Here is a 144,179-nt window from a genome sequence, read left to right as displayed (position 1 = left end):
TGCCAAAGAGCTAGTCTCCTGGTCCATGTTTACATGCAGGGGGGGCAAAAGCCAGCAAGGGTAGAGACTCATCATTTGAGGGGGGGTGTTGAGAAATCAAATGATGTATGCCTAGAAGAGGCTTTGTATAAGAGAGATGACAAAAGTTGTATGCTCCAGAAGAGATGTCCAAAATCCCATAAGCACAGAGAGGAAGAGTCGTACTATCCAAAAAGGCTATATAAGCATGTACTTGACACTCATTTTAATGTAATGGGACTATCAGTTTGAGTTACTCAAGATTGTCTTTATGAGTCCAAGCTAATCTATCTTGGAACCTAATTCACTTGAGTTACAATCTCCTGTCTCTATCATGTATCGATTCTATGATTTGCATCCACCATAGCTAACTAACTCTAGATCCGTGTTTCTCAACAGGAAAGAGAGGGATTAGCCATGGTGTTCGCTATGAAGAAGTTCCGGTATTACATATTGGCCACACCCTTCATCTTTTTTGTGGACCATCAAGCCCTACTCTATCTAGTAAACAAACCTTGTGCTACAGGACACATAGCTCGATGGCTCCTTCTGCTCTTGGAATTCGATTTCTCCATGGTTGTGTGGAAAGGAAAACAGCACTACATGGCTGACCATATGTCATGCATTCCCACGGGAGAAGCCGCTGGACAAGGCATCATTGATGAATTACCCGACGCCCATCTATTCCACCTGTCCAGTGAGAGAGATTTGTTTAAGGTTGATCTAACACCATATCGGGCGGATGACATAGTCCAAGTGCTTGAGCACGGATTACTTGAGCGACCAATAGAAAAAGCCCGACTTAGGCGCCCGATCCTTAAGATCCAACCCTATCAGCTGATTGCAGGCCAACTCTATAGGCTGGGGCAAGACGGATTGTTGTGTAGATGCGTATGTGAGCATGAGATGCACGATGTGCTCTCGGAGGCACACAACAACATTGTGGGAGGACACTTTAGCGGAGACACGACAGCACGGAAGGTGCTACAGTCTTAACTATGGTGGCCCATGCTTTTCTATGATGCCACATGATTCGTCAAGCATTGTGACGAGTGCTAGCAGACAAAATTCCTGATTTGCAAGGATCAGATGGAGTTGACCCCAATTATTGCTCGACAACCCTTCGAAAAATGGGGAATCAACTTCATAGGACCCATCAGTCCTGCGGCGTAGTACTCACAAGTCAAGTACATCATTGTGACCACGGATTACCTCATGAAATGGGCAGAGGCAAGAGCCACACGTAAAAATGACACTAGGACGACTGCCAAGTTCTTATGGGAGCAAGCGATCTTGCGATTCGGCTACCCCATCGAACTGGTTAGTGACCAAGTCATGCACTTCATCAATGAAGTGATAGAGTATCTCCTCTCCACCTTTCTCATTATCCATCGCAAATCATCGCCATACTACCCTCAGGCGAACGGTCAGGTAGAATCCACGAATAAGATTCTCATCAATGTCCTCACCAAAGTAGTCTCAGCCTCATGTAGCGACTGGGACAACAAGCTTATGGCAGCTTTGTGGGCTTACTGTATGGCTTATAAAACGGCTGTCGGTCAAACCCTGTTCAGGCTAACCTATAGAACAGAAGCAATCCTACCCTTAGAATTCTTTGTTCCTAGCTTGAGAATAGCCCTTCAAGAATGATGGGAAGGGAAGGAGGCATGGAGACAACGCTTGGTCGAGCTCAAATGCCTATCAGAGACCTGTCTTCTAGCCACCCATGCACTTATATGTAAGAAGGCCTGTCGCAAGAGTTGGTTTGACAAGCATGTCAAGCAGCGCGACTTTGAATAGGGCGACTTAGTGCTCCTCTACTCTGTTAAGGGACATAAACAAAAAATGAAATTTCGAGGTCTTGGACCCTTCAAAATTCGTGTGATCAGCCGCACAGGCAATGTCGAACTCGAAACCTTAGAGATGGTGAGGGAATAGGCTTCTTCAATGGTAGTTGTGTCAAGAAGTACTACCCTCCCACCCATCCTTTGCATGAGCCCCCGATGTTAGAACTGCCTGTCAAGGTACGAGTAGCCACAATCACTGAGATTGATGACGAGGATGAGGAAGCTGTAGAGCCCGCATACCTCCATATAATGATCACTGCAAAACAAACCTGCACTTTCAACGCTTTGATCAATGAGGGAGTAGACTTCAATGTCCTATCTCATGATCATTGGACCAAACTTGGCAGACCACCACTTCAGCCCACGAATGCTAAATTCAGCCCCTATGGGGCCCATTCCTACGCACTCCTCGGCAAGTGCAAAGTAGCCGTTTCTATCGAGTCTGAGACTGTCGCAATGATTGTTTACGTGTTGCCAAATGCTAAAGACGTAGGCACGGAGTCACTGCTAGGGCGCACTTTCAAAAAGCAGACTCACTGCAATGTTGATTATGAGTCGCAGTGCATCCACCTCGCAATAGGCAACGTTCGCATTGTCACAGCTTTCAGCAAGGGATGCGCGACTTCATCACCATCCTCAAAGCCCCCGATAGAATTCTCTATAACCAAATCTAAGGAGGGGGGTAGTGCGCGGCCACCACCTCTCCTAGAATTCAAGACTCACAACCCACAGTAGCAAAACATAAGGCTCAATAGCCTAGATTTCAATGGAAGCCTAAGTAGTCGCAACCGCCACCTAGGAGTCGACACTCCTATCCTCATAAGACCAAAAACTCTAACCCTAGGAAGCCAAGACGCAGTCATAGAAAGTGCCGCATGATCAAGCAAAGATGGGTCCCTAAAGCTCTCTTACGTGCGCAAGGCTACTACGAGGGAAATACATGGTTATGGATCACTAAGGCCCACATGGCCAAAGGCACCATTCATACACTGCCCTCAAGCTTGATCAAAGCATGTTCCCTAAACCCTCAAAACCACAAGCCGCAGTGCTCTCCTGAATCACAGCCATCTGCCTCATCCACGACTAAGTCCAAGAGAGTCCCATAAGCCTACCGGCCTGAACAGCAGGCTCCGTCACAAGAGTCATCACCCGCTAAAGTCAATCCGCCTCCCCAACTCCAACCTGAATGCAGCAGCCCGTCCGTCATGGCTGCTCCTAATCCACTCAACATCCAAGCGGCCCCCAACCACAAACTCACGAACCCTCCCAACCGCCCATCTTCATTGTCAAAAGCTCTTGTTTTGTCAAACCTCAACCACATGTCGGCCTTACGCCCTCCTATGAACGAAAATCCTTTTTAGCGCTAGCTGCTGACCTTGCTGAGGATACTAGGGATGACGTGGTGGATTGTATTAAAAGACTAGATGACACTTTCGTGCTACTCGTGCTAAGCTACGATCGCTTGGACTTAGGTCTATTAGAAGAACCCTTTGCAATTGAAGTGCAAAATATGCCTTGCTCTTGGAAAACCTTTGAATTCGCGTTCGCAAAAGCTTCTCGCTCTGCTGCTGAGTTGATTAACAGTGAAATCTCCAAGGAGCAAGCCATCAAACAGCGCCTTATTACGTCATACAATCCATGAACCACTTCTGCTATCACTGACCAAGAAATCGTGGAGTTATCACAACTGAATGATACTGGATCACCCTTCTTGAGGCAGTGGTACGCTCTTAGGTTGCAATGGGAAGTTGACGGATGTCACATAATGACCAATGCTGAGCAACACCGCGCCATCAAAACAACAGAGTATGATCCCACTTACGTTGCGCCCACCTCGTATAGAGTGTTAGCCACTCTTCGGGGCCGACCCATGGAAGAACACCTCAAAGGACACCCCTACCTTGATTTCTTGTTGACCGAGGAAGAGCTACACATTGCTAGCCGTGTCGACTTTGGTGACTTCCTCACAGATGTTCTCACATACATCACGCACGTGGGAATTTGACCCTTTGATTTGGACCACGCATCCCAATTGGAATACAATCCAAATTTCTATACTTGGCTCCTTCACAAGTAACTCCTACCCTAACATGCCGAAAGCCCTTGACCTTTTGACCCTCAATCCTAGGAAGGTTTCTTCTCAAGATGGAAGGGGAGGGGGTAAGGTGAAATGAATCAGATGAGAAATGAATCAAAGGGGGTAAATCAAAGCAAAATCAGTGAAAAACATAAATATATATTATGAAAAAACGGATGGGGTAAGAAAATGGGCATGAAAACTTTGAAGTAAAGGGCAAAAAGTCCAAGTCTAAAAAGGAAAATCTACATTGCTTCTTAATGAATTCATTCAAAAAGCATTGAGTTTTTCTTTTCTAGCAATCAGCGAATTAATATATGGAAAGCACTAATGAAAGTTACGATTTATGGCAAGAACATAAAATGTCATAGCAGATACAGGTCCACTTAGACCTGTTGAAAGAGGGGAGAGAGAGAGACAGGGATGGAGCTAACAGAGAACCATCAGGTTCTTCATCTTCTCTTTCATTATTCAATACTAGAGTAATACCCACACTACAAAGAGTAACCTAATGTAAGTGTAACTAGACTGACTAACTCACTGACTAACTCTAGTCACGTCACCGACTAGCTAAACCGACTTATTCAATGTAGTCACATGCAGACAGCTGCACACTAGCTGTCACACAGATGTCGGTCATACATAAAGACAGATATACGGGAGAGCTTGACTTCTAGCCCTCCCCCTCAAGCTCAAGACAGCATCTGCATACCAAGTAGTTGTCTAAAACCACAAAACTTATATTTACCCAGAGACTTGGTAAAGATATCTACAACTTGCTCATCAGTCCTCACATGCATGAGATCAACCTTTCCTGCAAGAACCATCTCTCGAATGAAGTGGTAGTGTACCTCTATGTGTTTTGTCATGGCATGGTAAACTGGATTCATGGCCAGGAGTACACTACTGAGATTCTCGCATAACAGTGTCACTAGAGCATCAATCTATATATCCAAGTCAGCCATAAGCTTGAGCAGCCATGCAATCTCACATGCTGCCAATGCAGCTCCCTTGTACTCAGCCTCAGTACTGGATAAAGTAACCATAGGCTGCTTCTTGCTGCTCCAGCTGATCATGCCGCTACTAAAGCCAAAAACATAGCCACTCGTAGACCGTTTGTCAAATGAGCATCTTGCCCAATCTGCATCTGTGTATCCAATCAGTGTCAAGGGCTTATCTTTGACATAGAACAGCCCATAGTCTACAGTGGACTTAACATACCTCATGATGCGTCTAACTGCATCCAAGTGCGGCTTCCTTGGCTTTTGCATAAACTAGCTTATCAGCCCTACAGCATCTTCAACCTCAGCCCCAGTGTTCATGTCTAGCTTTACATTTTGATCCAGAGGTGTATCCAGTGGTTTGCATTCAACCATGCCATACTTCTTAAGCATTTCCATGGCATAGTGCTTCTGCATCAGCCATAAACCATTTTCATCTGTACAACCTCAATACCCAAGAAATACTTTAGATCTCCTAGATCTTTCATGTCAAATTCAGATTTCAGCATCTTCATTGCATGCTGAATTCCCATGTCATCATCCCGAGTAATTATCAGGTCATCAACATATATGACCAGCACTACCAAGCCACTGTCAGTCTTCTTTGTGAACAGGCTGTGATCAGCCCTGCCAACAACAAATCCAAGGCTCTGTAAGTAGCTGCTAATCCTAGCATGCTAGACTTTCGGAGCCTGCTTCAGCCCATACAGTGCCTTTTTCAGCCTGAACACATAATGCTGAAAATCAGGGTGCTCATACCCTTCCGGTTGAACCATATATACATCCTTTGTTAAATCACCGTTGAGGAATGCATTCTTGACAATCATCTATTGCAATTTCTAGCCTTTTGCAGCAGCCAAGGCAATTACTATATGTATGGTTGCCATCTTTGCAACTGGGCTGAATGTTTCATCATAATCCAATCCATACTGTTGAGCGTATCCTTTAGCAACCAGCCTGGCTTTGTATCTTTCCACATTGGCATCAGACTTACATTTGATTTTATAGACCCATTTGCAGCTAATGGCCTTTTTCCCATCAGGGAGTGGCATTAGATCCCAAGTCTGATTTTCAACCAAGGCATTCATCTCTTCGTCCATAGCATTGCACCAATTTTCATCCTTTACTGCTTCAGCATAAGTACCTAGTTCTTTGATCTCCATCACTTTTGTCATGTAAGCATAGTGCTTTGTAGCATAACCAGCGTACATAAACCTATCAACAAGTCTCCTGATCCTCTCTGATCTCCTGAGCTGTGGCTCACTCTGAGCTTGCCTCTCATGAGGCGGCACATCATGGCTCTGCCTAGCACCTGGAGTCATAACAGACGGAATCCCCAGTTCGCTGTCTAAGCTGTCACTGCTCGATGACTCATAGCATGTTGTGAGTGGTCCTGTCACATCCTCAAAAACCTTTTCTTTTCCTTTTCCCTTGTCATTTCTCCCCCTCACTGACATGTCCATGTCAGTGGTTATAGAATTACGGTTCCGTAAGCGTCCTGACCAAGGACTCACTACAGAAGATACATTTGCTGTCTGATCGCTCATAGAAGTACTCTTTGCAGGAGTATTTTCAGCATGATTCATACTAGGTGCTCCATCAGTAGGCACCACAATCGGATTCCCATACCACGATGCTAACTCATCAAAGACTACATCTCTACTGATGAGTGTCTCATGCGTAGAAGGTACATAACTCTTGTATGCTTTCCATTCCTGTGCATATCCCAAAAATACACTCTTCACTGCCTTAGGATCCAATTTCTTCCTCTTCTCATCCGGTATATGCACATATGCAATACATCCAAAGACTTTCAAGTGCCTGATGTCAGGTCTATGACCATACAGTTTCTCATAAGGGGTGACTACATGTATTTAGCACATAAACTATAGTCATTACTGCTTCAGCCCAATAGGAATTAGGCAGACACTTCTCATTTAGTATAGCTCTTGATGACTCCATTAAGACTTTGTTCTTCCGTTCTGCAACACCGTTCTGCTGCGGTGTATAGCTACATGTGAGCTGCCTTCTGATCCCATACTTGGCAAGATATCTGTCAAATTCTTTGGATACATATTCACCTCCTCCATCTGATCTCAAGCATGATATGTAGCAGCCAAGTTCATTTTCAGCATGTTTTTTAAAGTCTCTAAAGACTTCAAACACCTCATCTTTATGCTTCAAAATCCAAGTGTACCTGTTGAAATCATCAATAAATGAGACAAAGTATCGTGCACCTCCAAAAGATGCATTATGCGACAGTCCCTAGACATCAGAGTGCACCAATTGCAAAGGCCTAGTGCTGTTTTGTACATGTCTCATGAAAGGAAATCGTGCATGCTTCCCAAACTGACATGCAGGACACATGCCCAAAGTCATTATACTTGAATTTCAGTAATCCAAGTACGACTGCCTTCTGCTGCATGGATTTCAGCTTCTGTACATTTACATGTCCAATTCTCTTGCCAAATCTCTACATCTCTGATGGCACTCTCATCATGAGCAAACATAGCTACTTTAAGTTCAGGAATGGTCGCTTCCAAAATAAACATCCTGCCATCCCTTCTGCCCTTGGCAATTAGCTTGCAACCATTTCCATACTCCTCAATGAAACATCCATCCTTGTTAAACCTCACTTGCAGATTCTGTTCTGCCATTTGACCCACAGACAACAAATTCTTCGTTATGGTCGGTACATGTAAGACATCATGCCTTTCTTCTTGCCATCAGGCATCACCAATGGAACAATCCCTTTATGCTTTATGTCATGTTGGGTGTCATCCCCAATACATACATGACCATGTGTACCTGCAACCATCTCATCAAACCACTCTCCATGCGCAGTCATGTGGTTTGACGCACCAGAGTCCAAATATCACCAAGAATCTTGTTTTTGTTGGTCAAATGGTTGAGCAGGCTTGCAGGTCAGATTTAATCCTCATGGATGCTTTGTTGAGGATATGAAAAATAAAGGTCGCTTGATAGCAAAAGGAAAGAAGAAGAGCAGAATGTTTACATTGGATGCAGACATGTGTGAATTGAGTGCAGCAATGTTTGCACATGGGACCGATGTAGCTGCAGATATTGATATCTGGCATAAACGCATTGGTCATGTTAATGTACAGGGACTTAAATCAATGTATGCCCAAAATATTGTTGCAGGATTGCCTAAATTCAAGGTTGCAGAAATGCATAATGTATGTGAAGCCTGTCAATTTGGAAAACAGGCAAGGAAACCATTTCCTAGACATGTTCAAGAGAGTAAGAAGCCATTGGAATTAATCCACTCTGATGTGTGGACTACTAAAGCCACATCTATTGGAGGCTATCATTATTTTGTCACTTTTATTGATGACTATAGCAGAAAAGTTTGGGTGTATTTTATGAAAAAGAAAAGTGAAGTTTTTGGGCATTTCAAAACTCTTAAAGCTATGGTTGAAAAGGAAACATGCCTGTAAATAAAATGCCTAAGGTCAGATGGAGGGGGAGAGTATCTCTCAAATGAGTTTGCAAGGTTCTTGCAGGAGCATGGCATAAAGCAGCAATATTCATGTAGTCATACCCCATAGCAAAATGGAATTGCAGAAAGAAAAAACAGGCATATTGGAGAGGTATCTCGTGCCATGCTCAATGAAAAAGACCCACCAGATTTTTACTAGGCTGAGGCAGTTGCTACAACAATCTACATAATGAACAAGACTCCCACTGCAACAATACATGGTATGACTCCAGAGGAGAGGTATACTGGTAGGAAACCAGATATTTCTCATTTGAAATTTTTTGGTTGCATTGCCTATGTTCATGTGCCAGATGAGTTGAGATCCAAGTTGGATCCAAAAGCCAAGAAGTGCATCTTTATTGGTTACTCTCTGCACAACAGAAAGGGTATAGATGCTATAACCCTTCTACTCATAAGTTTACAGTGAGCAGAGATGTTGTTTTTGATGAGATGAGTAGCTGGTATAAACTAATAAATGTGATTGATAATGTAGATATACAAAATGGTAATGCTGCACAGAATTCACAGTAGCAGCACACAAGATATTAGTGGACCTGGAGTGTTCTCTAGCAGTGGTTCACATTCTTCGCCATGGATAGACAGATTGAGATCAGGAGAATCTTCTCAAAGTAATGCAGATAGTGGTATGCAAGTATCACAAAAAAGAAAAGAGAAGGTAGATCTGTTGAGATGACAAGCTCAACACATGCGGACATTGATGATAGACCGCCTGGTTAGATGGGTCCACACGTCTACACTTAGCATGTCGATGGTCATTATGCATCTCACATGGCCACTGACTCATTACTTATTATATTCAGGTCGTTACACCTATTTACAGCTGGCATAGTTATAGCGCCAGTCGACTAGTGTAGTCAGTTATTCATTGTTTGACTTAGTAGGCCACTTTCCTTTTATGTTGTATCTTATCTATACTTTGTGTACATTGTAAAGTGTGTGGAAGAAGAAGAAGAAATCAGTAAGAAAACGTTTTGGCCTCCATCTCTCTTCTTGTCTCTTGAGTGAGCTTCTCCTTGTGCATTCTGTGTGTGTTCGGCGCAGCATCTTGAGCAACCCCCTCCACCACGCGATTCTTGACATGGTATCAGAGCCACACCATTGAGAGAGGCTGATTTCGAAGGTTGAAGCAAAGGAGAAGAAGCGAGGTTCGAGCAAGCAAGCCACGGGTAAGAAGCTCTCCCATCCTTCAACTCTTTCTCTTGGATAGTGCCTGTGGAGGCACCAGAAGCAGGGCATAGCAAAAATCTCAGATTGCATTTGAGGCCGTTTCAGGGCCCATTTTAGAGCCGCAAGGTTGTAGACAACAGTTTCAGGGTATGTTGTGACTTCGACTGTGTTGACCGAAAGTGGGTACGCAGGTTACAGATTTCAGATCTGTAAGTTCAAAGGTGTTTACCAGTGAGTAAACACAAGGTTTATCTGCAAATAGGTTGCAGATTGTATGTATTGTTGAGAAGACAGTGAAAAAGGCTGTCTGGTGTATTGCTGTGTGCTACAGGTCTAGCGTTGCAGAAGATTTGCTTGCTGTTGGTATTAATTTTGTGATAATGGCAGAGAACAGTGGAAGCCCCATCATTGAGAAGCTCGACAAGAACAACTACCCATCATGGAAGTTTCGTGTCACGAACTTCCTTATTGGAAAAGGCCTCTATGAGTTCGTTTCAGGCAAAGAAAAGGAGCCGGAGATGAGTGATCCTCCAACTGCAGAAGAGACAAAGGCACGGAAAGAATGGAATGCAAAGGATAAAAAGGTCATGTATTGGTTGTCTGCAGTAATTGACAATAATATGCTAGGACACATTAGAAATGCAGAGAATTATATGCAGCTTGGACCATACTTGAAAGTATGTTTTCTGTAAATACAAAGGCACGAAAGATTCAACTCAAGCAAGAGTTGAATACATTAAAGAAAGGGAAGATGTCTATCAATGAGTATGCACTGAAGGTAACAAGCATTGCAGATGCATTGGCAGCAATTGATGCAATGCGCGATGATGATGATTTGGTGTCGTCTACCTTGGGTGGACTTAACAATGAAAAGGCTTGGAAGTCTTTTGTAACTTCCGTATATGTTAGAAAGCCATTTCCAGATTTCGATGGATTGGTCTCCCTTATGATCACTGAAGAGATCAACATGCAGAGTGAGACATCTGAAAGAAGTGGTGAACATGTCCAAGCTTTCTACTCCAGTTCTGGAAGGGGACGTGGTAGGTTCTCTTCAAGAGGCCATGGTACAGGACATGGTAGTGACAACCAGCAAAATAGATTGAATCAGCAATTTGGCGATATGCAGGTTTCAGGAGGTTGTGGTAACTTTAGAGGCAGGGGGAGCTTTAGAGGAAGAGGTGGATGGCAGAATAGAGGTTCTAACAACTCTGGTATTGTGTGCCACTACTGTGGCAAAACAGGTCATATTGTAGTCCAATGTTATGCTAAGAAAGATGATATTCGCAGTGGTAAGTTGCAGCAAGGAAACTATACATCGTCTTCACGACAGAATGAAGACAAAAATGAACGTTTGTTTGTTATGCAGCATATGCTGAATGCTGTTACAGGAAAGGGAACACATGAAGATGTTTGGTATGTTGATTCAGGTGCATCCAATCATATGACCAGCCATGCAGAATGGTTTGGAGAGATGCAGGATTTGCAGAATGCAGGTTATGTGCAGACGGGTGATGACTCATGCCACCCAATTTCACACATTGGAAAAGTTCCCTTGTCCTTGCATGATGGTAAGACAAAGAGTTTTTCAGATGTATTACATGTGCCATCTATTACAAAGAACTTGGTGTCAGTCGATCAAATGATAGAGCAAGGGCTGCAAGTCAGATTTAATGCAAAGGGTTGCTTTGTAGAAGATTTCAATGACAAGTGCAGGTTGGTAGCAAAGGGAAGTAGAGTTGGACGTATGTTTACTCTGGATGCTGGAATTCCTACTATGAATGCTGCTATGTATGCCAAAGAAAAAGGTGTTATTGCAGACATTGAAATTTGGCACAAACGCATTGGACTTGCAAATGTACAAATGCTGAAATTAATGCAGTCCAAAGGGTTGGTTACAGGTTTGCCTACATTTAAAGTTGCAGAATTTCAGAAGGTATGTGAAGCATGTCAGTTTGGTAAGCAGGCAAGACAACCCTTTTCACATGACAGAGATGTAAGTAGAAATATCCTTGATGTTGTGCATACAGACATTTGGGGGCCTACACAAAATGTATATCTTGGAGGGAGTTCATACTTCGTCACATTCATTGATGATTGTTCTAGAATGCTGTGGGTATATTTTATGAAGGAAAAGAGTGAAGCATTTGAGCACTTTAGAACTTTCAAGGCTGCAGTTGAAAGAGAAACATGCTTGAAAGTAAAGTGCTTGAGGTCAGATGGAGGGGGAGAGTACCTCTCCAATGAGTTCAGTGATTTTCTGAGGTCTCAGGGGATAAAGAGACATTTCACATGCAGGTATACCCCACCGCAAAATGGGGTTGCAGAAAGGAAAAACAGGCATATTGCAGAAGTTACACGCGCCTTGATGGCTGACAAGAATATGCCTAAGCATTTTTGGTCTGAGGTTGTTCATACTGCTGTTTATATTATGAACAGAAGTCCCACAGCTGTAGTTCATGGTATGACCCCTGAAGAATGTTTTACAGGTAAGAAGCCTGATGTTTCACACTTGAAAGTATTTGGCTGCATTGCGTATATTCATGTGCCAGATGAGTTGCGGAAGAAACTGGATCCAAAGGCTGAAAAGTGTGTCTTTATTGGATACTCTTTAGAGCAGAAAGGGTATCGCTGTTACAACCCTGTCACATGTAAGTTCAGAGTGAGCAGGGATGTAATCTTTGATGAAATGAGCAGTTGGTGTGCATCTAGTGGTGATGCATTGGATGATGATGATGATCATGACTCTCATATGCAGGCTGAAAAGCAAGAATCACGAACTCTTAGCGGACCAGAGACATCATCTGGTAGTCCTTGGTCTGGGAGACTAAGGAGTACCTCTACATCTTCGGGTGCATCTAGTAGCACTACAGGTAAAGACAAAGGAAAGAATAAAGTGTCAGAAGTCATTGATGCAGTTCCTGATGGAGACTCCAGTGGCTCAGAGAGCTTGGATGATGAGCTTGGCATTCCTTCAGTGAGGACTCTAGGTGTGCAGAGAGCACGCATTAATGCAAAGACTCCATTGAGTGATCCAGTGGTACGCAGGTCTAGCAGGGTGAGATACCCTATTAAAAGATTTGGTTTTGAAGGTTATGCAGCTCACCATTATGCTTATATGGTGAAACTAGTTGAGGATGTTGAGCCCACATGTTTTGAGGAGGCTGTTGGTCATGCTCATTGGGATGCAGCAATGGATGAGGAGATGGCTGCATTAGAGGCCAATAAGACTTGGGATCTAGTATCATTGCCGAAGGGAAAGAAAACTATTGGATGTAAGTGGGTTTATAAGATTAAGCACAATGCAGATGGTTCTATTAGCAGGTACAAAGCTAGGCTGGTTGCAAAAGGCTATGCCCAGGCATATGGCATAGATTATGATGAAACCTTCAGTCCAGTTGCTAGGATGGCAACTGTCAGATGCGTGATTGCTTTGGTAGTAGCCAAAGGTTGGAGGTTGCAGCAAATGGATGTAAAGAATGCCTTCTTGCATGGTGATTTGCAGGAAGAAGTGTATATGGATCAGCCAGCAGGTTATGAAGATTTAGAGCATCCCATGTATGTGTGCAGGTTGAAGAAGGCACTCTATGGGCTCAAGCAAGCACCTAGAGTATGGTCTGACAAGATTAGAGAGTATCTTGTCAATATTGGATTTTATGTTTCTGATGCTGATCACTCACTTTATGTGAGAAAGGGAGATGTAGGTTTGGTCATCATAGTCATCTATGTGGATGACTTGATTATTACAGATGATAGTGATAGTGGGATTGCTGAAGTCAAGGTCTGTTTGAAGATGAAGTTTGAGATGAAGGATTTAGGTGAGCTAAGGTACTTCCTTGGCATTGAGGTGATCAGATGTGATGATGGTATATGGCTGTCCCAAAGACAGTATGGCTTGGATATGTTGTCCAAGTATGGTATGACTGTATGCAAACCACTTTCAGTCCCATTGGAGCAGAATGTAAAGCTGAGTGCTGATGTTGGGGATGAGATAGAAGACCCTACTATGTTCAGGAGGATAGTGGGGAGTTTGATCTACATGACCATTACAAGGCGAGACTTGAGCTACGTTGTTGGTCTTGTGAGTCAGTTTATGCAAGTACCTAGAAAGCCACATTTGGATGCAGTTAGACGCATATTGAGATATGTGAAGTCCACATTACATTATGGACTTTTCTATGAGGCAGGTACAGATGTACAGGTATTTGGATACACAGATGCAGATTGGGCTGGTAGTATGTCTGATAGAAGATCTACCAGCGGATACATGTTCTCTCTTGGTAGTGCAGCAGTTGCATGGAGCAGCAAAAAGCAATCTACAGTTGCTTTGTCGAGTACAGAGGCTGAGTATAGAGGTGCTGCTGTTGCAGCATGTGAGGTAGTATGGCTGCAAAAGCTATTGGCTGATTTGGATGTCCAGGTGGAAGGTCCAGTTGTCATTTATTGTGACAACATGAGCAGTATATAGTTGGCTAAGAATCCTATGTTCCATGCCAGGACAAAACGTATTGAGGTACACTACCACTTTGTGAGAGAGAAGGTACTAGCAGGTGATATTGACTTGGTGTATGTCAACAGACATGATCAGATAGCTGACATCTTCACGAAGGCATTGGGTACAGAGAAGCTTTAAAAGTTTTGAAGCTTACTTGAAGTTGCAGTGATGCAGTTGAGCTTGAGGGGGAGTGTTGAGATGACAAGCTCAATACATGCGGACATTGATGATGGACCGCCTGGTTAGATGGGTCCACACGTCTACACTTAGCATGTCGGTGGTCATTATGCATCTCATATAGCTACTGACTCATTACTTATTATATTCAGGTCGTTACACCTATTTATAGTTGGCATAGTTATAGCCCCAGTCGACTAGTGTAGTCGGTTATTCATTGTTTGACTTAGTAGGCCACTTTCCTTTTATGTTGTATCTTATCTATACTTTGTGTACATTGTAAAGTGTGTGGAAGAAGAAGAAGAAACCAGTAAGAAAATGTTTTGGCCTCGATCTCTCTTGTTGTCTCTTGAGTGAGCTTCTCCTTGTGCATTCTGTGTGTGTTCGGCGCAGCATCTTGAGCAACCCCCTCCACCACGCGATTCTTGACAAGATCAGCCCATGTTTGATGTGAATGCAGGTCACTCTTATGTGGATGGTGAATCCAGTGGCTCAGAAGAGAGCATTGATGATGAGTTGGGTATTCCTTCTATTGTTACACCTGGAGTAAGGAAGACCACGGCTGTTTTGAGAGCACTTGGAAGTGAGTCTACTTTGCATAGGTCTACCAGAGCTAGGTATCCTGTGGGATAGGCTGAAATATGATGGATTTACAGCCATTCACTATGCCTATATAGTCAAAGTGATATAGGAACTAGAACCCACTTCTTTTGAGCAAGCCATGGGAAAAGAAAAATGGGAGAAAGCCATGGATGAAGAAATGGATGCTTTGGAAGCAAATGCTACATAGAAATTGGTACCTTTTCCTAAAGATAAGAATGCAATTGATTGTAAGTGGGTTTATAAGGTGAAGCACAATACAGATGGTTCTGTGAACAGATACAAGGCGAGATTAGTAGTCAAGGGGTATGCACAAACATATGGCATTGATTATGAAGAAACATTCAGTCCGGTTGCAAGGATGGCAACCGTAAGAGCAGTCATTGCTATGGCTGCATCAAAGGGATGGTCTTTACATGAGATGGATGTAAAGATTGCCTTCTTGAATGGTGATTTGCAAGAAGAGGTCTATATGGAGCAGCCACCAGGTTATGTGCATACTGTTCATCTTGAGTTTGTTTGCAGGTTGAAGAAAGCCTTGTATGGCTTAAAACAAGCACCTAGAGCATGGTGTGACAAGATAGGACAGTATCTTGTCACTATTGACTTTCAGACTTCCAAGGTAGATTTCTCACTTTATGTGAGAAAAATAGAGAAATGTATTATGCTGCTTGTCATTTATGTTGATGATTTGATTATGACAGGTGATAGTGATGAAGATATCCTTCATGTGAAAATGCTATTGAAGCAGAAGTTTGAGATGAAGGATTTGGGAGAGCTGCGTTATTTCTTGGGCATTGAGGTGATAAGATCACCAAGTGGGATATGGCTCTTGCAGAGGCTGTATGGATTGGACATGCTGTCCAAATATGGGATGACAGGCTGTAAGCCTATTTCAGTTCCTTTGGAGCAGAATGTGAAGCTGAGCGTAGATGCATGTGAGCTTCTGGAAGATCCTACTATGTAGAGGCGCATAATAGGAAGTTTGATTTATATGACTATTATCGGGGCAGATTTGAGCTATGCTGTTGGACTGGTAAGTCAGTTTATGCAGGCTCCAAGGAAACCACATTTGGATGCGGCTAGACGCATACTCAGGTATGTAAAGTCCACATTGCAATATAGACTATTTTATGAGACTGGGATTCAGATACAGTTGTATGGATACACTGATGTTGATTGGGCTAGTAGTATTTCTGATAGACGATCTACCAGTGGACATGTGTTCTCTTTTGGAAGTGATGCAGTCACTTGGAGCAGCAAGAAACAGCCTATAGTTGCCTTGTTGAGTACAAAGGCCGAGTACAGGGGTATATCAATGGTTGCATGTGAGGTAGCTTGGTTGCATAAGCTACTTTATGATATGCATCAGCCTACAGATGGGCCAATTGTCATTTATTGTGACAACATGAGTAGTATACACTTGGCAAATAACCCAGTATATCATGCTAGAACAAAGCACATTGAGGTGCATTATCACTATGTGCGGAAGAGGGTTTTACTAGGTCTTATTGATCTAGTTTATGTCAGCACAGAGGATCAGGTAGCTGACATATTCACGAAGGCATTGGGCACAGAGAAGCTGCGCAAGTTCAGAGACCTACTTGGTGTGCAGGAATTGGGATTGAGCTCGAGGGGAAGTGTTGAGATATCGAGCTCCACTAGTGATATGCCAGGGTGACCGTTGTGCATTTATGTCACTAACTTGTTAGTTGCAGATGCGGTTGGTACACCGCCCATGAATAATAGCTAGATGATAGCTATTCTTATCTACTCTAGTTCGTGGTTCAGTTAGTATGCCACCTTAGTTAGTTGAGTTTGGTGTGAGACCCATATATAGGGTTCTTCTATTTCTTTGTATGAGAGTTCTTTTTAGCTTACACAACTAATAAGAGGAAAAATGTTTTTAGCCTCCACCTTTGTGTGTATTCCCCCATTGTGCAAGTGAGAGAGCTACAAGTGAGACTTCTTCCTTCTCTCCCACAATCTTGACACGTATGTGTGAGGGAGATAGTATGTAAAAGATAGTCAATTTCTATGAAGAAATCTTATATCCACATGTGAGAGTTTGAGAGAAAGACCATGAAGCCTATGAACATGATGAAATTGAATAGAATGTGATGAATTCCAATCAAAGTTGAGCATATTTTGTGATCCTTTTGTTCTTTGGTAGTTTCAATGAAGAATATGAGGAATATCTTGAAGTTTTGTGGTGATAAATCCATGGGAGATTCATTCTATGATGCTACATAAAGAATTGTTGTTTCTGGTTTCCTTTTCTTCTTGTGGTTGATTAAACTATTACGAACATGCTTGTTGGTGTTTGAAGATAGATTTTCTTACAATATTTTTTCCATTTTTTTGTCGTTCCTCTTGGGGCTCTAACTAGGATGGGCATAAGAAGTAATAACCAATAAGATCCATACCTTCGTGGTACCCCCTAGAACTACCCCCAAAACGAGGAGGAGAGGAAGTTTGTAACTCAGCATCCATCATAGCCATCACCTCCACTAGTCAAGTGAGGCATCCCTAAACCATTATCACACAAGTGGTGATAAGGACAAACCTATCTCACAACTTAAAGACATAATAGAAAAGGACTGTGGATAGTGATGTATGGCTTTTCCTATGTTCTTAATTCAAAAAAGAAAAATTGAGAAAAAAAAAAAAAGAAGCATCTTGTAGTTTTAGAAAAGCAAGTGGTAATAGAGCATACTTCTCCATGAAGAAAAAACTAAAAGTCTTGAGTTAAATTGTTTTAAGTTACTTTACAAAGGTTTTTTCAATTTCAAATTGATCTCCTTTTTGGCAATGACAAATCTCTGTATCTTTAAGATACGATAGAGAAACTAGCTCCACATCTCTAGTGGATCTGAGGGCATTCTTCTCTAACTTTATTTTCAATATCCTCTCCAATGAATATTCACAAGCCAAAGGGAAGAGGCCCCTTCCAACTAGACACTCTCTCTTTTATAGTTGTTCATAATCATATTAGGCTTTTGCTCCATTTTTGTGCTTTTAATAACCTTATGCTTGTCTTTTTTCCCCATGCCTTTGGTGTTGATCCGGGTTTTTTACAACCCGGATTATTACCACAAAATTTTGGCCAAAGCCCCTATCAAGAGCTTACCATATCACTTTGGGTTTACTCTTCAAGCACTAGGTATGCTACATTGCTTCTCGATTACGATAACTCTAGCAAATGGGGGGAACAAGTTCTTAGAAGGCATGTCAATGTAAAGGGTAAAAGGGATGGTTATCTTAGTGAAGATGAAAATGGATTACACCTAGGAGTTGAGTGAATGCATAGATTTTTCAAAGGACTAGCCTCCAACTACACATGGGCTCTGTCTGCATCACTAAGATTTGGAATCTATCACCATCATTAGAGGACACCTCACCCTAGCACACAAGTCAATATCCACATCATGGTGTCATTTGGATGTTGCACAAAAGCTTACAAGCATGGACCCTTTTGTCACATGCTTATATGTATTTATATACATATGGGGGACTAAAGTCAAAGTAGCTTTTGGAAGCCGTTTTTTATAATCTCAATAACTCCCAAGAAAAAGCGAATTTCAAGAAAATTTTGCGAAACCCAATCGGTTTCGACTTGGTCTACAAAGTTGCAGAAGAAACTTTTTTCAAATTCCTCACGGATTTGAAGTTACGAAGGTGCAGACTGCTGGCTATATGCAATTTTCTTCTCTCTTTCACCACACCAACTTTCCACTCTATCCTTCTTGTAAATATATTATAATAATGTGCTTTGGGCACCCACCTCTTGTAATCTAGCTCCATTTCTCTATGTTGTCTACCACCACCCTTGGCTTCTTGCATGATGACCAAGGTGGGGACTTGTCCCATTCACTATGCTCCATATTTTCAAAGATGCCATACATCATCTAGGATTATGTTAATCAAGAAGATTAGCTTAATCTAATCCCTCATGGAGGCTATATAAAGAGCCCATGGAGAATGAAGAAAGGGGGGAGGAAGGACAATGACAAGTCCATGAGAGCACTCTAGAATATCCTCATCTCTTTGAGGTAAGCTATGAGTGAGTTCTTTTATTATGTAGCATAATGGCAAGCTTCCTCTACCTCTTCTCCTATTATCTCCCTCTCTTCTCATCTTCTCATTCCATGTAGCATAATGGCAAGCTTCTTCTACCTCTTCTCCTCTTGTCTCCCTCTCCTCTCATCTCTCTCTCTTATATTCCAATATGGTGTCTAGCACATATATTCTCTCTTGTAAATTTGTGTCTTGGTTCTCTTGATTCTCTTTGAGAAAATGGATGTCCTAGCCCATCCTCCCTTTGGCTAGGTGGTGCCCCTCTTTAGTTCTCTTAAGTGAGGATTGGAGGTTGGATGGGTAAGAGGCAACCCGTTCATCATTTTAGCCCTCATTTTTGGTGCCCCCGATGAGGACATTCTCAACCACAATTCTCTACCTCCTTATGTGGAATGATACAACACATTGTGGTGCATCCTCTACAACAAGCTCCCCAAGTGGCTTTTCCTCAACGCCTTCACCAACTATTTTTGAAGCTGGTCGAAGTCCACGACTCCTAGAATTGTCTCCTAAAGAAGCTCAAGAAAGAAAGTATGCCTATCGGATGACAGCACGCATGCGGGTAAAAGGTGTTCACTTTAGAAATTCCATTATCTCACAACGGAAAAAATTATGTTGCTATCAATTGCTAGGTTCTCATAATTATGGTGAGTGTTTTGCAAACAAAGTGAAGGCCCTTCCGAGAGGTCCTCATCTCCAAATCATCAAATCTCTCTCTCTCTCTGGCCTAATCCAGATCAAAGGAGTACAACTATGCATGAACGGTGTGGAGTTTTGTAGAAGTGCAAAGTATGGAGACTACCTTCAACTGTTGTTAGCTCGAAGGTTGGCTGTGGTTGAAAAGGTGGCCATCACACCTTATGAAATATATGTCGCCGAGGGTGGATACACCAAGGCAAGAACAATCACTGGTGAGCAAATTCTCCGTATAGCAAAGTTGGTGGGTTCCAAAAAGAAACACTCTGAAAAAATCCTTCATAATTCAAAAAAGTGCATTCCCTCTACTCCCTTAAGTAGTCTCCACTCATCATGAATAATAATAATGGCTCGAATTTCTACACCTTTCACTTTGTACAAAACATTCGAGTTAATGTGTGCATTAGTAGGAAGATTTTCTTCCAGCAGCGTCTTGTCATGTACTTTGGGGCTGAAAGATTAAGGGAGATTCTTGTATCTCCAGAACCTATAATCTTCCCAATGCTAGACTACAATGCATCCTTCAATGTACATGTATTTATCCTATTATAATAGTTTCTCATGAATCAGAACGAGTTGTATGGACCTATCCGTCCACTTGCTATGCAAACTGTGCATATTGTAGCTAGCACAAAACTTAGATTCCAAGGCAATATTAGAAGCATACTGGGGCCTAGACGTCTTGCTGAAATCAATGCATCTGTGAACCCATTCATCCTTCCCCTTATAAAATACAACTTAAGTCTAGACGTTTTCATCTTCATACTCTACTAAGGCAACATGGCATTTCCAAGTTTTTTTGGGCACAAAGGGGAGAAAGCTCTAGACTTTTTGGATGACTTGGAAATGGCCTTCCTAGTCACAGGCCGGGATGATAAAGCAACCAAAGTACGGGCCTTCTCTTTAGTTCTAAAGGGTGATGCTCGAGTGTGGTATCAAGCTCTCTCGGAGGCTACAAGGGGTAATTGGGAGGATCTCAAGACCGCATTCATGCACAAGTACCAAGATACAGAGCCACCTGAAGATATTTGGAGACAACTCTTAGATCTTCACCAAATCGTAGCAGGGCAATACCAAACCTATGAAGGCATGTTTATAAAATTGTGGGATAAATAGACAGCCTCTTTAGCTGAGGGAGAAAGAGTACCTGATTGCCTTAAGAAAGATTGTTTTCTAGCCAGACTCCATCCTCTACTAAGGGAGAAGGTCAAAGGAAAGTTTCCCACATCCTATGAAGAATCAATCACTTATGCGAGGGAGAAAGATAGAAAATTGAAGTATCAAGCCCAATTGAAGGGGGGAGTTGAGCCCATGCAGGTTTTACCAACCATGCCAAGGCCTAGAGAAATAGCAGAGGCCCCACCTGAACCAGAGATACCATAGCAAGAGCTCCCACAACACATTACTAATCAACTTGAAAGCCTTTCATTAAATTTGGTGCAAGGAGTGCGGCCCCCTCCCCTCATAAATGAAGGCAATCGAGGTCCAAGAAGACAAGAAAGAGAGTATGTTTGCTATAATTGTGGGGAGACTGGCCATGGTATGTACTTTTGCCCTCATCCCAGGCATTTTTCAGGAAATGGGTTCCAACCAAGGAGGGGACAACAAGTGACACCACCTAGGGAAAGGTTTGTTCCATCGAATCCAAGGCCTCCACCACCAGTTCAAGTTCTCCAGTATCCTCGACCACTTGCAGAGGTGCCGCCCTTGCCTATCCAACTGCCAGTGAATCATGATGTTAGGATAATTAGTTTAGATGAGAGTGATGTCAAAGGGAAGGCCAAAGTAGTAGAGGTTGAAGCAATGCCGGTGAAGAAAGCCCGGAGAATTGAGAGAATGGAGCCTACACCACCAAAGGAGGTTGAAAATATGGAAGAGGAGGCAGAGTCATCAATGGCTGCAAAGACACGCAACAGTAAAAAGAGGAGGGCTCGCTCACGCCGACACATTGAGCCAGATGATTTTTCCCTGGGTAAAGGTACTAAAGCTTATGATTTGCTTGCTGATGTGAAGAATCAAGGGCCAAAAATTTCATGGCCACAATTACTACATCTATCTCCAACAGTGCGACGAAAATGGTCCAAGATGGTAAGCATTAGATCCATGAAGAATAGACATGTGAATGCAATCCAGGCTAGAAAGATGAAAGATATTGTGCCTCTAGTAGAAGCCGAAATCAATGGACAGAGAGTGTCAAAGACATATGTGGATGGAGGCATAGAGATTTGTGTCATGACGGAAAAGTTGATGCATTGTTTGGGATTAGAGGTAAATGAAACTACTAAATTTGGGGCCAAAATGGCTAACAATGTAGTAGTAAATTGTTTGGGAGTTATAAACAAAGTCAAGGTAAAGGTGTGTGGAGTGCAATTGGAGCTTGACATGTATGTGATGCCAGTGAAGGGGGACGGCTATTTGCTCATCCTTGGGTGACCATGGCTAATGGGAATGAAAGCCAGACAAGATTGGGAGACAGGGGCTTTAGAGATTATGGATCGAACCCGCCTTCCAGCCTACCTAGCACGGCCAGTGGTGCAGTGACTACGACAATTGGGAGTAGTTCAACAAAATGCTCTACTCACTGAGGTGCAACGACTTTTAAAGGCAGGCTTCATCTATCCAATAGGGGACTCAGAGTGGGTTTCACCTGTGGTGGTGATACCCAAGAAGAATGAAAAATGGAGGATTTGTGTGGATTACAAGCCGCTGAATGCTGCAACAAAGAGAGATCACTTTCCTCTTCCCTTTCAGGATGAAATACTCAACGAGGTGGCCGGGCATGAGAGATACACTGTTTGTGATGGGTATTCAGGTTATTTCCAGATTCGAATAGCTGAGGAGGATCAACAGAAGACCACCTTCATTACACCTTGGGGTTGTTTTGCTTACAAAGTAATGCCATTTGGGTTAAAAAATGCCCCAGATACCTTCCAATGATTCATGAATTATGTCTTCCAACCATATTTTGAAAAATCCATTAGGGTCTTTATTGATGACTTTTGTATTTATAGTTCTAAGGCTCTACATCTAGGGAAGATGGATGAAGCTTTCAACCGACTCGCACAAATGGGGGGGCAGTTAAACCATGAGAAGTGTCGCATTGGCGAAAGCAATGTAACTTTGTTAGGGCATGTCATAAGTGAGAGGGGCATTGAAGCAGATCCAAACAAAGTTAAGGCCCTATTGGCGGTGCCATCACCATCTTCTGTGAAGCAACTAACCTCTTTCATTCAGAAGGTGCGATATATGGGGCGGTTCATTCATCTCCTCTCCCAATTAATATTTCCACTACAACAATTAACCCACTCTGAGGAGCTCCTGTGGAGTGACGACAGCGAAAGGTGCTTTCACGAGGTGAAGAAGGCTCTTAGCACCCTTCCTATAATTTTATAGCCTTGTTGGGATCAATAGTTTTTTGTCAATCCGAGTTTTGGGGAAGATGCTCTAGGGGCAGCACTAATACAAAAGGATGCTAAAACTGGCCTAATGAGACCGGTTTACTTTTCTAGAAGAGTAATGACAGCATCAAAACGAGGGTACAAGATCGTTGAGGTGATGGTTTTGTCTCTAATGTTTGCTATAAGAAAGTTTCGTCCTTATCTTCTCCCTAGGCCATTCACAGTGATCACGACAGAAGAGCATTTTCCCTATGCCTTACAGCACATGGATGTTTCAGCTAGAATTGCTAAGTGGGTGATACAACTCCAAGAGTTTGACTACACCTTTAAGGTGGAGGATTCTACTCGAGCTTGCCTAGCTGATTTGTTGACCCATAGATGCCATCAAAAGAAGGAAAAGGAGAAGGGAAAGGTGAAAGAGGAGACACCTCCTCTTGAGGAGCCGCCACGGGTGGAGAATGCCCATGCCCTCTACTTCGATGGGGCCTACAAGCGTATTAAAGACAGAGCGGCAGCAGGAATAGTGGTGTTCAGTCCCAAAGGTGACAAACTTTATGGAGAAGGTATCAGCTTGGAGGATGTCCATTCTAATAATGAGGTAGAATATCAAGCCTTGCTTTTAGGTTTGAGGTGGTGTCTTTCACATGGTGTCACTCGGCTTAATGTTTTTGGTGATTCTATGCTAATTGTTAAGCAAATGAAAGGAATCTGGGCTTGTAAAAATGATAACTTAGCAGTGAAAATGAGGGAAGCTAAAACTCTCATGAGAAAGCTACAGAAAGCCCAAATCTATTTTGTGCCAAGGCGCACAAATGGCGACGCAGATGCTCTAGTAGCTGAAAAATTGAAAGAGGTAATGGTGGGCATCATTACAGTAAAGCTTCCCTTGTTTCAAGGTAAGTTTCAACTACAAGATATGCTTTATTTTCTCAAGGAAGGTGAGGAGCGACAAACTTCTCCAAGGAATCCTTAGTAGACTGTTCCATCTGTTCCATAGCTTCCTTAGTTTGCATATTTGGACTGAACCATTTGCCCAACCACTTGATCTAATTTAGAGATTGACTCCATGTGTCTAAGAGAGTGCCTAGTCTCATGATTATTAGAAAGAGTGTCATTGAGAGTGTTATACACACCATATCCTTGACATTATTCCTTATCATAAAGTGTCCTAGAGGTATTACCTCACGTGCTTCCTTGATTTGTTGATGGACGTCATCATTAGTCTTGTGGTTTCTAGCCATTTTGACTTAAAGATATTGTGGGAGGAAGGGATTGCTATGGAAGACATGAGCTAGCATATTGGAAAGTGGTCCATTAATATACAATCCATTCTTATGTGGACCATAAATGATTGGTTGAGTTTTGGAGAATGCTCAAGTAAATGAGTTTCCATTCTCATTGTCTTCTCTAATATCACACTTTTATATTTTTGTTGACTAGATATAGATGTTGTGGCACTCCTGTTTACCTCAGGTTACCATGCGTTTCCATTATGTAGACCAAATTTGGATTCCTAAAGGTCACAAATGACGAATAAGATAGTTTTTCAAGAGCACACAACATTCTTGCCAAAGAGCCATGATTTGAGATAAAGATTCCTTGGATGACCTCCTCCACAAATGAATGCCCAAAGTTGGTATAAGTAGAAAATGGTCCATGAAGAGTTACTTCTAAGTGAAATGTGATGATTCTCAATTTCCTATGAGTTCCTATATTGTGGTGTCATGGTGAAGTTTGAGCAAGAAAGTTGATAGCCGGCCACAGATTTGAATAATGTAATGGAAAAAATGGAGTATTTTGGCAATATGTAAAGTGTTATTTTAGTAGATTATCATAGCTTGTCCATGGTCATATTTAATATACAATGGTTTAAAGTGATGTTAAAAGGAGCAGGAGCAACCATTCAACGAGGGTCATATGGGTTCTTGGAGATACATTCCGAGAAAAGATGGAATGATTTTGGAGACACGTTTGTCTTGCCAAGTCATTGTGAGCAGGTACAATGCCCTTTTTTCTAACTTTTATCTTAGAAAAATGAAGGCCACAAATACATTTTTACTTTGCGATACATTCTTAATTGATTCCAAATAAGTAATCTTCTATATTAACCCAAGCAATGTCCCTAGCATGGATGTGGAGAGTATGTAGGTAGAGAATATTGTAGGAGATGGAGGATGAGGAGGGCTTGTAGCATGTGGAGGAGATTAGCAATCCATGGGAGGAGACAAGTATACAGAATTCTTTGAGAGTGAAATGGACTCTTCTTTTGGTGAAGACCTTTGCATAGACCTTTCGATTATGTCAATCTATGCCAAGAGCTTGTTATGGATTCACATGATCACTTGTTTTTACCTCTACTTCTTGTTAGGCTCATTCACTAATTGCTTATGTTGGTACTTTATTATATATTTTTTAACTTTTGTAATTATTTGTAGATATATATTATCATGCTTCACTTTCACCCTCATATTGAATGTGCTAATATTGATTCTATATGTTGTGCAAGTCACTACTATAGACAATCTAGAGAGTAAGATGAGCCAACACTACATAGAGGAGGAGCTACATGAGATTTTCACACACGAATGTCTCTCAATCAGATGGTACACTTCAAGGAGATGACATATGTGAGTGTTCTAGGTATTCTAGGTATTCTACCTTGGCATGCTTCAACTCATTGATCTGAAATAGGTAGAGTCAATACTCTAGGTTGGCCATGGAGGGAGGCGATGTCATGCATCTTTACATGAACTGAAAGTCCCTTGTAAAGCATCTCGTAGGTAGGATTTTTGTATTTGATTGTTTACATGACTATTTGTATTGTTCCTTTCTAGAAAAAAATTTTGTGTTCTCTTGGATTAGGAATTGTTTCTGTCATCATTTTGGATTTTTTGCACTTGAGAACTTGATTTTCTTAGTTGAGATTGCTAGTTTTTTTAATATATTGGAGCTAAATCTAGATTCTAACTGCTAGACATTCTAAATCATGTATATTTTCTTAGAGATATTCTTGCACGTCACTTGGATCAAAGTTTTGAATTGGGCTTGCTAATCATCCTAAAGTGAAGTGTCCAGGTATAATTCAAAATTTGGAGGTCAAAGTCTATGGCGTAGCTATAAAAATCAATTGTCATGTTATGCCAACAAGGTTGGGGCTTTTCCTCTTATTCTTAGTAGAACTTGGCTCACAAAGGCAAGTGAAATATAATATTGGAATATAGAAACCATAATGATTTATGACCGTAGAGAAATAGCTTTTGTGCAAGATCCAAATGACACCATGATGTGGATATTGACTTGTGTGCTAGGGTGAGGTGTCCTCTAATGATGGTGATAGATTCCAAATCTTAGTGATGCAGACGGAGCCCATGTGTAGTTGGAGGCTAGTCCTTTGAAAAATCTATGCATTCACTCAAATCCTAGGTGTAATCCATTTTCATCTTCACTAAGATAACCATCCCTTTTACCCTTTACATTGACATGCCTTCTAAGAACTTGTTCCCCCCATTTGTTAGAGTTATCGTAATCGAGAAGCAATGTAGCATACCTAGTGCTTGAAGAGTAAACCCAAAGTGATATGGTAAGCTCTTGATAGGGGCTTTGGCCAAAATTTTGTGGTAATAATCCGGGTTGTAAAAAACCCGGATCATTAGCCCTCCCCTTAGGCTAGAGGTATTCATGCCTCTAGCTTGATAATGATGGTCCAATAGAGCAAGGAGGACTGCACCCCCTCATTGGTGGCTCTTCATTGAATGACTGCTCCAAAGTGTTCATATTTCTTTGAAAATAAGGCTTCAATCGCCATCCATTTACCCTTGTCTTGTGAACCTTCCCATCCATGTCACCTAGCTTATAGCTGCCATTTGAATATCTCCTTATGACCATGAATGGCCCTTCCCACTTGAACACAAGTTTAGCATCCTTTCTGTTATCAAAGCGATTATCATAACGTAGCACAAGTGATCCTTCCCTTATGTGTTTTCTAGCCAACTTCTTATTAAAGGTCTTCCTTCTCTCTTCAGCCTGCATGGAATAGTGTTGGACTGCTGCTTCTCTATCTAACTCCAGCCTCTCTAGATCCAAGATCCTTTCCTCTAACTTCTTATCTTGATTCTTCTCTTGACTCGCTACTAAAACACGCAAACTGGCCAGTTCCACCTCTATAGGAAGCAAAGCTTCTTGGCCATATACGAGGTGAAATGGAGTATAGCCAAGTGAGGTTCTGAATGAAGTCCTGTAGGCCCAAAGAGTTGCATTCAATTTTTTATCCCAGTGCTTGGGGTGCATGTGTACCTGCTTGGTAATTATCTTGCAAATCAGCCCATTCACTTTTTTGACCAAACCATTACACTGTGGATAGTAGGGAGTAGAATGCCTGTGCTTGATTTTTAGCCTTTCCATTAGCTCCCCTACTAGGTTCGCCCTAAAACCAAGACCCCGATCAGAGATAATTTCCAAAGGTGTGCCAAACCTGCAACAAATATGTTCAAACGCAAATTTTCCCACTTCTTGGGCTGTGATCCTACTAGTTGTTGAAGCCTCTGCCCACCTCATCATGTAGTCTACACCCATTATGATGTATTCCTTGCCAGATTGAGTTCGTGGGAGTGGCCCTATTGCATCAATCCCCCATTTCTCAAATGGGCCATATGTAGTTATGGGATTTTGTTCCTCATGCACTAGCTTCCTTGGTCCGGCCTTTTGGCAATCGTCACAAGTGCGGCACCAATGTTGCACATCTCGATGTAGAATAGGCCACACAAAACCGGCTTGGAGAATCTTCCTGCTGGTTATTTCTTGAGCAAAATGTCCGCCACAAACCCCCTCATGGCAGCTCTTAATCACATCTATAATCTCCTTTGCTATTGGCACCCTTCTAAGCACTGCATCCTTTCCTTTGCAATACAACACATCATTTATCAAGCAATATTTAGTGGCCTTAGTAGCGAGCCACCTTTTCTCACTTTTACTCATATGTGTAGGTGTCCACTAAAGAGTCTTTGGATAAACTTAGTGCTTAAATCTTTATGCTTGTGGCAAGACAAATGGTAGAAAAAGAGAGAACATACAAATAGTCCTTTTAGCCAATTAAATAAAAACCTTCAGTTAGGTATCCTTAGAAAGAAGGGTGTACCACATATGAGATTGGGGGAAACTTTTTTTAGGACTAATGAGCCTATTTTGAGTATTCATGGGTCTAATCCTCCTCAAACCCCATTCCTAGTTACATGGACACATAGCCCCAAGCATCTAATGGACAATAAGGCTTTGTTGAGAGGAAACTCCTTGATAAGATTATGTTGACGAAATATACTGGCCATTCATCCACCACTCGCTAATTTGGAGGAGTGGACTTCAAAGTTAGAATCCTATTTTATTATTTTTCCTAGGCTTGATGATCAAAAGATTAGGAATTCAAAGCTAAGACGATTCAAGCATTCTTCTCTCCCATTGAGGAGGAAAAGCTTGCTAAAAGATGGTATTAGTTAGACCAAAGAAGCCTATCATTAGAGAGTATACCAATATGTTTGTGAGTCTTACCATGTATGTAGAGAGTGTGAGCGATGATGCACAACTACATAAATACATCTATGGTATGAAGCATGATTTGTTAGCTAATATTATGGTCTAGAAACTTGCCACACTATTCAAGCTATTGAGTTAGCAGAGAGGTATGCTTGCAAGTATAGAAAGGATATTACCATAGAGGCTTCTTTTGGATAGCAAAGGACAACTGTAAAATAGGGTGACTTTGGTGTACTTCATTTGGAAATCCTAACGTCCCTACATACCCTATTTTTAATGCTTCAAGAGAATGAAGTCCTTCAAAACCAATAATTAGCCATAAACCTGAGCTTAAGCAAGGTGATTGTACATCTAGACCCAAAAATAATTCAACAAACAATGGTAAGTTTATACCTATAGATCTTTTCAAAGAGTGCAAAGAGAAGGGTCTATGACTTAAATGTAGTCAAAAGAATACAGCTAATGATGCATCTAAGTGTACTTACAAGAATACCAGATCCAAAAACTATAACATGATAGTACTGGAGGATGCAGTATATTCCTTCTTGAGCTACTTTATGATGATAAGCTAAAAATCATATGTACTATCCCTATAGATGGATAGACTATCCATCAATGGAAAAATCCATATATAACTATGAGAAATCCATAGCAATTCTTCCTAAAGTCATTAATCAATCACACCCAAGTACAACATCTATGGGTCCCATTTCGAAAGTAATCATGTTCACCTTTGCTTCATAATTTTTAGTCAACTATATGGGAATCTATGGGTACATTTGGATATTTATTTTCTCTTTACCATTAGCTACCTAAACTCTTATGGGCTTCTATAAATTAGTAGGAAAATAATGTAACCTATCCATAACTAATTGATTCACAAAACTATGCATACTTCCACTGTCTATCAGTATAATTATATCCTTCCCATAAATGGCACCCTTCATATGGAGTATATTAGAGCTCCTAGAACATACCCAAGCATCCATGGAAATAAAACAAAGGGTAGTAGCAATAGTAGACAAATTTATCCCAGCAGGGTCAATGGGAATATGCCCACTTGGGTCAAATGAAAATCCATAAACAAGATTATAAGACTAGTCTAGCTCAATATCCTCATCATGCTCTTCAAATTCAACTTTTGCACTCATAGTTGGTTCTTAAATAACTTAACTCTACTGCCACTAGGTAGCTCTTCTACCATAGCCTTTCCTCGTTGTAATATTTTCTTCGGTCCTTCATCTTGCTAGATAGTATTCCCTTCCACTCGATGATTAACTCAACTTGGCTATAGCTAATCTTACTCCAACAGGTAATGGCTAAATGGCCGGACTTCCCACATATGTCGCATTTGACATTTGGACAATTCTTAGGGAAATGTTGATCACCACACCACTTACAAGTGAATCTTCATGGGCCACCCTGTTTAAGGCGTCCACTCCCTATCAAATTATGTTGCTTCTTGAGAAAATTAACATCAATAGCTATTTGTCTATATTGTTCGCTATTCATATCAGTATAGTGCTTCATCATATCCATAACTTTGCCAAGGACATTCAAGGCACTTGACTCATAGCCATGATCATCTATCGGCATTGGCCTAACCACTTGATTAGAGATTGGATGTTGATTCCTTGGAACAATGGAAAGATTTATCATTGGGCTTCCAATAGTCGGTGGAGCCATTTGACTCGTCATCGGCATGGTCACACTAGGAGGAGCTGGCAACATGGGCACATTCGGGATTATGTTTCCTCTCCTATTAGGAGGACTTATGGGCATCCCTTGACCTCCGTTTTTCAATACTAAAGCATTTCCAAACCCTAAACTTGAATTCCAATTTGCCCTAAAGGCATAAGCTGCTTGTAACTACGATTGTATCTCTTCTGCTCGTGTTATGGCGTGTTATGGCTGTATCGATTTCAACAAGAGCAGCACTACTCAATTGCACTTGAATGTTAAAGTCTAACCCATTTAGAGAGTATTGCAGCTGAGCAGCAGCTAGAAGAGGAATATAGGTTTGTAATTTTTGAAAAATATCCTTTAGTTTCTTGGCATACCCACGGACATTCTCGTGAGGTTCTTGACGTGTAAGATTAAGAACACGTAGCCAATACTGACCTCCCCTTTCAGGGGAAAACTCTCTCTGAAAGGTCGCAAAAAATAAGTCAATTGTGGTTATGGTTCTAGCCTCTAGGTTATGATACCACACTATGGCGCGCCCTTTCAAAGTCATGATGAAGAATATCATTAGCTATCCTTCATCTTGAATCTGACAGTTGAACATCAACTTCTGGAATTTGTTAATAAGTAGTCCCGTATTTTCTTCTGCTAACCCACTAAAGATGGGTAGAGGGAATCCCAAAGCTATCAAATCCGTTGTTCCAGCAGGTATAGCAATATGTTGTGCCGCCATGGTAACAACTAGATTCGCTACAGGGGTTTGAACAACTAGAACTATAGCTCCACTCAAAGTGGAGGGACTGATTGGAGGGGGGAAGTACTAGAGCTTCCTCCCCCTAACGGACTGTGTGTCGACCTAGGGTTATTAAAACCTCTCCCTTGCAAAGATATTGGGCCACTCCTCTACGGAGAATATTTTCTGTTTATCTTGGCCCATCGTCTAGGTCGTTCAGCCCTTTCTTTCTTTTGGAGCTCCGCTTGATAGTCTAGCTCACTAATTTTTGGCATACACTAAAGAATAGGTCCCAATCGACCAAGGTACGGAAATCGCTACTCATTAGTGGCTCCCAGCAAATGCACCACCTATCAGGACCTAAAATAGAATTGGCACTAGCTATAGGCACTAGTTGGGCCTCTCTAACACTCACAAGACAACCCCACACAACCTCACGGCCCCAGGAGCATCCAAGGGACACAATGCCCTAATCACTACTATAGATATTATGTTTGTAGTGGAACAAAGTTCAATGATTGCCCTTCCTTACTCCTCAAAGGGAGATCCCACACATCTTGATGTAGTACACCAACATAATACAATCATAAAGGAGGCATCCCTCCAACTAAATGTCGTGGCCCCACTACTGCTCTCCTACACCTCGGGGATTGGCCCCAAGATGCGCTACTCTAACATAAAGCACATATAAACACACTCTTGTTAGATATGATCAATGCCCCACCCTCATTAGGTGCTACCAATGATCCATGTGCTCAAAGTTGTAAGGCCCCCATTATGAGGAGAAGCCAAATGTGAGCTCAGACATTGGTTGCGGACATTGGTTGAGTCCTGACTTGTATATCAGATGAGGTCTATGTGATCGGATGGCAAAAAGGTGACCGTTGTGGGTCTAATATTTGGGTTAGACAGAGTGGTTAAGCTGGTAGCAACTCGAGATGCATTGCATCGAGTTGCAGGGTAAGGGAATATTCCCTGGTCGACTAGTGGAGGCTCATATGGTAGGTCGGTCAAGCCGACCTAACAGCCTTCGCGGGCTATAAAAGCTAAACCCCTTCATAGCTATCCATCACTCATCTTTCACCCAGTCAGAGTTGTTGTTCCAGCTAGCCTTAAGCTCTTCACCTATCTTCTATCTAGATCGCCATCTAAGCTTCACACAATGGAAGCGCACGAGTGGACAGAGCCATCTTTGTATCAGTTGTTTGGAGTTAAAGAATTTACTGATTCTCCTCTTATTTGTTGTGTACTCTCTATCTCTTTCTCAGATTCTGTTCACTGCACCGTGTAATTTTTACATGGTATCAGAGCCCAGGGGGCTCTAGAGATCAGAGAGTGTGCAAGAGGCAAAGGCTTCAACAGCAAGGAGAAACTATGTTGACTTCCGGAAGCAATTTGGGTGCATAAGGAAGCGATGCAGGAGGTGGTGCTGCTGTACGGGCTATTCAAACACTGAGGATTCGTCCACCAACCTTCAGCGAAGGCAAGTTAGATGGTACAAACTACACCTTGTGGAAATTCAACATTACAACTATCCTTGATTCTTATGAGCTTCTAGAGACTGCGCTGGGGACTGACGCAGAACCACAGCCTACCCCCGACCCATCAAATCCTAGTGTGATGATTCCTCCGAATGTAGATCTTCTACGAGCTTGGAAACGAAGGAATGTAGATGCATTGTGTGCCTTAGTTACAAATTGTTCTGACAGTGTTCTGACTTTGATTTAGTATACAACCAAAGCGTCAGAGGCTTGGAATGTACTAAGGAGTTAGTATGAAACACGAAACCAAACAAGGATTCAAAACTTGGAGAATCAACTAGCAGCGGAGAAGTTTGCTGAAGGAGAGACGGTTGGGCCATTCATCACTCGGATTAAGAATCTGCGCGACCAGATGGCTGGCATTGGGATACAAAAGACTAGCAAAGAGCTAGCTCGGAGGTGTCTTCGGATTTGTCCACAAAAGTTTGATGGACTAGTAACTGCCCTTAATACTCAGGTGAGACCTCAAGCTTTGACTTTTGAGGAGTTTTGTGCATTATTGATGGAGGAGGAGTTGAGGCTGAAAGCTGAGAAGGAAGCAACAATGGAAATGCTGCATTCTCTGCCAATGCAAAAGGCAAAGGTGGTTTCTCCACCAAAAATGATGGTGACAAAAAGAAGAAGGGCGGAAAGAAGAAGTTTCAAGGAGAGTGCTTCTATTGCAAGAAGAAAGGACATGCAATTGCAAATTGTCGTGTCAAGAAGGCAGATGAAAAGAATGGTATCCTTAAAAGTAAAGGGAAAGAGACAGCCAATACAGCTGAAGCAGAGTTGCAATTATTCATGGCAACCATTGAGGAAGTGTGCTCCTCGGCGCAAGAAGAATCTACTGACTCATGGGTGTTGGATAGTGGGGCCTCCCGTCACATGACCAACAAGAAAGGTCTATACAGTTCTATGCAGCCTCTACAAGAATCCATCACTGTGATGGTTGGAAATGATGCTAAATGCCCTGCTGCGGGCACAGGTACTATTTCTTTTGTTACTGCAAATGGTGAAGTCAAAAAGCTTCAAATGTGTTGTATGTTTTCGAAATAAGGAGAAATCTGTTATTGCTGCCATAATTGATATTGGTCATGAAGTGAGGTTCAAGAAGACAGGTGCAGAAATTCTTGATAGTGCTGGCATAATTGTTGGCAAAGGAGAAAGAAGGAACAACCTGTATGAGCTAAGTGCTCTTACAGCCACCGCTGGAGTGGGTACAAGTAAGCTTTGGCATGAAAGGTTTGGACACATCGGATTTGCAGTGTTGAAGGAGATGCAAAAGCAAGGTATGGTTGCTCACCTACCTACAATAACTGAATTGAAGAAACCATGTGAAGCTTGTATGATGGGCAAGCAACAGAGAAAGGCATTTCCACAAGAAAGCAAGAATAGAGCATAGGCTCCTCTAGAGTTGGTGCATGCTGAGTTGTGTGGTAAGATGCCTACACAGGCCTTGGGGGGATCTTCTTATTTTATGTTGATTGTCAACGACTACAGTAGGAAGATGTGGGTGTACTTCCTTCGTGATAAGGCTCAAGCTTTTGGTAAGTTTAAAGAATGGCTAAAACTTGTTGAGAATGAAACAGGGAAAAGTGTGAAGAAATTTAGAACAGATGGTGGTGGTGAGTTCAACTCAAAGGAGTTTGAAGGCTTTTGCAAGAGCAAAGGGATCAAGCGTCAATTGACGACACTTCACACACCTCAGCAGAACGGTGTTGTGGAATGTAGGAATCACACCATTGTGGAGATGGCAAGATGCATGCTAAAGGGCAAGGGATTGCCTAACCATTTTTGGGCTGAAGCTGTTAATACTGCAGTCTACATTCTAAATCGGAGCTACACAAAGGCTCTCAAGGGAAAAACACCTCGTGAGGCTTACACTGGTAAGAAACCATCTGTCTCACATTTCAGAATTTTTGGATGTGAATGTTATGCACATGTTCCAGTTGAGAAGAGAAACAAGTTAAAACCAAAAAGCAGAAAATGTATCTTCTTGGGTTATAGTGATGAGCAAAAGGCTTACAAATTATATGACCAAGAGGCAAAGAAGATCATTGCGAGCCATGATGTGGTGTTCAAGGAGGAGCCGCATATAGTGGAGGAGGAGAAGGCAAGTTCTTCCACTTTATCATCAAGCGAAGAAGTAGCCCACTATGAACCTATCCTGAGAGCTGTCCCTATCCTTAAGGAGGAGGAAGCATCAGATTCGGATGATGAGGAAAAAGTTCACCAACCTGACATCACCCCACCGGAAAAGCCATTGCCGCGCTGGGTGAAGCAGCTCTATGACTACAATAATCCTGTACCTGCATCTGTTGAGGAGAAGGCAGATGGACCAAGGAGGTCCCAGAGAATAGAGGAGCAAAGGAGGGCTTCTGCTCACATAGTCAATATGGCCTTGATGGTTGAGATTATGAGAGAAGTAAAGGAGCCAACTGACTTAGAAGAAGCACTTGCAGATCTATCATGGAAGGCTGCTATGCAAGCGGAGTATGACAGCATAATGAAGAATGACACTTGGGAGCTAGTGGATTGACCAGCAAAGCGGAAGGTTATTGGCACTAAGTGGATCTGGAAGGTAAAGTACAAGGCTGATGGTACCTTAGAAAAGTACAAAGCTAGACTGGTTGCCCAAGGATTTTCACAAGTTGAAGGGTTTGATTTTCAAGAGTCATTTGCCCCAACTGCCAGAATGACTACTATTCGCAAGGTACTTGTAGTGGCCGCCCACACGAAGTGGCCAGTGTACCAAATGGATGTTAAGTCAGCGTTCTTAAATGGTGACCTCAAGGAGGAGGTGTACGTGGCTCAACCACCAGGGTTTGAGCCCCCCCATTTAGAGAACAAAGTGTATAAGCTGAATAAGGCATTGTATGGGTTGAAACAAGCCCCCAGAGCATGGTAGCAGTGCATAGAAAAGTTCTTTTTAAACCTAAACTTTAAAAGATGTGCCTCAGATGCTAACTTGTATGTTTACAGGGATGGTAAAAAGTCTGTAGTGATTGTCCTATATGTGGACGACCTTCTTAGGTGACTATGAAGATATGATCAACCAAACTCGAAAGGCTTTGAGTTCTGAGTTTGAAATGACAGACTTGGGCTTGCTGCACTATTGTTTGGGGATTGAAGTCTGGCAAGAGCCAGGAAAGATCTTCATCTCTCAGAAGAAGTATGCATGGGAGATCTTGAAGGCATTTGGCATGACCGAGTGCAAGGAGATAGCTACACCTATGGATGTGAATGCAAAGTTATCCGTCGAGGATACATCAGCACTAGCAGACATTGGGAGGTATAGGAGGTTGTCGGTAGTCTGATCTACTTGTGTAACACCAGACCAGATATCAATTTTGCTGTTGGTGTTTTGAGCAGGTGCTCAAACAAACCTCATGAGAGTCATTGGAAGGCTGGGATGCGGGTGCTCAGATACTTGAAGGAAACTCTTGACTATGGTATCACATACAGTTTCGAAACTTCTCTTGTGGGGAACTGTGACTCAGATTGGGCAGGAGACAGTGATTCTAGGAAGTCAGTTTCTGGTTATTGTTTCTATTTGGGTTCAAGAATTTTCTCTTGGATTAGTAAGAAGCAGCCAATAGTGGCATTGTCTTCTACCGAAGCAGAGTACAAGGCAGCTTGTTTTGCTGCATGTGAAGCAGCATGGTTGAGAAGGATTCTATGGCATATGGGAGTGCAGGATGAAGAACCAACTGTGCTGAGATGTGACAATTAGAGTTGCATCGCCATTGCCAAAAATCCAGTGTTTCATGCACGCACCAAACATATAGAGATCCAGTGTCACTACGTGCGTGATTTGATGGAGGATGGGATAGTGGAACTGGTCAACTGTCCAACAGAGGAGAATGGAGTATATATGTTCACCAAAGCACTTACGAAGGATCTGCTTCAAGTTCATCTTCAGAGACTCGGCATGGGGCCGAGGAGATAGTTCACCTATGGGTGGACATTGAGGGGGGGTGTTAGATATGATCAGTGCCCCACCCTCATTAGGTGCTACCAATGATCCATGGTGCTCAAAGTTGTAAGGCCCCCATTATGAGGAGAAGCCAAATGTGAGCCCTGATATTGGTTGAGTCTTGACTTGTATATCAGATGAGGTCTATGTGACCGGATGGCAAAAAGGTGACCGTTGTGGGTCTAATCTTTGGGTTAGACATAGTGGTTAAGCTGGTAGCAACTCGAGGTGCATTGCATCGAGTTGCGAGGTAAGGGAATATTCCCTGGCCGACTAGTGGAGGCTCATATGGTAGGTTGGTCAGGCTAACCTAACAGCCTTCGCGGGCTATAAAAGCTAAACCCCTTCACAGCCATCCATCACTCATCTTTCACCCAGTCAGAGTTGTTGTTCCAGCTAGCCTTAAGCTCTTCACCTATCTTCTATCTAGATCACCATCTAAGCTTCACACAGTGGAAGTGCACGGGTGGACAGAGCCATCTTTGTATCAGTTGTTTGGAGTTAAAGAATTTACTGATTCTCCTCTTATCTGTTGTGTACTCTCTATCTCTTTCTCAGGTTCTGTTTGCTGCGCCGTGTAATTTTTACACTCTGCTCTTATATAATTCGAACGTTTTGTGGTATAAATGTCCTCACTTGTTGACAATTTCCAAAGACTCGCTCATCTAGCCTAGAACTTGGGTTTTCTCACAACTCAACGTAGGCCATGTGTTTGGCAATCAGTTGCTATGCATCCAGGAGTTACCATGTGATATGCATAATGCTATTGTGGATGACACACCTTGTGCTCAAATAGTTATGAATAAAAAACCAGCCGCATGAAGTGCAAAATCAATCTTTTAATGATTTCCAAGCTACTTATAATTGCGGCGTTGCTAGAGACTAGCAGTGAGTTTCCTCGTACTACTAGTCTCTCTTAAATTTAAATGGTGATCAGCCTGTATGCTATGCATACTCAAATAAATCAAAATTTAAAACATTTCCAGTGACCACTCACTTTCACAATCCCTCTTCCTTTCTACCGTTTAGGTTTTGCATTCGTTGGGTAGGTGTAATGTTCATTTTTATGTAGTTTTTCATATAAAAATTGATAAAAACCATACTCTAACATAGAAACAAGACTTGACTAAGGCTTAACCCTCATGCTCCAGCCTTTTCATATGTTCATGAATATAAAATATATATTTTTCTAATTTTTAAAGTATAAAACTAAAATTTCCCTTATTTTTCCTATTTTTCCATATTTATTTGTTCATAAAAATGTGTTATTTTTTATTTATGTTTCTTGACTGATCATATTGATTAAACATTGGTTTTTATCAGTTTTTAATCCCATATGAATTCCATTCTCCAATCCAAAATGGAAGAAATCGTCATTTTCCTTCATGTAGGACGTATTTCGGGCTTTAAATTATTAACAATGACTATGTACAACTACGGGTTCTACATTTTATCATGTATAGCCCTCAAACATACTTCAAACATGATTAAAAAATTTATTTCCATGCACACATAATTGAAGTCATCAAATATCAAAAGAATGAGATTTTCTTTGTAAAAATTGAGCATATCGTTTATTTGCATATTGCGTGTTTTTATGAAATGGTTTTGGGCAGCCAATGGACCCATCATTAGTTCCCCGACAGCAATTGACATTGCCTCTCATCCTCCTTTTGATCTTGGAGTAATCCGGTCCATGTCGGCAAACAAGCATCCTTCATACCTCTTCCTTCTTGATTCTTTGCATGTGATTAGCCTCTTAGAGGAGAGAGAAACATTAAAAATCAGAATTTTAATTCCCTCCATGAAAATCAATGTGCTCATTACCAAAACGAAGTCCTCAGGAAGTAGATAAAAAATGTGCAGTCGGTTCTTGATGATGCCCAATATTGGAGAGGCATAAATCTCAAGAAAAACCCTCTCTCCTCACGATCAAATTTTTGGGTTTTCATTCATTAATTAAGGTTAAGGTTTTAATGTTTAAAATATCTAGTTCATCTCTTTGTGTTCACACTACAAGCAAAGTGAAATTTTCGCTTTTGGAGGGGCAAACGAGCTTGGATTCGAGATCCATCTAGCCAAATGGATTCGTGATATCGAAATCTATAAACTTGGGCCCTATGATACACTTTTCAGCTTCCAAATCGTGGAGCTGCTTCATAATGCAAAACCTTGCGTGGATTAAATAGGAGGTCAAATGGACTCTGATCAATGAACCGAGACTTGCATTGGTTTCATGGCATCAAATTCCATCTAGGAAAACTCCAGCTCATCAATCCACAACCATTTCAGTTAGCATGAAAATTTGGTCTTTTACAACCTCCCGTGCTATTTTCTGCTTCAAAAATGGTCTTTAAAATCCATTCCCAACAACTCATTCGGGCATCAAGGTAAGCTCACTACACCTCGGTGTTGCAGCGCGTAGGGTTGAAGGTCACTAGAGGGGTTTGGCAAGAGAAGAATGTATGGGGGTTCAAGAGCTTAGACTCTAGAGATGGTAGAGATAAGAGAAGGATTGAAGGTTTCAAGCCAAGTTCTTGAAGATAAGTGACACCAGGGTGAAGGTAGATTCAAGGAGAGGAGCAGATGAAAGAGAAGGGGTTCAAAGAGATTGAAGATGTAGAAGAATACTTCAAAAAAAGAATTAGAAAATATAAAAGAATACTAATAGAGATAAAGCCTGTTAATTTCTTTCAGTATTATGAGAAAATATAACTCTAATAGAAAAAAACATGTACAAAATAATACCTTTCTCTATGTTGCTCAGATCGCCAATCTAATCCTTCCAATGGCTTCGAAGGGGGGTCAAATAACAGGACACTTGTAGGACACCTGTCCAGAATCCTACCAGATCACTCCTTCTTCATCTCCCACTTTCTGAGTACTGTTCACTGCCTGAAAACAACGATTGCGCATTGTGTGATTTTGCTAATCTCTCTTTTTACATAAAATCCTCTCAAATTAGCTTAAAGCTACATGCTTTCTTTTACATGTCATCCTAATCTAGAAGTTGTCTATAGTTTTGTAGAATTTTTTACAAGAGATAATATCTAGAATATTAAAAATTGACTAAAATCTAATATTTTTGAACCATGGACACTAACACTAATGTCTAAAATGGCATTGGTTCTCTAAATCTAAAAGGAAGCCACACTCTAGATTTTTTTACACGGTGTGCATGTAGCAGCACAACATCCACCCCCTCCTAACCTGCACATCCTCTGGCATGTGCCAAAGTCTTACGGATTTACAGTGTCAGAAGAAGTATCTTCTGCCATGTCAATGGCTTCATTTTCTGCCTCTTCTTCTTCCTCTATGTCTTCATGCTCTTGAATTATATTCAAGTCTTCTAGCTCATATGTTGAACTTTCTCTTTGTTTCAAGAGCTTGATTCTTTTTCCAGCTATGGTATCTTCATGCTTGTTCCATCCAATTCAGCCAATGAATATGTGGCATTGTCATGAATGATCTTTACCACATATGGGTCAAACCAACGCTTCACCATCTTCCTAGAAGCAATGTATTGATTGTCTAAGCTGCTGTCATAGACAAGCACCCAGTCATTTTCTTGAATTTCTCTTGGCCGAAGTCGATGTCACTTATCAAATCTACTTTTGTTCTTTAGTCTTGCTATCTTTAGCTTCTCAATAGCTGCTTGAACATCTTCAAGCCTTCTTTCTAGCTGCCACATGCGCAAAGTTAGCAACTTTTCTCTACTGATGCCTTCCTCCCAAGGTAGAAGACTCCATGTGAGAATAGATTTTTCAATTGGCATAATTGGTTGTTTTCCATGCATACGTTCAACTAGCATATAGCCAGTCTCACTGAACTTGAGTAGTCCGATCTGCCCATAATGCAAAAGGTAGCATTTTAGGCCATTCTTTGATCTTTCCTCTACAAGACTTTGCTAGAGCTTTGAGAATAGGTTGATGAACTCTCTCACTCTTTCCATTTCCTTCAGGGTTGTAGGCTGATGTTAAAGCCAACTTAATACCCAATTGAGCAAAGAAGTTGCGTGTCTCATAGGCATCCAACTCTCCTCTATCTGTAGTTACTTTACCTACACAACCATATCTACAAAACACTTCTTCAAGAAAAAAATGACAAACAGCTTGAGTGGATTTGGTTGTTAAGGCTTTGCCTTCAACTTGATCGGTTACATCCTCTCTTGCAAGCACTAAATACCGCATATTCCATATTCTTGTAGGTATGGTTACAAGATCAATAACCCATCTATAATGTATAGACAAGGGATAAGTCGGTTGTAACCCATCTCAATGCTTAACCATAGAATACAATTGACACACATAACAAGTTTCCACAAGATGTGATATGTCCCAATACATGTTTTGCCACCAATATTTTTCTTTGACTTTACTAAAGGTTCCCCATATGTCTCTATGGCTAGCCCACAAGCTTTCATGAAATTCATTCATTACCTATTGTTGCAATCTTTTGTTACCTAAAACTCGGGCAGGCGCTCCTTTCTTCTTCTTTGCATGTTTCCATAGATGCCATTTTTTGAGAAAAAAGGCATAAGCTTTCCTCTTGATATGCTTGAACTCCTCATTAGTCCAAGTCTCCTTGTTCTTCATTGTGCTCAAATATTGGCCGATCTTCAGCCAATCTTCTTCATAATCTTCTTCAAGGAAATGAACTCGAACTTGAGCAATGCAATGAGCATGTTGGCTTCTAGTTGACCATCCTGTTGTTTTCAGCTTTGAACTAGTATATGCAGTAACTGAAAATGTATTTTCAGCAGCCATGGAATGAAATTCAGCAAGTATAGATTCTTCAGCTTCATCTTCTTCCATTAGCTCTTCTTCATTGTCATATCTTGTGCGTGATAGCATGTCCAACTGGATTCACCTTTCCTGCAATATGCTTGAATTCAGGGTTAAGAGATTTAATATATGAAATCCATCTTAGCATAGCAATTTCGGGTGTAGAGCAGCTGGCAATTATGCCCAACAGTGGAAGACAATCAGTTTCTACCACTATGGAAGCACCTATAAAGTATTCACGATCACACTTTAATGCTATTTTACAACTCCCCACAATTCTCAATTTACTTGTGCATACCTTCTTTGATGTTCATTGAGAACTTTTGCTCCAAAATGAATTGCATACTTATTACCTTCAAGATCCTCTTGGCCAACAGCCCATCCTATCCCAATGGGACTTGTATCCACAGTAAGGATGATGGGTTGACTATTTAAATAATCAGCCCTTTTGAGAGTGGGGGATGAAATTAATAGCTTCTTTAATATACACATAGTGAGAACATGCTCATTACCCTAAGAGAATCTTTGGTATTTTCTTAATAATTGATAAAGATTTTCAGCTACATGAGCAAAATGTGGTATCCATATACCCGAGCCAACATTTCGGATTGTGACACGATTAACAGGCTGTAGATCTTGAATGAATCATAAAGATCCATTTTTCTTGGGCATGGTAAACCATCGGTTTGAGTAGGGCATTGAAGAAGGTTCTAAAATTTTCATTCACATCTTTTCATTTAGAAGTACGAGTGATTGGGCAAATGTGCCCTCGGAACAAGAATAGGCTTGAGGTTCCAAGGCACATGTGGGACCCTAAAAATGACCATAGGAGTCACAATATTTGGATCCACACAGCCTGTAAACCAATGTCTTGCTGCTCAACAAATTCTTGAATTGTTTGATAAAAATCCAATGTACATACTTCTATGGACTAATTTTCTACCTGATTTTCTGCATGAGTAGTTGTATATATTTCAGCCCTAATGTGTCAGTAGTAATTAGTCTTAAAAAAATGCCCGAAATATCTTTATTTTTAGCCATCATGTCATAAGTTTTTAGCTCCTTTTTTACATGACACAAATATTTTCTTTTAGCCTTAGTCATGGCCGAAAGAGACTTATAACAGCCCATACTAGTGGATACATACAAATTTGCTAGAGACAGTTTTTGTAGCATAAGAAGGTTCAATATTTTTACATGACACACTACCATAGTCTCCTTTTATAGTAGTGCAGCCCAAAGACCCTTGAATTCTTGGGCATTAGGTGGCACAGGATCTATGTTTCGACGATGGTTAATACACACAGTAAGAAATTGGACAGCTTGTTCATTATCCTTGCTTCAGATTTGAGCATAGGAAGAACCATCATCAAGAGCCTTTATTTCCAAGCGGGCTTAAAAAATGTAAGGTTGCCCAAGAATGATAGGATAACTACAAGAGTCTTGAACAAAACAGTAAAAATTGTCCTTTATGTCTCCAATAGTTACCTGCACATTAGGATATGCAGCATATAATTCTCCAGAAGAGTTGTTTGCAGCTCTCATTCGCTATCCTAGATCAACATCTATGGGCCATTCGCCACTTTCATAGAGACTCCTTGCCATGACGTTTATCTTCGAGCCATGGTCTAAGAGTGCAATACATGGTGTTTCTTTTTCTCCAATTTTAACGACTATCTCTTTTGTTACTCTTGCCCAATGTGTATGAGAGTAGTGATTGCTTGGAATGAACCGAGCCTCTTCCTCCTCATGCCCAATGTGCACGGGAGTAGTGACTGGTTGGAATGAACCGAGCCTCTTCCTCCTCATGCATGTGCTGTAGATGGCCTTCTTTTTGAGAGGTGGACTACCCAACTGGTTTGGACCAACCGACCATTACATTTTCAACTTTCACTTCTTTAATTTTTGCATTCATGTTTTCTTTATCTTCAGCTTCAATTGCTGCAATTAATTCTTTAACTGCTTCAAGATGAATTCCTTATGAAGTTAGCTTATCTTCATTCTGCACAAAAACTCAAAGAACTTGCAATAAAGCATGCACTGTTTCTTCAACTTCATCACCAACATATTGTCTTTTTCTTTTGATTACATTAATAATTACATCATGGAATTCATGTTTTGCAATTCCAAGAATTTTTCCTAAGGTGAATTCAATTTTTCTTCCTAGAATTCGTTCTTCTAGGACTTGTTTGAGATCGATTGTAGATTCTATGTCAGACTGCAATTTGTAGCCTAGTTGTTTGCCTTTCTTCTTTCCTTCGGTCTTCTTTGTTTGTGGCGCATCTACCATCTCTTGATCTGGGGTTATATTTTCAGCAAGCTTTGGTTATTCATGAATTCTTCTAGTTACCCGTTTTGGAGGGCTAGGAGAGGAAGGCCCTGGTTCATCTTCTCTTTTTCTCTTTTCTTCAATCAAGACTTCTTTATGATTGAAGTCAGCCAAATGTGCAAAGGTGGAAAAAGAATCTACCGGTTTTTCCAACCAGTTATTCCTGGAATGCACTGACTGGTATTAGCCAAATCTTCTTTGGCTGCTTTACCACATTCCATTTGATCTAGGACCCGATCCATACTTTAGATTGCACATTAGCTTTACATGCTTTCAAACTTGATTTAGTTGGCTCAATTTTTAGCCCATAGGTAGCTGCATCAATTGTTGTATAGGCATTCTTTACATCTAAATCTTCTAATCTTTTCTTCATTCCACCATTGCCAAAATTTGGCTCCAGTGGAAGACTAGTTTTAGTTGCATGGATTTTTTCGTCTTTCCAAAAGACGAGCTTCTATGCTTCAGCCTCATGGAAGGAAGAACACTCCCTCTTGTCATGTTGTTGGCTGTCGCACTAAATACAACGCCTCTTAAAGCCTTCTCTCATGGGTCTTTGAGTTGATGATTGTCCTCGTTCTTCAACTTTGACATCCAGCTTCTCTACTTTGGACCTAATTTCTCTAAGATTCAAATGAAGGTCACACATGCTTTTAATAAGTTCATCCATGATATCATTTTTAGAAGGAATAAAAGAAGAAAGAGTTGGTTGATTAGTCAAAGGAATAGGGGATTTTAAAGGTGGAACAAGCTCCATCAATGGAGTTTTTGAAGTTGAAGTAGAGACCAATCTTAGTTGCATCTGCTACTAAAATATAATATAAAATCTCACGCATTTACTGCATTATTCATATAGGATGATGTTAAGTTAAATAAAGGAAAGTATATCACGAGTGTAAGGCTCGATGTCTTCTCTCATCGCATCAATTACGCGTTAGTGTATGGAAACATGAAAAGAATGGATTTGCACAATGCACGAGGCTATTTTTCAATTGTTTGAGCACTTAATCATATACATGTTTGCATCAAGCATCGTTAAATGGTATCAATTACAAGCTCTTAGGCATCTGGTGTTAGAGGTGGAAGGCATGGTGTGGCCAGCCGTAGTTGATATAGGTAGAGATGAGGCAAGTCTAGGAGTGCTCGTTGGGGCAAGGCAGGCCGTGGAGGAATACACACTGGGCATCATGCAGGTTCCCTGAGGTAGCAAGCATAGCTATTAGCCAGGACAGGGTGCTGGCTTAAAATCAAAAAGGCATGAAACAAAACACCAATAAAATCTACATTTTTGCTGTTCAAAGAATCAAGAGCCACTGCTCTGAAATAATGAAGACAAAGATCTTGTTGAGATATCGAGCTCCACTTGTGATACGCCAGGGTGACCATTGTGTATTTATGTCACTGACTTGTCAGTTGCAGACGCGGTTGGTACATCGCCCATAAATAATAGCTACATGATAGCTATCCTTATCTACTCTAGTTCATGGCTCAGTTAGTATGCCACCTTAGTTTGTTGAGTTTGGTTTGAGACCCATATATAGGGTTCTTCTATTTCTTTGTATGAGAGTTCTTTTGGCTTACACAACTAAGAAGAGGAAAACTGTTTTTCAGCCTCCACCTCTATGTGTATTCCCCCATTGTGCAAGCAAGAAAGCTACAAGTGAGACTCCTTCCTTCTCTCCCACAATCTTGACATGGTATCAGAGCCTTATTCGTGGTAAGGAGCTCAAGAAAGCAAGCCAAGCTCGTGGTGTTCTGGTAAGAGGAGCAGTGTTGCTTTCATTTTTTGTTTTGGGAGTAGATCTCTGCAGGTAGCACAACCGGAAATTGCAAGAGTGCATTGTCTCAGGTTGAGACACCCTTCGCGGTGAAGCAAGAGGGCAGCATATGCTGCGGGTAAGGGCTTTAGCCCTTGGCGACCCTGTTTTTTTGATTTGAGGCCATTTCGGGGCCTGTTTTGGAGGCGGAAGTTTTCTGCACGCACTCAGGAAAAGGCCCAGTTTTATGCTGTGCGACCACTGTTCTATAGGTCGGTGAAAAGTTACCGCAGAAATTGCATCGTATGCTTATGTGCAGAGACATTGGGAGTTACAGAATCATCCTTGGTTCCTGTTTATGTAAAATCGTCACTAGGAAGTGACTGTGTGGTCAAATACCACTTTCGCCAGTTTTGCAGATTTGCCCTTGTGAGGTTGAAGTTGTGTTCTTTGCAGTGACAGAATTTTTTGCAGTATTTTGTAATGGCGTCTGATTCTCTTTCACAGATTGTCACTGAAAAGCTTGACAAGAACAACTTCCAAGCATGGAAGTTTAGAATGATGAATTTCCTTATGGGAAAAGGATATTGGGAATTTGTTGCAAGAAATGAAGAAGAACCCGTTCTTCCTGATGTTTCCAATCAACAGCAAATGCAGGCATTTAAAGCATGGCATGAGAGAGCCAGGAAAGTTATATGTTGGCTGTCTATCGGCATTTCAGACTCTATGATTGTGCATATTCAGGATGCAAGTACGCCAAAGGAGGCATGGGATACTTTGTCAAAAATGTATAGCACAAATACGCAAGCCAGGAAAATGCAGCTCAAGCAAGAGTTGCATAATGTGCAAAGAGAAAATATGAGCATCAATGACTACCACATGAAGGTGAAGAAGATTGCAGATGCACTTGCTTCCATTGGGTCGCCAGTGGAAGATGATGATTTAGTCTCAGTGACCTTGAATGGTCTAGGAAAGGATTATGCACAGTTCCGAACATCCATTTCTGTTCGTGAAAGATTTCCTGATTTTGAGGAGTTGATTGCTCTTCTAATTTCTGAGGAGCAGAGAAATGGTGGTGCATCTTCTTCAGGAGGAACTTGAAAAGAAGCTGTCTTCTACTCAAATGTAGGAAGAGGTAGAGGCAGAGGTAGAGGAGGCCGATTTGGAGGCCGTGGTAGAAATCAAAATATGCATCAAACTCAAGAAAACCAGTCCTATGGAGGAGGACGTGGTAACTCTAGAGGCAGGGGGAGCCAAAGAGGTCGTGGTGGATGGCAAAGAGGCCAAAATGCAAACAGCAATGTTGAATGCTACTACTGTGGTAAAATGGGTCATATGGCTAAAGACTGCTATAAAAAGAAGAATGACATCATGAATGGGAAATTGCAACAAGGGAATTATGCATCTTCTAATAGACAGGGTGATGACAGAAATGAGCACTTGTTTATGGTGCAGCACATGAACAATTCTGTGACAAGTGCTGAAGAAAGCAATGATGTATGGTATGTTGACTCAGGTGCATCAAACCACATGACAGGTCATGCAGAATGGATGGAGGATGCAAGGAAAATGGAAAAACCAGGATTTGTGGAGACTGGTGATGATACTGCACATCCTATTGTGCAGATTGGAGAAATTCCTTTGTCTATGCTGGATGGGAAAACGAAATACCTGTTCGATGTATTTCTTGTCCCGAATATCACCAAGAATCTGGTTTCTGTTGGTCAAATGGTTGAGCAGGGCTTGCAGGTCAGATTTAATCCTCATGGATGCTTTGTTGAGGATATGAAAAATAAAGATCACTTGATAGCAAAAGGAAAGAAGAAGGGCAGAATGTTTACATTGGATGCAGACATGCCTGAATTGAGTGCAGCAATGTTTGCACATGGGACTGGTGTAGTTGCAGATATTGATATCTGGCATAAACGCATTGGTCATGTTAATGTACAATGACTTAAATCAATGCAGGCCCAAAATATTGTTGCAGGATTGCCCAAATTCAAGGTTGCAGAAATGCATAAGGTATGTGAAGCCTGTCAGTTTGGAAAACAGGCAAGGAAACCATTTCCTAGACATGTTCAAGAGAGTAAGATGCCATTGGAATTAATCCGCTCTGATGTGTGGACTACTAAAGCTGCATCTATTGGAGGCTGTCATTATTTTGTCACTTTTATTGATGACTATAGCAGAAAAGTTTGGGTGTATTTTATGAAAAAGAAAAGTGAAGTTTTTGGGCACTTCAAAACTCTTAAAGCTATGGTTGAAAAAGAAACAGGCCTGCAGATAAAATGCCTAAGGTCAGATGGAGGGGGAGAGTACCTCTCAAATGAGTTTGCAAGGTTCTTGCAGGAGCATGGCATAAAGCAGTAATATTCATGCAGTCATACCCCACAACAAAATGGAATTGCAGAAAGGAAAAACATGCATATTGGAGAGGTATCTCGTGCCATGCTCAATGAAAAAGACTTGCCAGATTTTTATTGAGCTGAAGCAATTGCTACAGCAGTCTACATAATGAACATGACTCCCACTGCAGCAATACATGGGATGACTCCAGAGGAGAGGTATACTGGTAGGAAACCAGATATTTCTCATTTGAAAATTTTTGGTTGCATTGCCTATGTACATGTGCCAGATGAGTTGAGATCCAAGTTGGATCCAAAAGCTGAGAAGTGCATCTTTATTGGTTACTCTCTGCAACAAAAAGGGTATAGATGCTATAACCCTTCTACTTGTAAGTTTATAGTGAGCAGAGATGTTGTTTTTGATGAGATGAGTACATGAAATATTGTTGCACGAAATATTGCAAATATGGGATGATTGCATGGGAGTCAAGTGGACAAATAGAATGGATTCTACATGGATTGACGCACATGAAATGATAATGTTTTCATAAATTTTTACATGAAATGATAGACCTTTGCATAGAGCAATGCTTAAATCAACCAATAAAAATCACAACTTGCATCTGCATAAAAATTAAACACGCAAGATATTAGTTTTCGTTCATAGGATGCAATTGCACCGATGGATAGAAACCTAGACTTTCATATACGCAAGTCACATGAGATCCGGTGCATTAGGAATAAGTATTTGTTGCCAGGTATGAAGAGAGTTAAAGGTCATTTAGGATGTACTAATATATTAAACGAACCACGTGCATGATGGGTAAGTTGATTGGATAATTCTGCATAGTACCGCATTAAGAAAGATGGAAGGGACGCATGCATCTAGACTGTATCCTGAAGGCCTAGGTGAAATGTCTTGCGTTGGCAAGTGTGTTAACTTTACTTGGTTAGAGAGAGATGAGTAAAGAACTGGAAGGGTAAAAGCCTCTTGGATGGGTTGCGAATAAAGGCTTGTCTATCGCCTTGGTTTGAGTTAGGACTAAGTTACCACAAGGAAATGCCCAAGGGGAAAAGAAACAGACCGAATCAAGTGGAACTGTTAATGTCTCAACACCTCTGGATCAAAATCAAGAAGGGGAGACTTATATACTAGGGTAAGGATGTCCTAGTGGACTCAATGCGCAACAACATTTAGGAGTTAGATATGTAAACTATCTAGGGAAAAAAATCGTATGAAGACCTAGTTGATGCTAAGGTCATTGGAAAGGGTGGATCACGAGTCCATAACTCGAAAAGCATGAGTTGAATTGGCATTCGACTATGTAGATTCTTGTTCCTTACAAGCAAAGGGGTACTTAGGGAAAACCCCAATTCCCAAGGTATCGGATCTTGCAGGTTGTAATCGACCTAAGGAAGAGTGCTGAGGGTATTCAAGAAAGGAACTTCACCTTAAGAGGAATATTGTACAAACTACCTAACTTGTCTATGTTTGAAACAATAGGGCAATGTTAGCCCTGATCAAAATCAGGATCAAGGGGAAGACCACTTAGATCATTTAAAGGATCTAGAAGGATTTCTACCTTAGAAAAGGTTGTAAATTCCTTGAGAAAGTGTTTTGATACATCCAAGTTAAATTCTAGTTGTATATGCAATGGGATTGCGATGCCTTGAAGCAAGAGGTTGTGCATTCAATTGTTTGTTAATGTGGTTTTGGATGTTAATCCAAGTGGGGTGTGATTGATGATTTCATGGCCGGGTCTGTGATGACTGATTGCCATGGGAACAAAAAGGATGTTTTCCTAGTTAAAGGATGTTAGGCTGGTTGTTTCAGCTTGATTGTTCCCGAAAGGATACTTAAGGATTGGCTATGGTTTTGGATGAATATCCAAGAGATTATATTTTCATGGCGGGAACTGTAAGGACAAATTGCCATGGGAACAAAAGGGATGTTTCCCTAGAAAATGTTATTAGGCTGGTTGCTTCAGCGGTGGATGATTTCCTAAAGGGATAATTAAGGAAGGATGGCTCTAGCTACCCCCCGCGAACCGCCAAACCTTAACCAAGGGGGTTATGAATCTGCACCGGGAATGTAGACCGAACCCATCGCGAGAGGTCTCTTCATGGAAATTACTTGGCATAGGAGGATGCTTGGGTGCCAGGGGGCTTTGGCCGTAAATCCCAATACCTCTGGATCCTACACAAGTGTTCTACGTGACTTAGGATGGGATCTTGAGGCTCTGGATACTAGTTACAGGGCAAAATCTTGGTAGGATAAACCTTCAGGTTTTTATTACCGGGAGACGGAAGGATTTTTTTCTGCGAAGGCTAAAAGGGACACTTAATCCTCCTGTATGGGCGGGAGACAAACATTAATCTAAAGATAAGTTAAGAAAGTGTTTGATCTTGTTTTATCTTGTCTTAGTGTCTGTGCCCTAAATTACGTAAAGGAACCTGTGGTTAACGGGTTAATTAAGGAAGCTACTTTTATGTGTCAAACATAATGTAGTAGGTAATTAGATAACTAAAACAACCCCCGAGGGAAGTGTGGTGGATGTGACCATCAGGTCCATCCTACGACAGGGTGGTCTCGGTTAGCCAAGAGCTTTCCTCAATGGAATTTATTTGATGCAAATGTCAGATAGACAAGGACCTTAGAACTTGTAAGTTAAAACCTAATTCATACCATTTTAGGGGACCGGAATGGGACTATGCCCTACAGGTAGAGAGGTCGAGTGATGCATCCCTCTTGTTTTCCATTCTCTTTGAACCAAGTGTAGTATGAGTCTGCCTTGGTCCAGTTGTATAGAGACAAAGTGGAGTGGCTGTTGACTGACACTAGAAGGCTATTAGGAAGACCCGACTACTAGGAACCCGGATTTCACGTCGGATCCTAGTCGAAACGGTTGGATAAGTTCCGTTGCGAGGCAGACTCAAGAGACCCTAGCTGGCAAACCCTGTGTCATTCCTTGGCAGTGTCGGGTGGCATCTTCTAAATATATCTCTCGATAGACTGCTAAGACTTGTCCCGCAATTTGAGGAGCGGGCACGTTACAGTTACGAATTGCAAGAAACTGTCCTGAATTGTAGGAAATTGTCATGAATTGTAAGAAAATGGTCCTGAACAGTAGGAAAAGGAGTTAGATACTTACAGACTCTATACATCACTAAATACCTAAGGTGCAACTATGGAAAATGCTCAAGGCACTAACAATATCACTCAAATTGTGGGAGAAAAGCTGGACAACAAAAATTTTGCTTTATGGAAGTCCGTATTAAGAATTTTTTTGGTTGGCAGAGGCTATTGGGACTTATGTACAGGTGATGAGGCTGAAGCTGAAATGCTTGAAAAGAATTCGACAAATGATAAAAAAAGGGCTCATGAGCTATGGACTAAGAGAGCATGCAAGGTGTTACATTGTTTTTCCTTATGTATATCAGATGCTATGGTTATACAATTATTGGATGCAATTTCCCAAAGGATGCATGGGACACACTCATGAAGAATTATGGAAATGTAACACATGCAAGAAAGATTCAGCTGAAGCAACAATTGAATAACATGTCCAGGAATGGCAAAAGCATTCAAGCCTACACTACAGAGATCAAGAACATAGGGGATCATCTTGCCACCATTGGATCTTCAGTGTCTGAGGATGATATGATTGCAGTGACATTGAATGGACTTGGCAAAGAGTATAAAGCATTTGATACATCTATTTCTGTGTGAGACTTGAATCCCCTGATTGGGATAAGTTGATTGCTTTGTTGTTGCATGAGGAAGTTACGCTTGGGCTGAATACAGTTCTAGTACATCTCAAAGTAGAGACACTGTTCTTTACTCTAGCTAGCGTAGCAGAGGTGGTAGAGAACTTGGCTCTTGTAGAGGTGGAGGAGGCACTCGAAACACTTATGGAAAATAGTACTAGAATGCCTAGCATGGCATGAATACACAGGGCCAGTGTGGATCTGGTGATTTTTGAGGCAAGGGTATATTTCCTAGAGGCAGAGGAGGATCCTCGCAGTCAAATGATCAGCCCAACAGAGATAAGGACTGTCATTATTGTGGTAGATATAGGCATATAGCCAAAGATTATCATAAGAAGCAAGTTGACATGATAGCCAAGGGTAGACAGCATGGAAATTCATCTAGCGGAGTTCCTCATGACCAGGGTGATAGGTTGTTTGCCATGCAACATGTGTCTAAGAATGCATCTAGATAGAATAGAGATGAGAGATGGTACATTGATTTAGGGGCTTCAAATCATATGACACCCCATGGAGAATGGTTTGATGAGATGGTTGTAGGTTTGCATGGATATGTTTGTACTTAGGATGACACCTAGCATACTATTCAACATAAAGGAGTTGTACATTTGTTGATGCCTGATGGCAAGAAAAAGAACTTGCATGATGTACTACATGTACCTATAATAACCAAGAATCTTTTGTTAGTTTCACATATGGTAGAACAGAATCTACATGGAGATTTAATAGAGATGGATGCTTTTTTGAAGAATATGGTAATGGCTACAAATTTATTGCTAGAGGCTGAAGAGATGGTAGAATGTTTACTCTTGATGCATCAATCCCAGAATTGAAGGTAGCCATGTTTGCACACGATGATGGTGCTATATGGGATGTTGAGATATGGCATAAGCAGATTGGCCATGTGAATGTACAAAAGCTGAAATCTATGCAACAGAAGGAGATTGTGCTTGGAGTATCATGACTTGATTGGCCATGTGAATGTACAAAAGCTGAAATCTATGCAACAGAAGGAGATTGTGCTTGGAGTATCACGACTTTGGACATGTATGTGATGCATGTCAGTTTGGAAAGCAAGCAAGGTTTCCATTTATGAGACATGCACAAAATAGCTCTCGACCCTTGAAGTTGGTACATTCAGATGTATGGGGTCCATCTCATAATGCTTTGTTTGGTGGTGCTTGTTACTATGTATTCTTCATTGATGATTTCAGTAGGTTTCCATTTATGAGACATGCACGAAATAGATCTCGACCCTTGAAGTTGGTACATTCAAATGTATGGGGTCCATCTCATAATGCTTTGTTTGGTGGTGCTTGTTACTATGTATTCTTCATTGATGATTTCAGTAGGTACACTTGGCTTTACACACTGAAACATAAGGATGATGTGTTTGATGCATTCAAGGACTTCAAGAAGCATGCGATTGAGCTGTAAAATTTCATGTCTTAGATCAAATAGAGGTGGAGAATATGCCTTTACTTACTTTGACAGATACCTTGCTAAATATGGGATCAGAAGACAGTTAACTTGCACTTATACACCACACCAAAATGGTGTAGTAGAAAGGAAAAATAGAGTACTGATGGAATCGGCAAGAGCTATGCTGAGTGAGAAGAGTTTGCCAAATGGTTATTGGGCTGAAGTAGTAGTGACAGTTGTCTATGTGGTGAATAGACCCCCTACAATAGGGATTCATGATGTAACTCCATATGAGAGGTTGTATGGTCATAAGCTTGATATTTCACACTCGAAGGTATTTGGCAGCATTGCATATGTGCATGCTCTTGATGAAAAGAGGAAGAAATTGGATCCTAAAGCTGTTAAGAGTGTATTTCTTGGTTATGCACAAGACTGGAAAGCTTACAAGTGTTATGTAACCTCTACACATGAGACATTGATTAGCAGAGATGTTGTTTTTGATAAGCTGGCATCATGGTATGATGATTGTGTTGTAGTGGCTACTGATGGATCAGCCAGCACTAGTAATGCTAAAAATACACCTATAATAAGTACATCTATGAGTGGTCCTACAAGTGATGGGTCACCTACAGTAAGTCCTTGGTCAAGACGCTTGCGGAGTTATACTCCTACGTCCACTAACACGGATATGTCAATGAGGGGAAATTGGATAAGGGAAAAGAAAATATGCTTGAGGATGTGACAGGTCCACTTACAACAGGTTATGAGTCATCTAAAAGTGGCAATTTGGATAATGAGTTGGGCATTCCGTCTATTATGACTCTTGGAGCAAGCCAGAGTCGTTATGTACCGCCTCATGAGAGGCAAGCTCAGAGTGAGCCTTACACAGATATGAGAGAGTCAGAAAACCAGTTGACAAGTTTACATACATTGGTTATTCAGCTCGCCATTATGCATATATGGCTAGTGTGACAGGTTACAAAGAACTTACAAAGTTTGATGATGCACATATATAGATGATAATTGGTGTGTTGCCATGGATGAGGAGTATGCAGTCCTTGCTAAAAATGAGACATGGGAATTGGTTGAGTTACTTGAAGGGAAAGTTTCCATTGGCTACAAATGGGTGTACAAGGTTACAAATGGTTCGTTAGAATGCTATAAGGCCAGGCTGGTTGCAAAAGGATATGCGCAGCAATATGGCCTTGACTATGAGGAGACTTTTTGTCCGGTGGTGAGTAAAATGGCAATAGTCAAAACTGTCATTGCTTTGGTAGCATGCAAATTATGGCAAATGGATGTTAAGAATGCCTTCTTGAATAGTGATTTGGTTGAGGAACTATATATGGAGCAACCTTAAGGCTATGTTCACCCAGACTTTCCTACACATGTATGTAAGCTGAAAAAGGTTTTATATGGACTGAAAAATGCACCTAGAGCATGGAATGCTCGGATCAACAGTTATTTATAGCAACATGAATTTAGATTGGGTGATGCAGATTACAGTCTGTTCACGAAGAAGACAGATCATGGATATGTGTTTCTAGTGATTTATGTAGATGATCTTAGCATCACTGGAGATGATGAAGAGGGAATTAGTGAAATTAAATCATGTTCACAGGCTGAATTCAAAGTCAAAGACCTTGGTGAGTTGAAGTATTTTCTTGGGATTGAGGTAGTCTCTACGCCTCAAGTTATATGGCTACTACAGAAGCAGTATGCTCGTGACATGTTACAGAAGTATGGTATGGTTGAATGCAAGTCTATGGAGACACCTCTTAATCACAATGTCAAGCTATAGATTGACATTGGGAATGGCATAGAGAATGTGACCATGTATCGACATATGGTGGGCAACTTGATATACTTAACTATTACATGTCATGACTTATGTTATGCAGTGGGGCTGATTAGTCAATTCATGCAGAAGCCTCGTAAACAACATTTAGATGCAGTCAGGAGGATCATGAAATATGTAAAGGGTACTATAGATTATGGGTTATTTTATGCATATGGAAAATTCCTTAACTTGACAGGGTTTACTGATGCTGATTGGGCTGGTTGTGCCTATGATAAGAGGTCAACCAGTGGTTATGCATTTGGATTGGGTAGCTGTATGATCAGTTGGTAGAGTAAGAAACAACCTACTATTGCATTGTCGAGTGTACAGAAGCTAGGTGTACAGAGGAGCTGATTTAGCGGCTTGCGAAGTAGTTTGGTTGATGAAACTATTGAAAGAGTTGGGAATACAGCTGGAAAGTAGAGTGAGATTGCATTGTGATAACCTCAGCAGTATTATGTTGGCTAGCAATCCTATCTACCATGCTAGGTCCAAACATATTGAGGTTCACTACCATTGCATCATGTGAAGACTGAAGACCATGTAGTAGATATATTTACCAAGTCTCTTGGTAAAGAAAAGTTCATATACTTCAGACAGCTACTTGGAGTTTATCAAATGGTTTAAGCTTGAGGGGGAGTGTTAGAATATCAAGCTCCCGTTACTCTTTAGTCAATCTATCTTTATGTGTGCGACTGATTGGATACAATTGTACACATGTGTGACATTCAATAAGTTAGTGTAGTCATTGACTCAACCATAATTAGTCTTGGTTAGTCATACCTATGTGTGTAAGTCTCTTTCAGTTAGTATGATGGAAGAATAATGGAAGAATAACAACAATGAGCTAAGGCTCATCTTCTACTCCACTCTGTCTCTCTCCCTCTCTTCCAACACAAACCCCCAAAGGCCATACAAATGCTTAAAATACCTTTCTCGTGTAAGAAATAGGAAAATCAGCAAAATACAGACTTAGAAGTGACTCTAGCGGACCATCTAGCAGTCTAAGCCGCTAGTAGCACTAGACTGAGTCATAGATCCCCAAACAGATATTGATCACGCTAAATGATGTAGCACAGACCCTAGGACCAGTGAGAAAGGACATAAACTTAACTTACAGCCTATCAGGACAAATCGGTAAACGAGAGTGTGAGAGCCACATAGTCACTTTACCTTTGCACTTGTATTGTTTTCCAGCACTTGACGTAAACCTAAGCAAAGCTGAAAGTGTGATTGCACATGCACGGAAGAGAGCACACACACACACACACACACACACACACACACACACACACACACACACACACACACACACACACACACACACACACACACACACACACACACACACACACACACACACACACACACACACACACACACACACACACACACACACACAAAGTGACTGTAAATTGAGGATTGTTTGTAATTAGCAAGGAACACACTCAGACATAACCATAGAACGAACCCACCAGTAGGAGAAGACCCTGAGACATAGTCAGGTGATCGAAACCCCAAGTGTAGGACCAAGCAGAAGATGCAACACAAAAGCCAAATGTAGTAAGGATAGGCACCATTGGAGGAGCGGATCTACCCAATCTAATCAATCTCATCGACAACCTGGTGGAGAGAGAGACCATTGACATTGCAGAGACAAGCATTAACCATGGACGGTGGGACAAAGAGCTCGACCCAGGTGGTTTCCTGATGACAAAAATCCAACAGCTAGTCACCAATTACAATCTACAAACCTAGACAAACCACATGGTCAGACATTCGAGAATATCATAGTAGAACTCAAATAGGAGAGGAACTAGCGTGGGAGATTCGGAGGGTATGGTGAACTACAATCAGGAGCAGCAAGCCAAGAACTTGAGGCAAAACATAGAAATGTGAGACATTCAGTGAGTGCTAGCCCTAGCAAGTAGAAATAGGATAGGTTCTGATGTAGAGAGGGAAAGAGCACTAGAAGGAGATCTTACATTGAGTGAGCTTCTCATGAAGAAATTGCTAGACAACACTTCCACCGAGCAAAGCATCACTACAATGGCAACATCATTGCTTGCAGGATTAGGAGTTACCTAGGGTTCCAAGAGCCAACCTAAAATCCTTGTAGTTGCAAAGTAGCTAGATAAATACCAATTAGACAATGATCCCTACATCTTTGTAGGGCAGTTTGAGAAAGTCTGTGAAGCCAACAGCCTCATCGGTCTCGTTCAGCAATCACAAGTTTTTGGCCTATGCTTAGGCGATAAGAGGACTTGATACACTAGCCTAGATGCCACAGAGCACAATGATTTCAATAACCTCAAGAATCTCTTCATTAAGAGATTATCAGAGGTTGGGTACTCAGACAACCTAATCATATGACTCATAAACGTGAAATAGAGAGATAAGGAAGACATCACGAATTATGTGACCCATGTGAGGAGTCTCTTTAAGAGAATCCCGATGAACAAATGACCCACAAAGTGAGCGGTGTCCACAATCTTCATCAATGGGATACATAGTGAAGAACTCTACACGGCCTTGGTAGTAGGCAACTCAAGCTTACAATAAGACGTGCTAACTAGGGTCTTTGAAGAGGCCATTAGAGTGGATGACCAGTTCAAGGAGAGAAGCTTCAGGAGCTCAAGTTGAGAAGAGTCTAATCCTAGAAACTCCGAGAGAGCTTCAACATCAAGCAAGAGATCAAGCACCCAACTACTTGGGACAAAGGAAAGGGTGCTGACCCAAGTCAAGGGCTAGCGGAGATGAAGATGGAGCTAGCCAAACTGAGATGATGAGATGACCAACACACCCATATGTTCAACATGTGTATTGTGGCAAGAGCCACTTTCCAACTGAGTGTCAGGAGTGTGCATTGCAAACTCACAAGGATACTTCTGTATTTGCAACCTTACAATCAATCTTACCCAATGAATAGGGAAACCCCACTGGCTCTCCCAGCACCCAACGAAACTAAACCAGTCATTCCTAGGATGGAGATAAACTATGTGGAGGAGCCGAATGACAAAGAACCTTACGTAAACCCTTATGTCTTGTATGACAAAGAGGGTAATCCGTACTTATGGATTACATACCAATACCAGTAATGGCACTAAGTAGAGGTAGAGGTAGAGGTAGAGGCATATGAGGGTAGACCCAAGAGTCATGTTGGACTTGCGATCTCACCCAAAGACATATCTCCTCGTGTTGTCTTAAGAGGGAGCAGGACAACCGCGACAAGGCAGATCTCAGATGCGTGGAGTGTGGAATCACTCGATTGGCCTAGACATAAACCATCCTCTATCTCAATGATAATGCCATCATTCCCATTGGGGTTGTTTGGTGTCGATACACTTGATGGGGAAGCCACACCACCCATCCTGTTGCATGTCATAATCTGCATGCAGAGGAAGCAGGCTGGCATATCATTGCTAGGGCCTAGCAACTTAGATATAGCCTCAATCGGAAAAAAGGGTTGTAGGTGAAGGAAAAAGAAACTAGATGCAAAGGTCGGGGCTCCAAAGGTGGCTGAGAAGGGAAGTGCAAAGGTTGGGGAGTACCCCAACCTAAGGTGCCAACTCGAAGCCATCGAAAAAGTGAAGGAGTGGGTAAAAGATACCTAAGAACACTTAAAAGATGTTGAGCCCATATTGGAAGATGAGATTGATGATCTCTCAAGCATAAGCATGCCAGACTCACCACCATGACTGAAATTGAGAGACACGACTGCACCATAAGCAATGTCGCTTAAACAAAGGTCGAACGCTATGAGCTAGTGAATCAATCAAGGCCATTGGCTTGGAAATGCAAGATTTGAAGAAAAACAAACAGCTAGCAACCTCCTCACCACACTAATTACCACCCCTGTGATGTTAAGCCTAGGGGACCTGCTTAGACAGCATCCTGACGCAGTGGGTTGAAGGTTTGATGGAGCAAGTTGCCACTACTGACTTGTACAAACATGATGCAGATATACAAATACTGAGTCTGACACTACACTCAATGCCCAAATCCTTGCACATCGATGCTTTTTCGAAAGTCACAAAAATGCATGTTGTCTTACCGGTCTTAGCTCTCAAAGATACCACAAGAGAAGGGAATTGTAGACACGAGGGAAGAAGTTAGAGTGCTTAACTACGCAGTACTCCATGCTTGGGGTAAACTGCGTGTTGAGGATGCGAGGTTTAATGTCACACTAGCTAACAAAATGAAGGTAAGGCCATTTGGAGTGCTAAAGAACTAGCCCTTGAAGATCGCAAGAGTCCACTTGTCTGTTGACATTATAGTCATCAAGGACATGGACTATGATATCTTGCTAGGTCAACCTTGGATGTGCAATGCACGGGTCATAGAGGATTGGGGTAATGGTCTAATCTTCTTAGGTAATAGAACAAAAGCAGTGAGGGTAGAGATGGACATCACATCACTACACAAAGTCTCCATTCCATAAGTCTTTCTCCATTGACCTAATTACCATGCACAATAGTTAACATCCAACCTGGAGATGAATTTTGAAACAAAAAATGTAAATGTAGGAAAACTTGAAGCTTTTTCTACTCTCTATGATCGTCTAAGTTGTGGTGTACTACTTGATTCCCCTCTCTCATGAGGCGGAATGTATATATTCTACCTAGTGCTAGGCATATACACAGTCGAAATACCAAGCTCACTATCTAGACTATTAGCTGAGTCATAACCTAAAGTCATCCTGCCAGGTGTCATCACACCAAATGCATCATCAATGACTTTTTCTTTTCCTTTGCTATCCAATCGACCTAGATGCCATCTCAGCCATGCTGAAGGGTGACAACCATATTAGAAAATCTTATGGGCCATTGACTAAGTATATCCCTTGTCCAAAAGATGAGCGAGATTGGATGCACGTGCTAGTCACTAACGATCTTCCATTCTCAGACCAGGAGGAGTACGAGCATGCTGCTAAGTTAGTCAATAAGCCAAGAGATGAACCTTCAGTGCCAGTTTGCATGATGGCTAAAAGCTCAAAGGAACAACCAAACCTTGTTAAATTCCATATCCCCAGCAATAAGCGAGAATTCCCTGAGATCCTAGAGCATCTGACAAACAAGCTAGAAGGTAATCCAACTGCACTAACCTTAAAGATCTCTAAGATCTCTCGAATAAACCTAAGTGGCTATGGACCAAAGTGCATGACATAAACTTGATGTACGATTGGGCCTTAGTCACCAACGAAGAGGAGGAGCCGTATCAAGACTTGGGAGATGACAAGTAGTCCGATGAAGATAGCTCTAATGATGAATATGAGGACTATTGTTTCCTTAATGACCAAAGTGAAGGAGAAATGGATACCATAGAATATGACACTGAGGGATAGGTGATAGACCAGATACAAGCAGACTCCAAACCAAGAAAGATGAAATTTTTTAGGATTGAGAAAGGATTCATGTGTACAAATTGCGACCACACATGGTTGGAGCACATAGGAGCGATAGATTACGAGCAAGCATGCCTAGTCCAACGAAGTGTTGCACCATTATTCAGGATGGATTCACCCTCTGAGCTACGACCTCCAAGAGAGACTCCCTCTTCTAGTGATGAAGAAGAGTTTGATTCTGAGTCGAAAGTAAGCTCAGATTGTGATCTCAAAATACATAAACCTCCTAAGACTAGATGCATCAAAGGGGACCTTGCCGTTCACCTAAGGTGCTGAAGGCTGAAGGAGGAAAGGAGGAAGCATCCCAAGAAACCATATGTATTAGAGTTTAGAGAGAAAGAGATGGAGACAAAGGCTCAGGCCCAAGGGTAGCAGACACCTCCCTTCAGTTCATTCTCCATCATCCACACACAGTCACACACAAGTCAACTGTATGTACAACTCACATTCAAAGATCAACTGACCTAGATCTAATCATGGTTAAGTCAGTGTGACTTAACCTTATTCACTAAGGTAAACAACTGATAGAAGACAAAATGAGGTTGAGTCTCAACACTCCCCCTCAAGCTCAAGTAGGATACTTGACTCCAAGTGACTCTCTGAAATGCACAAACTTATCTTTACCCAATGACTTGGTAAAGATATCTGCAACTTGGTCTTCTGTCCTCACATGGACCAAATCAATGTCACCTGCAATCACTTTTTCCCTGATGAAGTGATAGTGTACCTCAATGTGCTTAGTCTTAGCATGATAGACATGATTACTGGCTAGGAGCACACTACTCATGTTGTCACAATAGAGTGTGACAGGCCTGACTTCCTGCATGCCCAAATCATCAAGAAGCTTCATGAGCCATGCTGCCTCACATGCAGCTAGTGCAGCACCTCTATACTCTGCCTCAAGACTAGAGAGTGCAACTGTAGGTTGCTTCTTACTGCTCCAACTGACCATACTACTACCAAGGGAAAATGCATACCCACTAGTAGATCTCCTATCATAGGTACTTCCTACCCAGTCAGCATCTGTATATCCTGTAAGCTCCAAAGGCTTATCATGCTCATAGAATAGACCATAATCTAATGTAGCCTTTACATATCTCAAGATCCTCCTCACTGCATCCAAGTGTGGCTTCATAGGCTTCTGCATGAATTGACTAATTAGTCAAACTGAATAGCTAAGATCCGGTCTAGTAATGGTAAGGTAAATCAGGCTACCCATCATTTGTCTATACATAGTGACATTCTCAATCTCATGCCCAACATTTGCAAGTAGCTTAACATTTTGTTCCAATGGAGTGCTCAATGCTTTGCAATCCAACATACCATACTTGGTTAACATATCCTGTGCATACTGCTTCTGCAACAACCAAGTACCATGAGATGTAGAGATAACCTCAATCCCAAGGAAATACTTCAGATCTCCCAAATCTTTGACCTCAAATTCAGCATGTAACATTTCCTTGATCTCTCCAATTCCTGTGACATCATCACCTGTAATGATTAAGTCATCCACATAGATGACTAATGCTACATAACCAACTCTTGTCTTCTTTGTGAATAGGCTATGATCCGCCTTGCCCATAGTAAAACCAAGTTTTTGTAAGCATGAACTTATCTTAGCATTCCAAGCTCTAGGTGCTTGCTTCAACCCATATAATGCTTTCTTCAATCTACACACATATGTAGGAAAATCTAGATGTGCATAGCCCTCGGGTTGATCCATGTATACTTCCTCAACCAAATCACCATTGAGAAAAGCATTCTTCACATCCATTTGATACATACTCCATCCTTTAGATGCTGCCAAAGCAATCACTGTCCTCACGGTTGCCATTTTAGCAACAGGACTGAATGTTTCCTCATAATCAAGACCATATTGTTGTGCATACCCTTTTGCCACAAGTCTTGCCTTGTACCTTTCCAATGTGCCATCAGATTTGCATTTCACTTTGTATACCCATTTGCAACCAATAGCCATTTTTCCTTCAGGCAATTCAACCAAATCCCAAGTGTGATTTTCAGCCAATGCTGAATATTCCTCATCCATTGCCTTACACCAATGATCATCCAAAATAGCTTTAGAAAACTTTGTGGGTTCCTTGAAGCTAGTGACTTTTGCCATATATGCATAGTGTCTCATTGTGTAACCACTGTATGTAAGCCTATCCATAGGCTTCTTGACTCTTTCTGATCTCCTCAATTGAGGTGCAGTATGAGACTCTCCTCTCTCATGAGGTGGTATATATCTATGTCTCACACCAGGAGTCACAACTGATGGAATACCAAACTATCCAAGCTGTCAGTACCAGGTGAATCATAACCACAAGTGAGTGGCCCTGTAACATCATTAAGTTTTCCTTTGCCTTTATCCACATTTCTCCCCCTCACTGACATACCCGTGTCAGTGGACAAAGATGCTGAAGTCCTCAATCTACCTCTAACTGATGTAGTAGCATCTTTAGAAGGCCCAGAAATGTCTGCACTTTCATTTGTACCTGCATGTACATAAGGCTCGTGACAACCATACTCATCATTCATCATAGTGATCTTCTTCTCATGCCATGATTTCAGCTCATCAAATACCACATCTCTTGAGACCAATGTCTCATGAGTGGAAGGATTGTAGCATTTGTACGCTTTCCTATCTTGTGCATACCCAATAAAGATGGCCTTTTCTGCCTTTGGATCGAGCTTTTTCCTCTTTTCATCTGGAACATGTACATATGCCAAGCATCCAAAAACCTTAAGATGGCTGATGTCTGGCTTTATCCCATAAAGCCTCTGATAAGGAGTCACCTCATGTATACCTACTGTTGGTGTACGATTCATGACATACACTGCAGTCATTACAGCCTCTGCCCAATATGCATTTGGTAGGCTTTTCTCATTCAACATGGCTCTAGCCGGTTCCATGATCACCCTGTTTTTCTCTCTGTTACACAATTTTGTTGTGGTGTGTACCTGCATGTCAATTGCCTTTTAATTCCATGAGCTACCAAGAAGTGATCAAAGTCTTTAGAAACATATTCTCCACCACTATCATATCTCAAGCATGAGATGTAGCAAGCCAACTCTTTCTCCACATGTCTCTTAAAATCCTGAAAAGCATCCATGACATCACTCTTGTGCTTTAGCACATACAACCATGTGTACCTACTATAGTCATCTATGAATGACACATAGTAATGTGATCCCCCAAGAGATGCATTCTGTGAGGGTCCCCATACATCAGAATGTACAAGTTGTAATGGTCTAGTAGTGTGCTTACATGCCTCATAAATGGAAGCCTTGATTGCTTTCCAAATTGACAAGACTGACATACATGTCCCAATTCCGCATGCTTGAACTTAGGAAGTCCAAGTACAACTTGCTTATGCTGTATATTCTTCAACTTTGGAACATTTACCTGTCCAATCCTTTTATGCCATATCTCAATGTCCCTTATTGTAGCATTTTCTTGTGAGTACATAGCAACATTCAATGCTGGAATTTTCGTATCCAATGTAAACATCCTGCCATTTCTTTTGCCTTTAGCAATGAGTTTGCATCCTTGACCATACTCTTCAATGTAGCATCCATCTCTATTGAATCTAACTTGTAGATTTTTTTCAGCCATTTGTCCCACAAAAAGCAAGTTTTTGGTTATGGAGGGTACATGTAATACATCATAAAGACTCTTTTTCCTGTCACCATGCATCATCAAGGGAACATTACCTGTATGCATAATCTCATGTTGCGTATCATCCCTTGTGCAAACATATCCATGAGCACCTTCTACCAATGTGTCAAACCACTCTCCATGAGGAGTCATGTGGTTAGATGCCCCTGAGTCTATATACCATACATCATCTGCTTTGTTGTGTACAGCAACCCTTTCTTCACATGTTGCATTGCAAACAACCTGTCATCCTCCTACATACCACTAGAAGAAGCATAATTACCATGTTGCTTCCCTCTTGCTCTCTGATCATTCTGGTTTTTGTAGCAATCCTTAGATACATGCCCGTATTTGCCACAATAATGGCAATCCTTATTTGCATTTGATTGCTGTCCATAACTCATTTGAGGCTGGTGCCAAGTGCCTCTTCCTCTAGGTGAATAACCTCCTCTTCCACGAGCATTTGAGGCACCTCTATTTGCTTGAGGCTGCCTATTTTGCCATCTAGTACCTTGCTGTCCACGGGCTGCATATGCATTTCCAACACCTCTTCCTCGAAAATTTGATCTTCCTCTTCCACCTCTACCCCTTTGATTTGAGTAGAAGACACTATCCCTACTGTTTTTTGACCCACTGGAACTTGTATTAAGTCCAAGTTTCACTTCTTCATGCAAAAGAAGTGCTACAAGTTCATCAAAGTCAGGCTGCTCCTGACGCACTGAAATGGAAGTATCAAACTACTTATATTCCTGTCCAAGTCCATGGAGGGTAGTTGCTACCAAATCATCATCCTCAACTTCAGCTCCAATTGATCCTAGTTGTTTTGCAATGGATTTGATATCTCACTGACATAGTCCTCAATAGACCTTCCATTCCTGGATATGTGGCTGAACTTTTGCTTCAGTTGTGTCTTTCTTGCATGAGTGACATGCCCATAATTCTTCATCAATAAGTCCCAAGCAGCTTTTGGGGAAGTACAATTTGCAATTTGCAATTTGCATAGCCTTTGTGTCTGACACACATAGTGACAACCAATGCAGGACCTTGCTGGCCTTTTCCAACCAAGTCCTGTGTGCCTTCAACTGATCCTGTGTTGGAGGTCTATCTTCCGGTAGCTTGGGCTCATCTTCAAGACCTGTGACTAGGTCCCAATAGCCTCTTCCAATTAAAAAATTAGACATCCTAAATTTCCATAGAACGAAATTGTTATAGTCCAGCTTCTCACCAACTATCTGAGTGATAGCATCCTTATCTCTTGTGTTTGCAATTTTAAAGCCTTAAGCTTTGCAAAACCAGTCAATTTTCCAAAATGCCACAGGCAATATACTTCAATGACCTATAGTGCAACCAGTTTTTATTGTAAAACTGCAGCAATAACCACTATTGCATTTTCAAATAGTACATGTGCTTCTGTTTCCATTCAACTACAGTTGCAATGCATCAACAACTTTGCATAAGAGAGCATCAAGTACAGATATTAAAGTTTCACTTGATACATTCACTGTTGCTACAGAATTTGTTTCCAACAAAGCTTTTACATGCATCAACAATGGGTCTGTAGCCAATGCACCTGCAGATATTACCTACTATGGCAGATTTGCAAGTATCCGTATTTGAAGTGTCAGACTGAGCACTGTTCTCAACCAAGCATACATGACATGTATATTTCAAGTGTGCACTGAGAGCCATGAGAAAACTGCAATTCTTTCTTGCTCTGCATTTCTTTACTGTGTCCTAGCACCTCTTTACAAGTGCAACCGAATAACCCGTGAACTTTTCATATGTTTGTGTAGCAATGTGCTGCTTCTGCAATTCAGAGTGCTACCTCAAGTTACCTCTGTTTTAAGTTGTCAAGTCTTGCTCCTCTTGCTATGTTTGTTATTTCAGAAGAGCTGAAAATGGAGATCCCAGTCAATTGTAACATCAAAGGGGAAATAATAGCATCAACCTCTATTTTGGCAACACACACGTCTTTTGTTCAGATAAATACCATATCTTCAAGTAGTCTCTGTGATTTCTTTGACAGTAAAGTGTTTCTTTTTTCTTTTCTTTTGTCCTTTTGGGAACAAAGGATAGGGAGATATGGATACAAAAAATGTATCTTGAGAGGCTATTGTGGTATATGTATTGTTAAGTACTTCTGAAGCCTTGGTCTAAGCTTTGGCCTTGGTGCAGAGCAAACCAGTTATACGCTCCAAGTTAAAGAGCTTCATAAACCTTTCCTGACAGATGGGGCAATTGGGTGACCTTCCCATCATGAAAAAAAACAACAGAATTGAGGACTATTTCTATTGGACCACTACTTCCACAAATCAAAAAAGGGCTTCTTGTTAATCTGTTGCTTTCGCAGACCAAGGGCCTGCCTACCTGTAAAGTTTGTAACAGGCTACTGCTGCCTCCGATGCTGAGAATGATATATGATCTACGATTTTTGCCGTGAACTGGCCCATTGACCATCACATGAAGTCAACAACAGAACTGAGAGACCGTCTCGAGATCTTGCCCCCGGACTGCTTCCCAATACTCGATAGTGCACCATGCTACCCTGTAGGGCTCTGCCATTCTAGCACCTACTCGGAAAGCTTCTCCTGATCTCGAGTCCCAAGACCATGCTCCAAGTCTAGCTTTGCATTCTGTACTACCTCCAGGATATAGTCCCAATGGTGTCGATTCTATCAATGTACAAGAACTTGTGACAAACCAGCTATTGTTTCCCCTACAGCTGAATTGATGAACATGCCAAGCACTGAATCTAAGGTAGAATCGTTGGTATTAATCACATGCTTCCTCCCTGGTATTAATCGCATGCTTTGCGGCAGCCATTAATCGCATGCTTCTTCCCTGGATTAGCGGCTCCCGTTCCTCTAAAGCTTATGCTTGTACCTTTGGCAATTCAGAAGCTTGCCGAGTCCTGTTTTTGGTGAACCTTTCAGGATTGTCATTCATCCACAGGCTCCTCTTCTTCATTTCAGCAGGTCTCATAGGGGATGGATGCTCTGATACCATATTAGAGTTTAGAGAGAAAGAGATGGAGACAAAGGCTCAGGCCCAAGGGTAGCAGACAGCTCCCTTCAGTTCATTCTCCATCATCCACACACAGTCACATACAAGTCAACTGTATGTACAACTCACATTCAAAGATCAATTGACCTAGATCTAATCATGGTTAAGTCAGTGTGACTTAACCTTATTCACTAAGGTAAACAACTGACAGAAGACAAAATGAGCTTGAGTCTCAACAATATGTTGATGAGCAAAGAAAGCCGCAAGACCTACCAAAGCAGTTCACAAAGCTCAAAAAAGGAGATAGGGTAGTGATCTTGTTGGGAATCAAATGCCAGGGGCAAGCCAGCAAACCAATAGAAGGACCTGCCAAGGTCAAGGAGGTCAATTTAGCAAAGGTAGGGGAAACACCCCGACCTATCTTTATAGCCAAGGACTTGATTGAGGAAGAGGAAGAAAGTCTCATTTCTCCCTTACAAGAGTATATAAACATGCTTGCTGAGCTAAAAGGGGTAGATCTGAGTGTAGTGACTCACAACATACCCATGACACTCTATGCAATGTCGATCAAGCAAGGACCGTATCCAATAAATCCCAAACACACTCACGTAGTGAAAGAGGAAATTGATAAGTTGTTGAGAGCAAGATTCATTCACGAGATTGAGCACACAAATAGGGTCTCACCCATAGTGATCCTGCTAAAAAAGAAGGAAAGATAAGAGTGTGTGTCAACTACAAGAAGGTAAACATGGCTACAAAGAGGGACAATTATCCATTGCCATACATTGAGCACATGCTCGAGAGAGTGGCTGGTAAAGAATCCTATAGGCATCTTGATGATAGGCAAAAGACTGCATTTGCCACTGAATGGGGTATCTTTGCCTACATAGTCATGCCCTTTGGGTTGACTAATGCACCAACTACCTTCCAGAGGCTCATGTATGCCATCTTCAAAGACATGCCTAGGAAGGAGCTAGAGGTTTTTGTAGATGATTTGTATATTCACTCTACATGGAAGGAATACTTAGATAAGCTTTGAGTGATCTTTAAACGATGTCGGTTATATCACCTCTCGTTGAACCCCTTGAAGTGCTAGTTCTGGGTAAAGCACGGATGCATCTTAGGGCACGTGGTGTCAAATAACGGCATTGCCATGCACTTCTCAAAAGTTAGGGTTATTGTCGATCTTCCACCACCTTCAGATTATGAGGGATTTTAATGCTTCCTAGGCCACATGGGATACTATTGATGCTTTATGTTGAACTATGCATTGATTGTAGACCTCTATACAAGTTGTTGACTATATTCAAGTGGATCGAGGAATGCCAACACACATATGAGGAATTTAAAAATTCTCTATTCACTACACCAATTCTACGAGCCCCACACTGGACAATCACCTTCCATATTCACATCAACGATTTGAAATTCAATGTGGGAGCTGTGTTATGCCAACTTGGTGAACACAATCTAGACTATCTAGTGAACTTTGCTAGTAGACAACTCACAGATACAGAAATGAATTATTCAACAACGGAGAGAGGGCTTAGCTATGGTATTTGTTGTAAAGAAATTTTGGCATTATCTTTTGGCCATGCATTTTACCTTCTTTGTTGACCATCAGACATTGCTTTATCTTGTTAATAAACCTTGGCTATGGGATGAATTACTCAATGGTTACTTGTGCTTTTAGAATTAGACTTCTCGGTGGTGGTACGCAAGGGAAAGTAGTATTACATGGCTAACCATATGTCTCACATACCCATAGGAGAAGCCGCTAGATAAGGCATCTCACACAAATTGCCAAATGTGCATTTGTTTTACCTATCTAGCATGAGATATTTATTTAGAGCTGATTTGATGCCATATTGGGCAGATGACATAGTCCAAGTTCTTGAGCACGGACTCCTTGATCGACCTATCAAGAAGGCTCACGACTTAGGTGACTCATCCTTAAAATCAAACCCTATCAATAGACAGCATGCCAGCTTTATAGACTGGGGCAAGATGGGTTGTTGCATAGATGTGTGTGTGAGCATGAAATGCATGATGTACTGGCAAAGGCATATGGCGAGATTGCAGGAGGACACTTTAGCAGAGATAAAACAGGCCGCAAGGTGCTGTAGTCTCAACTGTGGTGGCCTACTCTCTTCCGCGAGAGGCAACACAATTTATAAAACACTAGGACGAGTGCCAACGGACCAAGGTCTTGATTCACAAGGATCAAATGGAGCTAATCCCTATCATTGCAAGACAACCTTTTGAGAAGTGAAAATTTGACTTCCTACGGCATAGTATTCACAAGCTAAATACATCATCATTGCCACGTATTATCTCATGAAGTGGACTGAAGCATGAGCAACTTTGAAGAATGACACTAGGACCACTACCAAGTTCTTTGGGAGTAGGCAATCTCACAATTCAGCCACCCCATCAAACTGGTTAGTGGCCAAGGCACACACTTCATTAATGAACTGATTGCTCACCTCTTGTCTACCTTTCTAATCATCCATTGAAAGTCTTTGCCTTACTATCCTCAGGGGAATGGCTAGGCTGAGTCTACTAATAAAATCTTAGTGAACGTCTTGACCAAAGTAGTCTCTACTTTGCACAGCAACTGGGATAACAAATTGATGGTGGTAGCCATGTGGGTCTACCGCACAACCTATAAAATAGCTATAGGATAGACTCCCTTTAGGTTGACCTATGGGACTGAAGCAATTCTACATGCAGATTTCTTCATTCCTAGCCTAAGAATCACTCTTCAAGAGAGATGGGATGGAAAGGAAGCATGGATAGAGTGCCTAATTGATCTTGAATGTCTATCAGAAACTCAACTTCTGGCCACCCATGCATTGATATGTGACAAGGCAAGACGCAAAAGCTGGTTTCACAAGCATGTCAAGCAGTGAGATTTCGAACAGGGAGACTTAGTATTCTTGTAATCAGTCAAGGGTCATAAACAAAAGATGAACTTTTGCGGGCTAGGGCCTTTTAGATTTCATGCCATCAGTAGAACCGGTAATGCGGAACTCGAAACCCTAGAGGGAGATTTCTTCAATGTGGCAGTTACATCAAGAAGTACTACCCTCCCATGCATTCATTACATGAACCTCCAATGCTAGAGTCCCCTGTCAACATACGAGTAGCCACAATTACGAACATTGAAGATGAGGATGAGGAAATAGTAGAACCAGCTTACCTAAGCATAACGGTCATTGCCAAGCACATGACCACCCTCAATGCACTAATTGATGAGGGAGTTGACTTTAATGTCCTAACTCATGGTCATTGGACCCAAATTGGCAAAACCCAATTACAGTCCACTAATGCCAAACTTAGCCCATTTGGGAGTCAATCATATGCACTTTTGGGAAAGTGCAAAGTGGCAATCTCTATCGAGCCTGGGAACATACCAATGATCTTCTATGTATTTCAAAACACTAAAGATACAGGTACAAAATCACTATTAGAATGCACATTTAAAAAGAAAGCTCATTGCAATGTCGACTACGAGTCCCAGTGTATTCACCTCGCCATAGGCAACGTAGTATAGTCACCGCTTTCAGCAAGGGTTGCATGACTCCTTCAAAGTCCGCTGCAAAGCCACCAATAGAGAAACCCACTAAAGAGGGGGGTCATGACACGCATCACAACCCGCCAAACCTCAAGATAGGCAAATCACTGGAGCTAAAGTGGAGGCCTATGAATCAAAGCTTCAATGGATGCCTAAACATCAAGGCCTACCACCTAGGATCAGACTCCCATGACCTCGCAAGGCTATGAATCCACACTCAAAACCTAGAAGGCTGAGAAAAAACTATCGACATTGACAAATAGTCAAGCTGCAATGGGTCTCCAAGACCTTATTGCAAGCTCACGGCTATTACGATGGTAATACATGGATACGGGTATCTAAAGCCAAAATGGCCAAGGGCACTACTCAAATATCACCCTCAAGCTTGACCGCCTGAAGCATCAAGGCAAATCATGCATATGTGCCACCAGAGACTCAAGCTGTGAAACCCATAGAACCTCAAAAGCTTAGGCCAGTAGAGCCTAAACCGAGCCATCGACAAAAATTGCAGCCCACTACTCACAAGATGCCTCGACTTTGTTGAGATTTGCAATCACATCCATGCTGCCTCTTTGTAAGAGCAGATGGGTTGAAGACTGTTGGAAGAGAGGGAGAGAGACAGAGTGGAGCAGAAGATGAGCCTCAGCTCATTGTTGTTCTTCTTCCATTTTTCTTCAATCAACTAATTGAAAGAGACTTTCACACATAGGTATGACTAACCAAGACTAATTGTGGCTAATTGTGATTAAGTCATTGACTACACCGACTTATTGAATGTCACACACGTGTACAGCTGTATCCAACTAATGTAAGTCACACACTTAAAGATAGACTGATTGAAGAGTAACGGGAGCTTGATATACTAACACTCCCCCTCAAGCTCAAACCATTTGATAAACTCCAAGTAGCTGTCTGAAGTATATGATATTTTCTTTACCAAGAGACTTGGTAAATATGTCTGCTACTTGGTCTTTAGTCTTCACATGGATCAAGTCAATTTGCGCTATAAGAACCATTTATCTGATGAAACGGTAGTGAACCTCAATATGTTTGGACCTAGCATGGTAGATAGGATTGCTAGCCAACATAACATTGCTAAGGTTATCAAAATGCAATCTCACTCTGCTTTCCAAATGTATTCCCACGTCTTTTAGTAGTTTCATTAACCAAACTGCTTCGCAAGCTGCTAAGGCATCTTCTCTATACTTAGCTTTTGTACTAGACAATGCAATAGTAGGTTGTTTCTTACTCTGCCAACTAATCATACTATTGCCCAATCCAAATGCATAACCAATGGTTTGCTGTTTGGTATTATTCTTGTGATAATGGTAGAGAATAGTGGAAGCCCCATCATTGAGAAACTCGACAAGAACAACTACCCTTCATGGAAGTTCCGTGTCACGAACTTTCTTATTGGAAAAGGCCTCTACGAGTTCATTTCAGGTGAAGAAAAGGAGCCGGAGGTGAGTGATCCTCCAACTGCAGAAGAGACAAAGGCACGAAAGGAATGGAATGCAAAAGACAAGAAGGTCATGTATTGGTTGTCTGCAGTAATTGACAATAATATGTTGGGACACATTAGAAATGCAGAGAATGCATATGCAGCTTGGACTATACTTGAAAGTATGTTTTCTATAAATACAAAGGCACGAAAGATTCAACTCAAGCAAGAGTTGAATACATTGAAGAAAGGGAAGATGTCTATCAATGAGTATGCATTGAAGGTAAGGAGCATTGCAGATGCCTTGGCAGCAATTGATGCAATGCCCGATGATGATGATTTGGTGTCGTCTACCTTGGGTGGACTTAATAATGAAAAGGCTTGGAAGTCTTTTGTAACTTCCGTATATGTTAGAAAGCCATTTCCAGATTTCGATGAGTTGGTCTTCCTTATGATCACTGAAGAGATCAACATGCAGAGTGAGACATCTGAAAGAAGTGGTGAACAGGTCCAGGCTTTCTACTCCAGTTCAGGAAGGAGACGTGGTAGGTTCTCTTCAAGAGGCCATGGTACAGGACATGGTAGTGACAACCAGCAAAATAGATTGAATCAGCAATTTGGCGATATGCAGGTTTCAGGAGGTCGTGGTAACTTTAGAGGTAGGGGGAGCTTTAGAGGAAGAGGTGGATGGCAGAACAGAGGTTCTAACAACTCTGGTATTGTGTGCCACTACTGTGGCAAAACAGGTCATATTGCAACCCAATGTTATGCTAAGAGAGATGATATCCGCAGTGGTAAGTTGCAGCAAGGAAACTATGCATCGTCTTCACGACAGAATGAAGACAAAAATGAACGTCTGTTTGTTATGCAGCATATGCTGAATGCTGTTACAGGAAAGGGAGCACATGATGATGTTTGGTATGTTGATTCAGGTGCATCCAATCATATGACCAACCATGCAGAATGGTTTGGAGAGATGCATAATTTGCAGAACGCAGGCTATGTGCAGACGGGTGATGACTCATGCCACCCAATTTCACACATTGGAAAAGTTTCCTTGTCCTTGCATGATGGTAAGACAAAGAGTCTTTCAGATGTATTACATGTGCCATCTATTACAAAGAACTTGGTGTCAGTCGGTCAAATGGTAGAGCAAGGGCTGCAAGTCAGATTTAATGCAAAGGGCTGTTTTGTAGAAGATTTCAATGACAAGTGCAGGTTGGTAGCAAAGGGAAGTAGAGTTGGACATATGTTTACTCTGGATGCTGGAATTCCTACTATGAATGCTGCTATGTATGCCAAAGGAAAAGGTGTTGTTGCAGACATTGAAATTTGGCACAAACGCATTGGACATGCAAATGTACAAAGGCTAAAATTAATGCAGTCCGAAGGGTTGGTTACAGGTTTGCCTACATTTAGAGTTGTAGAATTTCAGAAGGTATGTGAAGAATGTCAGTTTGGTAAGCAGGCAAGACAACCTTTTTCACATGATAGAGATGTAAGCAGAAATATCCTTGATGTTGTGCATACAAACATTTGGGGGCCTACACAAAATGTATCTCTTGGAGGCAGTTCATACTTTGTCACATTCATTGATGATTGTTCTAAAAAGCTGTGGGTATATTTTATGAAGGAAAAGAGTGAAGCATTTGAGCACTTTAGAACTTTCAAGGCTGCAGTTGAAAGAGAAACATGCTTGAAAGTAAAGTGCTTGAGGTCAGATGGAGGGGGAGAGTACCTCTCAAATGAGTTCAGTGATTTTTCTGAGGTCTCATGGGATAAAGAGACAGTTCACATGCAGGTATACCCCACAGCAAAATGGGGTTGCAGAAAGGAAAAACAGGCATATTGCAGAAGTTGCACGCGCCTTGATGGCTGAAAAGAATATGCCTAAGCATTTTTGGTCTGAGGCTGTTCATACTGCTGTTTATATTATGAACAGAACTCCCACAGCTGCAGTTCATGGTATGACCCCCGAAGAATGTTTTACAGGTAAGAAGCTTGATGTTTCTCACTTGAAAGTGTTTGGCTGCATTGCATATGTTCATGTGCCAGATGAGTTGCGGAAGAAATTGGATCCAAAGGCTGAAAAGTGTGTCTTTATTGGATACTCTTTAGAGTAGAAAGGGTATCGCTGTTACAACCCTATCACATGTAAGTTCAAAGTGAGCAGGGATGTCATCTTTGATGAAATGAGCAGTTGGTATGCATCTAATGGTGATGCATTGGATGATGATGATGATCATGACACTCATGTGCAGGCTGAAAAGCAAGAATCACGAACTCTTAGCGGACCAGAGACATCATCTGGTAGTCCTTGGTCTGGGAGACTAGGGAGTAGCTCTACATCTTCAAGTGCATCTAGTAGCACTACAGGTAAAGACAAAGGAAAGAATAAAGTGTTAGAAGGCATTGATGTAGTTCTTGATGGAGACTCCAGTGGCTCAGAGAGCTTGGATGATGAACTTGGCATTCCTTCAGTGAGGACTCCAGGTGTGCAGAGAGCACACGTTAATGCAAAGACTCCATTGAGTGATCCAGTGGTACGTAGGTCTAGCAGGGTGAGATACCCTGTTAAAAGATTTGGTTTTGAAGGTTATGCAGCTCACCATTATGCTTATACGGTGAAACTAGTTGAGGATGTTGAGCCCACATGTTTTGAGGAGGCTATTGGTCATGCTCATTGGGATGCAGCAATGGATGAGGAGATGGCTGCATTAGAGGCCAATAAGACTTGGGATCTAGTATCATTGCCGAAGGGAAATAAAGCTATTGAATGTAAGTGGGTTTATAAGATTAAGCACAATGCAGATGGTTCTATGAGCAGGTACAAAGCTAGGCTGGTTGCAAAAGGCTATGCCCAGACATATGGCATAGATTATGATGAAACCTTCAGTCCAGTTGCTAGGATGACAACTGTCAGATATGTGATTGCTTTGGCAGCAGCCAAAGGTTGGAGGTCGCAGCAAATGGATGTAAAGAATGCCTTCTTGCATGGTGATTTGCAGGAAGAAGTGTATATGGATCAGCTAGCAGGTTATGAAGATTTAGAGCATCCCACGTATGTGTGCAGGTTGAAGAAGGCACTCTATGGGCTCAAGCAAGCACCTAGAGCATGGTATGACAAGATCGGAGAGTATCTTGTCAATATTGGCTTTTATGTTTCTGATGCCGATCACTCACTTTATGTGAGAAAGGGAGAAGAAGGTTTGGTCATCATAGTCATCTATGTGGATGACTTGATTATTACAGGTGATAGTGATAGTGGGATTGCTGAAGTCAAGGGCTGTTTGAAGATGAAGTTTGAGATGAAGGATTTAGGTGAGCTAAGGTACTTCCTTGGCATTGAGGTGATCAGAAGTGATGATGGTATATGGCTGTCCCAAAGACAGTATGGCTTGGATATGTTGTCCAAGTATGGTATGACTGCATGCAAACCACTTTCAGTCCTGTTGGAGCAGAATGTAAAGTTGAGTGCTGATGTTGGGGATGAGATAGAAGACCCTACTATGTTTAGGAGGATAGTGGGGAGTTTGATCTACATGACCATTACAAGGCCAGACTTGAGCTACGCTGTTGGTCTTGTGAGTCAGTTTATGTAAGTACCTAGAAAGCCACATTTGGATGCAGTCAGATGCATATTGAGATATGTGAAGTCCACATTACATTACGGACTTTTCTATGAGGTAGGTACAGATGTACAGGTGTTTGGATACACAGATGCAGATTGGGCTGGTAGTATGTCTGATAGAAGATCTACCAGCGGATACATGTTCTCTCTTGGTAGTGCAGCAGTTGCATGGAGCAGCAAAAAGCAATCTACAGTTGCTTTGTTGAGTACAGAGGCTGAGTATAGAGGTGCTGCTGTTGCAGCATGTGAGGTAGTATGGCTGCAAAAGCTATTGGCTGATTTGGATGTGCAAGTGGAAGGTCTAGTTGTCATTTACTGTGACAACATGAGCAGTATACAGTTGGCTAGGAACCCTGTGTTCCATGCCAGGACAAAACATATTGAGGTACACTACCACTTTGTGAGAGAGAAGGTACTAGCACGTGAGATTGACTTGGTGTATGTCAGCACACAGGATCAGATAGCTGACATCTTCACAAAGGCATTGGGTACATAGAAGCTTCAAAAGTTTCGAAGCTTACTTGGAGTTGCAGAGATGCAGTTGAGCTTGAGGGGGAGTGTTGAGATGACAAGCTCAACACATGCGGACATTGATGATGGACCGCCTGGTTAGATGGGTCCACATGTCTACACCTAGCACGTTGGTGGTCATTATGCATCTCACATGGCCACTAACTCATTACTTATTATATTCAGGTCGTTACACCTATTTACAGCTGGCATAGTTATAGCCCTAGTCGACTAGTGTAGTCGGTTATACATTGTTTGACTTAGTAGGCCACTTTCCTTTTATGTTGTATCTTATCTATACTTTGTGTACATTGTAAAGTGTGTGGAAGAAGAAGAAGAAATCAGCAAGAAAACGTTTTGGCCTCCATCTCTCTTCTTGTCTCTTGAGTGAGCTTCTCCTTGTGCATTCTGTGTGTGTTCGGCACAGCATCTTGAGCAACCCCCTCCACCACGCAATTCTTGACAACACCTCTACCATGGGGTGATCTCCCCTTGCCTCTAAAGCCACCAAAAAATCCATGCTGGCCCTGTGTATTTGTGCTATGCCAAGCATTTTGTTGATGTTGTCCATAAGTGTTTCAAGTGTCTCCTCAACCTCGAAAAGAGCCACGGCCTCTGCCGCCTCTACCACGCTGGCTAGAGTAAAGAACAGTGTCTCCGATTTGAGACATACTAGAACCTATATTCAACCCAAGCTTAACTTCCTCATGCAGTAGCAAAGCAATCAGCTCATCCCAATCAGGGGATTGAACTCTCACAGAAATAGATGTATCAGATGCTTTATACTCTTTGCCAAGTCCATTCAATGTCACTGCAATCATATTATCCTCAGACATTGAAGATCCAATGGTGGCAAGCTAATCCGCTATGTTCTTGATCTCTATAGTGTAGGCCTAAATGCTTCTACCATTCCTAGACATGTTATTGAATTGTTGCTTTAGCTGAATCTTTCTTTCATGTGTTACATTTCCATCATTCTTCATGAGTATGTCCCATGCATCCTTTGGAGAACTACATCTAGTAATCTATATAACCATAGCATCTGATATACATAAGGAAAACCAATGCAACACCTTGCATGCTCTCTCAGTCCATAGCTTATGAGCCCTTTTCTGATCATTTGTCGGATTCCTTTCAGGCATTTCAAGTTCATCCTCATCACTTGTACATAAGTCCCAATAACCTCTGCCAACCAAAAAATTCTTCATACGGAAATTTCATAAAGCAAAATTTTTGTTGTCTAGATTTTCTCCCACAATTTGAGTGATATTGTCAGTGCCTTGAGAATTTTCCATAGTTGCAGCTTAGATATTCAGTGATGTATACAACCTGTAAGTAACTGACTCCTTTTCCTACAGTTAAAGACCAGTTTCTTGCTATTTAGGATAGTTTTCTGCAATTCATGACAGTTTTCTTGACAACCTGCTTGCTATAAACTATATTCTGACAATGAAAAAACACAGTCAACTAAGCATAAACCAAGCTCAAATTAGTTCAAAACATTCTATGGCAGTGGCAAAACATCCCAGCAACAAACTATGTCCATACAAGTATCAATGTTTGTATTGTATGCAAGTAGCAGTACCAAATATAGCCAGTCCACTACTATAATCAGCAGTATTTAAGAAGAGTATTCAGACCTCAAAACAACCCCAAAACATCTCGTTCAGTTGCCACTCTATGTAGGAGTTGATACATGTCTTGATACATGTCCAACCGGTCAGAATATATTGCATGTATGTCAAGTAAAGATGATAGGTATCCTTCCTGCAGACAATAACAAGTCAATACCCTAGTATAACAAGCAAAAAATCAGTCCAAACTTTGAACTTTCAGCACTCACAATATCCCAAAAGGCATCTACCACTCAAGTGGTATGATCCAAGCATTTGCCACTAGCAAATAAGCATTATAGATACTTCAACACTGTAGGTACATTGTTTCCAAATTCAAGACAGTAACCAATTCACTGTTTCTAGCCTAAAAATAATCTCCAAAACTAAGAATTTAACACTCCAATATCATGCTCAAATGCATGATAATAAGGGCATATACATTGTTAGGATGAAAGCCACTAGTGCCCTGGAATCACCTGCTGTTTATTGCAGTAAATAGCCAATTTGCATAGGTCTGTGCTAAATATCTCAAAATCTGTGAGGAATTTGAAATTTTTTTTCTGCAAAGTTGTAGATCATGTCCAAAATCCATTTCTATAGCAATATATAGCTTCTGCAAAAAAAAAAACGGGCTACATGCATAGTCTCCTTTGATGACGTTTTCTTCAAATATGATGTCTTGATGTCAAATGGCCACTACCAAGCCTTCAGGCTTCAGGCATTCAGGCTCTGTTACCATGTTGGAAGAGAGGGAGAGAGACAGAGTGGAGCAGAAGATGAGCCATAGCTCATTGTTGTTCTTCTTCCATCATTCTTCCATCATACTAACTGAAAAAGACTTACACATATGGGTATGATTAACCAAGACTAATTGTGGTTAAGTCACTGACTACACCGACTTATTGAATGTCACACACATGTACATATGTATGTAGCCAATGTCAATCACACACATAAAGATAGACTAACTAAAGAGTAGTGGGAGCTTGATATTCTAACAAAGATATACAGAGGCTGCAGGAATCCCATATGCATAGATGGAAAGACTGCCATCTCTATATAACATTGTACTTGGATGTCATTTTCATATATGATGAATGCAATATCATGATGCTTTCCCATTTCAGTTAGTGTCTTGGTCATTGTTAGTCTTATACACAAGATTGTGTTTATGAGTCCAAGTCTCAATCTTGGAACCTAATTCACTTGTGTGACAGGTCAAGTCTTAAGTCTATATCATCATGAGCTTAATCTTCATCTTCCATCCACTATAGCCATGCTCTAGATCCTGCATCTTTTCACATGGTATCAGAGCTCATTTGAGCATGGCCCACCTCTCCTTTCACTCCTTTTAGCTCCTCTTCATCTCTAGATAGCTCAGGATTGGTGTATGACTTCATTTCCAACTTCATCTACACTTCTTATCCCTTGTCTGCCATAGCCAAACATGACATGTTGTGATTGAAGCTTTCATATCTCCCAAATCAGAGCATGTCTCCTCAAGGTTTCTTCATGGATTTGTTCCTTGACTCGAGAGAAAACTTTCCATTACCTTAGAGCTCAACATTTCTTACCAAATAGATCAACATTGTCATTTTTTCCAACCTCTGTTCTGTGTGCCTACCATGGCCAGGATGACCCAGCCAACTTTGATCACCTAAATCTCCATCTACAAGTCATAACTCAACAAGATTTCTTCTAGCCATTCTTTCCTAGGCCAGGGTGCAACTCTCCATCAAGTTAGAGCTCGTAGTTGCTCAGAGCCTCAACATTCTTGAAATTGTGTCACGCTATTAGAAACAGGCTCAGTCGTGTTCGGGCCGATTTCTCTCCTAGCACCCGCAGCAATTTGACCAAGGATCATATGGTTTTGGAAGCCCATGTCACAATATTTCTTCCCATAAAAAGAATATTTGAAAATGATCAACTATTTAACTCACACAGAACAAAAAACACCAGGGATGCCCAGAAACCCCAACTGCAAACTCCATAGCTAGTGGAACTCAAGCTTTAATTTTCTTCATTTTCTCTCTCCTACCACTCAAATCATATCCATACCACTTTTATCTGAGAAAAAAATTGCTCATCAAGTCATCAAGGAAGGGAAATTTGGGAAGACCTTAGTGGATTTGAAGATGTCAAGCATCATCAATCTCACTCTTCCCACTCTTTCCACTCCATTGGAGATTTTGCCTCTCTCTCTCTAAACTGAGTATCCAACAAATATTCAACCGATTTACCAGCAAAGCACCCATTCAAATCAGCGAGAGAAGAAAGAAATCAAGTTGCTTAAGGCAAGAAAGAGCCAACTCAACAAGAGGATCATCATCAATACCAAGCTTATCAAGATAGTATCTCTTGATACTAAGTTACTGCTTCATGGCACTTGTGCTCTTGAGCACATTCAAGATCCTAGGGAGGATTCTTCTCTTTCCCAAGGTGGGAGGGGGTAGGGTGAAGTAAGATGAAATCAACGGTGAAATCAAACATGTAAGGGGAATGAAACATGCATGGAAAAAATTAAAGTCTCAATCAACATCCAAAATAGATGAAAATTAGCCTGTGATTGAGAAAAAGTGCCATAAAATTTTGGAAATAAATAGAACTGCTCAAAGGAAAGTTCTCTTTTTTTATTTAAGCATGTTCTTCTTTCCATAAAAGCATGATTATCTTCTAGCAAGAAAGTGTCTTAAGAACGCTAATGTTGAACCATGGTTTCATGACAAGAGCTAAAAATGGCAGCACAACAAGATCATGCCCACCATCTTCCATTTGCAGACAAGGGAGAGTATGGTCTTTTTCTCAAAAATCGGGCCTATAATCACGTCAAGTTCTGAAGTATCTGCAATATTGAAGAGGTGGTGGCTACAAAAAGGGTCGTGGAGCAATGAGATCTAGCCAAGTACCTCGAGAAATTTGGACAAGAGCCAAACCACACCAAATGTGTGGAATTTTTAAGGACCCACAACCTTAACAGGTAATGTGGGATGGTGACTATGGGGAGGGGAGAAGGAGCTAGGCATGTGCAGATTCAGCTCAGTAAGGCCTTGATGGAGGAGGCACTACGTCTAGAATCCAAGGTGGAAATGAGACAGAAGTGGGATGTTTATGCCATGCTGAACATGAAGAATAAACAAGTCTTGACAAATGATGGCATAAGCATTTAAGACATCCCCGCTGACCTAGAAATCAGAATGGAGGCAAAAGTCATCCATTCCCTCTTCTCCAGCCAAAGATACAACTCCCTCATGCATAGAATCAGTGTGCCCAGGCTCGAGAGCTTGGCAGCTCAATCATTGGATGAAATAGACTGTTCGGCCATGTGTGGAAAACCATCGATCAATCCACTAAGGCACTAGCCATGGGAAGCAAGCCAGTTGATGGAGAAACCTCGGTATTGAAGGGAGTTGAGAGAAAGAAACCATTGTCTAAAGCCTCATTCATCATGTATGGGGGAGTTTTGACTACTCTCATCTACGAAGCAGTAAAGGAGGTGCAAGATGGAGAGGAAGGAGATGATGAAACACTTATAAGGCCACCTCCCTACCATGAATGAGAGTATTCAAGAAAGAGAATAGTTAGTGAGGAGAAGGGAGAACCAAAAGCCCAATCCAGCAAAAGAAAACAAAAAAAGCCAAAGAAAAAGACGACACAGGATAAGCAAAAAGAGGAAAGGAAGAAGAAGGAGAAGGCAAACAAGAAAAGAGGAAGCAGATGGTGGAGGAAGCACGAATGAGACTAAGTGCTAAACCGAATGTAGGGCCATCCACACCTATCCCACCAAGCCAGGATAGCTTCTCAGCAAGCTTCCACACTAACCTGATAATCTGGGTACAACAAGAAACTGCTAGAAACCCCTTTGATCTTAGTTTCTGATTCCCTGCCAACTTGCACAGGGTTTTGCCAATCAAGGTGGTGGAAGAAGTAATTAATATCAGAGATAGGATCAGGGAGGAATGGCTGGTTGAAAGAGAGCAGAACCCCACCCTATGGGGCACAGAAGATGTTGAGTTTTGGTAGAATAATTTTTTTGAAGTGCCTAGATTTGTGTCTGGCTATGAGTGCAAACCCACATGGAGAAGGTGCATCTGTGATGTGAATATAGACACTTCGCTGGCTTTTTGTAACAGCTTGCCCTTTGAGAAAAACAACCTAATGTTCATGCCATATGGTCAAAGAGCAGGAGTGGATTTTGGCCCCAATGTCCACGGTCGATACCACTTTCCTATAATCTACAATGTGAATTGTACTAAACCTGAAGAGGCTCTTGTCTTCACATCCAAAGATTTGTATGACTCTATAGTCCACTTTGTAAATGAATTCTCCTCTTGCCTCGACCTTTCTTTCATCACTACATGTAATTACCTTAGACTACTTAGAACACTACTTAGGCAATATCCCACTCCACAAGAACGAAGACTTCCAACCCTCTATTTCAATCCCAATGCCATAGACAGCTGCGCCATGACTCGATTGATCATGTGAGTTACTCTTTTCCCTTCATTTTCTTTCCCCCTCTCAAAGATATGAATGATAGCCACTTTACATGCTACAATCATCCATTTCTTTCTACAACCACTCTTAACTCCGCCTAAACCTTAAAGGGTACTTGCAGAGTGGACGATTCTTGAATAAATCTCTTAGGCCCCCATCTCCATCCCACTCAAATGACAAAGAATAGCTCTTGTCATGACTATGTAATTCAAAAAAAAAAGGAAAAAAATAACAAGCAAAAAGAGAAGCATCTCATGAGCAAAGCAATTAGACCACCTCACTTCACATAGGCCACAAGCATTGCATCTAGGGGTTCTCGACTTAGGTGCGTCCAGTGGCTTCAGCCAGCTAGCTCCATCCATAGCTCTTTTGATTTTCCACTACACACATTTAGGGCATATAAAGGGTAAGGCATACCTAGGGAGATCACACTCGCCTATAGTTAGACATATCTTCCTAAGTAGCACCCACCGAACCTCCCTTATGCACGAATTGGGTCCTCAAGTGTGGGACACCACTCAGGCTTTCCTGTGGTAAGGCCTAGCTCCCAGTTCCACTCGCACGAACACAATGCACCACACAATAAGGTAGACACACCCCCTAGGTAGCTCACTTATTCTCTTTCAGGTAATGATGGATGCAGCAAACCACCAACATTGAAGGCCCAACCATCCATGCAACATATCCTCAACCTCCAATGAGACAATCATTTGCCAAGCTTCTCACCCAGTACCCATCCACACAAGGCCCATCATCACCTGCGGCAACCACCCTTTCAAGCACCAAGCCCTCATCAACAAAGCCTCGCAAGTGCCATGGGGCTGGCACTCAACTAGGAGGGGGTAATGTTAACCCCATTTCAAGATGGAAGAAAAATAAGTCAAGAATGTAGATGCAACCAAAGAAATAGGATGGAAAAGAGCTAAAAGCATAAGGGCAGCCTCAAAAATCAAGTCAAAGGAAAAAACACATTTTCAAATACAATGTGCCCCTAAAATTGTTGTAAGGTTCATGATCTCTCTTTTCAAATACAATGTGCCCCTAAAATTGTTGTAAGATCTCTCTTTCACTAAGATTCATGACGTGTTTCATGTCAACCAACTCAAATCCTTTTATGGTACTTAGGTGGAAATACCTCCTATGTGGATGAAGAAAGTCTTATTTAGTATGTCCCTAAGGAGATCATAAGCCAGGGTGAAAAGAAACTTTGCTTTCATTCTATCATTGAGTATTTGATAAAATGGAGAGGTTTTTTACTCTAGAAATCTTCTTGGAGGCCAGATTCTATATTGGATGACTTTTCTTACTTACAAAATGCATTAGTGGTTGAAGCATAGTGAGTAGTAAAGCCAGCTAATAGTGTAAACAGGGCCTGGATAAGATTCTATTTTAGAATAGATTTTTATTTTTCCTAGTTTTCAAGACCATGCTACCTATATAGGGTCCAATTACTCTTTGATAAATATGTTTTGACATGTGGCAGGCCTCATTTGGATACTTCTATCAAAGGTTATGGCAGTTTTTATTTAGCAAGGCCTCTTCTTCCAACAAGCTCTCTAATTATTATGAAGACCATTTCTTCAAGATCTTAAGGCTCAAATATCTTTTTGAAGACATTTGGATTACGTATAGGTAGAGAATTTCCTTTATGTTTTCATTTCACTCAATAAATCTCATTTTATTCATTCATTTCCCATCATTTGTTTAGTTGAAATCAAAGTAATACTCTGTTTTCTCCATCCTTTCAATCATTATAATTTTTTTTTTCTAGGCAAAAACCTTTAGGAAGGGATTGATTGTAAGAACTTGGAAAGATTTAAAATCCTTGAGCTTGATTTTCTAATCCACAACACATCTACTATTCTAGAAAAACCACAAATTAAACTAAAACTCTTGCAAAACACAAAACACTAGTGTGTGATACAAAACATACTGGAACTCAAGGTAAATACTTCTTCAAGTATCAAATACATTAATAAGTTGTTCCAAAGGGTTTAGAAAATCTTACCAAAAGAATGTCTATGTAATTAGATTTTTTTGTTTACCACCTTAGACATTAATTTCACCCACCATTGTAGGTGTGTCAACTCTCCTTCTTCCATCAATTTGCCTCTTTATCCTTACAAGTCCACCTGGCACCGATGTAGTTGGAGGTCAACCTGATGATATTCATACTACTCCAATTTGGAGAAAGAGAGCCACCCCTTAATCAATCAACCATCTATTTATAGTTTTCCATAAAAATGTGTCCTACTTTCAAACAATCTTGTTAAGCTTTTTCACTTTCCACGCTATTCATCAACATCAGCCCTACTCATCTATGTGATCATGGTGATATGCTTTGAAACCTTACCATGCATCTTCCAATATTGTATGTAGTGCTCCACCAAATGATGCTTAAGCTCCTCTAAACTCTTCTTTTTTTTCAAAAATCCATTAAATTCTCCATTTAATAGAGGCTTCACTCCACAAAAGAATCATGTATTGAATGCCCTTTTGAAGCCTCTTTCAAAACCTCCCCTCTTGCTCAAATTTTAAAGCAATTATACCACCTGTAGCTTTTTGAAGTTACTCAAATACACACACTACTCACTTCCATATATGATGTCTCAAATTTCTCCATGATTAAAATATGTGGAGTCAGGGTATGCTTGCAAGTTACATGAGAGATGTAGCATGATTACCTCCAGCTAGCTCCTTTGACTTCATGTTGGGGATAAAGGTTCCTCTACCTAGCCTCTTGTGTATTACTACACTGACAGTACCCGAGCTTGCACACTGTAGGCGGTGGGTGCACATCACCATCACTTTATTCTTTATTCTTTTAGTGAAAAATGAATAAAGGAAAGGCCGGTCACAGATTGTGAGAGTTTGAGTTACCACATTGTGAGTCTCTCTCTCTCTTGCTCTTGGTCTCCCACCATAGCTCTCAGTGCAAGCTTCAATCCTTCTTCTGACCTTTCAACTAGTATCAGAGCATGGTTGCTTGAGCATTCGAGCTTTGTACGTGACTCCTTTAGCATTCATTCGAATATCTACACCATTGGTGCATTCTCTCGGTAGCTATATTTGACTCCTTCGAGCCCAATCACTCCTCGGCTTCTTGAGCTGGGCACTCTTAGGGCATTCCTTCAGAGGTATTGAAGCATTCTTTTGAATGTTTATTTCAGTTTGTAGGAAGGGGCAGCCAACCATTGGAGCTCCCCCATTTCAGATCTTGTCGGTTGCTTGATTAGGCTTGACAAGGCTTTGTGTAGGCCTTCTTTAGGCCCTACTTGAGCACCTTTTCCACCCCATTAATGCCATGTGGACCAATAGCATACCCAGCAACATCAGTCATATTTGTGCTAGCTTGAAGACCTGAAAATTTTTCGTTTTTTACTTCAGCCCTCCCTTGGCACTCATTGGCAACTTGAAAACACTTCATTTGGCACTTGGGGACACCCCCTTGATGCTTGGCATTGGTGATTATCATTGGCATTGAGACTAATTTACCTCAGTCTAGGACTATTTTCTACAGTCCACAAGCAACCACAATTAGTGTTACATCAACACTTTGTGTTTATGCTTGGATAGCATTGACATTTGATACCCAGTTGTTGGTCCCGAATGGTCTCCTAATGTTAGGGGAATGTATGCCTATAGTGGCCTGAAATACTCAGTTTTACATAGTAAATCACTATTGTACACTCCAAGACTGAAGCTTATTTAGTCACTTTATACTTTTCCTATTAGTCACGGGTGCTTCTCGGGTGTTTCATATGACTGTTGGGAACTAAAGGTTGGCAAATGCTTTGGATGGTTTCGAAATGTATTTTGAGCCTTGTTTGAGCTCTGTATTAGTTGACATTTACTAGATATTGGTCTACACTAGCATGCTTTGTGACAAAGGTTATACCTATGGTCTATGTATGACCCATTGGTACATGCTTGATGCTTATGTTACCTACACATACTAGTTATATTGTTTGGACTTGAATGCTACTGGAGCTTCATTTGGGCTTGACTTTGGATATTCTAGATATTATTTTGGTCTTGCTTTGGCTCCTTAGAGATTGATTAGGATTGTCTTCATGGCTATCATTGGATACTTGACCACTCATATGCTCTGGATGTCTTACTGATGTATGATCTTGGATACTCCATCACTGGCACTCTTACATGCTTTGTTTGAACTTATTTGCTTGATACTTATGGCTTTTGTGCCAATGGAAGCATCTTTGTACACTTATCAGACATTGAGCAGTGTGGGTTATGCATATTGAGCTTTTGGATCTTTGAGATTAGGATTTCCTCGTGGATGATGTATGGTTGATCTGCCTTGGTCCATGTAGATGTACTTGGGCTGATTCGGCTTTGTATTCACTGAGGAGACACCGACTTGTGTTAGGTCTTGGCAGTGTTATGTACATTTTGCCTTGTTGATTGGGGGTGTAACGACTTTACTAACAAACTTTGTCTGACATGTTTGGGTGTTGGGTCATGTCACTTTGGCTGTTACATGCTTGTTTATGCCCGCTTGATGCTGATTTTGCGTTGATAATCAGTGATTGACTTTGAATATTGGGGTTGCCTACTGTTGGATCTCATTGTACAATGTTGTCAAAAATTACAGCAAGCATATCATGTATTTTTCATGCTGAATCATCCTAGTTTGATGTATTTTTTTTGATACTTGGTGGGCAACATCATTAAATACTTGTTTCTTGCCATCTTGCCTTGGTTTTGGTCATTTTTTGGTCACTTTCTGTAGTTTATAACTAGCAGTTTTGAACTTTTTGCACTGTTTCGGCTTGCAGTATGGCATTTTCTTCCACTGATAGTGCTATCTTCAACATCATTAAGCTTGATGGTACAAATTATGCCTATTGGAAGAGCCAAGTTTGGCAGAGTATTGGTGCAGAAATTGCAGATAAAGCCACTAAGGTTGAGTGGAGAACAACCTACAACTATGACTAATGATGAATGGATGGAGCTTGATGAGTTATATAAGTCCACCCTCATCTTGTCGCTCGCTGAACAAGTGAATTACAATGTAGTTGAAGAAGCACAGAGTGCTTAGTAGCTTTGGGATAAGATCAAGAACCTCTATGACAAGCAAAGTCCTGCAAGTCAAATGTGGCTGAAACAACTTATGAATCTCTGCATAAAACATGACCATGTCATCTCATCTAAGCCAGTTTCATGCTAATCTTAAGAACTTGGTTTTGCACGGCATTGATTTCAAAGAGGATGTCACTCTATTGTTCTTGCTTGGAACTCTTAATAAGTCTTGGGATGTATTCCGCACTACCTTATATGCTTTTGCCACTACTTTGAAGCTATCTGATGTTGAGAGCTCTCTTCTACAAGAAGAGATAAACTGTAAGGATTTGGATGCCTCTCTGTGTCTCATGCTTTGACAAATAGAGGCAAACATGATGGAAATGCAAAGGATAACTGTGGTAATGGCCATGGATGGGATTCGCAAAAATCTCGGTCCAAGTTTCATGGCAAGTCGTACAGTAAGTCTTGTGGGAGAACTACAAATTCAACTTGTCATCATTGTCGGAAGAAAGGCCACATTGTCATGAATTGCGCAATGAAAGGCGCAAAGACAAGGGGAAAGAGAAAGTGCAGGAAAAGTTTTCTAATCGCAACATAGTACTTGCTAAGTCAAGTGTTAAAATTAAAGAGATCAATGTTATGCAGTCCAAGGATAGTGATGGGGATTATATCCTTGCAGCAACTTCATCTAGTACTTCACAGATTATAAAGATACACTCTATGTATGCACAACATTGATTCTTGGACTCATGTGCATCTTTTCATGTGACATCTTGCTGAGAGTGGTTCCATTCATAACATTCTGTTTTAGATTTTGTGTGCTTAGGTGATGATAGGTCTCTTGAGATTGTCGGCATTGGAGATGTTAGGCTACACTTTCCTTGTGGCAACAATTTTGTTATGCACGATGTATATCATGTGCCTGCATTGACATGTAGTCTCATGTCCGTTGGACAGCTTGATGATGCAGGATATCATGTATCTTTTGGAGACTCTACATGGAAGATTACTTATGGCAGGCTTGTGCTTGCGAGAGAGGTGCCAAGGCTAGCAGCCTCTACGCTTAGCTGTTTCTAGATCTACAATTGATCATTCTTTGTCTGTGGAGTCTTTACCTCATGTATCTCTTTGGCATGCCCGTTTGGGACACGTGTCCATTAAGGGAATGAAAATGCTTTCTAGTTTGCAATACTTACTGCCCCTTGACTATTCTCATTTTGATTCTTGTGATCATTGTCTTTATGGTAGGCAGACTAGGTCTATGCATAAGAAGTCTGGTATGGCATGTATGAGTGAGCCCTTGGATTTGGTTCATTTTGATGTCTATTGTCCCAGTCTATGGGTGATGCGAAGTATTTTGTTACTTTCATAGATGATTTTTCATGTAAAGTATAGGCTTATCCTAGAAGCAAAAGTTCACTGATCTAGGGAATTTTTCTAGAGATTGACTGCTTTGGCAGAAAACCAGTCTGGGCATAGGCTAAAATGCCTAAGGAAAGATAATGGGGGTGAGTATGTCTCACATGATTTTGACCAGTTATGTGATGAGAGGGGTATTAAGTGTCAATTGACTGCCCCCTACACCCCTCCCCAAAATGGTAGGGCTGAGCAAATGAATAGGATCATCTAAGAGAGGGTTTGTAGTATGTTTAGCTATGCAATCCTACCCAGCTTTTTTGGTTGAGTCAGTTACGACTGTTGTGCATATCATTAATAGATCGCCCCATAGTGCCATTCATTTCCAAGTTGTAGAGGAGGTATGGATAGGAAAGCCTCCCTCTTATGTGCATTTACATGTCTTTGGATATGAGGCATTTTGCTATGTGCCCAAGGATAGGCGTAACAAGTTGGATTCTAAGGGTGTTAAATGTATATTCTTTGGCTATGGAGATGCATGAGAGATGGGTTACCATCTATGGGATCCACAGGCGCAAAAAGTCATCCGCAGCCATGATGTAGTCTTCCATGAAGACAAGATGCATAGGCTATGTAGGGTTATATTTCATGAGGGCCCATGAGCTCCCACATAGCCAGCTGTTGGACAGCCTACAGTAGTAGCAGCAGTTACTCATGGCCAGGGTGTTGGACAAAATGTTGGGCATTCAACAACAGAGCTTGTAGTGCGGTGTTCTACTAAAGATAGATGCCCCCAACAGATTTCAGCCCTCAATGCTGTTGAGAATCTGCCAATCACACCCTATGTATGCCCCTTTGTATGGAACAACTAGGCTAGGAAGGTGCAGTTCATTCTAGGAAGAGAGACAGATCCCATAGGCATAGTGATGTAGTGTGCTACCAAGCAATCCTATATAATGATGTACTTGACTATCACTTTCATATGATGATAATGCAATAGTACTTGTCTCTTTCTGTCAAGTCCCTGTGCCATTGTCAGTCCTACACAAGATTGTGTTTATGAGTTCAAGTCTCAATCTTGAAACCTAATTCACTTGTGTAATAGTTGTCTTCTTTGTCAATGTCAACATGAGTAGTATCTTCATCTTCCATCCTCCATAGCTTCCGCCTCTGCCATGCTCTAGATCCCGCATCTTTAACATGGTATGACAGCTCAGCTGAGCATGGATTAGCTCTTTTCTGCTCTCTCTTAGTTCCTCTTCAACTCTGGTCACCACAGTTCCAGCCCATGACTTCATCTCTCAACTCTACCTTCACTTGAGCTTTCATGGCAGCCATAGCCAGCATCACCCTGTGAGCTTGAAGCTCTTATATCTCACTCTACAGGTCAAACCTCCTGGAGCTTCCTTCTGGGAACTGATTTGAGAGCTTCTTCTTGACACATCAATCACTGACTTTGGTCAATCATAGCTTCAACATTGACAATTTTCTCAATCTCTGCCCTGTGTCTGCCATAGCCAAACTGGACCTACAGTACTTGGAGCCTCCATATCTTCCTCTACAGTCCTTATCTCCTCACACTTTCTTCTAAGAATATCCTCTACATTTCTAGGCGCAACTTCCCAGCATGAAAAACGTCAACATTATGTGCCGTACGGCTTGCCATTGCTGATCTCCCCAAACTAGCAAAGTTTTTCGTAGATGCCTAAACGACCTACTGTAGCTCAGCATAGGGGCAGCCATTGAAGGGGCTTTTATGGGGCTTTAGTAGGCCATATAGTGGGCCAACTCCAACTAAGAGGGCTCTTAAAAATTTTACTCCTACGTGCTGCTACAGTGAAAAGAATAGTCGGATCTAGGAAGCCTAAACTCTGGAAGCCATATCTTTGAGCTTCAAGCTCAAAAATTCATCAGTTTCTCTCTCCTCAGGACTCAAACAAAGCTCTTGCCACTCAAATCTGACTAAAAACTGAAGATTCTAACAAGGATTACTCATCAAATCACATCAAGGAGGGGAGATTTGTGCTTGGAAGATTTGAAAGAGTTGAAGAAATCAAGCAGCTCAAGCAACAACCACATCAAGCTCCTCTTCCAACTCATACTTCTCACTCTTCCCACTCAACTGAAGGTTTTGCTACTCTGATCTACTCCAAAACTCAGTCTTCAACAAGAAATCAAAACATCAAAATCAACAAGAAGAAGGTTCAAGAAGATTCGGCATCAACATCAGGCTCATCAAGAACAGTATCTATTGATACTTATCAAGTGTTATTTGACACTATTCTTCTTGTATCCCTTGATACACTTAAGTACAACACTCTTACTGATTTATCTCAGATTTGAAGCTGATTCTTGGTCATATCAATGACAATCAGGAAGATTTCTATGTGGATACACTTCATGAAGAGTAACATGTGTTGCTTATTTACATGTCATAGAAGATGTTCTTACTCTACCTGTAGAAGGAAATGAAGCTACCTACACCAAAGAGAAATCAATGAATCCATTTGAAGATTCTGAAGACATGTCTACCACTTTGCTTGAGGGGGACAATTGGAAGAGCAAACTCAAAAATGCTGCAAGCAAAGTCAATAAAGGAGCAGACCAAGAAGATCATGAAGAAGAGAAGAAAGATAAGAAGATTTTCCATGATGCTGACAAAGAAATAGCATATGCTGAAAAAGACCACAAGGGCCTATCAGTGTTGAGATATCGAGCTCCACTCGTGATACGCCAGGGTGACCGTTGTGTATTTATGTCACCGACTTGTCAGTTGCAGATGCGGTTGGTACACCGCCCATGAATAATAGCTACATGATAGCTATCCTTATCTACTCTAGTTCGTGGCTCAGTTAGTATGCCACCTTAGTTAGTTGAGTTTGGTTTGAGACCCATATATAGGGTTCTTCTATTTCTTTGTACTTGAGTTTTTTTGGCTTACACAACTAAGAAGAGGAAAACTGTTTTCAGCCTCCACCCTTGTGTGTCTTCCCCCATTGTGCAAGCAAGAAAGCTTCAAGCGAGACTCCTTCCTTCTCTCCCACAATCTTCACATGGTATCAGAGCCTTGTTCATGGTAAGGAGCTCAAGAAAGCAAGCCAAGCTCGCGGTGTTCTGGTAAGAGGAGAAGTGTTGCTTTCATTTTCTGTTTTGGGAGCAGATCTCTGCAGGTAGCACAGCCGGAAAGTGCAGGAGTGCATTGTCTCAGGTTGAGACGCCCTTCGCGGCGACCTTGTTTTTTTGATTTGAGGCCATTTCGGGGCCTGTTTTGGAGGCGGAAGTTTTCTGCACACACTCAGGAAAAGGCCCAGTTTTATGCTGTGCAGCCACTGTTCTACAGGTCGGTGAATAGTTACTGTAAAAATTGCATTGTATGCTTGTGTGCAGAGACATTGGGAGTTACAGAATCATCCCTATTGCCTGTTGATGCAAAATCGTCACTAGGAAGGACTGTGTGGTCCAATACCACTTTCGCCAGTTTTGCAGATTTTCCCTTGTGAGGGTGAAGCTGTGGTTTTTGCAGTGACAGAATTTTTTGCAGTCTTCTGTAATGGCATCTGATTCTCTTTCACAGATTGTCACTGAAAAGCTTGACAAGAACAACTTCCAAGCATGGAAGTTTAGAATGACGAATTTCCTTATGGGAAAAGGATATTGGGAATTTGTTGCAGGAAATGAAGAAGAACCAGTTCTTCCCGATGTTCCCAATCAACAGCAAATGCAGGCATTTAAGGCATCGCATGAGAGAGCCAGGAAAGTTATGTATTGGCTGTCTATCAGCATTTCAGACTCTATGATTGTGCATATTCAGGATGCAAGTACGCCAAAGGAGGCATGGGATACTTTGTCAAAAATGTATAGCACAAATACGCAAGCCAGGAAAATGCAGCTCAAGCAAGAGTTGCACAATGTGCAAAGAGAAAATATGAGCATCAACAACTACCACATGAAGGTGAAGAAGATTGCAGATGCACTTGATTCCATTGGGTCACGAGTGGAAGATGATGATTTAGTTTCTGTGACCTTGAATGGTCTAGCAAAGGATTATGCACAGTTTCGGACATCCATTTTAGTTCGTGAAAGATTTCCTGATTTTGAGGAGCTGATTGCTCTTCTGATTTCTGAGGAGCAAAGAAATGGTGGTGCATCTTCTTCAGGAGGAACTTCAAAAGAAGCTGTCTTCTACTCAAATGCTGGAAGAGGTAGAGGCAGAGGTAGAGGAGGCCGATATGGAGGCCGTGGTAGAAATCAGAATATGCAGCAAACTCAAGAAAACCAGTCCTATGGAGGAGGACGTGGTAACTCTAGAGGCAGGGGGAGCCAAAGAGGTCGTGGTGGATGGCAAAGAGGCCAAAATGCAAACAGTAATGTTGAATGCTACTATTGTGGTAAAATGGGTCATATGGCTAAAGACTGCTATAAAAAGCAGAATGACATCATGAATGGAAAACTGCAACAAGGAAATTATGCATCCTCTAGTAGACAGGGTGATGACAGAAATGAGCATCTGTTTATGGTGCAGCACATGAACAATTCTGTGACAAGTGCAGAAGAAAGCAACGATGTATGGTATGTTGACTCACGTGCATCAAACCATATGACAGGTCATGCAGAATGGATGGAGGATGTAAGGAAAATGGAAAAACCAGGATTTGTGGAGACTGGCGATGATACTGCACATCCTATTGTGCAGATTGGAAAAATTCCTTTGTCTATGCAGGATGGGAAAAAGAAATACCTGTCCGATGTATTTCATGTCCCGAATATCACCAGGAATCTGGTTTCTGTTGGTCAAATGGTTGAGCAGGGCTTGCAGGTCAGATTTAATCCTCATGGATGCTTTGTTGCGGATATGAAAAATAAAGGTCGCTTGATAGCAAAAGGAAAGAAGAAGGGCAGAATGTTTACATTGGATGTAGACATGTCTGAATTGAGTGCAGCAATGTTTGCACATGGGACGGGTCTAGTTGCAGATATTGATATCTGGCATAAACGCATTGTTCATGTTAATGTACATCGACTTAAATCAATGCAGGCCCAAAATATTGTTGCAGGTTTGCCGAAATTCAAGGTTGCAGAAATGCATAAGGTATGTGAAGCCTGTCAGTTTGGAAAACAGGCAAGGAAACCATTTCCTAGACATGTTCAAGAGAGTAAGAAGCCATTGGAATTAATCCACTCTGATGTGTGGACAACTAAAGCTGCATCTCTTGGAGGCTGTCATTATTTTGTCAGTTTTATTGATGACTATAGCAGAAAAGTTTGGGTGTATTTTATGAAAAAGAAAAGTGAAGTTTTTGGGCATTTCAAAACTCTTAAAGCTATGGTTGAAAAAGAAACAGGCTTGCAGATAAAATGCCTAAGGTCAGATGGAGGGGGAGAGTACCTCTCAAATGAGTTTGCAAGGTTCCTGCAGGAGCATGGCATAAAGCAGCAATATTCATGCAGTCATACCCCACAACAAAATGGAATTGCAGAAAGAAAAAATAGGCATATTGGAGAGGTATCTCATGCCATGCTCAATGAAAAAGACTTGCCAGATTTTTATTGGGCTGAAGTAGTTGCTACAGCAGTCTACATAATGAACAGGACTCCCACTGCAGCAATACATGGAATGACTCCAGAGTAGAGGTATACTGGTAGGAAACCAGATATTTCTCATTTGAAAATTTTTGGTTGCATTGCCTATGTACATGTGCCAGATGAGTTGAGATCTAGGTTGGATCCAAAAGCTGAGAAGTGCATCTTTATTGGTTACTCTTTGCAGCAAAAAGGGTATAGATGCTATAACCCTTCTACTCGTAAGTTTACAGTGAGCAGAGATGTTGTTTTTGATGAGATGAGTAGCTGGTATAAATCAGTAAATGTGATTGATGATGTAGATGCACAAAATGGTAATGCTGCACAAAATTCACAGCAGCAGTCACAAAATATTAGTGGACCTGGCGCGTCCTCTAGTAGTGGTTCACATTCTTTGCCATGGACAGGCAGATTGAGATTAGGAGAATCTTCTCAAAGTAATGCAGATAGTGGTATGCAGGTATCACGAAAAGGAAAAGGGAAGGTTGATCAGCCCATGTTTGATGTGAATGCAGGTCACTCTTATGTGGATGGTGAATCCAGTGGCTCAGAACAGAGCATTGATGATGAGTTGGGTATTCCTTCTATTGTTACACCTGGAGTAAGGAAGACCAGGGATGTTTTGAGAGCACCTGGGAGTGAACCTACTTTGCAAAGGCCTACGAGAGCTAGGTATCCTGTGGATAGGCTGAAATATGATGGATTTACAGCCATTCACTATGCATATATGGTTAAAGTGATACAGGAACCAGAACCCACTTCGTTTGAGGAAGCCATGGGAAAAGAAAAATGGGAGAAAGCCATGGATGAAGAAATGGATGTCTTGGAAGCAAATGCTACATGGGAATTGGTACCTTTGCCTAAAGGTAAAAATGCAATTGGCTGTAAGTGGGTTTATAAGGTGAAGCACAATGTAGATGGTTCTGTGAATAGATACAAGGCAAGATTAGTAGTCAAGGGGTATGCACAAACATATGGCATTGACTATGAAGAAACATTCAGTCCGGTTGCAAGGATGGCAACCGTAAGAGCAGTCATTGCTATGGTTGCATCAAAGGGATGGTCTTTACATCAGATGGATGTAAAGAATGCCTTCTTGCATGGTGATTTGCAAGAAGAGGTCTATATGGAGCAGCCACCAGGTTATGCGCATGCTATTCATCCTGAGTTTGTTTGCAGGTTGAAGAAAGCCTTGTATGGCTTGAAGCAAGCACCTAGAGCATGGTGTGACAAGATAGGACAGTATCTTGTCACTATTGGCTTTCAGATTTCCAAGGCAGATTTCTCACTTTATGTGAGAAAAACAGAGAAAGGTATTATGCTACTTGTCATTTATGTTGATGATTTGATTATGACAGGTGACAGTGATGAAGATATCCTTCATGTGAAAATGCTATTGAAGCAGAAGTTTGAGATGAAGGATTTGGGAGAGTTGCGTTATTTCTTGGGCATTGAGGTGATTAGATCACCAAGTGGGATTCAGCTCTTGCAGAGGCAGTATGGATTGGACATGCTGTCCAAATATGGGATGACAGGCTGTAAGCCTATTTCAGTTCCTTTGGAGCAGAATGTGAAGCTGAGCACAGATGGAAGTGAGCTTCTAGAAGACCCTACTATGTACAGACGCATAGTAGGAAGTTTGATTTATATGACTATTACCAGGCCAGATTTGAGCTATGCTGTTGGATTGGTAAGTCAGTTTATGCAGGCTCCAAGGAAACCACATTTGGATGCGGCTAGACGCATACTCAGGTATGTGAAGTCCACATTGCAGTATGGACTATTTTATGAGACTAGGGTTCAAATACAGTTGCATGGATACACTAATGCTGATTGGGATGGTAGTATTTCTGATAGACGATCTACCAGTGGATATGTGTTTTCTTTTGGCAGTGCTGCAGTCACTTGGAGCAGCAAGAAACAGCCTACAGTTGCCTTGTCAAGCACAGAGGCTGAGTACAGGGGTGCAGCAATGGCTGCATGTGAGGTAGCTTGGTTGCATAAGCTATTTTATGATATGCATCAGTCTACAGATGGACCAATTGTCATTTATTGTGACAACATGAGTAGTATACACTTGGCAAATAACCCAGTCTATCATGCTAGAACAAAGCACATTGAGGTGCATTATCACTATGTGCGAGAGAGGGTTTTACTAGGTCTTATTGATCTAGTTTATGTCAGCACAGAGGATCAGGTAGCTGACATATTCACGAAGGCATTGGGCGCAGAGAAGCTGCGCAAGTTCAGAGACCTGCTTGGTGTGCAGGAATTGGGATTGAGCTCGAGGGGGAGTGTTGAGATATCGAGCTCCACTCGTGATACGCCAGGGTGACCGTTGTGTATTTATGTCACCGACTTGTCAGTTGCAGACGCGGTTGGTACACCGCCCATGAATAATAGCTACATGATAGCTATCCTTATCTACTCTAGTTTGTGGCTCAGTTAGTATGCCACCTTAGTTAGTTGAGTTTGGTTTGAGACCCATATATAGGGTTCTTCTATTTGTTTGTACTTGAGTTTTTTTGGCTTACACAACTAAGAAGAGGAAAACTGTTTTCAGCCTCCACCCTTGTGTGTCTTCCCCCATTGTGCAAGCAAGAAAGCTTCAAGCAAGACTCCTTCCTTCTCTCCCACAATCTTGACAATCAGTCCTTGTCTCTCATTTTCTATTTCAAAAGCATTGTACCTGCCTTAATGTTCCTTTCATAAGCTTGTAAAAAACTCCTCATGTAGCCTTGTACTACAGCCTCTGTACACTTTGTGAGGCCCCTGTTATAGCCTCTAGATGTCCACCATGTTTATGGTACCCACACTTAGCCTTTTTTGCGGCATCCTCTGGTGTTTTGCCATGTTTGTGGTATGCCCACACTTTGCAGGTGTTGCTCTCGCTAAAGCCTCTACAAACTTTGTACTTTCAGGTTGTGATTGAGGAGGGGTGTTGAGAATCTGCCAATCACACCCTATGTATGCCCCTTTGTATGGAACAACTAGGCTAGGAAGGTGCAGTTCATTCTAGGAAGAGAGACAGATCCCATAGGCATAGTGATGTAGTGTGCTACCAAGCAATCCTATATAATGATGTACTTGACTATCACTTTCATATGATGATAATGTAATAGTACTTGTCTCTTTCTGTCAAGTCCCTGTGCCATTGTCAGTCCTACACAAGATTGTGTTTATGAGTTCAAGTATCAATCTTGAAACCTAATTCACTTGTGTAATAGTTGTCTTCTTTGTTAATCTCAACATGAGTAGTATCTTCATCTTCCATCCTCCATAGCTTCCGCCTCTGCCATGCTCTAGATCCCGCATCTTTAACAAATGCATTATGCATTGGTTATAGATGCAGGAGAGCCTTTCACTTATGATGAGGCTATGCACGAGGGTGACAATCACTCCTACAAGAGGACTATGCAGTCTAAGATAGAATCCTTGCATAAGAATGAGACTTGGGAATTGGTTTTCTTTCTTAGTGGCAAGAAGGCTCTGCCATGCAAATGGGTGTACAAGTTGAAGAGTACCCCTAGACACCCCAAGCCGGCTTATAAGGCAAGATTTGTTGCTAAGGGTTTTAAACAAGAGCATGGAGTTGACTTTGATGAAGTTTTTTCTCATGTAGTTAAGATGACCACCCTTCCCTTGGTTTTGGCCTTAGTCACGCAACTTGACTTAGACTTATATCAGGATGGACATCAAGGGAGTATTTTTACATGGGGATTTAAATGATGAGATTTACATGGAGCAGCCTCAGGGCTTTGCAAAGCCTGATAGGAAGCACCTAGTGTATAGGTTGAAGAAAAGTATTTATGGCTTAAAGTAGGCACCTAGGGAATGGTACCATAGTTTTGATGCTTTTATGTAGTCATAGGGATACAACCGTAGTGCTATGGATGTGTGCTTGTACACAAAGAGAGCCTATGATGGATCTTTGCTTATTTTGGTACTCTATATGGATGACATGCTATTAGCAGGGAAAGCTCATGATGAGCTAGATGCTTTTAAGGCTTAGCTCAAGAAGAGCTTTGAGATGAAGGATCTGAGGTAGCAGGCCTCTTGCATACTTGGTATGCGCATTAGATGCAGTAGGCATCATGGATTTCTCTACTTGTCACAGAGGGAGTACATGCATAAAGTCCTTGAGCGCTTCCGTATGCAGGACGTGAAGCCTATTGGTTGTTCATTTTGCCTTATTATGTGAAGGTATCATAGGTCAATTGTCCACAAAGAGATGAGCAGAGGGCTGAGATGGCCAAGATTCCATATGCATCTGTAGTGGGCTGTATGCCATGATAGCCACTCATCCAAATATTACCTTTTCAGTTGGTGTTGTGGCACGCTATATAGCTACACTTTGCAAGAAGAATTAAGATGTCGTAAATGGTATCATGAGGTATCTGAAGAGCACTATAGATATGTGCATATGCTATGGCAGATAGGATATAGGAGTCATGGGATATACTGACTTTGATTATATAGGGCATGTAGATAGTAGGAAGTCCACTTTTGGCTATGTGTTCACCTATGCTAGAGGTGATGTCTCTTGGATGTCCAGGGTGCAGAAGTGTATGGCTCTTTCCACCACTGAGGCTTACAAGGAGGCCATATGGTTAGGCCATTTGGTTCATGACCATAGTATTGATGCTATCCCTACACTGCATTTGAATTCTATGAGTGCTATTCAATTAGCTGGTCTTCCATGTGAAGACAAAACACATTGAGGTGAGGTATCACTTCATACATGGGGTCATTGAGAACAAGTTTGTTGACCTTGTCAATATCTTGATTGACCAAAATCCTACAGATCTACTCACCAAAAGCCTCTCTACGAAGCGCTTTTCCTTCCTCAAGATAGGCGTGGGATGAGATTGTTAGAATATCAAGCTCCTGTTACTCTTCAATCAATCTATCTTTATGTGTGTGACTAACATTAGTTGAATACAACTGTACATGTGTGTGACATTCAATAAGTTGGTGTAGTCAATGAATTAACCACAGTTAGTCTTGGTTAGTCATATATATGTGTGTTAGTCTCTTTCAGCTAGTATGATGGAAGAATAATGAAAGAAGAACAACAATGAGCTGAGGCTTATCTTTCGCTCCACTCTATCTCTCTCCCTCTCGTCCAACATGGTATCAGAGCTTAAATGCCTGAAGCTTGAAGGCTTGGCAGTGGCCATTTGACATCAAGACATTAGATATGAAGAAAACATCATCAAAGGAGACTGTGCCTGTAGCCCGTTTTTTTTGAAAAAGCTATATCTTGCTACAGAAATGGTTTTTGGAGAAACAACCCACGATTCGTGACCGTTTTGACGTGATCTACAACTTTGCGGATGAAAGGTTTATCAAATTCCTCACGAATTTTGAGATATTCAGCACAGACGTGTGCAAATTGGTTGTTTACTGTAGTAAATAGTAGGTGATTCCATGGCATTGGTGGCTTTCATCCTAACAATGTATGTGCACTTATTATCATACATTTGAGCATGATATTGGAGTGTGAAATGCTCAGTTTTGGAGCTTATTTGTAGGTTGGAAACTGTGAGCTGGTTGCTGTCCTGAATTTGGAAACAATATATCTACAATGTTGAAGTATCTGTGATGCTTATTTGCTACTGACAAATGCTTGGATCATACCACTTGAGTGGTAGATGCTTTTTGGGATATTGTGAGTGCTAAAAGTGTAATGTTTGGACCAATTTGTTGCTAGTTATACTAGGATATTGACTGATTATTGTTTGTAGGAAGGATACCTATCATCTTCACTTGGCATACATGCAATATATTCTGACTGGTTGGACATGTATCAACTCATGCATAAAGTGGAAACTAAATGAGATGTTTTGGGGCTGTTTTGAGGTTTGAATACTCTTGTTTTAACAGAGAAAATACTACTTGTTATAACAGTGGGCTGGCTGTATTTGGTAGTGCTACTTGCATATAGTACAAACATTGATACTTGTGTAGATATAGTTTGTTGCTGGGATGTTTTGCCACTGCCATAGAATGTTTTGAACTGATTTGAGCTTGGTTTATGCTCAAATGACTGTGTTTTTTTTAAAATTGGAATATAGTTTACAACAAGCAAGTTGTCAAGAAAACTGTCCTGAATTGCAAGAAATTGTCGTGAATAGTAGGAAACTGGTGTTGAACTGTAGAAAAAGGAGTCAGATACTTACAGCTTATATATATCACTAAATACCTAAGCTGCAACTATCGCAAATGCTCAAGGCACTGGCAATATCACTCAAATTGTGGGAGAAAAGCTAAACAACAAAAATTTTGCTTTATGGAAGTTCCATATGAAGATTTTTTTGGTTGGCAGAGGTTATTGGGACTTATGTACAGATGATGAGGTTGAACATGAAATGCATGAAAGGAATCTGACAAATGATCAAAAAATGGCTCATAAGCTTTTGATATCCAACTTCTCTACTTTGGAACTAATTTTTGTAAGATTAAGATGAAGATATCACATAATTTTAATGAATTCATCCATGACATCATTTTTAAGAGGCGGAATAGAAGAGGAAAGAGTTGGTTGATTTGTACATTAACATGACCAATGCATTTATGCCAGATATCAATATCTGCAACTACACCGGTCCCATGTGCAAACATTGCTGCACTCAATTCAGGCATGTCTGCATCCAACGTAAACATTCTGCCCTTCTTCTTTCCTTTTGCTATCAAGCGACCTTTATTTTTCATATCCTCAACAAAGCATCCATGAGAATTAAATCTGACCTGCAAGCCCTGCTCAACCATTTGACCAATAGAAACTAGGTTCTTGGTGATATTCGGGACATGAAATACATCCGACATGTATTTCTTTTTCCCATCCTGCATACACAAAGGAAATTTTCCAATCTGCACAATAGGATGTGCAGTATCATCACCAGTCTCCACAAATCCTGGTTTTTCCATTTTCCTTGCATCCTGCATCCATTCTGCATGACCTGTCATGTGGTTTGATGCACCTGAGTCAACATACCACACATCGTTCCTTTCTTCTGCACTTGTCACAGAATTGGTCATGTGCTGCACCATAAACAAATGCTCATTTCTGTCATCACCCTGTCTACTAGAAGATCCATAATTCTCTTGTTGCAATTTTCCATTCATGATGTCATTCTGCTTTTTATAGCAGTCTTTAGCCATATGACCCATTTTACCACAGTAGTAGCATTCAACATTGCTGTTTGCATTTTGGCCTCTTTGCCATCAACCACGACCTCTTTGGCTCCCCCTACCTCTAGAGTTACCACATTGTCGAAGGGTTTGCGAAAGCAGAGTCGTGTCTACAGAAGACCTTGATAAATATCAAGATGGAAGATCAAACAAGTGAATCATCCAAAATCAGAGTTATCATCAAACTAGCCTTCAACTATGAATACATTTAATAAAATTAATCTGAAATTCTGTTACTCAGATCTCTTTCTCCAGCCTTACTATCAGTACCAAATTGGTTGCTCTTACAAAAACACCAAGAAGAATATCCTGCTCATTGTGATTATAATGATGATTTAGTTCTGATTTATGATGATAAAGATGATTCAGTTACAGAGATCTGTCCTATAGGCCTGTAAATGTATCATGGAAAATAAAAGATCCTGTTGCTGTCCAACATGGAATGGGTAATTTAGCATCTGTATACACAATGAACATCTCTGGAATTGTGACACAATAACTGTCACACTATACAATGTAGATTGCTGAAATCTTGGTACTGTATGTAGTTTGTGGGAAGAGATTTGAAAGAATGACTTCTTTTCAATGGCTTGTAATTCACTAAAAAACAGAGGAGTTCCATTCTCAACAGTAGTTGACTTTGAAATGAAGGGAGTAAGAGAGATCACTCTACTCGATCATCTGCAATATGGATGACACACAATTTTCCAGCCTCCAGCCTTTGCCAGAACAATCAGAAGTTTCTTGATTTCATTCTGATCACGGAACATTTTTGTTTTCTCTACATTATGTAGATGCAGAGCTTGTAAAGCTGCAACCTCTTTCAGACTGACCGTACAAAGCAAGAGCCTCCACAAAAATAAGTCTCAGTATCATACCCACAAAGAGTTTGGGTTGTTTCAATTGCTAAGAGAAAATGAGAGCTAATGCAGTCCCCAGGAAGTCAAAGAAAGGAGCGATGGTGTCTCCATTGAATTCAGTGGTAGACATATTTCATTTCCCTTTTCTCACTTGCTCCTCAGTGAAGGCGCAAAATCAGTGCAGGGTTTCTCACTTCTCTGCCTAATTGTTAGTTCCTTGGTGACAATGATGATGAGAATGTGTTCTACACGTAGTAAAAGACTGAGAATATCATGATTCCTTGAGATTCCCCTCCACTATAACAGCAGATTTCCTGAGAACTTTTTTACAGGATTAGGATTCAAATCCTTTTTCCATCGATGCAAGTCTTGAACATCTGCCTAATTTGGGAAGTATTCAGCTCCCTCTCTGGTTTACCATTGTTGCCCATTCAAGCCTTCCACAATAATTTTCAAAAAGCATCAGCTTCAGCGAATGCAAAATTTCTAGAGGCTAGTGATGCATTCGGTACGAGTCGAATTCGTATAGTTAAGGCTCCAGCAAAGCGATCATCTTCAACAACCCATAGCTCTTCCACAGTCCATAGTATTTAATCCTTTTCCACCGTTCATTTTCAGGACCTCATCTTGCGTTGCAGTTTCGACCTCAGAGCATCTGTTCCTTTTCAACATTCCATTGTTTTAGTAGTTCTACGATTTCCTGTTTCTCCTGCGTATACTTGTTGCTAATTGCGTTGAATCGTGCCAATACTTCTCTGTATTCTACCTCGAATTCACAAATTTCTTCCCCCTCCAAGAAGCCTACAACACACTCCCTCCATGAATCTCTTGATTGTGATTGATCGAGATTTTCCTTCTGAGCCGTAGCAGCCACACAAGTATGCGTCTGACGATGTAGTGTTAAGGACAGTTTCACTCGATCTCCTAAAGCATCTTTGGAATTCTTTAGTGTCGACAGCAGCTTTCAATGAGCTCAAATCTTCAGCAAAGATGGATTAATCGTCCGTGGCGGATGGCTAGTGATTATTTTTCCATGGAAGATCGGAGCGGAAATTTTCTCTACCATTCACATAGACCGATGAATCGTTTTCTCAAGCAGGCTTTTCAATGATGCTTTTTCTTCCTTCGTCGCTCATCTCCCGTCGATTCCCTCAGAGCTCCCTGATTTCCAAATCCCCCCCCAATTAGCATCTCCTTCCTTCCTTTTCGTAATCTGTCAAATCTTCCCTATTCTTTTTTAAATCTGCTTTTTCCCTTCCTTGTTTTTAGCCACCCTTTTCTTTCCCTTTTGACAGGATTAGTGGCCCTTTCTTTAGCTCCTATGCTAGCACAAGCTTTCAAGATGCTAACAAAGGTGACACCATCCGGAAAGACACCCTCCAGTTGCATTTGCTCAAAACATTTAAGTGCTTGGTTACCATGTCCATATTGGCTATAGCCTGCAATTAATACACTCCACAACACTACATTACGAGTTATCAAACTCATCTTGTGCTCTTAAAAGCAAGCCACATTTGACATGTACATCAACCAATGCCGTGCCAACAGCCACTTCTTTTTCTAGAAACCCCTTCATAGCAATCTCAGTATGAATTTCCCCAACCTTTTCTGTGGCTCCTATGCTGCCACAAGCTTTCAAAATGCAACAAAGGTTACTGCATTTGGAGATACCCCATCAAGTTTCCACATTCTGGAAAGAAAGCTTGTCAAACATATATTGTGCTTTTACAAGCAAGCCACATTTGGTACTTTCTCACAAAGCCCATAATCAGCATATCTTGAAATAAGTGTAGCCCATGAGATTGCATCTTGAGTTACCAATCTATAAAAAATTCCCTGTTTTTCTCCGTCTTCAGCATAGAATGAAAGAGCAAACATAACAACTAAGTATGTACAAAGTATCAAATCACACACACAATTTTTGGGTGGTTTTCACACCTCGAATGCGCAGCAATACGACATCCACCCCCTCTAATCGTGCGCATCCTCCGGATGGGCCAACTACCCATGATCGTTATCATCAAGCTCCACAAACAGATCAATCTCTTCATTATGAATTTCCGGTAGATCAACAAGATTATCTGTCATATCATCTGTTTCTTCCATTGAAGTTTCTTCTCGTTGCTCTTCTCTTGAAAATTCTTCCAATGCATAATCCTCATCATCTCTTTTCTTGAAAATCTTGATTCTTTTTCCAGCAATAGGCACTCTAAGCACTGTCCCATTCAATTCTGTCAGCTCATATGTTGCACTATCAAAGACATGTCTGACTATGTACGGCCCAAACCATCTTTTCACCATCTTTCGAAGTGCAGTATGCTGATTTTCAAGGCTGCTATCAAAGACCAATACCCAATCTCCCTCTTCTATTGCTCTAGGCCGCAAGCGATGCCTGCTGTCAAACCTGTCCTTATTCCTTAGTCTAGCAACCTTCAACCTGTCAATAGCTAGCTGAATATCCTCAGGTCTCCTCTCCAACTGTCAAATCCGAAGTGCTAAGAGCTCTTCTCTCGTCAAACCCTCCTGCCAAGGTAAAACTGACCAAGTCAAAGCACAAGTCTCAGTCGGCATAACCGGTTTCTGACCATACATCAACTCTGCAGGCATATATCCTGTGGTAACACTATGAGTCATACGATCAGCCCATAAAGCAAATGGTAGAAGTCTCGGCCATTCTCCAATCCATCCTCTGCATGCTTTGGCTAATGCTTTCACTATCGGCGGATGTCCTCTTTCACTCTTCCCATTTCCCTCTGGATTGTATGCTGTGGTTAAAGCCAACTTGATTCCTAGCTGAGAGAAAAACTCCCTAGCTTCATCTGCATCCAATTCACCACGATCCGCAGTGATCTTACCCACACAACCATACCTGTAGAAAATTTCCTCCAATAAGAACTTACACACTGCACTAGTGGTCTTCATTCTCAAAGATCTGCCCTCAACATGATTGGTAAGATCCTCTCTAGCCAAAACAATGTACCTCATCTGCCATAGACCCATAGGCATGGTAACCAAATCAACTACCCACTTATATTGAATACATAGCAGATAGGTCGGATGAAGCTCATCTCGATGACGCACTACTGAATACATCTGGCAGTCTCTGCAAGTCTCAACAAAGTGAGAAACATCTCTGTACATGCCTTTCCACCAATATTTCTCCTTGATTTTCTCATAAGTAGCCCACACTCCTCTATGACCAGCCCAAGGACTCTCATGAAACTCCCTCATCACCTGTAACTGTGTCTCTCTATCGCAAACAACCCGCAAAGGTAATCTGCCTCTTTTCTTCTGATGCTTCCAAAGAAATCCGTCCTTGAGAAAATAACCATAGGCTTTCCTTCTAATCTTCTTGAACTCTTCATCTGTCCATTCATCTCTTTTTCTTAGTGTACTAAGGTACCTGCCAATCTGCAACCAATCTCCAACATAAAGTTCTTCTATGAAAGCCACAATATCATAGACATGACAAACATGATCAACCATAGTGGCTGAAATCTCTGCATCATCCTCCTCTGCAAGTAGAGTCTCCTCATCATTATATTTGGCTCTAGACAACATATCTACCAAACTGGATTATCCTTCCCTGCTATGTGTTTAAATTCCGGATTTAATGACTTGATGTATGCAATCCATCTCAGCATAGCTATATCCGGAGTAGAGCAACTCGTGATCATACCAATCAATGGCAAGCAATCTGTCTCTACCACAACTGAAGTGTTAGAATATCAAGCTCATTTAGTGTGTGTTGACCGACATGAGCTGGACACAGCTAATCTAGCCATAGTAGTTAGATACGTCAAATAAGTCTGTGCCTTTGGTGTGAATGGTCTTATGACCGTAGGTTGTATCTTTCACTATTGAGTGTGGTATGAATAATGGAGTGTGAGAGAGGAAGCTAGTTGCTTCACTCTGTTTGTCATCTATCTGCCTCTTTGAATTTGAACATGGTATCAGAGCCATGAATGGGCTCACTGGTGGAATGCACTCAATAAGAAGACTTGAAGAGTGAACTGAAGAGCTGGAAAAAAGAAGAGGACCGACTGTCATTTCCATCAAAGGTCACACTAGAGGTATGTACTGTGAAGCATTGGAGTCTCATGGCTTGAAGAACGGTTGTGGCTTGCTGAGAAGTCTTCCAAGGACTGATTGAGCATCAGTGAGTGCATCATTGTCATGGTAATGAGCAAGATGTGCAGCAGCACAAATCTGCCCAACGAGCGTGTTTGTGCCTGTTTCCAGGCTGAACTCCATGGCTGAGATTCAGCACATGGACTGCTTACCAAGGCTCTATTGAGCATCACCAGGAGTGTAGCTTGTCTGGAGATTCACCAAAGCTCCATTGAGCATCAACAAGTGGGCAAATCTGATCTGAATGTACTCTGAACAGTCTGTGTGGACTGTGCCTATGAACATGCTGCTCTCATTGGCTGAGATTCAAGGAGTATAGTACTTGTCAGGTGGCATAGAGCTTGGATGCATACCAAGGAAGGTTCTTGAAGAGTCTATCTTACTATTGCTCTTGTGGGAGCTCATGTGGGAGCTGTAATAGAGGTGTACAGATCTGAATACACAGGGCTGAACTGTCAGTGAACTTACAGTGACATTGTACACTTGGGAAGTCTGCATATTTGGATGCTCTTTGGCATGTACATTGAACTTGGATGTAGCACTTGATGCTTGGTAGAAGACATGTCATACTTCTTGGGTATTTTGACATAAACTTGGAGCTTGAAATGGCCTGATCTGAGAGCCTGTGATAGGCTGAAAAACTGGAAAAAATTTGCAGACATAAAGCACAAATTGGTTATTTCTGAAGAACTAGTTGGCTGGGGTTGTTCCACAGGTACTTGAAGACTTGGTCTATGATTGTTGAATGCTTGAGCATACAGAAGTAATGCAAATGGTATATGGATATTTGGGACTGAAATTAATCCCTGTTGGCAGTGCATTGGCTATTTGAAATCTGGGAATTTATTTACAATATTCATATATACTGGTTATAGTCAACTAAGTAGTTTTGGAACATGCATTACGTGTATCCAGGTAGAGTTTGACTTTGGAAAGGCTGCTGTAATTGCAATTTACAGGTTTGGACTGCATGCTTTTGGACCCTGGCAGTGGGTCTGCAGGAGTTAAATCTGAATCGAACATCAGGCATATGTATTGGCAGTTGTCTTTATGAGTTGGATCAACCGATTGTCACTTTTTTTGGGCTGATATTTGACTGAAATTTACTGGTTTTTTTTCTCCAATTAATTGCAGAAAACTGTCATAAACAGTTCCGGACTGAAGTTGAATTGTTAAGAAGATCTTGGTTTGCAGGTAGCCAAGCAAGGTCTGCAACATGGCAAATGCTGATAGAACTGATAATGTAACCCAGATTGTGGGAGAAAAGCTTGATAGAAACAATTATGCAATATGGAAGTTCCGCATGGAGAACTTTCTGATAGGCAAAGGATACTGGGACTTAGTGACAGGTGTTGAGGCTGAACCTGAAGTTCCAGATAGGAATCCTACAGCTGATCAAAGACGAGCACATCGAGCTTGGACGGAAAGAGCTCGCAGAGTTTTACATTGGCTGTCATTATGTATCTCGGATGCTATGGTGATGCAGATCATGAACTGTAAATCCCCAGCAGATGCATGGAACATATTGGTCAGGTACTATGGCACAACTACGAGTGCCAGGAAGATACAACTGAAGCAAAAATTCAACAACATAGAGAGAAAGAACAAATCCATACAGGACTATGTCACGGAGATTAAAACCTTAGCAGATCAGCTCGCATCTATTGGCTCACAGGTAGAAGATGAGGATATGGTTGCAGTGACCTTAAATGGCTTGGGTCTGGAGTACAAGTCTTTTGACACTTCAGTATCTGTGCGGGCTGAGATGCCTGATTTTAATGAGCTGGTTGCGTTATTGATTCATGAAGAGGTGAAGCTTGGCTTAGTTATAGGGTCAAGCAGCTCAAAGAATAAGGATGCACTTTTTTATTCGAATCAGCGTGGTCGTGGTAGCCGTGGTAGAGGCTATGGATCTGGCAGAGGAGGCCAACAGAATGCATCCTATAGTAATAGCAATCAACAGTCATCAAATGCAAGAGGTAGTGGCAACTTTCGAGGAAGGGGGAGATCTAACTCCCGTGGCAGAGGCTCATGGTAGCAGCAGCGTCAGTCAGACAATCCAAATAAAGATAAGGATTGTCACTACTGCGGAAAGTATGGGCATATTGCAAAGGATTGCTAGAAGAAGCAGGGAAATCAGAAGGGCAAGCAGCATGGACATTATGCTACGTCCAGTCAGGCAGATGACTCTGGTGATAGACTGTTTGCCATGCAATATGTCAAAGATAAGGCTGCTGAAAAATCATCTGATGATGCAGTGTGGTACATTGACTCGGGGGCGTCGAATCACATGACCCCTCATGGTGATTGGTTCACGGATATGGTGGCTGAAAAGCATGGCTATGTATGCATAGGTGATGACACGCAGCATAGCATTGAGCATAAAGGTAAAGTGCTTCTGGTTGTACATGATGGCAGGAAGAAGAATCTTCATGATGTTTTGCATGTCCCTTCGATTACGAAGAACCTATTGTCTGTGGGCCAAATGACAGAGCAGATCTTGCAGGTTCGCTTCAATAAGCATGGCTGCTTTATTGAAGAGTTTGGCAATGGATGCAAGTTGATCGCGAAAGGCCACAGAAATGGAAGAATGTTCACTCTTGATGCTACACTGCCAGAGCTGAATTCCGCTATGTTTGCCCAGGGTTCTGGCACTATCAGGAACTTAGAGATTTGGCACAAGAGAGTGGGGCATGTCAATTTGCAGAGGCTGCAGACCATGCAGAAGAAGCAGCTGGTAACAGGGTTACCTAGATTCCAATATTCAGATATTGGTCATGTATGCGAGGCTTGCCAGTTTGGTAAGCAGTCACGATTGCCATTTGTCAGGCATGTAAGACAGAGTACACAACCACTGCAGTTAGTGCACTCTGATGTTTGGGGACCAGCTCATAATGCATCTATGGGGGGTTCCAGATACTATGTATCTTTCATTGATGACTACAGTCGATATACCTGGCTTTACATATTGAAAAAAAAAGATGAGGTCTTTGCTGTTTTTCAGAAATTTAAGGCACAGGTTGAGAAGGAATTTGAGTGTTACATCTCTTGCTTGAGATCTGATAGCGGTGGGAAGTATGTCTCCAATGAATTTGCTGATTTTTTGGCTGAAAATGGCATTCGTAGGCAGCTAACCTGCAGCTACACTCCGCAGCAAAACGGAGTAGCTGAAAGGAAGAACAAGGTTCTGATGGAAGCTGCTAGGGCCATGATGAATGAGAAGCATATGCCGCTTTACTATTGGGCAGAGGCTGTTGTGACAGCCACATATATTCTGAACAGGACTCCCACTGCAGGCATTCATGACATGACACCGTTTGAGAGGCTCTATGGCTATAAGCCGGATGTAAGACACATGAAGGTCTTTGGCTGTCTTGCTTATGTGCACATTCCAGATGAGAAAAGGAAAAAGCTGGATCCCAAAGTGCATAAGAGTGTGTTCATTGGATACTCGCAGGAGAAGAAGGCATACAAATGTTATGATCCCTCTACCAGGGAGACTTTGGTAAGCAGGGATGTCATCTTTGATGAGCTGGGCTCTTGGTATGTCTCACCAGTTGCAGTGCCATCTGATCTGCCTTCCACTCATGTCTCTACAGTTGATATGCACCAGAGCACTGCTATGACAGGACCTATCAGTCAGATAGTATCCCCATGGACAGGGAGATTGAGGAGCTCACCGTCCACTGACATGGGTATGTCAGTGAGGGGGAGACATGATGTCTTGGATAGCAAAGGAAAAGAGAAAGCTATTGAGGATGGTATGATGACACCTGGCAGAATGACTTCGGGCTATGAGTCTAGTGATACTTTAGACATCGAACTTGGTATTCCGACTGTCTATACACCTGGCACGAGGCAGAATAGGTACATTCCGCCTCATGAGAGAGGTGAATCGAGTAGTGCACCACAGCCTAGACGATCGCAGAGGGTCAGATACCCTGTTGACAGGTTGACGTACTTTGGTTATTCTGCAAAGCATTATGCATACATGACAAAAGTGATGGAGATCAAAGAACAAGGTACTTATGCTGAAGCAGCAAAGGATGAAAATTGGTGCATGGCTATGGACGAAGAAATGAAAGCCTTGGCTGAAAATCAGACTTGGGATTTGGTACCACTGCCTGAAGGGAAAAAGCTTGTTGGCTGCAAATGGGTTTATAAAATCAAATGTAAGTCTGATGGCAGTGTGGAAAGGTACAAAGCAAGGCTAGTCGCTAAAGGATATGCTCAGCAGTATGGGTTGGATTATGATGAAACATTCAGCCCAGTTGCAAAAATGGCAACCATACGAACTGTTATTGCCTTGGCTGCTGCAAAAGGCTGGAAATTGCAGTAGATGGATGTTAAGAATGCATTCCTCAATGGTGATTTAGCAGAGGATGTATACATGGTTTAGTGGGAAGGGTATGTGCACCCTGATTTTCAACATTATGTATGCAGGCTGAAAAAGGCATTATACGGGCTGAAACAGGCTCCGAGAGCCTGGCATGCTAGGATCAGCAGTTACTTGCAGAGTCTTGGATTTGTTGTTGGCAGGGCTAATCACAGCCTGTTTACAAAGAAGACTGACAATGGCTTGGTAGTGCTGGTCATATATTTTGATGACCTGATAATCACTGGAGATGATGACATGGGAATTCAGCATGCTATGAAGATGCTGAAATCTGAATTTGACATGAAAGATCTGGGAGATCTGAAGTATTTCTTGGGTATTGAGGTCGTACCAGCTGAAAATGGCTTATGGCTGATGCAAAAGCACTATGCCATGGAAATGCTTAAGAAGTATGGCATGGCTGAATGCAAACCACTGGATACACCTCTGGACCAGAATGTAAAGCTAGACGTGAACACTGGGGCTGAAGTAGAAGATGTGACTATGTACAGGCAGATGGTCGGCAGTCTGATTTACTTGACCATCACTAGGCCTCACTTGAGCTATGCAGTAGGGCTGATAAGCCAGTTTATGCAGAAGCCGAGGAAGCCGCACTTGGATGCAGTTAGACGCATCATGAGGTATGTTAAGTCTACTGTAGACTATGGGCTGTTCTATGTTACAGATGCAGATTGGGCAGGATGCTCAACTGACAGACGATCTATGAGTGGCTATGCCTTTGGCTTTGGTAGCGGCATGATCAGTTGGAGCAGCAAGAAGCAGCCTACGGTTGCTTTATCTAGTACTGAGGCAGAGTACAAGGGGGCTGCATTGGCAGCATGTGAGATTGCTTGGCTGCTCAAGCTTATGGCTGACTTGAATATTCAGGTTGATGCTCCAGTGAAATTGTTATGTGATAATCTGAGTAGTGTACTCCTGGCCATGAATCCAGTTTACCATGCCATGACAAAACACATAGAGGTACACTACCACTTTATTCGTGAGATGGTCCTTGCAGGAAAGGTTGATCTTATGCATGTGAGGACTGATGAGCAGGTAGCAGATATCTTTACCAAGTCTCTGGGAAAAGATAAGTTCTGTGGTTTTAGACAGCTACTTGGAGTACATATGCTGTCTTGAGCTTGAGGGGGAGTGTTAGAATATCAAGCTCATTTAGTGTGTGTTGACCGACATGAGCTGGACACAGCTAGTCTAGCCATAGTAGTTAGATACGTCAAATAAGTCGGTGCCTTTGGTGTGAATGGTCTTATGACCATAGGTTGTATCTTTCACTATTGAGTGTGGTATGAATAATGGAGTGTGAGAGAGGAAGCTAGTTGCTTCACTTTGTTTGTCATCTATCTACCTCTTTGAATTTGAATATGAAGCTCCAATAAAGTACTCCTTGTCACATTTGAGAGCCGTGACAATCCCCAATAACTCCCTCTTGATTTGCGGATATCTCCTCTGTCTCTCGTTTAGGACTTTCGCCCCAAACCGAATAGCATACCTATTTCCATTTGCATCATCTTGACCCATAGCCCAACCTATGCCAATTGGACTAGTGTCAACTATTAATACAATAGGCTTTCCACAATTATAATCTGCTTTCCTGAGAGTAGGAGCATTCTGCAATAACTTCTTCAATTTCCGCATGGCTCTAGTGTGGCTCTCATCCCAATAGAATTTCTACCCCTTTTGAAGTAGCTGATACAAACAATCTGCTATGTGTGCAAAATGAGGTATCCAAATCATATAAAACACACAAGCTCCAATGAATTTCCGTACCTCTGAAGTGGTAGAACAATACTCCGCAATCTTGCCTATAGCATTCACCTTATCAAGTGAGGGTTTTCTGCCATAATATCCACACATATGCCCAACAATGACAACCTCATTCACTCCAAAAACAGATTTTTGCCCTGAAAGTGTCAAGTTCACTTCTTCTAACCTGGCCAAAATCTTCTCACATGCTGAAATATGATCAGCCACAAAGTATCTGCATCCCTGCTCATTTAGACTCTCATTCTTCTCTTCTTCTGCACACCCCTTAATGGGCACATCATCCAAGAAAGGCATGGTAAGCTGAGGTATGTAATCACGAAGAACCTTATGCATGGCATTCATCATATGCGCAACAGAATTAGTGGCACCTTGAGGCAAGGTACACATCCTGACAAGCCCAATAGGAGTTCTCATGGTGGTTATGTCCCTGCTTTCCAAAGCCAGCTGAAACTGATCATATCCTGAATACAAATCACCTAAAGAATAGATGGCACATCTAGCAAATGCCTCTGCAAACTCATCCACAACTGGACATATACCAACATTCCTGATAGTAACTCTGTTCACTGGCTGCATGTCCTGAATAAATCGGAGAGTACCATTCTTCTTTGGAACTGTAAACCACCTGTTTGAGTATGGTGCAGATGAAGGCTCAAGGATTCCCATCCTGATTTTCTCATTCAATAAATCAATCAGCTTTGGCAAGTGTGCTTTAGGCACTGGAATAGGTCAGAGATTCCATGGAATATGAGGAATAGTAAAAATGACTATAGGAGCAACAATATCAGGATTCACACATCCAATCTCATGCGGGAAAAAAGCAAATCCCCTTCCATGTCACTCAAGCATCTCCTGAAAGCATTGCTTCTCTATGGGTAGCAAGAAATCACCATTTCCTATTTTCAATTCAGCAAGAGTCTCTGCTGAAAATTGTGGAAAATCAGAGTTTGCAGCAGTAGAATGTGTGCACAAGAGGGAGAGAAGAGCTCAAAGTACAAGAATGAAATCTTGCTTACTAAGTTGCTTAGAGTACAACTTGGGTACACTCTCTCACAAGTGATAGTGACCCATAGGCTGTTTATATAGCCCTTTTCCAGCTAGGGTTAGGGTTTCCCCTGCCCTTAGGGCTATTCACACCCATCTACCCTTATACTCCCTTGCTTACAGTGGGTTTCTATGCCCATCTTCTAACACCCCCCCTCAATGCCAGGGTGGCATTGGATTACAAGACATGTAAAAGATCCCCCCCTTTTTGGATGCCTTTATAAATCAGGCTTACAAGGTTGTTCTAGGTAGATGATTTAAATAGTCAAAACAGTCGATCTTCAGATGAATTGGAGACATAGTTGGCCACCAATTCTTTGGGTATTTCAGGAGTGTTGGGGCATTTACTTGTTATATGCCCTGTCTTGTTGCATTTGTTACATTTCATCTTCTCGGGATACTTCTTCCAGCAGTTGTTTACAAGATGTCCTTTTTTCTTGCAGAAAGAACATTTAGTGAGAACTGTATGAACCAATACTTGTTCACGGGAATTTGAAGTTGCCTGACTGTTGCTGCTTTCTTTGTGGTTCCTCTTTTCTTCATCCAAACAGGATTGAATGGTACTTGCCAAAGTAGGATCTAGAATGTTTGTGAGAGTGGTTACAAGAGTAGGGAACACCTGTTTTACAGCTTTTAGGAGAATAGCAATAGCATCTTCTTCAAGTATTGGAGCTTGTACAGAAGCAAGTTGTGCCATAAGTCCCTTCATATGAGAAATGAATTTTCCCAAATCTTCTCCTGAACGGTATTCCAAGCTGAAGAATTCAATTTTAAGGAAGATTTTAGTATTCTTCCCAGTGGCTCCATAGAGCTTTTCAAGCTCATCCCATTTTTCTTTAGCAGTGTTTAGTTGATCAACATGATGAATCAAGGATTCATCTAAGTGTAGCATTATGATTGCTTGAGCCCGTTGGTCATCCTCTATATCAATCATATTTGCAGAGTTTACAACTCTATTGCCTTGAATAAGAGGCCAATACCCTCTCTCCATCATTTTGTATTTTATAAGTACTTGCCATGGATGGAAATCCTTACCATCGAACTTTCGAATTTGAGGACGGACATCAGCATATGTTGTAGTCATTGGGAAGGTCTTACCACTTGTTGGGACAAGGGCAGTGTCTAGTCCCTTACAAACCTTTTACTGAACGTGGAAGCAATTTAGACAAAGTGAAGTCAAAGTTGTAATGAAGAGAAAGGCTGAAAATCATATAAGTGTAATATTTCCAGGTATGACTTTGGTGGTCCTTTCTTATGTGCAAACTTCTTCCGTGGTTTAATAGTCTTTTTAGGTTTTAATGAAGTAAACCTAGACTGGACTTCAGGCTCCTCCTTGTGGTACGGCTTAGTGGATGAGGCTTGTGTTGGACACGGTTTGTCTATGATCTCAATGCTTGTTGCTGATGACTCTGAGGAGAGTATGATAACACTCATGCTATTGATTTTACTGACTAAAGTACTTGAGACAATGTCACTTACGGTATGCAATACACTTCTTGTGCATAATGATTTATGTGTTTATTTTACACATAACCTTACAACAATGTATGAAGAGGAAAAAAAAAAAAAAACTCACTGGTTTTAGTGAATGTCCAGCAAGCTATTCAACTGATGATTTATGATTAGTGTTAAGAGACCACTATTGTCAAGCTTAGTGAAGTGCTTGAATGGAACCCGGTTTGAAGTCGGCTTCTCGATGCTTGGTGATGTCCGTTAATCATGCCCAAGAGCTTTAGACTCTGGAATAGGATTCAGAGACTCTGCTTCAGTGATTAGAATCACTGTTAATGACGCTCAGAGTGTAAAAATCCCAAAATGTCAAGCTTGGAGCTTGTTGGCTATGGCTGCCCAAAAAACACAGTTAGGGTTTGGCTTGTAGCAGCCAGCACAGGGAGAATTTCTCAGAGCCCTCTTAGCTGAGGGTAGCCCACTTGGGGGGCTATCAAAGCCCCAAGATAGCCGTACGGATTGCGCCGCCTGCTGCGTGTACAGCAGCCCGAATTCTGCGCTGTCAGAAACTGCGCCGTTTTTCCAATGTTGGCAATGCTGGCCTCACGCGTGGACTATGTCAGTGCTTGAGCTTACAGAGAGCTGCGCCCTGATGTGGGGAAGAAGTCTCCAGAAGAAATCTCAGGCTGATATGGCCTCCTTTGTCCTCCTCAAGTCCTCCAATGGAGGTAGGTTGCAGGCAGCTATGGAGGAAAGAAGGATAGAGTGAAGAAAAATGACAGCTAGTGTGCACTTAGTGATGACTGATGCTGAGGGAAGCTGAGGAGATCAGAGATGGCTCTGATAGCATGTGGAAAATCAGAGTTTGCAGCAGTAGAATGTGTGCACAAGAGGGAGAGAAGAGCTCAAAGTACAAGAATGAAATCTTGCTTACTAAGTTGCTTAGAGTACAACTTAGGTACACTCTCTCACAAGTGATAGTGACCCATAGGCTGTTTATATAGCCCTTTTCCAGCTAGGGTTAGGGTTTCCCCTGCCCTTAGGGCTATTCACACCCATCTACCCTTATACTCCCTTGCTTACAGTGGGTTTCTATGCCCATCTTCTAACAAAAATTTATGACCAATATGCTCCGGATTCCTCAAAATTTGATGTTTAGCAGCCCTCTCTATTTGCTGATCACTGTCAGGTGGAAGCGGTACAGCAACCGGCTTCACCTTCTTATCCACAGTTTTGTATTTCGTGTCAACCCTGGCTTCATTATGCTCTTCTGCATTACACAAATCTTGCTGTAAATCAGCAGTTCTGCACACCAATGGCTGAATATTCTCAGCCCTCTACTCTATGGACTGCATAGAAACAACCCCAAACTCTGAATGCTGAAATATTTCAGCAGTAAACTCTGTTGGCTGAAAGTTTTCAGCCCTCTGTGTCTCTGAAAGCTGATCATAACCAGCTGGAAACTCTGTTTGCTGAATTTCTTCAGCACTCAATACTCTTTCCTGAGTTACCTCAGCTTCTAACTCAATCTGTGACATAAAATCTGCAATTTCATGAAACATGTCCAGGGACTGCACTAATACATTACTGTGACAATTCTGCATATCAGTTTTCAGCATATCTCCCATCTCTGTCATCGTATTTGCACAAATCACACTGTCATACATCCCATCTATGTGCTCATCATCCTCCAATATTCCTGTATTTTTCAAATTTTTCTCCTTCTTGCATATATACTGCCTGGTAGCTCTAGGCAACCTAGAAGTCTTCTGATAACTCATCAAACTGTTTGCTGAAATCCCAACAAAACCGGAGGAGAAAACACCGCTGCCAGGAGGCGAGAACTCCAATCTCCTCTGCTCTGTACCATCGTTGTCTCGTGAAACGGCGGTACCTAATGAAAACCCGAATCCCTCATAGTGGGCAAAGGTGCATCTCTGAGAGTATCCCTGTTTCTAACATGGTTCACACATACAGTCATAAACTGAACTGCTCTCATACCATCTTTACTGCGAATCCGTGCATAAGCAGATTCATCATCCATGACCTTTGTTTCCATGTGCATCTCTGTGATGAATGGCTGACCAAGAATTATGGGATAAGAGCATGAATCCTGCACAAATAAATGAAAATCCTCCTCTACATCACCAATAGAAACCCTGACACTAGGACAGGCAGCATACAAATCACCTGCAGTGTTATTGGCGGCTCTCATACGCCACCCATGCTCTACATCCATAGGCCATCTGTTACTCTCATAAACTCCACGAACTATGAGATTAATCTCTGAACCATGATCCACCAATGCAACATAAGGCACCTGTTTCTCTCCAATCTTTACCATCGTCTCTGTAGTTGCCCTAGCCCAATGACTCCGCGAAAAGTGACTTCGCGGTATCAAAACAGGCTCATCAATTTCAGCATAATGCATAGGCTGAACCCTCTTCTCCACCTGCGGAAAAACAGAAGCATTCTCAACCATAACCTCATCCTCATCCTCATCCAACTCCCCAATCAAAACTCCCTGTGTATCAGTGGTAGACAATGCATGTCTTTTCCTCTTCAAAACCTCCTGAAACTGATCCTGAAACTCTCTTTTTGAGATGCCCAAAATCTCAGAAATAGTGAAAGTCACCTCACTGCCAAGTATCTTATCATGAAAGATTGTCTTCATGTCTGTAGATGTCTCAATATCGGACATCAATCTGAACCCTGGCTGCTTTCTCTCTCTAGGCTCTTGCCTCTTTTCTCTCTTTTGAGCATCTTCCATTTGTCGATCTGGCCCTGGTCTTGAAGACGGTCCTGCAGTAGGTGGAGTAACAAACTCACCCCCTCTAGTCTTCTTAGCTACACTTGGATTTTCTTCATCCCTCTTACGCTTCTCCTCAACAAGGACATTTGCACCATGAGACTTAGCCAAATAAGCATAAATAGAGTACCTGTCAACAGGCGAGTCCCAACCTGTCTCTGATCTGATGCTAGAGCCTGCACTAGTCAAAACAGTTTGCTGAATTTTTCCCTTGTTTGCAGTCTCCATAGCATAAGTCCATAGTGCTGACTGAGTCTCTGATCCCTTTTCAATTTGGACTCCATATGTAGAAGCATCACCTCTAGCTGTCACGTAAGAAGTACGCGCAGCCATGTCATCCACTAACTTCTTCATTCCACCTTTACCAAAGTTGGTAGCAAGTGGAGCTCCTGTCTCAGTCAACCAAATCTTACCATCTTGTCCCCAATATACCAAATTCTGCCTCCTTGCATCCTGAAAAGATTCACAATCCCTGCAATGCCGATGGTCCATACTATCGCACCAAATACATCTCCGATCTCTCCTAGGTGCACTAGGAGCACTCCTAGGTGCAGTAGGAGTACTAGAAGAAGTAGTAGGCGCAGTTGAAGCAAACTGCTCCTTCAACTTTCCCACCAACTCCGCTTTGACTGACTTCAGTGTCAAATCTGTTATGCCTTTGATTATGTCATCAAGAGAGGTAGGCACCGATGGAGCGGATGGTTTTGAAGCAGAAGGTGTAGGCATCGGTCGTGGAACAGGAGGAATAGGTGGAGTGGAAACAGTAGGCACTGGCATAGGCCAAGAAATTGGCTGAGGAGGAGAAGAAATAACAGGGATAGAAGCAGGCATAGGAGCTGATGATGGTGTAGGTGTCATGGAACCATTATGTAAACGAGTCTTCCATATCCTCCTCTTGGTCAAAGTCGAGACTGCATCCTAAGTATCCTGCCAATCAGTTTTAAGATCCATAGGCTTCGTGCGATCCTCAAGAAGCTCACCCAATTCTTCTTGAAGAGCAGGATCTGCAGCTTGCAAGAAAAGCTCAACTTTTTCAACATCCAATGCTCTTTGTTCAATGGCATCAAGCTGACTATACCTTTCCTCAAATTCTCAAATCAACTCTGAAGCAGCTAGACCTTTGTTTGGCATGTAGACCCACTCTCGGAATGACCGCCGAGTAGCCATGCCAAAGTCCTCAAGGAAGTATTCTTCTTTCAAGGCCTTCTTAAAATCTTGCAAATGTGTATTTTGAATAAAAAGATCAGTCACTTTTGTCCTCAAAGCGGGTGTGACAAGACGAAGGAAGTACTTACTCATAAGTCCAGCTGGAACTCCAAAAAACCCCATCTTGATCTCATATGTCTTCAAATATGCTGAAACATTACGCCCGTCAAATAGCTTCTTCTCATTCTCAACTGCTTCAATAGCCTTAGTCGCGCTGTTTGCATTCTCCTGCTCCGAATAGAGTTGCCTTTGCTGAGACAACTGCTGTTGATGCAATTGTTGTTGCTGCTGCATATACAATTGTGTCTGCTGATTTTGGAGCTGCATATACATGGACATATTCTGCAAAATCTGCTTTAGATCCTCTGTTGAAGTACTTGACGCAGCAATCATTGACGGAGCTGAAGTAGACGCAGCTGGAGTTGTAGAGGAAGTTGAAATAGAGGTTGAAGTATCTCCCATCCTGAAATTTCTACAACGCTTTCACATCGGGTTCACCAAAGATATCGAAGGGTTTGCGAAAGCAGAGTCATGTCTACAGAAGACCTTGATAAATATCAAGATGGAAGATCAAACAAGTGAATCATCCAAAATCAGAGTTATCATCAAACTGGCCTTCAACTCTGAATACATTTAATAAAGTTAATCTGAAATTCTGTTACTCAGATCTGTTTCTCCAGCCTTACTATCAGTACCAAATTGGTTGCTCTTACAAAAACACTAAGAAGAATATCCTGCTCATTGCGATTATAATGATGATTTAGTTCTGATTTATGATGATAAAGATGATTCAGTTACAGAGATCTGTCCTATAGGCCTGTAAATGTATCATGGAAAATAAAATATCCTGTTGCTGTCCAACATGGAATGGGTAATTTAGCATCTGTATACACAATGAACATCTCTGGAATTGTGACACAATAACTGTCACACTATACAATGTAGATTGCTGAAATCTTGGTACTGTATGTAGTTTGTGGGAAGAGATTTGAAAGAATGACTTCTTTTCAATGGCTTGTAATTCACTGAAAAATAGAGGAGTTCCATTCTCAACAGTAGCTGACTTTGAAATGAAGGGAGTAAGAGAGATCACTCTATTCGATCATCTCCAATATGGATGACACACAATTTTCCAGCCTCCAGCCTTTGCCAGAACAATCAGAAGTTTCTTGATTTCATTATGATCACGGAACATTTTTGTTTTCTCTACATTATGTAGATGCAGAGCTTGTAAAGTTGCAACCTCTTTTAGACTGATCGTACAAAGCAAGAGCCTCCACAAAAATAAGTCTCAGTATCATACCCACAAAGAGTTTGGGTTGTTTCAATTGCTAAGAGAAAATGAGAGCTAATGCAGTTCCCAGGAAGTCAAAGAAAGGAGCGATGGTGTCTCCATTGAATTCAGTGGTAGACATATTTCATTTCCCTTTTCTCACTTGCTCCTCAGTGAAGGCGCAAAATCAGTGCAGGGTTTCTCACTTCTCTGCCTAATTGTTAGTTCCTTGGTGACAATGATGATGAGAATGTGTTCTACACGTAGTAAAAGAATGAGAATATCATGATTCCTTGAGATTCCCCTCCACTATAACAGCAGATTTCCTGAGAACTTTTTTACAGGATCAGGATTCAAATCCTTTTTCCATCGATGCAAGTCTTGAACATCTGTCTAATCTGGGAAGTATTCAGCTCCCTCTCTGGTTTACCGTTGTTGCCCATTCAAGCCTTCCACAATAATTTTCAAAAAGCATCAGCTTCAGCGAATGCAAAATTTCTAGAGTCTAGTGATGCATTCGGTACGAGTCGAATTCGTATAGTTAAGGCTCCAGCAAAGCGATCATCTTCAACAACCCACAGCTCTTCCACAGTCCATAGTATTTAATCCTTTTCCACCGTTCATTTTCAGGACCTCATCTTGCATTGCAGTTTTGACCTCAGAGCATCTGTTCCTTTTCAACATTCCATTGTTTTAGTAGTTCTACGATTTCGTGTTTCTCCTGCGTATACTTGTTGGTAATTGCATTGAATCGTGCCAATACTTCTCTGTATTCTGCCTCGAATTCATGAATTTCTTCCCCCTCCAAGCAGCCTACAACACAGTCCCTCCATGAATATCCTAATTGTGATTGGTCGAGATTTTCCTTAGACTCCTAGCAAATGCACCACTTGTCAAGATTTAAAATGGGCTCAATAGTGGCTCTCTCACACTTTAAGCTCACTGTCAGACCTCAAACAACCAATCCCCATGGCCTTGCAGCCATGAGTTACTAGAAATGACTAGAAGATCTCTCAAAACTCTAAGGTCCACTGTCTAATTGCTTTCCCAACACCAAGTTGGAGCAACATAAGGTGTCTAGTACACCACATATATGCAATAGAGGCTTCTCCCCGATTGATTATCATGGCCTCTAATCACAAGCATATTGACCAAATTAGGGATTGGCCCACTATCCCTTGTCTTATTTCATAGATCAATACACTAACTCCACTCTTTCTCACCACTTAACCCATGTAAACCTTTACCTAGTCAACTTAGGTGAACATGACACACTTAGTCAAATGGATATAATTCTTACACATCAATGTGTGCAAAAGAATGCTTGCATGCATAATGTATATGATGCGTGTACAATCCTTTCTAATGAGACAAATAGAGTGTGAATGAGCAGTAAACGATCTTGCCATTTTGTTTCATGAATATGCTCTAGTGATATGTAGCATTGCTAGACAAACCCAAGGATAATAAGTCTTCCTAACTCATGCTACCCTTGAGTATACAAATAACACACAATTGTCCTACTAATGAAATGCATCATATTTTAGAATATTTCCATATCACATTTCAATTTTTTGACACATTTTTTCATTTGGTTTACAAGAAATGACACTGGGTCTAGCTTTGTGCTGTCGAAACACTTATTTTGAGCTGAAAACCCTAGTTTTTATGGATTTTTAAGTTGTAAATGGAATGTGTTCATATATTTTAAAAATTTATGCAATTCTTAGCATTTCACTAATGATCAATAATTTTTTAAAAAATCTATTTTTGCATATTTATTGATGGAAAATAAAAAAGTAAATTGAAAAATTCAAGTGCTAAAAATTAACATGTAACTTTCATTTTTCTCTCTCTAAAATGGATTTTCATTTCACTTTAGTTTACTATGAAAATTAACAAACTTACTCATAACATGTTTGCACCCTGTAATGCATGTGTTGCCTCGTATGAGAACCAAGGCTTCTAATGCTCTTGCAAGCTATTGATACTCTTGGAAGACTTCCATGTGCTTCAGCAATACATCACAATCATTCTTTGTTGCACACAATCCCTCTCATGCTTACTCTCCCCTTCCCCCTCTCTCTCATAAGAACAAACATTTTAAAGATAGAGGAGGAGAGAGAAAGATTAAAATTGGTGCAAGGAGAGAGAAAGACTAAAAATTGAGAATTCTCGTTTCTTTAAATCATCTCGTGAAATTAGCAATCATGAAGAGCTCAACAAGTAGGTTCTAATTATGTATTTAAAAGTGCCAAATAATGTCTATTGTGAGAGAGGAGATCAATATAGAGGAGGCCATGATGACATTCATCTTCCTACACTCCTCTCATTTTTTTTTCATTTTTGTCTTCTAAAGGCTATGTCTTTTTATATTTGTACATTTAACCCTTCAAAATTTGGCCACTTGTTGACCATATAATGGACCCCGCCCTTTTCCCCTCAAACTAAGGTCATTTTACAAGCATTTGACATCCAAACGTACAAATTTTATGCAAATATCATGGATGTGGATACTTCTCCATTGCATATAGACTTGATTTTTCACTCTACTCCACCTTTAGGTTAAAAATTCCCTAGACCTTGCACCTTGAATTCTCCATACCATGGACCACTTTTAAGCTTGGAAACTTCATTTTATGTCAGAATCATCATGTAGATCCTCTTAAAAAGTCACAAAATCTTGTAAATAGTGCTTTCAAATTTGCCTCTTAATAACCCACTTAGAAGAGAGGTTAAAACAAGAGGTAGACTAGATAAGTCAATTGCAATGGAATGAAGAGGAAACCATACATATGAAGGATAGGTTGCTCAAATTGGTAGAGCAATAGGAAGAAGCCACTAAGAGCCAATAGCACCTTAAGCAGAAAGTGGAGGAATTTGCTTGTAGATTGGAAAAAACAAGGCACGAAAAGGAAGTGGCCAAGGATAGGGCTGACATGGTGGAGAAAATAATTAAGGTTCAATAGAGGAGCTTCATCAAAGCTTTGAGTGAAATTATAGAGCCAACTGAAGAAGACAGTATCGAAGGCCTCAAGAGAAAATTCTAGATGGCTAAAAAGCCACTTCAGAGCATCCTAGGAACACTACCATGGCCTCCTAAATATGATCCCACAAGAGATGAAATGGCACTCCAACTTAAGGAAAAGGGGCTCACTAAGAAACAACTAATGAGATTGGGCTTCATGATCTAGACACTTGCATTGTCACCATCCTTAATTCGCATATTGGATTGTGATGTGGCAAGAGATCTAGAACTCCATCTTGACTAGGAAAACATTGAGCAATAAACTACCTCTTCAAATGCACCTAAGGATACAACAAAATGAAAGAAAAAGTAACTCAAAATAGGGCTCAAATTTAAGGCAACACCTCAATGGGTCCCAAATGTACCATTCTTGAAAGAGCCAAAAGTGGTCATCGTCTAATGGGCAAAGCAAATCAGAGAACTGGAGAGAAGAGAGCCATTGGAATCACCAATGACTTTCACCTTCACCATGACCCAAAAGCTAAAATTAATATTTTGAGTTAGCATCATGAAGGGTGAGGCATTAAGAAAGCAATGGATTGAACAAAAAATTCAAAACTTTGACTTATGGAAATAGGAAGAGGAAGACTACTTGCAAAATAATATGCTGGAAACACTTGGGAAGGTGCAAGGGTTTGAAGCACAACTAGTTTCCATCCTTGAAATAAGGAAGCTTGGTTGGTCTTTTGTAGACCTCTTTCTACAAAGAGAGGAAACCCTACTTACCTACCCTATGAAGGCATAGAATGGACTTCAATCTTGACCTCCCTGGTAGATAAGAATTTTCCTTCATCTTCAACATCAACACCAAAGATCTTGAAGACAACTTAAGATTATAAGAGTGAGATCTAGGCCCTTCCTTTTGCAAATTCATAGACACCTTCAAAATTTGTCTCAACCTAGCCTTTGTACTTACATGAAGTTACCTTAAGTTAATGGTGGTTGTACTAAACCAAAAAAGAGTTCCAAAGGAGGGAAGGTTGCATCCCTTATTCTTTGATATTAATGTAGGGATTGACAAGTATGCCATGGCTAGATTAATTATTTAGGCTATCATGTTGTCGAACTTTTGTCTCAACCTCTTGAATGAAAGCCACTTCACCAATTGTGATCATCCCTTCCCTCCATCCACCCTAGTGAGCACTCGTATCTCCATCATGGGATACATGAACATGGTCTATCTTTAGCATTCACTCAAGCTCTTACTTCCTTCACCTCAAGACAAGGGAAAAAGAAGGAGTAGTGCTTGTATTACTCACAAAAAAAAAGCATGTGCACATGTACCTAGGGGTCCTCAAGTTGAGAGTATCCAGTGATTTCGATCAGTTGGCTCTATTCTCAACCTCTTAGCCCTTTCCCCCACAAATTGTCAGGTTAATAACAAGACATCCCAATAATTTGGTAGACCTATCTCCTTGACAATCACCTCATTGTACTAATAATCCTTCACCGATTGGGTCCTCAAGTGTGGGACAATCCTAAGGAGTCTTGCCTCTCTTAGTGCAGACTCATCTCCCAATTGCACAAACCACATGCTCAACTCCCCATACATCACACATTATTTCCTTAAAAGTACCTTGAAGTATTGGGAAGAACTATCAACAACCACCTTTTCTTGGACATCACATGACCTCTTACCCTATCCACCACCATTCCATGCAAGTTCTAAGCAACTTTACCAATGCCATGGGACTAGCACTTAAATAATGAGGGGGGCAACATTAACCAATTGTAAGCCTGAAGTATAAAAAAGCAATGAAACTAGCCAAGAAATAAGAAAAAGTAAAGAAAAGAGAGAAGTAGATTAAAATTTAGAAAAAGAATTCAAAAATCAAGAAAGCACAGGTAGTGAAAAAACAACAAAGGATCGAATGTTGCAAAAAATGAGGAATATATTGACATTGAAATATCATATGGCATCATAGCACGAAAGATATCATTAATTTTTATGTGTCGAGCTCACTATTATCACATCTGGTGTTGGGAAGTGCAATGTTGTTAAGGATTAAAGTAATCACTGTGAAAAAGTCTCTAAGTTTTAATTCGTTGCCTCCATTAAAGAAGAAAAAGTTGAGAGCCATAAATCCCAACCCACCACTCAATCCTAAGGTCAGGGCATCTAAGTTTTCAGATAAGAAGAAAGAGGATTTAGATTGACATGTAGCACACTTTTAGACAAGGTGGGTTGCTAGTAGTTTTAACAATATGTTTGGGGATCAAGTCAAATTACAATTGTTTGCAGCAACCTTTAAATGTAAGGCCATGGATTGGTATAGTACCTATTGTGCTAGACACTTTACTACGTATGATGGCCTTAAAAATGCTTTTCTAAGCAGATTTAGAAAATATAAGACAACTACATATGTGTTAAAGAAGTTGAACCAAATCAAGAAAAAGACCATGTTGATCCAAGACTATGCACAAAAAATTAGAAACCTTGTGAATAGGTTAAATCAACAAGATATGCCTTCTTTGGATTTACAATATTCATACTTTGTTAAGGGGTTGGATAAAGCTATTGTAGGAGCAATTGCTAATGTAGAAGTTGGAAATGATAAAACCATAGATGCGCTAACTGAAGCTGCACAATGGGTGGAAAAAAGACTTGGCATGAGAAAATCTAAGAAGAAGAGTAAGAATGAATCCTCGAACTTTGATTTTGATGATTTTGATTCAGGAGATAGTAGTGATGAAGAGGATACCTCATCGAGTTTTGAGTCGGATACCGAATCAAGTGACTTATGATGATTGGAGTAGACAGCATTAGAAGAGGCATAAAAAGAAATCTAGGAAGGATAAGAGTTCTTCTAAGGATAACAAGAAGGGGAGAGGAAAAGAGGAAATGACAACCTTGGAAAAAAGGTTGGAGAAGAAAATAAAGAATTAATAGTTGGATATGGGAGTTATGAATACTTCTTGAAATGTGAAGTCATGTAGCATATGTCACAAGGTGGACCATGAGGCTAGAGAATGTTAGTATAACCTAGTGGTGCAGAATGCAAGACAACAAATAGCATTGCCAGTGGCATCGGTAAACCAAAGTGCACCTAAGATGGCACATCAGCAAGGATTGAGATGTTTTGGCAGGAAGGGTCACCCACCTAAGCAATGAGATAATGACCAGCCAAGGCTATGGAATAATGCCCAACAGAGGCAATGAGGGCCTTGCTATGACTGTGGCAGGCGAGACATACATTAGGACCTAATTGCAAGTTATGAGTATGCCATAGGGATGAAAGGGGAATGCAGACCGAAGGGCAGCAAGGAATGCAACTGGCATGACTACCTTGTGGACAGCAACCATTGGCACTTCTAGTAGTTGTTCTTGTTGAGATACTTGTAGAAGTCACAGAGGGCCCAGATAGTAGCCCAATAGCTGGAGTAGCAAGTTGAAAAGAGGTATTAAGTAAGGGTGTTTAGAATGTAACTAAGCATGGGTTAGAGCCGTAGGTAGGCTGTGATTGCTCAAACTATATAGTTGTGGAAGATTGTCTGGAAGAGACAATAGGCTTAGCCATCACTAGGGCTAAAGCCAACCTGGGAGGACCAAGAAAAGGTTAGGGAAGTGGCCTCCAAATGAATTCTGAAGTTGCGGAAGAAGAAGCTGTTAAAACACTCTAATTTCGTAGAATTGTTGCATGAGGTCCAAGAGAGTCAATTGCTATATGGGAAAAAACAACAGGATATGCCACTGATAGGAATGTAGTTTAGTGACCAACACCAAAGATTGGATTCATATGATCAATTTCATAGTTCTCATGAATTATTTACTGCATTAGCTAATTCCTCAATGCAATTAACTTTGGAACAAATCCTTGATTTGATTCCAAGATTCAAGGAAAAGCTCATAACAAAGATTATGCTAAATCAAGAAAAAGTATGGAAACATTTTGCCCAACACAGTCAAAGGTGGTGGATTATAAGGTTCCAACAATTCAAGTGGAATACCTGGGGTAGTAATTTTGATGATGTATTATTAGATGGAGGTTTAGGAGTTAATATATTATTTGAAGAGTTGTATTTGGCACATAAACTACAGGGATTGGTGGCAACATCATTTCAAGTTAAAATGGCATTCCAAAGGATACTTCAGCCATTGTTGATACTAAAGAATCAACTTATTTGAGTAGCAAGGTTGAAGTTCAATGTAAGATTTATCATTCTCTGCATATGGAAGGTTTAGGGATTCATATAACATGCTACTGGGAAGACCTTGGTTTAGATAGGATGAAGCATGATTGGGGTTCAGATACAACAATCATTCCTCATGGTGGTAAGGAGGTTAAGTTATCTCTACAGATAATCAAGTGGTATTGAAACCCAAGTACCGTCCATTGGTTGTTCAAACAATAAATGTTGCATCTGAGATTGAAGATGATGAAGAAGAACTCTTCTTACATGCTAATCCTACTATTGTACCAATCTTTGAGGTAGATGCTGAAAAGATTATGTCTCAATATAATGTGTTTTTAACAGTACCTTTGCCAGAAGTGGATTTACCATTGCAAGTAGTAGGTTTACCATTTTTAGTAAATAGTGACCCATATAGCAAGACAGGGACCCCATACTGCAAGACAGTGACTTGATACAACAGGATATAACATTGGTTGCAGAAAGCAATGCTAACCCTAAGGGGAGTAAGGGAATTGATATAGAGACACTCAAGGAGCAGCAAAAACCTTCATGAAAAACAGAGGAGGATTTTGATAGAGCAAGTCAACAAGCTATTATTGATGCGAAGTTGAAATATGAACACACTATGAGTAAGTCAACTAGAGTGTTTGAAGATGATGTTCAGGAAGTGTATTTGGATGTGCCGAGTCCCGTTCTAAACCAATGAAGGTGAGTATTTTTGTTGAGGAAGATTTTAAGCAGTAGTTGATTAATATATGCAAAGAATTTCAGGATATTTTTGCTTGGAAGTATACTGACATGAAGGGATTTGATCCAAGGTGTGTCATCATAGAATTAAATTGAAGGAAGATGCTAAACCTATCATTCAAAAGATGTATTGTATGAATTCAAACTATGCTAAATAGGTGAAAGAAGAGATTGACAAACTTCTTAGGGTAGGCTTTATCAAGTCTGTGAATGAAGTGACTTGGCTGTCACCTCTGTAGTGGTGTCCAAAAAGAATGGCAAGATACGAGTTTGCATGGATGATAGAAAATTGAATGTAGCAACAATAACTGATCCATTCCCTCTTCTGTTTATAGATTCTTTATTGGATGGTGTATCAAGTCATGAGATTTACAATTGTCTAGATGGTTTCTCTAGATATAATTAGATTCGAATGCATCTAGATGATATGGATAAGACCACTTTTATAACGGAGTGGGTAGCATTTGTAAGTATTGTTATGAACTTTGGTCTCAAAAATGGACCACTAGAGTTTCAGGGTGCAGCTCATCCATATCTCACTTCTTTTATGAAGGTTTTCATAGAGGATTTCTATGCGTTTGGCAAAAAAGCAAATCACTTGCAACTTTGTACATTGTGTTTTGAAAGATTTGTCAATTTGGGATGTCACTTAATCCGTTTAAATCTATTTTTGTTGTTAAAAGAGGGATTCTATTAGGTCATATTATTTTAGAGGAAGGTATGGCTATTGATCCAAGGAAAATTCTGTATGTTTAGAAGGTTGTTGTACCTAAAATAGTTCAAGAAGTGATGCACTTTGTGGGGCAAGTGAAATGGCATAATAGATATTTGCAGTATTTAGCTCATATATGTGCTCTGCTTACATTGCTTATTAAGAAGGAGTTTAGTTTGTATGGAGGCATGACCAAGATAAAGCTTTTGGTATATTGAAGAGGATTTGGTAGTATCACCAATTTTACAACCTCCGTAGTGGGATATTCCATTCCATGTAATTATTGATGCATTTGAAATTGTGGTGGGTGCAGTTCTAATGCAATAAATAGTTTCAAGTTGGTTTAGACCTGTCTACTATGCAAGTAGAAGGCTTACAGTAGTTGAGAAGAATTATATAGTGATTGAAAGGGAAGCTCTTGGAATGCGATTTTCATTACAAAAGTTTAGACATTACCTGTTGGGGAATCAAGTAATTTTTCATAAGGATCATCAAGATTTATTGTATCTTATTGATAAACTGCACAGCTGATAGGAAGATTGGCAAGGTGGATGTTTCTTTTGCAAGAGTTTGATTATAAAATAGTGCATGCATCAGGAAAGAGCATGCAGTAGTAGCTGATTTTCTAAGTAGACTAGAGTCAGCAAACCTTGCATAGGGGTAAATGATTAGTTGCCTGATGGAGAGCTATTCAGTGTTCAGGTGAATCAATTCAATTCTTTTTATGATCAAATGCTGAATTTTCTACTTGATGGAGTGATGCATGCAGAATTTTTACTCTCCTAAGTTCATTCCTTCCAAGCCAAAGCAAATCACACCGAAAGCATCACCAACTATCTCAAGTGATGAAGATGGTGACTTGCCAACGCCAATCATAGATTGTACTATTTTCATGAATACATTTGAGCCCAACACTAGAGGGTGGCTCAACCAGATTGGTTTGTTGTCTTTTGCCAAATTACCATGGGAATCTTAGAACAAGAATATGCATGCACAACAACATCTTGCTATGCTTAGGGAAAGTGGAAAATTTGGGGGTAAATTGGAACTTACACATTCTCTTCTATCTCAAGTTTTCTATCTTGAGTTTAATGACCGGCTTAAGCATTGGAGATGCACAGATGAGGTTATGCAACAGGAGTTTGGCAATATTACAAAAGTGCCAGAAATCAAGATGTTTTGAGGCATGCTAATCCAAAAAGGCATTGGAGATGCACAGATGAGGTTATGCAACAAGAGTTTGGCAATATTACAAAAGTTCTAGAAATCAATATGTTTTGAGGCATGCTGATCCAAAAATGAAAATTTTCATTAAATGGTTTATGCAAAGGTTTCTCATTTTCACAAAATGGATGTTAACACTAAAGATACAGGCATTCTTTGGTATGCTAAAAATGTAGCAATCCCTAATTGGCATGATACTTTACATGATAAAATCATGCAAGAGGTGCAAGTACCCATAGTTAGAAAGCAACAACAAAACAGTTGAATTGGACCAATGTTGGCAAGTTTATATGCTCATTTGTAGGCGGTATGTCCAACTTTGCATGCATCTCTTTGGGAATGACGAAAGGGGGATAAGTCTAATGTATGCAAATAACAAAAGTTAGTGGAGATGGTATTCTTGTGGATCTTGATGACAGGGATTTGCCTCACTCTCATGCTTCATTGGATGTTGAAAATGTACCTTATTGCTCCATTAACTATGGGTTTTTCTTCATAGGATGGATCAAATGTTGAGGTTATGGGTAGTGCTATGGCTTTGGATTTTTCTGAATGGTTGAGTGAGGATGCTAAGCATGATGTGGTTCATGAGGATGTGGTCATAATAGGTATGCAAAAGAAAGTCAGATTCTCTAAGGTAAAAACGGAAAATATGTCCAAGCAATATGATTCTATGCAGCATGAAGATGCTATGCCTTATGATAGGAAAGTTATTCAATAGGTTATGTGCCTCAAAATCTTAGGAAGCTTGTTCAATTAGGGTCAAGATTACATATGTTTATGGTTGATATGCATGCAAGTGGTGCTATTAAATTGGATGTGGTTCAGTCTTTGTAGGAACAATTGATATGCATGAAATCCAAGAGGGATGCTATGCTCATTGAGATGAAAAAAAATGAAAGAATTGCATGCTAGTGAAGTGGATGATTTGCAGAGACAAATTGATGAATAGGGTGATAGGTTGTTTAAATGTAAGATATCCTCAACCACTTTTGAGGAATGGATAGTAAATATGCATGAAAATTTTTAGAGTGAGCTTGATTTAGTAGCTCAAGAGAATGCCCTGTCAGGATTCTTTTAGATGCTCGATTGCAACCTTTACTTAAGGTTGAGAAGAAACTTTTGAGTGATATGGAAGTTGATTTGGATGGTGGTTTTGTATTCATGCAACAGTATTTGGCTGCTATGAGGGCTACTTTGATTTGTGTGATGCATGATCAATGGGTTACTATTGTTGGTAGGATATCATAGGTTATTTCTCGGCCTTATGCAGTGTAGTAGCAATCATTTTGTTTGAAAATATGGAAGCATTTATTCATGAAAAGAATATTATTAAGAAGAAACTTGATGGGATGCAGGTTGAGTATCATAGACTTGTGGAAATGGTTACTAGTTTGTAGAGTGTTAAGTAGATTGATCATGCAGAAAATTGGTCTTCGGATATTGAAGTTATCAAGGCTCATATAAATTATGTATTACATGAAATTCATAAACAGGTATAGATTAGGGAGCTTACAGTGGATAAGATTCATGACATGGATGTTTTACCTCTTATATTACATGAGTAGTATGCACATGAGCAGTCTATCATTGACTCTCATGATGCTCATGAGCCTCATAGCTCATGAGACACTCTTTTGTACCATAGTCACAAACTTTGTTTCTTTGTTTTTCCAGCATACTTACTATGTATGCCTTTATGTTTTGTGACTAACTTTTGGGGGGACTATGCAACCATATTAGAGGGTTATAAGTATTCTACAAGAGAGGCTCTACTTATCATTTCTCTTTGTGCCTTACTTCATGGTGCAAGGCTATGAGTAAGGCATAATTTTTCTCAGTAGGTATGTTAGTTTGTTGGATAAGGCATTTGACACCATGAATCCTGCAAGGGTTCGAGTCATGGCTGTGCTAGCCATCCACCGAGCTATGCTAGGTGTTAGCCATGGTTTCACAGTTCATATATTGTGCCCTTAGCATGGCTTTACCTTAGTCATGTTAGTTCTATATTTGAGGCAGCTCTTAGATGCCTCATGAAGTTATGGTTATGATAGGCAGTTTTTAGCGTGGCCTGTTGAGGAAAATTGGTGTCATTCTTGTTTTTTGGACCATCTCTAATGTTCACAACCTGTGTATGATGGATTCTCATTATTATATAGAAAATTTGGCAGTTGTTGGTACCATCATTCATTGTGTTCTTATTCTATTCTTATCATTCTGCAACAACACTTATTGTTGTCTTGTCAATAATCTCTTAATTCTCTGGATCTACTTCGAGTCAGGATAACATTCGATGGATATGGGTAATACTCTAACATAAATGTAGAAATACAAAATTAAACCTTTAAACTATAGCATCCTACTTCAATCAATCTGCCAATGCTTAAGGTCTTGACAAATATTTCACATTTCTAACATCAAAGAAGAGTATTTTGATTAAGCTTTAAATCCAAAAACAGAGAACAACATAAGAAGGGTTGTATCATTTTGCTTCCAGCAATGCATTACTACTTCATACAGTATATTCTGCTTCATATAGGATCTCTACTTCATGCATGAATTTTGCTTTAGATGATATGAACTACTGCTTTATACAAGAAATTTACTTAATGCAAAAAAATGGAATTCCTAGCCTCAACCTTTGCCATTTTTAATGGTGTTTTAACATAGAGATATAGGGACACAATGGTAGGATAGCCAAAGTGTTACTACCCTAATCTATGTAGAATGCATAGTAGGATAGACAATTCCTCATAGGGAAAATACCTAATCTTATATCAAGCAACTCAAAGAAACTCAAAGATAATCACAAAGAGACATAAGAACACATACTTCAACACTAATAATTAGACAATGAGAGTTAAAACACAGAGAACATAATGATAATAGAATAGGAACACAATGAATGATGGTGCCAACTATTAGATTTGCTATATAATAATGAGAATCCATTATACACAAGTCATGAACATTAGAGATGATCCAAAAAACAAGAATGACACTAGTTTGCCTTATCAGGTCATGTTGAAAACTGCATACAATAACCATAACTCCATGAGGCATCCACTTCATGAGGCATCAAAGGACTACCTCAAATATAGAACTAACATGACTAAGGTAAAACCATGCTAAGGGCACAATACATGAAGTGTGAAACCATGGCTAACAATTCTCTTAATGTAACTATTTTCTCGTTTCTTTTTTCTTTCTTGATGAGTTGCAGATAGCTATCCATGGCTAGACAATTAAGTGAGATTGGATGCTAGGAGAGCTTGCAAGAAGGTGAGAGATTGCAAGAAAACTCAACTTAAGAGGGTGCATGATCAATATGCATGTTTCCATCTAGAATGACATGTAGGAGATAACCCCCATGTGTAGTGCATGTGCATGGAAACAGTCGTACTTGTGATGTATACATGATTTCATAATCCCTATGCACTATATAAGGCACAAATATTTTGCATTTTCTTCTTAATGCTTAGTTCCATCGATCTAAACTTCATCTTGTTCCTGCAAGATAGTTCCCATTCTCATCTAAAAATGATGAATTGCTCTATAAAAAGCAATCAGAGTCATATCTAAAATACCTAGTCTAACTCTCTACAAAGTTTTATTAGATTGAAAGGACTTTAAAACCAACAACCAAATAGATACACCAATGCCCTACCTCCTACCCATTATGTTTATAGGGGGTAAAGGTGCCTCTTCCTAGCCGCCTGTGTATTACTACACTGACAGTACCCATTGTTGCACATTGCAGGTGGCAAGCGCCCATCACTATCACTTTATTCTTTATTGTTTTGGTGACAATTTGAATAAAGAAAGGCCCAGTCACACATTGTGACTGTTGGAGTTCCCATTTGCATCTCTCTCTCTTCTTGCTCTTACTCTCCGCCATAGCTCACTTCCAAAAAAGCTTCGATCCTTCTCACCTTTCAACTAGTATCAGACCTTTGGATTAGAGCTTGGTCTAGCATTACTTCAACCCGGATTGAAGACCTAGAGCTTGGAGATTCAATGCCAGCCATGGCTTCTTTCCCCCGAGGTAAGATTTCATCTCTCGCCTCTCCCGGGCCCTCACAGGCTCTTTGCACGTGTTCCTTGGCTTCATTGGGCACCTTGTATGCCCCCATTTGCTCCCTTATCCTCAGCATAACCAGCAAGCCCCACAATCAACTCACGTTTTTTTTTTTGTGCTTGTTTCAATATCTCGCTAAAAAATCCCATTTTTTCTCATATCTCGAGCATTTGGAAACCGATTTAGGCAAGATAAGAGTCTAACTTGGGGTTTTGGCATGCTCCAAATGCGATAGCAATGTCAAATCTGCCAAATTCTTATCAAAATATTTTTTGCAATAGTTTTAAGTTGATTTATAGCAAGAAAATGTCATGATCTTAGCTTATGTGATGCTCCTGAGGCTTGGTATTTGATGCCCATATACTTTGGGGATGTTTGCCCAATGTTTTGAGATGCTTTGGGACTTGGTTTGAGCTTCCATAGCTCAATTTATGCAAGGATTTACTGTTGTACATTGTTTGGACAACAAGGTTTTATCAAGGACGGCTTATGCATAATGCTCTTTGTTGACATCCGAGTGTCTTGTTGGATGTATTGATGCTTGGTCATCATGGTGACTTCACAGGGTATTACCTTTAATGATGAGGTTACTCCATTATTTTTGCTTGGGGCTCTGAGTGAGTAATGGGTTGTATTCCGCACTACCTTATGTGCTCCTGCTACTATTTTGAACTTGCCTGACGTAGAGAGTGCTCTTCTGCAGGAAGAGATCAACAATAAGAACTTGGATGCCTCTCGTGTGTCGCATGCTTTGACTGTTAGAGGCAGAGATGGTAATGGCAAGAATAATCGTGGGAATGGCCATGACAGAGACTCGTAGAAGTCTAGGTCTAAGTCATGTGGTAAGTAGCGCAGCAAGTCTCATGGGAGAAACACTAATGTGACATGTCATGATTGCGACAAAAAGGGTCATATACGCCCACAGTGCCATGAGTTGTGCAATGAGAAGCGTAAAGAGAAGGGGAAAACAAAGTACAGGAAAAGTCCTCTGATCACAGTATTATGCCTGTGAAATCTAGTGTGAAAATCAAGGATATAAATGTCATGTAGACTGATGACTCCGATGAGGAGTACATACTTGCAGCTAGTTCTTGTGATGCTACATCATTAACTGATGTTCACTCTATATATGCACAGTGCTAGATTTTGGATTCTGGTGCTTCATTTCATGTTACACCATGCCATGAGTGGTTTCACTCCTACCGCACTATCTCTGGTTCAATTCGCTTGGGTGATGACAGGTCACTTGCTATTGTTGGCATTGGTGATGTATAGCTACAGTTCTCTATTGGCAATACTTTTTTGTTATAGGATGTACATCAGGTACCTATGCTTACACGCAGTCTTCTATCTGCAGGGCAACTTGATGATGTTGGGTTTCATGTTTCATTTGGGGATTCTATCTACTCGTGGCAGACTTGTGCTTGCTAGAGGTACCAAAGCTGGCAGCTTCTATCCTTTTGTACTTGATGGGTGCTCTGTTGACCATGTTTTGTCATTGGGTTCCATCCCACGTGTATCTCTTTGGCATGCCCGTTTGGGCCATATGTCCTTGAAGGGAATGAAAATACTTTTTGGTTTGCAGTACTTACAGCAAAGTATTTTGTGACGTTCATTGACAATTTTTCACGTAAAGTCTGGGCTTACCCCATTAAGCTGAAGTCCAATGTCTTGGTTGTATTTTATAGATGGCTTGCATTTGTTGAAAACCAGACTGGGCATAGGCTGAAATGCCTAAGAACTGACAATGGGGGAGAATATGTGTCACATGCTTTTGAGCAACTATGTGACGAGAGGGGTATTAAGTGTCAATTGACCACCCCCTATACCCCACCCCAGAATGGTTTGGCTAAGCGGATGAATAGAACCATCCAGGAGCATGTACACATTATGCTGAGCCATGCAGGCTTACCATAGAGCTTTTGGGCTGAGGCAACCAGTACAGCTGTGCATGTCATAAATAGATCACCTTCTAGTGTGGTTTGGATTTCTGGGTTACAGAGGAGTTATGGACTAGAAACCTCCATCTTATACGCATCTACGTGTCTTTGGATGTGAGGCATTCTACCATGTGCCCAAAGATAAGCATACTAAGTTGGATCCTAAGAGTGTCAAATGCATTTTCCTTGGCTATGGGGATGCAGGCGAGATGGGTTACCACTCTAGGATCCGCAAGTGTGGAAATTCATCCGCAGCCATGATGTAGTCTTCCATGAAGACAAGATGCATAGGCAGCCTGAGAAGGTGGTAGAGATATGTAGGGTTATATTCCGAAGGATCCACGTGCTCCTGCATATCTAGTTGGACAAATTGTAGCAGCAGTTGGTACACATGGCTAGGGTGTTGGACCAGCCACAGAGCCTACCGTGATACGGTCTACTAGAGATAGATGTCCACCTGATAGATTTGAGCCCTCGATGAATTATGTCTTGGTTACAAATGCTAGAGAGCCTCTCACCTATGATGAGGCTATGCGCAGGGGTGACAGTCACTCCTGGGAGAGGGCTATGCAGTTTGAGATAGACTCCCTGCACAAGAAAATGACTTGGGATTTAGTTGCACTGCCTCAGGGCAAGAAGGCTTTACCATGTAAATGGGTGTACAAGCTGAAAAGTACCCCTGGAAACCCCAAGCCAGCTTATAAGACAAGAATTGTCAATAAGGATTTTAAATAAGAGCATGGAGTTGACTTTAATGAAGTATTTTCTCCTGTGGTCAAGATGACCACCCTACGGCTTGGTTTTGGCCTTAGTCGCACAGCTTGACTTGGACTTGTACCAGATGGATATCAAGACTGCATTCTTGCATGGGGATTTGCATGATGAGATATACATGGAGCAACCTAAGGCTTTGCAGAACCTAGCAAGGAGCACCTAGTATGCAAGTTGAAGAAAAGTCTTTATGGCTTGAAGAAGGCACCTAGGGAGTGGTATCATAATCTTGATGCCTTTATGTAGTCACAGGGCTACATTAAACGTGCTACGGATCCGTGTCTTTACACGAAGAAAGCCCGTGATGGCTCATTGCTTATTTTGGTACTTTATGTGGATGATATGCTGATAGTAGCAGGGAAAGCTTATGATGAGTTGGATGCTCTTAAATCTCAGCTTAAGAAGAGCTTTGAGATGAAGGATTTGGGACATGCCTCTGTTAACCCTCAAACGAACAAAGATGGAAAATCCGGAAAAGCTAAAGCAGAAGACAAATACAAAAGCCAAGGCAAAGAGAAATGGAAGACAAAGACACACAAGGAGAAGAGTCCTAAATAAGGGAGAAAGGCGCACAAGGAAAAGCGCAAGTCAAAACTTTTGTAAAAGAGCGCAAGCGCATCATGGTTTAATTCAAGGAGAGCCGGGCTCTCACCCGTGCAATTTATAAATGTAGACGGGCGGTGGAAAGGAAGCTAGGAAGATAGAAGGACAATGGGAAAAATGGCCTAGGCTACGGCCGGCCATGTAAAAAAGGGGAAAAGGGGATGACCGCCCAAAAGGGATTTAGGGTTTTGTATATAAAGTTGAAAAGTGAATGAGAAGCTCATTCTTGTGTGTGGAAAAAAGTAGCTCTCCTCTTCTTCTTCTTCTTCTTCTTGCTTGCTTGAGCTTGTGCTTGAGAGAGGGAGTGTGAGAGTGTGAGGGTGAGGGACCGAGGAGGAGAAGCTCTCCATCTTCTCCTCTCTTCTTCTCTTCTCTTCTCTTCTCTTCTCTTCTCTTCTCTTCTCTTCTCTTGCTCGCGGCAATGGAGCTTGGAGCGTGGAGCTTGAGGATGGAGCTTGCTTGAAGCTTGCACTTGGATCGCGGAGCCATCGGAGTGTGCAGGAGAGGAGGTAACTCGAACGGCATGGAGGTGCTCACTACACTCATAGATATGGATGGCGCGTCGGCTATGTGAGAGGTAGCCATTAGTGCTCGGCTTGGAACGCTTGAATCAATAAGCGGTCCGTGGGTCTTGGCAATTGAGTGAAAGCTCCCACATTTTGGTTCTATTGCCGAGACCAACGGATTCAAGTCTTGAACGCTTGTGCGCTTCGAATCGAGCATTGGAGTAGGGTTTTCCCCAAACCAGTGCTTGAGATAGATAGGTAGGAAGCGAGGGGGTTGAAGAGGGTATTCGATCTCCTTGGCAAGTAGGTGTCTTGCTTTCTTGAGATTTATGTTATGAGATGGAGTAGTGTAGGTATTTACTTTGTGTTTTGGATGCATTTGGGATAGGAAAAAAACAAAGAAAAAGAAACAAACAGTAGCATTTTCTGTTGCTGTATAACAGGCTAAAACAGGGAAACAGGAAACCAGATTCGAGTTCTGGGTGAGACACGGACATGGAACTAGCTGTGAGGTTATGCAGTGTTGGGAAAGGACCTTAAGAGGCCTCGGAGGCCAGGACAGACCTTAGTTCCTTAGTTTGCCTTGTGTGAGAGAGAGAGAGAGAACTTCTGGTTCACAGGACGAGGAAGCACTACCCCGATCTCTAGGCGCCAGCGATTCGTGCTGCTCCAGGTGAGTGTGGTGTTTCCCAACAAGTGCTCTAATCAGATCTAGAAAGTCAGTGGTGATTGCGGGCAGCAGACACTAAGGAGGGGTTAAATGTGCGGGAATTGCACCCGCCGTCGACGCACTCGAACCAACTTGCAGTGGTCTGATTCCGAGAATCGGACCACCCGAGTTCTGGAGTCGACCATCCGATTTCCAGAATTAGACCGCCCGACTGAGAGTGAGTCGGACCAGTCTGGTTTGATTCCCAGAATCGGACTAGCTCAGAATCGGACAAGCCACGTGGCACTCGGACCACTCTGATTCGGACCAACCCGTCCGACTCGGATGCTCAGACCAACCTGCCTGACTCGGACACTCGGACACTCGGACCAATCCATAATCGGACCACTCAAAATCGGACCCGCCAGAATCAGACCACCCTGTCCGATCCGATTCCCAGAATCGAAACACTTTGAAAATTAAACCACTTTTTGATCCGACTCCCAGAATTGGACGTAACCAAAATCGGATTACTAGGCCGATCGGACCAACCCAAAATCGGACGTCCGATTCTGATAATCGGACTCCGAAAAATTGGACATCTGAGACTCGGACAAAAAAGTGTCAAAATCGGACAGGTATCTAGAACACAAAATTTGACACATCTAAACCCCAAGATTGACCCCAAAGACCACGTAGAGCTAAAGGCACATCACAGATCCATCACTGGGCTCAAACTTAGAGCACATATTTCAAAATTTGGATATAAACGGTCCTCCAAATTGCATATGGCATCTACCGTAACGGCCTTGCGGGCTGGGGGGACTACCCCCCCGGACCCCCACAGAGGGGGCTCTGCCCCCTCCGCACCTCCCCCGAGTTGGTTGGAGAGAAAACGCGTGCCATGACAGGTCCTCCAAATTGGACCCCAGTATAGCAAGGGCTCTATACGAGCAAGGATTCTCCCTTGCAAAAGAGCAACCAAAAGCCCGTGCCCGAATAGAGACAAACAGAGACCCTAGAACCTCAATGGGCCAATCTAACCATCAAGGGAAAAAAGGCCACAGCACGAGAACACAAAGACATTGTGTTCGTACCATGTCTAGTCAGAGCGGAATGCAACATCAGCAAGCTGCAAATGCCAAGATGACTAGACATGACACTCTAGACGAGAGATGTACCTTGAGCAACATTGCACAGACAACCCAAGACTGTGGTGGAGAATCCACGTCTGGACATGTGAGTGGGGACTCAAGGGCATCTATTAGAAGGCTTAAATTTACAAGCCAAGACCCGGAAGATGAGGACATAGTGCCACCTGCTTACCTTAGGGTCAAACTCACTGCAAAAAGAGAGCATACTATCGATGCTCTGATTGATGAAGGAGCAAATTTCAATATCTTGACCTATGAATCATGGACCCTACTGGGCCAACCGGAGCTCACACCGACTAGTGTAACTCTTAGCCCTTATGGGGGACACCCACAAGCACACATGGGGAAGTGCAAAATCTTGGCAACTATTGAAACTGAAAGCTTGCCTATCCTATTTCATGTTCCTCCAAATAGTGCTAGCTGCGGGAAAGAAACCCTCCTTGGAAGACCCTTCAAAAGGGCGACCAAGTGTGAGGCTGACTATGTAGCACAGAGGAAACACCTAACACTACCGAGTGTGAGGATAGTTACAACCTTTAGCAAGGGTGACCTCAACAAACCTCGAGGGAAAGGTAAGGAAGGTGTTGACATAACAGTCAAGCCTACTAACGAGGGCAAGGACTTGTTGGAAGAGTTGATACAAGCACAAGTCGAACAATGAGGACCAGTGAGTGAGGCCATGCTTGAAACAAAAAGGTCAAGAGACAATGCCAAGGACGGGCTTTGGACTTACAAATATCGTAGAAGACCCCAAAAGAAGCCCAAGCCTTATAGATGGAGGCGTCGATGGAGAGCCAACACAACGCCACGATGGATATCCAAGGCGTTGCTTCGGGCTCAAGGGTATTATGCAGGCAACCGATGGATTTGGGTGCCAAAACCCCTTGCTAAACCTCCCTGGTCGACTGAAGGCCAGGGTGCATCAAAAGCAACGAAGCACAGGAGGAAATCTAAGAGAAACTCTAGGTCTCGAGGCAAGAAACCAGACATGAGTGTTCGAAAGAAAGAGCCTCAACTTAGCATGCTTAATAAGCAGATGTCATATGTAACCATTGAGCGTGCACAAAAGCCATTAGTGCCCAATGAGCCTTTGATTTCCCAAGGGGAGAACAAACATCATAGGCACAACATTGCTCATGGCAAGACTACTCGCTCAACAAAGCAAATGGCACAATCATCTAATAGCCTTGAGAAAATCATTCAGCTAGTGCCACATCCACCTAGGAGTCCTAGATCTCCTACGCCCTCTTCTCCCAAACAGACACAAGAAGCACTACAACAGTTGTCAAGGGCGACTGCTCAATTCCAATCTCTATCTTGATCTAAGCTTCCAATCGTCAAAAAGGTGGGACATGATGCAATCTGTACTCTCGACCCAAGTGAGCCACCTAATGCGACTAGATCAGCTCATGTTTGATCTACACATATGAGTGCTCAAAGGCCAACAAAAGACACAACCACTTCTGATCGTCCTAGGGACTTGACACCACAATCCACCAAGGGTAGCCAGCCCACTAAACTAGCTGCTACTACTTCCAATCAGGGACCACAGTAGTCACAGCCCTTGACAATGCCCCTTGTGGAACGTGTCCTTAGTAGTTTACCTATGGAGGAGGTGTCGCAACCAAAGCCCTCCACAACTCCAGCACTTTCAAAGTGCCTAAAGCCTAGGATAGAGGAGTCAAACACAAGGGGGTTGGCCGAGAAGCTAGACTCTCCGAAAAGAGCGGCAATTGTACCCTCACAACCGGGCAAGGCTACTCATCAGACCACGGTTACCTCCCATAAGGACACACTAGAGAAGGGAAATGCTGAGGCCCGACCAAGCACAACAATGGTCGATATAGCCCAAGGTCTTGAGTCATTGAGAGAGGCACCTTCATTGACCAAGAAAAAGAGGAGAAAGCAGAGAAAACAACAACAGTTGCAGGTGGTTGTGGACCCCAAGAACATTGAGACGAAGGGCGCGAGAGAGCTCATGAATAAAGCATCGAGTCCATCCACTAATGAACCCGCTGATGCCTCTCCTAATAGCGGTGAAACCTCAGACACATCCGTGTGTTCTGAAAAACCAAAGCAACCGTTGCCATCAACAGTTGCTTGCAACACTCTATCCACTGACAATAGAACTCACATTGATCAATCAAGGGTGGATACAACGTCATCACAACAGGGTGACAAATCTATACCAGTCACACCCGAGAAGAACCATGACAAAATTGCAGCAAAACCTCAGGAGAAACGTGAGAACCCCAAGAGCATAAGAAATCCTAGTGTTGACTAGTCTTGCTCATCTAGGTCTGAGCCCCCAACCATGCTAAAGCCTGAGGAAACTCTTAGAACTTTGCATGAGATAGCAACCGAGCAAGCCCTCGTTGAACATATAAGTGTCACAGAATGCTTAACTGAGTTGGAGGCTAAGCTCAAAGTGGTCGCGCGTGTCTATGTCCTTGTGGACGTGGGCACGATCCCCAAGGAGCAGCTTGGAGATTACTTAACCTCTCCTCTATCATGGGAAGAACAAGAACATCTTAACGGGCACTACGACAAGCTCTTGCATGAACAGATGCAACTCATCCCTGACAAGGAGGCTAACGAACTACGCTTAACCGTCAGGTTCAATGAAGTGCTCTGCCGACCGAATCTCGTAGACATAGAGCTACTAAAGCGACTGTCAGCAGGCCAGAGTCAATTTGAGCAGCGTTGGTGCGAAAGCCGCGTTGTAATGGCCGAACTAGGGGCTCAGATCATGACAGTCTCAGAGGAGCGATTGGCCAAATGGCGGTCTCGAAGAGACCCAACCTAGGTGGCACCAACTTCCCTTCGAGTGCTGACTACCATTTGGGGTACAGACTTAGCTGGAACTAGCCAAGAGAACGCTCTGTTTGATAAGGTTCTCACTGAGGAGGAGTTACATATTGCCAGTAGACTCGAACAAGGTTCCATGCTACTCGATGTGGCAAAATATCTATGGGTATTGAGTAAGCTGCCACGAATACTAGATGCGTGTGCCACACTCCAATACAATCTTGATTTCTACAATTGGTTTCTATCCTCGTGAGGTGACATGGATTCGTATCTGTATATATATAGATGTATATTCGTGAGCTTAGCCTATCAGGTCCTCCTCTCATCACACTTTTAAAAGTCGTGTGACCATTCCCACCTCCAAGTGAAGGGCATGCAACCCTCATTACCGCCATAGGAAGCCTTGACCAACAACTCTGATGGTGTAGATGGGGTACCGTCCCTTTCTATACACCTTTCCCCCTTTTTGGTCTATCCTTCCGAGGAGGAGCCTTGCCTAAATCCATGACCGCTAGCTGATGTAACTCGGCGTGAACCAAGATCTGCTAATGGAAGGAGGCTAAATATACATCACGGGGGCCATCCCCCTACAACAAGCATTGCATGCCCTACCCCTCCCCTCCTCGTCCTATGCGCTTGATAACCCGCTCTATAATCCCTTACATATGAATTGTCTTATCATGTAACAAATCCTAATCCTTGATTCGCATCTTACAGGTCCCCTTGCGAGGAAAGTATGGAGAACCAAGGGCAGCTAGCTTGCAAGGACGCTCTCTGCAACCGACGGGAACATGCAACACACGCCCCTCCGCCAATGCACTATGTGCCTACTCTTGAAAGGTATGCCAAGAAACGTGGCCCCAAGCAACACTACCCCGGATAAAGGCCAAAAAATCTGCGGGCCAGGGGAGTGGACGCTCAGGGAGGCACACAAAATGTGGCAATGCCAGTTGCACAGACCCCCAACGCACACTCGGGCACCAGGTGCTCACGAAGTGACAGGGCGGCCAGGGATAGGGCAGAATTTAATGAATTGTTTAAAGACATTCTGGAAACGGTAGCGGCCCGGGACTACACCATTTATGTACCGGCCGACGTGTCCCCTGCCCAGCCTCACAGGAGCCCCACACTAACACCGCCCCGGTCGCCTAGCCAACTGGACTCACCCCGCCTAGTACCTATCGACTAAGCCCCTATGATGAACAAGTAGCTTGGCAAGTCATCATGCCAGAAATTTTTGTTTTTGATGAGTAAAGGGGCAAGATCCCCACTTGTACACACTTCCTTCACCTACCGTTAATGTATGCGACCTTAACAAGTAATGGGATAGGCATCATAGCATTCTAAAAAATTATGTCTTAACATGATTGCATTGGTCCGATGTACTTAACACAAGCGAGCATATACTCTCACAAAGTGACAAGTGGATGAAGAATGACATAGGTCAAGGGCTAGAAGCGTTTAATATCCAAGTCACCACAAGACCACCAACCCCACAAAGAACCATTATGGAGGAAGTGGCAGGATACCAAAAAACAAAAGCCATGATGGAAATGCCACTGGATGGGAACCCAAGGACACCTCTGCAGAAAAAGCACATATTGCAATTGAGCATGGCCAAGGCATAATC

This window comes from Lygodium microphyllum, chromosome 17, assembly GCF_053477565.2.
Source record: "Lygodium microphyllum isolate KBCC chromosome 17, Lygodium_microphyllum_v1.1.10, whole genome shotgun sequence".
In the NCBI taxonomy this organism is placed as follows: domain Eukaryota; kingdom Viridiplantae; phylum Streptophyta; class Polypodiopsida; order Schizaeales; family Lygodiaceae; genus Lygodium; species Lygodium microphyllum.
Note: the sequence above shows the minus strand (reverse complement) of the source record.